The sequence below is a fragment of the Bufo bufo genome, chromosome 7 (assembly GCF_905171765.1).
Source record: "Bufo bufo chromosome 7, aBufBuf1.1, whole genome shotgun sequence".
NCBI classification, from domain to species: Eukaryota; Metazoa; Chordata; class Amphibia; order Anura; family Bufonidae; genus Bufo; species Bufo bufo.
The window spans coordinates 208,803,912-208,948,090 of record NC_053395.1 but is presented as its reverse complement, the minus strand read 5'-3'; positions in this window follow the sequence as shown (position 1 = coordinate 208,948,090).

Here is a 144,179-nt window from a genome sequence, read left to right as displayed (position 1 = left end):
TGGCAGAATCGAAATTGCGTAACTTACTGCAGGGTGAACATACTGCAGAGGGTTACTGTACAGAGTTTAGGAGGTGGGCTACTGAGTCGGGGTGGAACGACCCCGCGTTACGTAGTCAGTTTTGTCAGGGGTTATCTGAAAGGTTGAAGGATGCCCTGGCTTTTCATGAGTATCCGGATACTTTAGAGAATGCAATGTCTTTGGCTATACGGTTGGATAGACGTATCCGAGAGAGGGGTAAGGGTCCCTCCGTGCAGGGGATTCCTCCTGCGTGTGGTTTTGTTTCTTCTTCTGCCCAGGGTGATATTGCTTATAACTCTGGAGTAGCGGAGGAACCCATGCAATTGGGTCAGATTTCTTGCCATTCTGATAGTAGAGACTTTAGGAAATTGCACAAACTATGTTACTTTTGTGGAAAGAGGGGTCATTTTATTTTTTCTTGTCCTCATGTTAAATCACAGGTGGAAGAGAAAAAGAAAAAAGAAAAAAAAAACTCCCTCACACTTGGTAGTATGAATGGTGTGGTGGAGCAGACAGGTATGCAAGCTCCCTGCAGTTCCCGTTTTCTCCTTTCAGCTATGGTGGCGCTAGAGTAAAAAAAAATGTGTTTGTTGATGTATTCCTTGATTGTGGTGCTGGGGTAAACCTAATTGACTTTATTTTTCTTCAAGGCCTGGGACTAAGTACTTGCACGTTAGAGAACGAGATTCGTGTTTTTGCAATTGATTCTTCCCCTCTTTCTCAAAGGAGTCTCACTCACATTGTTCATGGTATTCATTTAAGGGTGGGTGATTCACATGCTGAAATTATTTCTTGTTTTGTCATGAAGGATTTGCCAGCTCCTATAGTTTTGGGGTTGCCATGGTTGATTAGACATAACCCAAGCGAGTTTTGTTTGGACAATTGTCTTGTCACATCTATTTCTGAAGTGTCCATTACGGCTTTACCTCCGTATCTCTCAGATTTTGCGGATGTTTTTTCGGAGGGTGGGGCTCAGGAATTGCCCCCTCATTGGGACTATGATTGTCCAGTTAATCTCATTCCTGGCGCCAAGTTGCCAAAGTCTCGGCTTTACAACCTCTCTCAACCCGAAAGAGAGGTCATGCGAAAGTATGTCGCCGAGAGTTTGGCAAAGGGTCATATTAGACCATCTAAGTCTCCAGTGGCAGTAGGTTTGTTCTTTGTGAAGAAAAAAGATGGATCACTGAGACCGTGTTTGGATTTCCGGGAGTTGAACCGTATCACAGTCCGGGATCCATATCCCCTGCCCTTGATCTCTGATCTTTTTGATCAGATTGTTGGAGCCAAGGTGTTCTCCAAGTTGGATTTGAGAGGAGCCTACAATCTGATCAGGATCAAGGAGGGGGATGAGTGGAAAACGGCCTTCAATACGCACGAGGGTCATTTTGAAAACCTGGTGATGCCTTTTGGGTTGACGAACGCGCCAGCAGTATTTCAGCGATTCGTCAATGACATTTTTCATCACTTGGTGGGGAGGTTCGTAGTAGTTTACCTGGATGACATTTTAATTTATTCTCCTGATCTGAAGACCCATCAGGATCATGTGAGACAGGTTTTAACGATCCTTCGGGAGAATAAGTTGTATGCCAAATTGGAGAAATGTTTGTTTGCCGTGCAAGAGCTTCCGTTCTTGGGATACATGCTTTCTGATTCCGGTTTTCGTATGGACCCCGAAAAGGTCCGGGCGGTTCTGGAGTGGGACCGACCAGAGAATCAGAAAGCTTTGATGCGGTTCTTGGGGTTTACAAATTATTATAGGAAATTTATTTCGAATTATTCTACCCTAGTAAAACCTCTTACTGATATGACCAAGAAGGGCGCCGATGTCTCTGTCTGGTCAGATGAGGCGTTGCAGGCCTTTTCGGCTCTTAAGGAGCGTTTTGCGTCCGCTCCCATTCTGGTGCAGCTGGATGTGTCTCAACCATTCGTAGTGGAGGTTGATGCATCAGAGGTGGGGGTTGGGGCGGTGCTGTCACAGGGTTCATCTCCTGGCAAGTGGGTCCCGTGTGCCTTCTTCTCCAAGAAGCTCTCGGTTGCCGAGAGGAATTATGATGTTGGAGATAGAGAGTAGTTGGCTATCAAGTTGGCCTTTGAGGAATGGCGCCACTGGTTGGAGGGGGCGTCTCACCCCGTTACGGTGTATACTGACCATAAGAATTTGGCTTACCTGCAATCTGCCAAGCGTCTGAACCCTAGGCAGGCCAGATGGTCACTTTTTTTTATCAGGTTCAATTTCGTGGTTACCTTTCGCCCAGGGGTCAAGAACGTCAAGGCTGATGCCTTGTCTCGCAGCTTCCCTGGGGGAGGTGATTCAGAAGATCCAGCGCCGATTTTGGCGGATGGAGTGGTGGTCATCCGCTCTGTACCCTGAATTGGAGATGGAGGTGTTGGGAGCTCAGGAGGGGGCTCCTGGTTCGTGTCCCCCAGGGAGGTTGTTTGTTCCTGAGGGCCTACGATACAAGGTGTTTAAGGAACATCACGATACTGTACTGGACATCCTGGTGGTAAATCCACCTGTGATCTGGTGTCCCGGAGGTTCTGGTGGCCAGGTTTGCGTAAGAGTATTGAGAATTACGTGGCAGCTTGTGAAACCTGCGCTCGGTCTAAGGTTGCTCATACTCGACCGCCTGGTTCACTTCTTCAATTGTCTATTCCATCTCGTCCTTGGACACATTTGTCCATTGACTTTATTACGGACCTACCGAGTTCCTCCGGGAGAACAGTGATTTTGGTGGTAGTCGATCGTTTCAGTAAAATGGCTCACTTTATACCACTAACAAGTCTGCCTAACGCTAAGACTCTTGCGCAGATTTTTGTGCATAATATTGTTAAATTGCACGGTATTCCTTCGGATATTGTCTCTGATAGGGGCACGCAGTTTGTCTCCAGGTTTTGGAGGGCGTTCTGCTCTCGACTTGGCATTCAACTTTCTTTCTCGTCGACTTTTCATCCACAGTCGAATGGTCAGACGGAGCGTACCAATCAAAACCTGGAGACCTACTTGAGGTGCTTTGTGGCTGAGAATCAGGAGGACTGGTCCTCGTTCTTGCATTGAATAACCGTAGGCAGGAGTCCACGGGTAAGTCGCCATTTTTTGGCGCATACGGTTTCCATCCTCAGTTTGGTACCTTTTCTGGGTCTGGTTCCTCCAGGATGCCAAAGGAGGAGAGATTCTCTTCTGCCTTATCCTCTATCTGGCGGGGGATTCAAGGGAATTTGGAGAGGATGGGTGAGAGGTATAAACGAATGGCTGACAGGAGACGTGTGACTGGTCCGGACCTGTGTGTGGGTGATTTGGTGTGGTTGTCCACTAGGAATATCAAGTTGAGAATGCCATGTTGGAAACTGGATCCAAGATTTGTTGGTCCATATAAGATTTCTGCTGTGATCAATCCTGTGGCATTTCGACTTGATCTGCCGCAGACTTGTAGGATCCACGATGTCTTCCACAAGTCTTTACTAAAAAAATATGTTAAACCGGTGGTACCATCGCCATTGCATCCTCCTCCTGTTCTGGTCGAGGGAAACTTGGAGTTCGAGATCTCAAGGATTCTCGACTCGAGAGTTCTGCGGGGTTCCCTCCAGTACCTGGTTCACTGGAGGGGATACGGTCCTGAGGAGAGGATGTGGGTTCCGGCGTCAGATGTCAACGCCAGCCGTCTGGTGAGGGCCTTTCATAGGTCCCATCCGGATAAGGTTGGTCCAGGGTGTCCGGAGGTCACCCGTAGAAGGGGGGGTACTGTCATGCCCCACTCTGACGATGTGCGGAGGTCGGCCAGGATTGCAGCACGAGTTTAGTGTTTGTTTTGGAGTCGTGCTGGATCCGCCCCTCATCAGGTGCACTGGGTGGAGTCATTAGTTTAAATAGCTCCTCTGCCCAGTGCCCTGAGCGGATTATATTCATTATTGTGATCTTGGAAGCTAGGAAGGAAGGTTGGCTGTCTGCTCCAGCTCAGGAAGATAAGTGTTGTTTCTAGTTGGTTGTTTTGTGTCATCTTTCCCATCCAGGTTCTGTGCGAACAGGCTGCTCCTATTTCCCACCTCACCATCTCAGGAAATTCTGGGTTTTGTCAGCCCATGCACGGGGACATCTCAGATCTACCTTTAAGATCTGTAGATGGGCTGAGCAGTGCAGAGAATGAGGTCAGGGATTAGCTAGGAGGTGACCCTTCCCTGTCTCTCGCCAGAGCCTGGTTGGTTCGTTATCTGTCATACTGAGTGCACGCCCGCCGTGACATCCTCCCATTCATTGCTCCTGTTATTCTGCTAGATGTATTTCAGGCTGGCAGCTCAGGGGGTGTGTCCTTATTTAGAGGGTGAATCTTTTCTTCCTGCTGCTCTCTCCCTATCACAGCTCAGGGGGTGTGTCCTTTCTTAGGGGGTGAATCTTTTCTTACTGCAGCTCTCTCCCTATCACAGCTCAGGGTGTGTGTCCTTTCTTAGGGGGTGAATCTTTTCTTACTGCAGCTCTCTCCCTATCACAGCTCAAGGGGTGTGTCCTTTCTTAGGGGGTGAATCTTTTCTTACTGCAGCTCTCTCCCTATCACAGCTCAGGGGGCGTGTCCTTTCTTAGGGGGTGAATCTTTTCTTCCTGCAGTTCTCTCCCTATCACAGCTCAGGGGGGCGTGTCCTTTCTTAGGGGGTGAATCTTTTCTTCCTGCAGCTCTCTCCCTATCACAGCTCAGGGGGCGTACATTTTCCACTGCTCCTCTCGCCTTGTAACTATCACAGCTTCTAACAGTAGATATCGCTGGTGGCAGTTGAAGAATGGAACTGAGCATGTGTGACCACCTCAGCGATGTCACTGAGGTGGACAGAGAAATAAGGAAAGAAACAAACAGCAGATGGCATTCTAAAGATGGATTTTATTGAATAACAAAAATTTTAATGCAATTACAATAGTATTCAGATCCGGGTGTTGGTTTGTGTGAGAGCATCCATTTAAGAAAGAGCGTCTCTGCCTCTGATAGTGCACCATGTAATACTATGTTGTTGGCCACGTCTTCCTCTAGCAATGACAGTGGGTTTTAGTAGCTGAACCCAGATAGAGACAAATTAACTTATATACTGTATCTGCCATTTGAACATGGAGCCTTACAGTTCTGCCTTCACGTATGGACCTTCCTCGCCCTGTTCTCTCCTAGGTCCCTATTAGAATTATTGTCAGGTTATCAAATTGTTGGGAAAAAAGATGGCCTTAAGGGAATATGTCATCAGAAAATGACTTAAATCATGTTTTTATGTTAAACACATATATAATATCTATATTAAAAACTCACAAAATCCTGACATTTAGGCCTCATGCACACGACCATGCGTTTTTTTGCGGTCCGAAAACTGCGGATCCGCAAAAAACGGAAGCCACCCGTGTGCCTTCGGCAATTTGCGGAACAGAACGAGCGGCCCATTGTAGAAATGCCTATTCATATCCGCAAAACGGACAAGAACAGGACATGTTCTATTTTTTTGGTGGGGCCACGGAATGGAGCAACGGATGCAGACAGCATCTTTTGCGGCCCCATTGAAGTGAATGGGTCCGCACCCGAGCCGCAAAAAAATGCGGCTCGGATGCAGACCACAACAACGGTCGTGTGCATGAGGCCTTAGCCTAATAAAAGGTGCCATTGCTTGGTCTGTACAGATCAATTTTCTGAAATCATCTCATTATCATCAAAGGCAGGATTACAATGACAGATATCACCACCAAATAGATAACCCAGGATCCGTTGTTTACAATAGGTGATATCACAGCTTATCTGCTCCCTCCTGACCTCTGCACAGGTCATAGAGCATGCTTTGAAAACTCTTCCATAGAAGTCAATAATGTCCCCTCTTTTCCACTGTGTCTTCAGCCCGTGGTATGCCTATCTGCTGTTAACAACAGCTCAGGCAAGATGGCTGCCTCCATAATTACGCTCAGAAAACAGAATTAAAAAAAATCTGCAATCACAAAATAAAAACATATTAGAAAAACAGGATACACGTTGCTATCTGGTTTCAGCTGGCAGAAAAAGATTTTGGTGACACATTCCCTTTAAGGGAGATTTAATTATAATGAAACGAAAGCACAGAGATCTTTCTAATGATATTTTTATACCTAGACCTATAACTAGAGATGAGCGAATTTCCACTTATGAAATTCGTTCACACTTCGTTTGGTGATAAAAGGTGAATTGCGTTATGGATTCCGTTACCACGGACCACAACGCAATTCTACGACGGAATGCATAACGGAATGCCTTTAGATGCATTCCGTTATTCATTCTGTCATAATAGAAGTCTATGGGCTGCAAAACGGATCCGTCCTGTTTCCGTTATGCAGGGGAGGACTAAGGATCAGGAGAGGACTCCCCTGCATAACGGAAACAGGAGACTTCTATTATGACAGAGTGATTAATGGAATGCCTCTAAAGGCATTCCGTTATGCATTCCGTCATAGAATTGCGTTATGATCCGTGGTAACGGAATCCATAACGCAATTCACCTTTTACCACCAAAGGAAGTGTGAACGAATATCAAAATATGAAAATCGCTCATCTCTACCTAGAACCATGAGAAGATGATATCCTCTACGTCTAGAGAAAAGTAGGTTTTTCCATCAACCTAGATGAGGAGTCTTTACTGTAAGAGCAGTCAGAGGAGGTTGTGATGGCCGCCTCATAGATCAAGTTGCAGACGGGCCTGGACGTCTTTCTTGAATGTAAATATTTAGCAGTTTATGGATACTAGATTTCTGGAGATGGTTAGTTGATCTAGGGATTTATTCTGATTACCAGATTTGGAATCGGGAAGGAACTTTCCCTAATATGGGGCAATTGGCATCTGCCTCATAGGGTTTATTTTCTGCCTTTTTCTGGATCTACACTGTAGTAATATAGACTTGATGGACCTTAGCCTTTTTGCATTCTTAGACCCATTTCACACATTAGCGACTCATGTATAGAGATGTCGCGAACATAAAATTTTCTGTTCGCGAAGGGCGAACGCGAATTTCCGCAAATGTTCGCGAACGGGCGAACCGCCATAGACTTCAATAGGCAGGCGAATTTTAAAACCCACAGGGACTCTTTCTGGCCACAATAGTGATGGAAAAGTTGTTTCAAGGGGACTAACACCTGGACTGTGGCATGCCGGAGGGGGATCCATGGCAAAACTCCCATGGAAAATCACGTAGTTGACGCAGAGTGTGGAATTCGCAATGCGATTAATATAACCTGCATTAATCCCATTGCGAATTCAACTTAGAGCTAAGTTCCTAATGGTTGTATTGCTACAATTGACGAATATAACGAATATAGTACTATATTCTCAATCTTCGTTATATTCTAGCAATACAACCATTAGGAACCCAGCTCTAAGTTGAATTCGCAATGCGATTACAACTTAGTCAAATTTGTGACACTGCAGCTTCAGAATGAATCTAAGATGGATGCTGTCCTTGCTATTTGATAGGAGGTGGGAGGGTCTGGGAGGGAGGGTATGCTGATTGGCTGGAATGTGTCTGCTGACTGTGAGGTACAGGGTCAAAGTTTGCTCAACGATGACCTATAGGGGGCGGACCGAACATAGCTTGTTCCCGGCGAACATAGCTTGTTCGCGTTCGCCGGGAACTATTCGCCGGCGAATAGTTCGGGACATCTCTACTCATGTACACGTCCAATGTTCTCCATGGACAGCACGCGTAGCCAATTACTTTAATGTGTGTATTTACACATAGTTACATAGTTAATATGGTTGAAAAAAGACAAACGTCCATCAACATCAAGTTCAACCAAGGGATAGTTGGGGACATGAATCCCAAAAGGAATTGAGACTCAGATTTCTACACGTTTTCATAAGCATTAATGTTTTTTACTTTTAAGAATTTGTCTAAACCCTTTTTGAAACTGTCCACTGTTCCTGCTGTGACCAGGTCCTGATGAAGTCTATTCCACAGATTCACAGTTCTAACAGTAAAGAAGCTTTGACACTTCTGGAGACTGAACTTTTTCCTCTCCAGTTGGAGGCTGTGCCCCCTTGTCTTTTGAGCGCATTTTACATGGAACAGCTTTTCACCGTATTTTTTGTATGGCCCATTTATATATTTGTATAGGTTAATCATGTCCCCCCTTAGACGTCTCTTCTCAAGACTAAATAAATTTAATTCTTTTAATCTTTCTTCATAACTAAGACCCTCCATGCCCCTTATCAGTTTAGTCCCATTTATCCTCAGTATTATTATGTGACAGTAGCTGCCCCCAGTCTATGTTCTGAAATGCTGCCCTCAACCCGGGGAAATTAGCCTTTTTGAAATTCAGTGTCTTTGCTCTGTCTGACAAAGTTTGCTTTTTATAGTTTAGGGGGAATATAATTATATTGTGGTCACTATTACCTAGTGTTTCTCGAACAGTAACATAACCAACAAGCTCTGTATCATTAGAAATTACCAGATCCAACAGAGCATCGCCCCTATTGGGAGCTTCCACCAACTGGTCCATAAAGTGGTCCTGCAGCAAGTTGAGGAATTTTCCCCCCTTTGCAGTTGAGGCAGAACCATGACCCCAGTCAATGTCTGGGAAGTTAAAATCTCCCATTATGACCACTGTGCCAGCCTGTGCCGCCGGCTCTATTTGGTTATACAGTTGAGCTTCTATCTCCTCTGTGATGTTAGGGGGTCTATAGATTACACCAAGTATTATTTTTCAGTGTTTATTTCCCTTTGAACTTCCACCCATAAGGTTTCCACATCCGCACCATCCGCACCCACAACTGCCTCTCTCACACTTGTCTTCAGATCACTCCTCACATACAGGGACACGCCACCACCTTTTCTATTGACCCGGTCTTTCCTAAATAGTGTAAAACCCTCAATATTAACAGCCCAGTCATGTGAAGAGTCCAACCATGTCTCAGCCACACCAACTACATCTATGTGTTCTTCTAGTACCATAGACTCCAGCTCCTCCATTTTTCTACCTAGACTTCTGGCATTTGTGAAAATACATTTTAAATTACTATTACCTGTAAAGTGAATATCCGGGATTTTTTGGTTACCTTGGTTGATGTTTGTATCTAACAGGTTCTTGTTACCAGCAGTTCTGTTTTTCATAAATGTATAGTTATGCCTAGTCTTCTCCCTATTTTCCTCACTAACCCCACCCCCCACTAAATCCCCACTGTCCCCTTCTATAACCCACTCTCTATTCACACTATCTTCCCCCTTATTAGTATGACCTCCCCCCCAGATCCTAGTTTAAAAGCTCCTCCAGCCGTCTAACCATTTTTTACCCCAGGGCAGTTGCACCCTCCCCATTAAGGTGCAGCCCGTCCCTACTGTAGAGCCTGTAACCGACCGCGAAGTCGGCCCAGTTCTCCATGAACCCAAACCCTTCCTTCCTGCACCAGCTTCTGAGACACTTATAGTTGTGTTCAAAATAATAGCAGTGTGTTTAAAAAAGTGAATGAAGCTCAAAATCCTTCTAATAGCTTTTACTTCCATACACACAAATGCATTGGGAACACTACACATTCTATTCCAAATCAAAACATGAAGAAAAATATATCAAGTTTGTTTAGTTTCTCTAAATTTTTTTTAAGAAAAGTGAATATTAGACTGTTCAAAAAAATAGCAGTGTTTGTATTCTTCTTTACAAACTCAAACATTCACTATATAAACTGAAAAATGTTTGAAGATTTTGCTTTCCTTTGAATCACTTCACTAATATTTAGTTGTATAACCGCTGTTTCTGAGAACTGCTGGACGTCTGTGTTGCTCGGAGTCAGACGACTTCTGGCCCCTGTGAACAGGTATTCCAGCCCAGGATGATTGGACTACATTTCACAGTTCTTCTCTCTTTCTTGGTTTTGCCTCAGAAACTGCATTTTTGATGTCACTCCACAAGTTTTCTATTGGATTAAGATCCGGGGATTGGGCCGGCCGCTCCATAACGTCAATCTTGTTGGTCTGGAACCAAGATGTTGCACGTTTACTGGTGTGTTTGGGGTCGTTGTCTTGTTGGAACACCCATTTCAAGGGCATTTCCTCTTCAGCATAAGGCAGCATGACCTCTTCAAGTATTCTGATGTATTCAAACTGATCCATGATCCCTGGTATGCGATAAATAGGCCCAACACCGTAGTGTGAGAAACATCCCCATATCATGATGCTTGCCCACCATGCTTCACTGTCCTCACAGTCTACTGTGGCTTGAATTCAGTGTTTGGGGGTCGTCTGACAAACTGTCTCCGGCCACTAGACCCAAAAAGAACAATCTTACTTTCATCAGTCCACAAAATGTCTCTTTAGGCCTTCAATGTGCTCTTTGGCAAATTGTAACCTCTTCAGCACATGTCTTTTTTTAACAGTGGGACTTTGCGGGGGCTTCTTGCAGATAGCTTGGCTTCACATAGGCGTCCTCTAATTGTAACAGTACTCACAGGGAACTTTACACCTTCTTTCATCTTCCTGGAGCTGATTGTTGGCTGAGTCCTTGCCATTTTGACTATTCTTCTATCCATTCGAATGGTAGTTTTTCGCTTTCTTCCACGTCTTTCAGGTTTTGGTTGCCATTTTAAAGCATTTGCGATCATTTTAGCTGAGCAGCCTATCATGTTTTGCACTTCTTTATATGTTTTCCCTATATGAAAGCCCAGCAGACTTTTCTATACAGAAAGACATTATTATATTATTATTATTTTTTAACATTGTGGTCAATGGACGACATATGTCCCTGTTTTGCTTCCCAGTAGCTTATGTCGGGAAACTTTCGTGGTGTGTACCTCACAATTGTTGTGTCCATGGAGCCTACCTTCAAGAGGGTTCTCCAAGAATAAAATCCTATCACCTTTCCACAGGACAGGTGATAGGTATCTGATCTGTGGGGGTACTACCACTGAGACCCCACAAGAATGGGGTGCCATCTTGAGGATATGCACCACCGCCCCGTCCAAGGTCTACAGGACTGCTGAAGATAGCCAAGTGCAGAGGATGGGAGTGGCAGTGGTCCTGATGAGGTGTTGTGTTAAGGTGTACTCCCTCAGACCATTGCTCCCTAAGGATCGGTGCAGTGAAAATGTAGTTTTGAAGAATCAGGTCAGAAGTGAACATATAAAAGTCTCTTCTACTAAGCGCAATGTATAACATCATGTAGTTCAGCTGATTCCAAGTGCAATTTTTTGGCATCAGCAGGTTGGATGGTTGCAATTTTGCACTAGTATTGCAGTGGCCTAGTTGTATTCTGAGTGATGGGTGTCTTAGCCGTAGTACCTCACCTCACAGGAGTGTCTTTAATTTTAGTCTCAGCTGGTCACTCTGCTGTCTGTCTTCTCAAAGATTTACTTGAGGAAAATTGTTGGTTGTTCTCTGTGGAGAATCATTCTTAGGAGCGGGAGCTCAGCAGTGTGCTTCCTCTCCCTTCCAAGACTACATAGGAACTCCCCCTCCTGGCATGTAGCAGGACCAGCCCTCTCCTACCAGGAGGGGAGCAATAGGGTGGTTAGCCCTGTTCCTTGCCAACTATTGACATATTGACATCCACTCCTTAACTGGTAGTTGCAGCCAAAAACATACAATATAAATTACATAATATTTCAAACTATATGCAATGCGATTGCAGATACCTCCATGTCTGGGGTAGTTCACATCTATAGACCCCTGTATGCAAAAGGGACCTATGGTAAGACATTCTTCACATTGCAGTGGAATAAGACACCACTCTACAGACGTGTTAGCCTATCAATCATAAAGTAACGTGTATCCTGTAGACAGGGGTGCACCTAGCCTTTCTGCTCCCTGAGGCAAAAACTGAAACGGTGCCCCAAACCCACAATGCCAATTTCTTAACCTAACCCCTTCCCCCCAGCCCTACTGTTAAAGACATACTTGGAAAACATTACATACAGAGCTACAAAACATAGAGGCAATGGCATACATGGAGAAGTAAGGGCCCCATAGCAAGGATCAAACCAGGCCCCCCCACACAGGACAGAAGGGTTTCCACCTACACCCCTTTCAATGACCCTTAGGCCATTTTTCCACTGCCTCATTTGCTAAAAGTTGTTCCTTTAGAGGGTAGAGTCATGACCAAGTTTTCACCTCCAGTGCAAGGGGAAATAATCCCAACTAAGACTGGGCCCCCTTTTGTCCTGGGCCCCATAGCAGTCGCATGGTCTGCCGCTGTGGTAGTTACGCCCCTGCATACAGGGTAATACAGAGCCACATACTGTGCCCAGTGATAATCCCTTCTGCTGCCCCCCTACCTGGTGCTGCCTGAGGCAATCGCCTCACCTCGCCTCATTGGTGGTGCACCCCTGTCTGTAGAGCACATTTTTGGGGCCCTTTCAGAACCAAGGTTTTTGTTTTCTGTTTCCTGATAGCTGAGTATACCACGTCTTCTCCTGCAGTTTCGGCTACCATTTTCCAGGCCTCGTTACATCGCCCCCACTGCTTTCCCAATCCTTAAGTTTATTAGACCTCATTTTAATTATCTGAAAGCATCGACTCCTTGACATTTACAGTTATTAGCGCTTACCTATGAACCTCCAGAATTTTTCGATGCTCCTGCTAGAAGCCGTTTTAGTTTATTGCAGCGAGTAACCTGAACAGAACTTCAGATTATGAACTTTAGGGAAAAGATGAATACGTTTATGGACATGGAAGCTGCTGAGAAAAAGCCCTTTGATGTCGGGCCATTAAATTATCAAATGCAAAGATCACTTACTCATGTGCATAATTCCAGCGCTGTGTGCCGGCGACAGCTTTCGTACAGGGGGTTCCCATTCAGAGTTTAGGATCTAATGTATATTTCAGTCGGGTTTCATCGAGATACCTGACATTAGATGGCTAATTAGTTAGGAAAGGAGTAGCTTGCGCACAGCCGCTTCTAGAGGGGCATAGCTGACAACGGGCAAACAGCAATCTGTTACAGAAAACAGCATTTTTTACCGCACTTCAAACGTGGCAAACATTTAGCATGACTTTTTGTGAGGCAGATGTACAGGGGGAGGACAGGCGACCGGGAAGATGTATGAAAAAGGACATTAACCTAAATGGGTATAATCAGCATCACCATGTACATGCAGTCTTCAGAGTGACTTAACCCCTTATTGGCACATCTGCAATGTTTTACAGTAGCAGTAAAGTGGTTGCATGCTGCAAAAAGACCCGCCACATATAATGACCTGCGGTGCGGATTTTAAAGGTACGACCGCACAGAGCACCCATGCTGCGTTTGGATGCCATGTGGCCATACAAGCCCCTGATCCATTTTTTTAACTGCTTAAAAGCCAGGGGCTTAGTTATATCGGGTGCAGAGGTAGCACTAGCTACCGGGCCCAGGAGGGTGAGGAAAGTGCATGCCGGTCAAGTTACACCTCTGGCAGGAGGAAGGGGTAAGGTCAAAAATTTGGTATGAGGGGGTGGGTGCCATTTTCGAGGCTGAACTGTTGAACCAGGGCCCATGGCTTTTAGTTACGCCCCTGTTACAACCTCATTGTTTCTTCTGTCCTCATTGTTAATGGTTTCACGGGTTACCATTAACAATGAAGACAGATGGCTGCATTCCAAAACTGCAACCAGAAACCGGACTGAGTGGCCGTACCCTTAGGGTACCTGTACACGTTGCGGATTCCGCCTTGCAGATTTTACAATTTGCAGTATGTCAATTGTTGGTGCGGTTCTGCACCTTATGTCTGGAGGTCTTACCCATAGACTTTTTTAGGGTTGTTAAAATAAACAGAACATCTTCAACAAAAACCACAACTGCACTGCAGCCACCATCTCATTACCTACTCTACGATGGGGTTCTGCCTTGCACCCATCTACCTAACATCTAGGGCACCCCACCTAACACCAGTCAGGAGCCCCATAAAGTCCAGGGAGTGCCCCAAGGGAAGAAAGTGTGCGTACTCCATGAGGTCAGCTACCATGAACCACTACAACTCCTATGAGAGCCACAAATACCACTCCCCTCCTCCAGACTCTGCTTCTTCCTGGGCTACACCACCCTTACTCTTCCATACTCTATCTTCTTTTGAACTAACATGTCTCATGGCATGGCAGATAGGAATGCCGGTCAGCTCATGCACAGAGCATGTAGCTGTGTAATGAATTCAAACCAGAAGTAGACAATTTGAGTCCTCCCTAATATGTTTACACCGCTGTAGCTGGTTCTACCTGACCTCCGTTACCTGACCCTTGCCTTGTCTTGACTACATTTTTACCCACTGCACAATACCACATCCCGGTTAGACCTAACCTCCATTATTTGACCCTTTGCCTGTGTTGTCTACTTCAGAGTACATTCAAGTGTTCTCTGGCCTCATTACCTGACCCTTGGCTTGTTTGACTATGCTCATGTATGTTCCACAGAACCACATACCAGATTCTATCTGACGACCATTACAACCACAAGTTGACTATTCTCCAGAATCCCTGACTCATTGGGCTACTTTATCCATCATCTAATATTGACTTTTCTGTTGTTGATGACCATTGCAGCCAAAACACCAACCCATTCCTAATGTACCTGGTTCCACCTGTTCTCCAAAGAATCCAACACTTGACCAGTTTAGGTTACCTATGTCCTGGATCCAGCTGAGTACCTTGAACCTTACTGTAGTTGTAGGAATTAGGGTCCTAAAGGTGATTTGTACAATCCAGTTTCTTCTTTACTTAGAACCTGGTCATTACAGTCTCCTTCTATAAAACAATCAATATTCGTCTATCATGAGGACTATATGGCAACTCAAAAGGGAAACTGCATCCAGTAGCCTCATATAACGTTAAAGGTTCATCGCACTGCCCCCTATAGAATTTGCACGGTTTTGATTTTGCATCTTTTTTCTATTATAAAAGGCTCATAATTATATCCAGGGAACTGGAAGTTCCTTTGGAACGCAAAAAAAGAGATTTATTTTGGACTTGGAGCAGCCAGGTGGCATCAAGATGGTTCCTGTCAATTATTGATGAACTTCTTAAGAAGGACAGTCCCCAGCAATGACTCAAACCTACAGAGCAGATGACGGGAAGTTATGCTACAATATAAATATACAGTATATAAAAATAACTTACACTCCAGTCATACAGAACGCAGCTTGCTATTTGTAACTAAGAACGGTAACCTGGCGAGTTTGCAATGGAGGTTGTGATTTACATGTTAGCGGACGTTGATCTGATGCAGGTTAATTCTTAATTTTTGTAGATATAAATCAACATTTCATCTTAACATGCAACCTCTCATTCATCTTTTCTCTTCAGTGCCTTCTACACCATCTGTTCCTATTTCCCCGGGCTGTGCTGTTGACATCTGTTGGGCTGTCTCTCAGGCTGTTCTATCTCCCACCGATACTTGGCCACTGCATCCTTTTCAAGCAAGGGCAATTTATGCTCCAATTGAAGATCGTAAGATATACAAAATACTGTAACTGGTTGGAATAAATTGCAACTTGTCACAAACAATGTACCAACAACATAGATGTTAATTCAATGATGGGACATAGGGCTGATTCTTGAAACGTTAGGTCTAGGCGAGTGAATTATGATAGATAAAGAGCAAATGCATACCAAGCTTAAAGAGATTGCCTCACCTCTTTATTTCAGGGCTGCTTGCTAACCCTGAACTACTTGCTTTGTAGAGTGTGTGTGTGTGGGGAAGGGGGGGGGGGGAGTGACTGTATTTGTGATTCATGGCACAGGCAAGCAACACTAGGAAGATGTAATCCCGCCGCTTGCCTGTGTCTGAATGAGTCAAACGCTTCATTTTCCTTCCCTTTGCTGGAGTGGAGCTGTTCTAGCTGTGTAGAACAGCCCCAAGACTGTACATGTGATAAAGCTGTTTTACACAATCTAGAAGCAAAGATACAAGGTGACCGAAAGTGCCTATGTGCACTCCTGGCCACCAGAGTGCAAGAGCGGTCACCACTGCTGGACTGCATCAGTGGCCATAACCGATAGCAACCAGGGGATGCCTGAATGGATTGAAGAAAGAAAAGGAGGCAATTTGTACAAATAAAATAAATAAGTGGCTTACAATATAATTTTAGTTAGGATAAATGGCAATCCTTTAATCAGTGACATAACAAAAAATTACTGGGCCCCACAGCAAATATTTGATTAGGCCCCCCAGCAACTTCTTCACAACTCACTCCTCCTGTAAAACCTCCAATCCTGCAGCTAGTCAAGATAGCTCTGTCAAACCAGCCGCTCCGTCCATTTCCTACACGTATATATTGTATGTCATGTCACTGTATGTAATGTCATTGTATAATTGTAACGTCTGTAGGTAGGAACAGACATGGGCAGTAAGGCCTGACCTAGAACCCAGCTGATTTCCCTACCTACTTGCAGTACAAGCATTAGGTAGCAAGACTGCAACTGGCTGACAGTCCCTGCTACTTACATACAGAGACAGACAAACACCAAGAGACAAAACAGCACTAAAACAGGGTTGTACAGATATGAGTCAGAACCAGACAGGCTATGCAGTACCAAACGAGGAACAGAGAGTGGTCAGAAGACAAGCCGAGATCAGAACCAGACAAACAAAGCAGTACCAAATGAGAGACAGAGAGTAGTCAGAAGACAAGCTGGGGTCAGAGGAACAAGCAATCCAATAAGCACAGAACCAAGTAACACAGCTAGTGAGTCAGGAACTATCACTGACACTGGTGTATGGTCAGGAAAGAGCACCAAGTTCCAAGATCAGAACCTGATAGGTCCATGACTCTGCGCTCTATTAGTCAGAACACAGCACACAGGAATAGAGCAGCTGAGCAATCAGCCCACTGCTAATCTCCTCCAGCACACGCCCGTTGTGGGGAGAAACAGAGCATTGCATCCTGTTGCTAAGGATGTTGTCGCCTTACCATGAAGTGTGGCTTAGCAATGCGTCTCTCCCGGCGTGGCTGCGCCTGAATTCGGGGATTGTGCCGCTGAATCCCTAACAGTTGAGTTTGTGACATTATCCCCCCCCCCCTTGAGAGGGGCCACCAGACCCTCAACCTGGGGAGCAGGCTTTGAGATTAAACTTTCTTATTAAACGAGGAGCATGAGCATACTGAGCTGGCTCCTCAGCATCATATCCCTTCCAATGAATTAGGTATTGCAGAGAGCCCTGAACTCTCCGAGAGTCAAGAAATTTCTCCACCTCATACTCAACCTTGCCTAGAATTACCACTGGATCAGGAGGTTTAGATAGAGGAATCACAGGATGAATGTACTTCTTAAGCAATGATTTATAAAAAATGTCATGTATCTTGAACGAGGATAGTAAGTGAAGGCAAAAAGATCCTGGGTTACTAACAGACTTAATTTTATATGGTCGAATAAACTTAGGAGCAAGTTTACCAGATAATACTTTGAGACTCAAATTTCTTGTAGAAACCAAGACAAGTTCTCCTAACATGAAGTTCAGACCCAAAGAATGCTTTTTATTATCTTGTTTAAATTGGACACTTTGAGCTTTTTTCCAGGCTTTTGAGCTTGGGTCCAAACTGTGCACAGATCATTTATGATAGCATTCACGGCAGGATTCACAGAATTCGACCCACAGACTGAAGAAAAGTGTTTATTAAAGCCATAATTACAATAAAAAGGTGAGATACCACTAGAGGAGCTGACATGGTTGTTAATAGCAAACTCCGCTAGGGACAAAAACCTCTTCCACTCGTTCTGACAATCAGAAACAAAGCATCTTAAAAACTGCTCCAAAACCTGGTTGACCCTTTCACTTTGTCCATTTGTTTCAGGATGGAACGCAGATGAGAAGGAGAGTTTGATTTCTAACCTGTTGCTAAATTCTCTCCACAATCTCAACACCTCTATCTGAGGCAATGGACTCGGGTATAACATGTAATCTAAGAATATTGTTGAAAAATAAAGCAGCCAATTCTTCGGTGTCAGGAAGTTTCTTTAATGGAATCAGATGACACATCAATGACCACCCAGATGACCGTCTTCCCCCGAAAGTATGGAAGGTCCGTGATGAAATCCTTTGAGATGTGGGTCCAAGGTCTCTGTGAAATGGGCAAGGGGCAAAGTAAACCCGCAGGATGTCTCCTGGATACCTTGGCCCTAGTACACACATCACATGCCTAGACAAAGGCAACTACATCTTATGATCAAGTAGGCTACCAGTAGGCTCTATAGACCAGATGTTTAGTCCCAGCAATACCTGGATGACCTGCCAGTACAGAGCAATGAGATTCCTCCAAAACTTTAAGGTGAAGATTTGCAGGAACAAATAATTTACTGGAGGAAAAATTACTGGGAGCATATTTAGGGGCAAGATCAGAACTAAAGGCAGCAATGACAACACCAGGAGGAAGAATATTACCAGGTTCAGTACTGATAGAATCACAAGTACCAAAGCTATGGGATACGACATCCACCTTCACATTACCAGACCCAGGATGATAAGTAACAATAAAGTTAAATCTGGTGAAGAACAATGCCCATCCTGCTTGTCTAGGATTCAAACGTTTTGCAGTATCCAGAAACACCAGGTTCTTGTGATCTGTAAGCACAATTATTTGGTGCTGAGCCCCTTCTAAGAAGTGTTGCCACTCCTCAAAGGTCCATTTGATGGCCAACAGTTCCTGATTGCCAATATCATAGTTCCTCTCACCGGAGGAAAATTTTTTGGAACAAAATGCACATTCATGCAAATTAGTTAGGAAAGACGACCTCTGAGATAGTACAGCACTGACTCCTACCTCAGAAGCATCCACCTCAACAATAAAAGGTTGTCTGAATGCATGAATGAAACTTTCATTAAGTGTATCAAAGATGGACAGATCCTCAGGAGACCAATGGAGAAGATCCGTCACCTTCCTGGTTAAGTCAGTCAAAGGTTTGGCAATAACTGATACATTTTTTTATGAATTTCCTATATTAATTTGCAAACCCGAGGAATCATTAAAGGACCTTGATAGAGGTAGGACTGGCCCAATCAACTATGGCTCACAGTTTTAGCAGGATTCACATTTTGGGGTGACAGGATATAACCCAGGAAGGAGACTTCTTATGGTCCCTTAATTTTTGGAGGACTTTCCTCACATGTATAACATGATATGACCAATCCGGGGGAAAAAAAACAAAATATCATCTGGATATACAACAAGAAATTGACCCAGGTAATGTCAGAAAATATAATTAATAACGTTTTGGAACAAACTGGAGCATTACATAGCCCAAAGGGCATTACCAGAAATTCAAAATGCCCTTCGGGGGTATTGAACGCTGTCTTCCATTCATCCCCCTCCCGCATTCTGATCAAATTGTTTTCTCCTCTGAGGTCAATTTTAGTGAACCACTGGGCCGCAACAATTTGATTAAACAGATCAGAAATGAGAGGAAGGGGGTACTGGTTTTGAACCGTGATTTTATTAAGTTCAGGCAACAGAACCTTGTCAGTTTTATCAGGAAATGCCTGTGTGTCTGAGTGACCTCCCCAATCATCATTCAGACCCAGTTTTCCGCCTTTTGCCTAGTAGGATGGGATCACAGTAGATGTGCTGGAGTGCAGCAGTACAAGCAAAGGCCATTCCTCAAACGATGTTCCCTCCTTTGCTGAGGAGTCAGGGTACTCACTTGCATAGGCTCCTCAGACTCCACCGGTGCCTTAACCACAGAAGACTGAGAGACAGAGGAAATTAAGAAGGACTAACAGAGACAGCACTTTCAGGTTTACATTCTCTAAGTTGTCGGTTCAGTCAAATAGCCAGAGACATGGCCTCATCTAAAGACCCTGTAGTAGGATGGCTAACTAGAAGGTCCTTCAAAGAATCTGAAAGGCCTAATCTGAACTGTGGCCTAAGGTCCAGATCATTCCAGCCTTAGGCAATACACCACCTAAGAACTCAAAGCAATATTTCTCTACAGGTCACCTGCCTTGACGCAGAGTGAAAAGCTGACTCTCATCATAAGAGGCTCTGTCAGGCTCATCATATAAAAGACGAGAGCAGAAAAAATACAGTCTACAAAATACAACTGTGGGGAATTAAGCAGTAAAGAGAATGTCCACCTGTCACGGAACCATGAACCAGACGTACAACAAGAGATAAGTGAAAATAAGAAGGCTTTATTGAAAATAAAGCTGTAAAGCAAAAGTCCAAACGAATGGTGAAACCGAAGCAGAGTCTTTGAGAGGCCAGAGATCAGGAACCAGAAGGGTAGTCAGGCGAAGCCAGGATCAGGAACCAGCAGGGTAGTCAGACGAAGCCAGGATCAGGAACCAGCAGGGTAGTCAGACGAAGCCAGGATCAAGAACCAGCAGGGTAGTCAGACGAAGCCAGGATCAGGAACCAGAAGCAGCAGCAGTCTTAGAAGCATGTGAACACAGGAGGACCAAGCAAGGAACTGAAGCCACAGACCTCCTATATATGAGCTAGGCATCCAGCTCCTCCCAGTGGGAAGGAGGAGCCGCAGGGTGGAAGGCTACAAGAAACCCAGAAACCAAGATGGCCGCCAGCACATGTCAAACGAAGGTAAAACCATGACAGTACCTCCCCCTCAAGGGCCCCTCCTCCGCGGAGCAAAAAACGGTTTCTGAGGGAAGCGTGCGTGGAAGGCTCGGAGCAAGGCAGGAGCATGGACATCTGCGGAGGGAACCCAGGAACGCTCCTCTGGACCATAACCACGCCAATGGACCAAAAACTGCACCCGACCGCGGACCAGGCGTGAGTCCAGGATATTGCTCACCTCATACTCCTCATGATTGCCCACTCGGACCGGACGAGGCCGAGGAACCGAGGAAGTGAAACGATTACACACCAGTGGCTTCAACAGGGAGACATGAAACACGTTAGAGATCCGCATGCCAGGAGGAAGCGCAAGGGCATAGGCTACCGGGTTTACCCTGCGAAGCACTCGGAAGGGACCAACAAAGCGAGGCGCCAGCTTGGGAGTGGGCACTCGAAGGTTGAGGTTGCGGGTGGACAACCATACACGGTCTCCGACCTGGTAGGAAGGAGCAGGCGCTCGTCTGCGATCAGCCTGGAGTCTCTGGCGCTGCGCAGAGGCCTCAAGGGACTTCTGGATCTGTACCCAAGAAGCACGTAGCACGTAGGACGGAAAGGTGATCCTCCACAGCCGGAATATCCTGGGGAGAGAATACCTCCGGTAACACGGCAGGTTGGAACCCATAATTGGCCATGAAGGGAGACGTCCCAGAGGAAGAGTTCACCGCCGTGTTCCTGGCAAACTCAGCCCAAGGCAGAAGGTCAACCCAATTGTCTTGGTGATCGGAGACATAGCAACGAAGGAATTGCTCCAAGGCCTGATTGGATCGTTCTGCGGCCCCATTGGACTGAGGGTGGTAGGCCGAGGAGAAGGAGAGATGAATCCCCAACTGGGAGCAAAAGGCGCGCCAGAACCTGGACACAAACTGACTCCCCCGATCCGACACAATCTCCTTGGGCAAACCGTGCAACCGGAAGACCTCCCTGGCAAAAATCGTGGCCAACTCTTGTGCAGAGGGTAACTTCTTGAGAGGAACACAGTGGCACATTTTGGAAAACCGATCCACAATCATGAGAATGACCGTATGGCCTCGGGATGCAGGGAGGTCCACAATGAAATCCATCCCCAGGTGTGACCATGGGCGCTCCCCGGTGGCTATGGGTTGCAGAAGGCCCAATGGAAGGTGCCGAGGGGACTTACTCTGGGCACAAACGGAGCATGCCGCTACATATGCGGCGATGTCGGAACGTAGGGAAGGCCACCAGAACAGACGTGAAACAGCCCAGGACAGCTGATTCTTTCCAGGATGCCCCGCGGTCTTGGAGTTATGGTAGGTTCGCAACAACCGAGTGCGCAACTCCTCAGGCACAAAACATCTGCCGTTGGGTCTCCCAGAGGGAGCACCAGATTGAGCCGCCAAAATCTGCTCACCCAGGGGAGAGGTCAGGCTGGTGCGAATGGCGGCCAGGATCTGATTCGGAGGTATGACCGAAGTCGGAATCGACTCCTCCCTGGACAGCTCGGAGTACTGCCGTGATAGGGCATCCGCCCTGATGTTCTTGGAACCGGGTAGGTAGGAGTCCACGTAATTAAAACGTGACAAGAACAGAGCCCATCTGGCCTGACGTGGTGTCAATCTCTTGGCCTCAGAAAGGTAGGTCAGATTCTTATGGTCCGTCAGGATGAGAACCGGAACCACCGAACCCTCGAGCAAGTGCATCCATTCTTTAAGGGCCTGCACGATGGCCAATAACTCCCTGTCACCAATCTGATAGTTGCACTCCGCGGAAGACAGTTTCCGGGAGTAAAACCCACAAGGAAGCAGAGGACCCTCTGGTGTTCTACGCTGAGACAGAAGGGCGCCTACTCCCGTCTCAGACGCGTCCACCTCGAGGACAAAGGGCAACCCAGAGTTGGGATGCGACAGAATCGGAGCCGACACAAAAGCGGACTTTAGGGCCTCAAAAGCTCGGATGGCCTCGAGCGGCCAGACCTGGGAATTACTGCCCTTCCTGGTCAGATCCGTGAGAGGCTTGGCCAGCATGGAAAAGTCCCTGATGAACTTCCGATAATAATTGGCGAAGCCCAAAAAGCGCTGCAGGGAACGAAGACCACTGGGCTGGGGCCACTGTAAGACAGCCGAAACCTTCTCAGGATCCATGGAGAACCCCTCAGCGGAAATGATGTAACCTAAGAAGGTTACCTGGGATCGGTGAAATTCGCATTTCTCAAGCTTGTTCTCTCGTAACCGTTGCAACACTCGTCTGACATCCAGAATGTGGGCCTCCATGGATTCAGAATATACCAAGATGTCATCCAAATAGACCACCACACACTGCTGCAACAGGTCACGGAAAACATCGTTGATGAATTCCTGAAAGACTGCGGGCGCATTGCACAACCCAAAGGGCATAACCAAGGATTCATAATGACCGGTCCTGGTGTTAAACGCGGTCTTCCACTCATCGCCCGCCTTGATCCTTACCAGGTTATATGCCGCCCTCAGGTCGAGTTTGGTAAAGACCGTGGCCCCTTTAAGGCGATCGAACAGCTCGGAAATCAAGGGTATCGGGTAAGCGTTCTTGATCGTGATGCGATTGAGACCCCTGTAATCGATGCAAGGCCTCAACTCACCGCCCTTCTTTTTCACAAAGAAAAATCCAGCCCCTGCCGGGGACGAGGATTTGCGAATGTGTCCGCGTGAAAGCGCCTCCCTCACGTTCTCCTCCATGGCCTCATTCTCCGCTACCGACAGTGGATAGACTTTGCCACGAGGAGGAACGGCACCAGGTTGTAACTCTATGGCACAATCGTATGGGCGGTGCGGAGGTAGGGCAACCGCGCGCACCTTATCGAATACATCCCGGTACTCCTCGTATTCAGGAGGCAACAGAGAGTCCGAGGAAGTACACAGCAACTTGACAGACCCATGGATGCAACTAGCCCCACACTGCGGTGACCACGAGAGGATCTCGGCCGATCTCCAATCGAAAGTCGGATTATGCTTCTGGAGCCAGGGGTAGCCCAAGACCACCGAGTAGTGTGGAGACGAAATAACCTGGAGGCAGACCGACTCTCTGTGAACGGCACCAATGGCTATCCCCACTGGAAGGGTCTCATGAGTCACGTGTGACGACAGAAGGGGTCTGCCGTCTATCGCCTCAAGAGCCAGTGGGGAACCTCGAGCCTGCAGAGGAATGGAATTGGCGGCAGCGAACACACTATCAATGAACAAACCACCAGCACCAGAGTCCACCAACGCCTGGGTCGTCACCGAGCCCCCGACCCAGGAGAGGACAACAGTGATCAGTGGTTTGTCAACACGGGAAACCGGGGACGAGGAGACTCCACCCAAGATCTGCCCCCGACAGGATCTCAGGTGCGAGCGTTTCCCGGACGGTTCGGACATGCCAACCGAAAATGCCCACCGAGACCACAGTACATGCATCGACCCTCGCGTCTCCGGAGTACCCTCTCCCCCTCGGACAGGCGAGCAAACCCCAGCTGCATGGGTTCACCCCCAGACAAGTCATCCCCAGGAGGCGTGGGAGGAGAGGGAGGCACGGGTGGGACAGCAAACGTAGGCGCCAATCTGTTAGAAGACCTCCGCAGGCTCTCCTTAAAGGAAGGTCTCTCCCTGAGTCTGGTGTCAATCAAAATCAGGAAAGAAATAAGAGACTCGAGCTCCACTGGTAGGTCCTTAGCTGCAACCTCATCCTTCAAGGCATCCGAGAGACCATGAGAGAAAGCAGCGACCAGAGCCTCATTATTCCAGCCCACCTCTGCTGCCAGGGTACGAAACTCAATGGCGTATTCAGCTACGGATCGTGAACCCTGTCTGATGGACATAAGGAGCTTCGCAGCAGAGGCAGCACGAGCCGGCACATCGAATACCTTCCGAAGAGAAGCAACAAAACCGGAAAACTCGGCAACCACCGGATTGTTGTTCTCCCATAAAGGGCTGGCCCAGGCCAAGGCCTTGTCCGAGAGCAGCGAGATCAAGAAGCCCACCTTTGATCTCTCAGTAGGAAAGGCATGTGGCAGCAACTCGAAATAAATGCCCACCTGGTTAAGGAAACCTCGGCACTGAGTTGGCTCTCCCCCAAAGCGCTGTGGAAGAGGGGCAGAACCGGTCATACCCCGAAACACCGCAGGCGCAACCACAGGTGTCGGGGTAGATTCTGGCGCAACAACCGGAGCGGCAGTAGGAGCGACAACCGACCCATCGGCAACGGGAGCGAAATGAGCCGTGCGTTCAAGCAGGGTTTGCAACGCCACAGCGAACCGACCCAACAGGTGATCCTGCTGATCAAGTCTGACAACCAGCATGGGTAGCGAGGATGGCCCTGTACCGTCAGAACTCATGGCTTGGTCCTAATGTCACGGAACCATGAACCAGACGTACAACAAGAGATAAGTGAAAATAAGAAGGCTTTATTGAAAATAAAGCTGTAAAGCAAAAGTCCAAACGAATGGTGAAACCGAAGCAGAGTCTTTGAGAGGCCAGAGATCAGGAACCAGAAGGGTAGTCAGGCGAAGCCAGGATCAGGAACCAGCAGGGTAGTCAGACGAAGCCAGGATCAGGAACCAGCAGGGTAGTCAGACGAAGCCAGGATCAGGAACCAGCAGGGTAGTCAGACGAAGCCAGGATCAGGAACCAGAAGCAGCAGCAGTCTTAGAAGCATGTGAACACAGGAGGACCAAGCAAGGAACTGAAGCCACAGACCTCCTATATATGAGCTAGGCATCCAGCTCCTCCCAGTGGGAAGGAGGAGCCGCAGGGTGGAAGGCTACAAGAAACCCAGAAACCAAGATGGCCGCCAGCACATGTCAAACGAAGGAGAACAGCAAGAAGGTAAGACCATGACACCACCCCTGCGGGTCAGATTGCAACAGCGACATGATGATACCGGCTCGCTCTATCTCGGTACCCAAAGAATGAAGTCTTAAGCGAAAATAGAATTTGCAACTCTCCCTAAAAGTAGCTAAATCCTTATGGTCACATAGAAGCAGTCAGGAAGCTTATCTTAGGGTCAATTGGTGGCTGGGTTGCAGATACAGGATTCCTGCTGCTAGACCCTCTGCACTAAATCCTGCACCAACTGAGCAATGCTCTCCACTTGTAAGGCTAAGGCTGCCATGGCATCCATAATAGTATAGGTACCAGTCTTTTTTGGCCAGTGATGTAATGCTTGTAGGTAGGGACAGACACAGACAGTGAGCCCTGACCTAGAACCCAGCACTCTTTCCCTACCTACTTACTCTAAAAGCCCTAGGTAGCAAATGGTCAACATTCCCTGTTTGCTCGGTCAGAGGAATGAGCAATCCAATAAGCACAGGAACCAGGAAAGACTATCAGAGACTATCACTGGCACTGACGTATGGCCAGTACAGGGTTTAAATAGAGCACTCTGCACTCCATTAGTCACAAACACTAGCACACAGGAATAGAGCAGCTCACAATCAGCCCACTGCTAATATCCTCCAGCACATGCCCGCTGTGGGGAGAAGCAGAGCATTGCATCCTGTTGCTAAGAATGCTGTTGCGTCACCAGGAGGCATGGCTTAGTAGCGTCTGTCTCCTAGTGCGGCCATACCGAATCCAGAGATCGTGCCGCTGGAGCCTGGACAGGTGAGGTTGTGACAATAATACTGTTGAGGGAGCCCTGACAATAAAATCTTTTAGTCCTCCTCCTGGGTTGGCCCCTTCTGAGTTCGGGCCCGTAGCAGCCACTTCCCCTGCTTCTACTATAGTTGCACCCTTGCCTTTAATAGCTTGTCTTATCTTTCTTGTTCACATGCAAAGCAGCATGATGGCTTATTGGTTAGCACTGGTGTCTTGCACCACTGGAGTCCTAGGTTTAAATCCAACCAAGAACAACATCTCCATGGAGTTTGTATGTTCTCCTTGAGGGTTTCCTCCAGGTGCAGTACTCCGGTATCCTTCCATACTTAAAGACATACTGATAAGGAATCTAGATTGTGACCTCCACTGGGGACTGTGAGTTATGTCTGTAAAGCGATTCGGAATATGTCAGCGTTATTGAAGTGAGTAAAATGACAAAAAATAAAATAAAGCTAAATTCAGAATCTTGCTTCTTTCCTGATAAAAGAGCACAGTGGATTATGGGAACACATACTGTATGATAGTTACAAAGTTAAAGCTAAGGCATAGTTTAGATCAGGGGCGGATTGGCTATAGACCTTACAGGGAAATTTCCTGGTGGGCCAATGCCCAGGGGGCCGCCTGGGCCCTCCTCATGGCCGGCCAGTGGAAGTTTTGGAGGATGTATTTTATTCTGCTGGCAGTATTTTGTGATGGACTGTGGTATTTGCCTCTGTTGTGGGGATATAATGTGCCACAATATGGTATTGCTGACCCGACTACAAAACAGGGCCACTTTTAGTAATTTTTCCAGGGCCACTTTAACCCCTTAGGGACCCATGACGTACCAGTACGGCATGGTTCCCGAGTCCTTAAGGACCCATGTCATGTGACCCACGTCATTTGTTGTTCCGATCACCGCCGCCCGGCGGGCGGTGATCGGAACAAGGTGCCTGATCTCACAGGCCGGAAGCTGTATGAGTAATACACACAGTATTACTCATACAGCCAATGCATTCCAATACAGAAGTATTGGAATGCAATGTAAAGGATTAGACCCCAAAAAGTTCAAGTCCCAAAGTGGGAAAAATAATAAAGTGAAAAAAAAAGTGGAAAAAAGAAAGTTTTCCCCCCAAAAAATTAAAAGTTTCAAGTAAAAATAAACAAAAACGTCATTTTCCCCAAATAAAGTTAAAAAAAATTGGTAAAAAATAGGGGAAAAAAAATGTATACATATTAGGTATCGCCGCGTCCGTATCGACCGGCTCTATAAACATATCACATGACCTAACCCCTCAGATGAACACCGTAAAAACAAAATAATGAAATCTGTGCTAAATAAACAATTTTTTTGTCACCTTACATCATAAAAGGTACAACAGCAAGCAATCAAAAAGGCGTATGCCCACCAAAATAGTACCAATCTAACCGTCACCTCATCCCACAAAAAATGAGCCCCTACCTGAAACAATCGCCCAAAAAATAAAAAAACTATGGCTCAGAATATGGAGACACTAAAACATCATTTGTTTTGTTTTAAAAAAGCTATTCTTGTGTAAAACTTACATAAATAAAATAAAAAGTATACATATTTGGTATCGCCACGTTTGTATTGACGGGCTCTATAAAAATATCACATGACCTAACCCCTCAGATGAACACCGTAAAAAAAAAAAAAAAAAACTGTGCTAAATAAACCATTTTTTGTCACCTTACATCACAAAAAGTGTAATAGCAAGCGATCAAAAAGTCATACGCACCCCAAAATAGTGACCTGTCTGCCAAAATCAGCTTGTTCGGCCAACGTTAACCTAATGTGTATGGGCACACATAGCCCTTAGATTACATGACTTCCAACAGAAGGTAAATAAACTGCAGCAGCTCTGGATGTGAACAGAGAAGACATTATTATATAATTAAATAGTTTTGTCGTGTCTGCACAGGGACCATCTGATTTCAGGACAGCTTGTATTCTGGAGTGGCATGAAATCAGTGGAAGGATCTGGGCTCTTGTACTGACCGATTGCACAGACGCATGTTAGCAATGACATTGCCGGGCCAAATGAGATATTTTTGAAGTAATTTCTAATTTGCCTGCAGTCTTTAGGACATGTAATTTCACACCTCAGTGGAAGTGCTAGGTTTTATAGTAATATCGGTGCTCCTCTGAGGCTATTTGGCACTTGGTGTACATCAAGCATCAAAGGAGAGACTTTTTGTAACTTTTCATCACCGCTCGGTCGGACGCTATGGTAAAGGTTAGTAGTGGAGATACATTGTAGAAAGGTTACGAGGTGTTATTCACAGCATATAAGCCGACATCATGAAAATATAACAGATCAAAGGAACCCTGGCCTCCTTTACACTTCAGTTTGTGTCAGAGAACGACACGAACGAGAGAACTTTGCCTTACATTTTATAGGCACTGGCAGGGAACATTCACTTTTGAATTGCCACATATTACACAAATGGGCCAAAGGAGAGAAAAAATGCATGTGATAGCAATTTAACATTTCTTCCCTTTAAATTATGGGATAGACACTTTAACCTAGTTCGATTCCCAGGTGGTCTGGCTGCTGTCCATACTATTGTGGTTTGCTTGAAGGATTCATTTCTCTAAAGGAGCTGAAAAAAGAAGGAAAGCAAAGCTTAAAAATACAATCCGTGAGCTGAGACTTTGAGAACATGGAGAGTTATACCGTTACAACCCAAGGTTACATGGAATTGCACTGGAAATGAAAGATCCGTGCTGAACGTAATACAAAGGATATATGTTTAATCTATTAAAGGAGTTGCACAACGGGGGGTTCAGTAATTGATGTCCATTGGAGATGTCAGGCCTCTGAAGACAAGAAAACGTTTGCTGGGTGGTAAGATGGCCTGATAGATAAAGCAACAGGGGGACCTCTTCAGTATCCATGGTCTCTCTCTATTGGTATCACTAGGATATGCCCTCAGTGTCAGATAGTTGTGGGTCCCACGTCTGGGATGCATTCCTATCTAGAGATTGGGGCCCCACACCGCACATGCACAGCGTGTACTACATTCACCGCTATAGGACTACCGCAAATAGGTATAATAGCCCTGGCTTTTTTTCAGAATATCCATAGTGGTGAATGCGTGACCTACTCTCTGTTCACTTCGGGGGTCTCATTCAGGAGATAGGACTGCATTTCAGATGTATGGCCCACGCCTGTCTGACATTGATTGTATTGACCTGAACTGGATTGGACCTGTTGGAGTGAGCACTCACTTTGTGAATAGAGACCACCTTGGATATCGCAAGTGGTCCAGTCTCACTACCGGCCGAGAGGCTGACATGGTGGTGGGCCCCAGCTAGTTACCCTGGATATAGTAGATGACCAGAAACTGTAACCCATCCAACCTGCTAATCCTAGTATCCACCCACCAGGAGTGTACTGAGGACTGTGTATTTGGTCCTGTTAATGTGTACCATGAGTTGCACTGTGACCTGTGACAAAAGATTGTCATGCCATTACGATGAGTACGAAGGATAAAGACTGTCCTGTAAGGGTCCATTCACACGTCCGTATGTGTTTTGCGGATCTGAAAATTGCGGATTCGCAAAACACGGACACCGGCAATGTGGTCCGCACATCACCGCCACTCTCATAGAAAATGCTTTTTCTTGTCCGCAATTGTGGAACGGATGCGGTCCCATTTTGCGGACGTATGAATGGACCCTAACTGTGGACAACTACCTGTGGAATATTTTTGGAAACTGTATATACAGAATGTTAGTTGCTACTGATAACTGCCAAGTTCTGTGCCTCATATCAGTTTGTGTAACCACCAAGCTCTGTGTCTGAAGTCTATGTAACTGTCAAGCTGTGTACCTCACATCTGTGTGTAACCACCAAGCTCTGTACCTTTACGTCTGTGTAACTGCCATGCTGTGTACCTCACATCTGTGTGTGTAACCACCAAGCTCTGTACCTTACGTCTGTGTAACTGCCATGCTGTGTACCTCACATCTGTGCCTCGTATGTCTAATGGAATTAGTGTACCTGTAACACAACTTATTGCTCCACCCATTGGTACACCCCATACTACCTCATGTTCTGAAGACAGGTCCGTTTACCTGCAGACCTTGCCCTTGATGTCCCTGTGCCGGACTCTGAACCACTCCTTCCCCAATCTGAGTGGGTCAAAGAGCATCAGAGGCGCCTAGCGGATGCCAGAGAAATAGTGGATTCCAAAATAGAGAAGGCCCAGCAAAAACAAAAACAGGACTTTGATCTACATGCACATGCTGAGCTCTTACCACCAGGAGACTTGATTTGGCTCAGAAACAATCACCCAGTGAGCAAGCTGGATAATCACTGGGACAGCGAGTCATATACAGTAGTGGCTGTCCCCTCATCGGAGGTCTCCGAGATCCAGAGAGAAGATAAAGGTACTCAGCGAGTACACAGCAACTGGTTCAAGAAATGCCTGCAGGAACCTGTTCAGGAGCAGCCAAGAGAAGTGGATAAGTCACCCGAGCTGCCATTGTCTTCAATAAGTGAGACTCCAACAGAGTTGCCTTCCATGCTTGATCCCCTTCAGTGGTTCTTTCAGCCTCTAATCCGAGTCCTGATGCCAGTTGCTGATTCTGCGTCTACAGAACCAAGTTTGTTGGCTGATCCTCCTTTACAAGTCCCAGACTCTACCTCAGCCCCCAGAGACTCTAAACTGTCCTTGCAGAGAGCCCAACGGACCAACAAGGGTAAGCCACCTGCCCGTTATTGGGAATTCTTAGAGGGATTATTTAGCTGCAGAGACTATAGGAGCCAAGCCATGTACACATTTTGACTGGTGAGAAACATTGCCCTCTGTTTTTGTGGTTATATTTTGGACTTTTTCATCCACCCCTTTTGTGCCTGGACTTCATATACGCCAACCATCAGCCAATAACTATCTCCAGTGGCGCACGTTGGTGTCCTACCTCCTGTGGATTACAGTTGATTTTTCTTTTAGCACTATATGTTCCAGTTTTGCAACTTTACAAACCGGTACCCAAAGAATGGACTCAAACGTTTACCTGAGCTCTCTTTGTGACCTCTACTGGGACATTTTTACACCAAAGTTTCAAAGTTTTTTCAACGTTTAAGTATTTTGGCCATTGTATGGACTCTTTTATGGGTACTACAATGTGACCTCTTTTGCACCTTAAATAGACTTTGGACTTTATGCAGTTAGTCAGATAGTTAGTATCCTTACTCCATTGCTCATATGGACTGCCTCTGAGGACTCAAAAGTATTAATGGTCCCACTTTGCCTTGTGTTAGTTTATAAAGCCTAGGTATTATATTGTCTGATTTGCATATGCCCTTAACCTTTTTATCTCCACAAACTTGGGAGGGGAAGGAGCCAGTATGTCCTGTGTCTTTGGGTTCATGTTCTGTTGCTACACACGGAGGACCAAGTGGTAGAGTCGCAAGCAGTCTCAACATCTTTAGAGGGTAACCCCGCTGCAAAAAAAATAAAAAATATGTTCCTAAGTGCCTTAAGGTAATGTGCACTGTCTTAGGAAAAATGTGTGAAAAGCTACCAGTTCAGTCACTTCGCCATCCCCAAAGGGGGCACTATGTGGACAAATAGAATACCCACACATTTCTGACCTTCTTATTTGCCACTACAGATAAAGTAAGTCACAAAATGATGGTAAATCTTCTGTTCATCAATCGCAGTTCCACCAAACAGATGTTGATATGGATGGTTAAGGTTTGTCTAGATAAATCCGAAATTTTATGAATTTCAGTATTATTTGGCCAGAAAACCTCTTAATGGTTGAGCTGAGGTTCTTCTAAAATTGATGTCTGGATGTTTGAGCCCTATAGACCTGTCAATCAAAATGTAGGTAGTTGGATTGATTTGTAGGTCAGGTAGTAGAATTGGTTTGCACCTGGTCAATCTACCCGCCGATGTTTGCTCAAAGACATGCTCAGAATATAGAATATGCCGGCAGGGAATATGGTAAAAATTATGGGATGGATGTGAATGATGAACTGCACACAGCCCGAGCCGCTCTGCCACTGGTTTGATCTAAGTGTGGAAAAAGGCAATAGAGATCTTTTAAAGTTTATTAAACAACAGGTTGAAAATGGAGTATTTTATATGTAACCTTGTAATATGTGGTTGGCTTCATGTCTACAGGCCGATGTACAGTACAGACCAAAAGTTTGGACACACCTTCTCATTCAAAGAGTTTTCTTTATTTTCATGACTATGAAGGCATCAAAACTATGAATTAACACATGTGGAATTATATACATAACAAACAAGTGTAAAACAACTGAAAATATGTCATATTCTAGGTTCTTCAAAGTAGCCACCTTTTGCTTTGATTACTGCTTTGCACACTCTTGGCATTCTCTTGATGAGCTTCAAGAGGTAGTCCCCTGAAATGGTTTTCACTTCACAGGTGTGCCCTGTCAGGTTTAATAAGTGGGATTTCTTGCCTTATAAATGGGGTTGGGACCATCAGTGGCGTTGAGGAGAAGTCAGGTGGATACACAGCTGATAGTCCTACTGAATAGACTGTTAGAATTTGTATTATGGCAAGAAAAAAACAGCTAAGTAAAGAGAAACGAGTGGCCATCATTACTTTAAGAAATGAAGGTCAGTCAGTCAGCCGAAAAATTGGGAAAAACTTTAAAAGTAAGGGCTATTTGACCATGAAGAAGAGTGATGGGGTGCTGCGCCAGATGACCTGGCCTCCACAGTCACCGGACCTGAACCCAATCGAGATGGTTTGGGGTGAGCTGGACCGCAGAGTGAAGGCAAAAGGGCCAACAAGTGCTAAGCATCTCTGGGAACTCCTTCAAGACTGTTGGAAGACCATTTCAGGGGACTACCTCTTGAAGCTCATCAAGAGAATGCCAAGAGTGTGCAAAGCAGTAATCAAAGCAAAAGGTGGCTACTTTGAAGAACCCGGAATATGACATATTTTCAGTTGTTTCACACTTGTTTGTTATGTATATAATTCCACATGTGTTAATTCATAGTTTTGATGCCTTCATAGTCATGAAAATAAAGAAAACTCTTTGAATGAGAAGGTGTGTCCAAACTTTTGGTCTGTACTGTACATAACCCAGCCTTAGGCCTCTTTCACATGTCACTGAATCACAGACGTGTGCTGTCTGTGTTTTCCATGGACAGGACATGTACCCATTGATTTTATTGTTGTTATTTACACATAAAACCACAGAGTCATGCACTACTTTAGTCCGTGATGCAGACCAGATGTGCCCATTTAAGTCTATGGGTCTTTGGCTGAACATAAGTCTGACTACAAGAGTAAAGTGCAGCATAAAGAGTGAAAACCACTGACACAACACAGATGGCATCTGGTACTGACCATTGGCAGGAGATGGTCTAGAAGTAAATTTTCAGTCTAGCAGTGTTTGTGGAATACAGAAGACACACAGAGGACAAAAAAACGGAAACGCGGACGAAACACGGATTCTTCATGGGCATCTCCAAGGACCATCTCGTCTCGGATGTCATCACGGACATAGACGTGTGAAAGATACCTTATCTGTAGCAGCTGACATCTATTGCTCTGCCAGCTCCTGGTGACAAAGTAAGTGAACCTTTTACCTGGATTTCTGCATTGATTATAAACTGTCTGATTGTTATCTGTGTTACAATTATAGACAAACACAATGTAACTAAACTACTAATGGGCCATATACAGGGGCCTAGAATCGCATAGATCATCGTTAACGAGTGTTCAGAGTAATGCTCGATAGTGATGATTGGGCGGTATAAGCGTACCGCCAATTACCCGATGAACAAGTGAAATGATTGTTTATTGGGTAATCCGATCGTTTGTGCGCACATAAAAATGCTAGTTTACCGGCAGCAGATCATGCTGTGTAAACGCGACCTCCTGCCGGCAAACAACGAGTCAGTATGGGGAAGAGCGATGATATTAGCAATCACCCCTTCCCATACTCTGGAGGAGATCGCTGCCCACTAGCAAGCAGCAGATTGTCGGAAAGGAACGCTTCCTGCTGTAATATCGTCCCTTGTAAAGGGACCTTAACACACAAACAGTTGTACCGTTCATGCCTCTTATTGAGTACATTGAGTAAATATCCACAGTGCAAGGAGAAAAATCAAGTGAACCCTTGAATTTAACCACCTGTAGGTCCCATTTAGCAGCAATTGAATCCAGAACATTTTTTTTTTTGTTTTTTTTTGTAGCTGCAAGTATCATTTGCACAAAGTTGAAGTGGAATTATGGACCATTCCTCCCTGCAAATGTGTTTTGGCTCACTGATATTTCTGGGATGCCTTTGCGTGCACAGTAGAGATCGATTTGTAAGAGTTGATTTGTCTCATCCAGCACAGTACTGCACCAGTGATAAGGCATCCCCAAAGCTGAGGATGATCCTCCTCTGGATATCTGGACCAGCCCTGACAATCTTGCGTCTGCACTGCTCTTTCAAGTATTGGCACAAGTGCAGAGGCTCTGCTTCCACTGCTGGATCAGCAACTACTCATGTGCCACTACACTTCCGGTAGTGGAAGCAGAGCTTCTGTGCTTGCAGTGCAAGTGTAAGATTGTCAGGGCCGGCCAAGACGTCCGATCCTGTCAATCAAGCGGCAGGGAGAGCATCCTCAGGTTCAGGGACACCCTTGTCACAGGTGCACTAACTTACTAATGCACTTACTAATCTATTCGTTCATCTCTACTGTGCACGCAAAGGCATCCCAGAAATATCAAAACACATTATTAGGGAGGAATGGTCCGTAATTCCACCTCATTTGTGCAAATTATATTTGCAGCTACAAGAAACATTTAGTGAACAGCTGAAGGGGTATTAAATTCAAGGATACACTTACTTTATCTCCTTGCACTATGAAGGGATTCGCGCATTTCTAGTGCGCAGCCCTCTTTAAGTCGTGCCACAGTATCTTGATAGGGTAAAAGAACACCTGTCAGCGGGATCAACCTCATTAAGACGTGCATACGGCTTGTTAAAGTTGATCCTGCAGATTTAGCCTATACCTGTGTGGCCAAAATATGTTGCATAGTATAGGGGTTTTATACTATGTGCAATTTAGGGCTTCAGTGCACTGAGCGATGTGCCCTGGTTCCTTGGTGCACCTCAGCTCCTCCAATTTCCAATATTTGCCAAGCATCATCCTTCTCCTCTTGCCTGACCCTGTAATCCCATGCATCCATAGCTTCTATAATCCAGATCATACCAAAGGGTTCACTAACTTTTTCTTGCAACTCTACCTTGCAGAAACCGTGCCCTCCACCTACCCCTAAACCTATATTTGTGTCCATGGTTAAGTCTACCGGGTCACCAGTGTTTCCAGTGCAACATCATTTCCATGAAATGTCCCCTGACAAACACTAAAATAAGGGCAAAGCAACAATAAAAGGAAAGATCGCTCTCCTCCCCTGCGACTTTCAAGTCAATTCTTTCATTCCTTTGCATTTTTATTACTGAAACCCGCTTGCAAAAAGAAGCTTTGATATAAAAGATCAACCAAAGGTTTAAAAAAAATATATATATATTTGTATAATATTTATAATGCAAATCTGAATTTAGCATTTTTTTTTTTTGGTTCATTTTACTAGAACCTGTGGAGCTTAGACATAAAAAAGGGCCAAATCCCCCAATGACACAGCATGCGCCACAGATAGGCGAGAAGGGAACGAGATGTGTTTGTGTTTAAAATACCTTATTTCTTCACAAGTTAGAAGTTGAAAGGTAAATGTGTTGTCCCGACATCCATTCCTTGAATAGAAAGTTTAGACTGGAGCTCATTAAATTAGCCTACTTTACATCTCTTCCCAAGTGGCTGGAACAAGTCCCTCCTGTCCTATGTGAAAAACTCCAACAAAAGAAATATAACAATGCACTGACATAACTCTAATACATAAGTGTAATTAAACATTAGGGGAGAAGTTGGTGTAATAACGCCCCTTTAAGAATAACACATTTTAGGTCCAAAAAGTTTTAAAGGGGTTGTCCAGGATCGGCACCCCGTCCATCAGGATAATTGCTGCAGTCTCTTCATTATACAATATATCGAGCACAGCACCGTACATTGTATAGTGACTGTCTGGGGTGCACCTAGCCCTTCTGCTGCCTGAGGCGAACACTGAAACGGCGCCTCCCCCCCATGCCAATTTCTTAACCTAGCTCTTTTGCCACAGTGAAAGCTCTCATTGCCCAGGGCCCTTCGGCTGCCCCCCTCTTGCCCCTACCTGGTGCTGCCTGAGGCGATCGACTCAAATGGCCCCATTGGTGGTGCACCCCTGGTGCTTAGTATTGCAGCTCAGCCCTATTCTCATGAATGGGACTGAGCTCCCTAAAGGCGACGTGAGAGATGGAAGAGGCCGAGGAAGAGTGTCATGAACACTTCCACCAAAAGATGGGTGGAAGTACCGGGGTCTTATCACCTATCTTAAGGAAATAATATCTCTCATCCATACTGCCTGATCAGGAAGAAAACCTCTGAATCCTATAGCTACGTCTCTCATGTGACAAGTGGACGGACAACAACACATGAAAGGAGCTGAGTCAGTTTATCCGTAACATATTGACAGCTTGGAATCTGCAAAATAAACTCCAGGTATTATTTATCGTCTGCCGGAGTCACCTGGAGTCATCGGAAAGGGAGAGACAGAGGTCGGGTCTAAGAGTTCTCCATCTTCTACATATTAACCTGATATTCATGTTCAATTATTAACAGAAAACACACCTGACATTCTATTTCTGTCTATCTATCTATCTATTTATCTATCTATCTGTCTGTCTGTCTGTCTTTCTAATATCTATCATCTATCTATCTATCTATCTATCTATCTATCTATCTATCTATCTATCTATCTAGAAAAGAAGCAGCACTCCAGATGAAATATAAAATATAAACGGGTGCAAAAAGTCCTCCTTATAAGACCTGTGACCAAGGTCCAAATTGTTGACACAAAGCAAAAAACGAAGGCAGCACTCCAATTAGTGAAGAAAGTGGAAGGTTTATTCACCCAACCAGCAGCAACGTTTCAGCTCTCTCTATGGAGCCTTTGTCCAGCTGAAAGGCTCCATAGAGAGAGCTGAAACGTTGCTGCTGGTTGGGTGAATAAACCTTCCACTTTCTTCACTAATTGGAGTGCTGCCTTCGTTTTTTGCTTTCTATCTATCTATCTATCTATCTATCTATCTATCTATCTATCTATCTATCTATCTATCTATCTATCTATCTATCTATCCTTCTATCTATCCTTCTATCTATCTATCACAACAAAAAAACTGCAGCACAGTCAGACCAAAACCAAGAGTAGGGTGCAAAATCCTCCGGGACATCCGACATAAATCTCCACTAATGAATATCTCCAAACAATGAGGCAGCACTCCAAAATGGTGACCCAGTTTATTCCCAAGGCAACGTTTCAGCACAGACAATGAGGCACCATTTTGGAGTGCTGCCTCATTGTTTGGATATATCTATCTATCTATCTATCCATCTATCTATCTATTATCTATCTATCTATCTATCTATCTATCTATCTATCTATCTATCTATCTATCTATCTATTTATTATCTATGTAATATCTAGAGATGGGACGGGGGATTCGTCGAATCCACGAATCCCTCGAATCTTGCTGGATTCGTGGGATTCGTGGACTCGAATCCCGACGTAATTTACCGGATACGAATCCGACGAATCCCGGTGGTGCCCAGACTGGTGGTGGCGGCGGCAGGGCACTCTAGAAGATGAGCGCTTCGCTGCTGCGACAGGGGAGGGAGAGGCGTTTCCTTTCCCTGTTCCTCTGATAGGCTGCCGGCACAAGGCCCGCAGCCTATCAGAGGCCGGTGCAGGCGGCGCGATGACGTCATCGCGCCGCCTGAGCCGTACAGCGCGGGATACAGGCCAGAAGAGGCCTGCATCGCAGCGGAGGTAAGTAAAAGTGTTTTTTTTATTTTTTATCTGTTACTGGCACATTGGCGAGGGGGAGAGGTGAGAGGCACTATTATACTACTGGCGCATTGGGGGGGGGGGAGGCACTATGATACTGGCACATTATGAGGGTAGATGGCACTATGATACTACTGGCACATTGGGGGGGAGGCACTATGACACTGGCACATTATGGGGGGAGATGGCACTATGATACTTGCACATTATGGGGGCAGATGGCACTGATACTGGCACATTATGGGGGGAGGTGGCACTATAATACTGGCACATTATGGGGGAGATGGCACTATGATACTGGCACATTATGGGGGGAGGTGGCACTATAATACTGGCACATTATGGGGGAGATGGCACTATGATACTGGCACATTATGGGGGGAGGTGGCACTATAATACTGGCACATTATGGGGGGAGGTGGCACTATAATACTGGCACATTATGAGGAGATGGCACTATGATACTGGCACATTATGGGGGGAGGTGGCACTATAATACTGGCACATTATTTGGGGAGGTGGCACTATAATACTGGCACATTATGGGGGGAAATGGCACTATGATACTGGCACATTGGGGGAGATGGCACTATGATACTGGCCCATTGGGGGGGAGATGGCACTATGATACTGGCACATTATGGGGGGAGATGGCACTATGATACTGGCACATTATGGGGGGAGATGGCACTATAATACTGGCACATTGGTGGGGAGATGGCACTATGATACTGGCACATTGGGGGGGGGAGATGGCACTATGATACTGGCACATTATGGGGGGAGGTGGCACTATAATACTGGCACATTATGGGGGGAGGTGACACTATAATACTGGCACATTATGGGGGGAAATGGCACTATGATACTGGCACATTGGGGGAGATGGCACTATGATACTGGCACATTAGGGGGAGATGGCACTATGATACTGGCACATTATGGGGGGAGATGGCACTATGATACTGGCACATTATGGGGGGAGATGGCACTATAATACTGGCACATTGGTGGGGAGATGGCACTATGATACTGGCACATTATGGGGGGAGGTGGCACTATAATACTGGCACATTATGGGGGGAGGTGGCACTATAATACTGGCACATTATGAGGAGATGGCACTATGATACTGGCACATTATGGGGGGAGGTGGCACTATAATACTGGCACATTATTTGGGGAGGTGGCACTATAATACTGGCACATTATGGGGGGAAATGGCACTATGATACTGGCACATTGGGGGAGATGGCACTATGATACTGGCCCATTGGGGGGGAGATGGCACTATGATACTGGCACATTATGGGGGGAGATGGCACTATGATACTGGCACATTATGGGGGGAGATGGCACTATAATACTGGCACATTGGTGGGGAGATGGCACTATGATACTGGCACATTGGGGGGGGGAGATGGCACTATGATACTGGCACATTATGGGGGGAGGTGGCACTATAATACTGGCACATTATGGGGGGAGGTGACACTATAATACTGGCACATTATGGGGGGAAATGGCACTATGATACTGGCACATTGGGGGAGATGGCACTATGATACTGGCACATTAGGGGGAGATGGCACTATGATACTGGCACATTATGGGGGGAGATGGCACTATAATACTGGCACATTATGGGGGGAGATGGCACTATAATACTGGCACATTGGTGGGGAGATGGCACTATGATACTGGCACATTGGGGGGGGGGGAAATGGCACTATGATACTGGCACATTATGGGGGGGAGATGGCACTATAATACTGGCACATTGGGGGGGAGGCACTATGATACTGGCACATTATGAGGGGAGATGACACTATGATACTGGCACATTATGGGGGGAGGTGGCACTATAATACTGGCACATTATGGGGGGAGATGGCACTATGATATTGGCACATTATGGGGGGAGGTGGCACTATAATACTGGCACATTGGGGGGGAGGCACTATGATACTGGCACATTATGAGGGGAGATGACACTATGATACTGGCACATTATGGGGGGAGGTGGCACTATAATACTGGCACATTATGGGGGGAGATGGCACTATGATATTGGCACATTATGGGGGGAGATGGAACTATGATACTGGCACATTGGGGGGAGATGGCACTATGATACTGGCACATTATGGGGGGAGATGGCACTATGATACTGGCACATTATGGGGGGAGGTGGCACTATAATACTGGCACATTATGCGGGGAAATGGCACTATGATACTGGCACATTGGGGGAGATGGCACTATGATACTGGCACATTGGGGGGGGGGAGATGGCACTATGATACTGGCACATTATGGGGGAGATGGCACTATGATACTGGCACATTATGGGGGAGATGGCACTATAATACTGGCACATTGGTGGGGAGATGGCACTATGTTACTGGCACATTGGGGGGGAGATGGCACTATGATACTGGCACATTATGGGGGGGAGATGGCACTATAATACTGGCACATTGGGGGGGAGATGGCACTATGATACTGGCACATTATGGGGGGAGATGGCACTATAATACTGGCACATTGGGGGGGGTGGCACTATGATACTGGCACATTGGGGGGGGGGAGATGGCACTATGATACTGGCACATTATGGGGGGAGGTGGCACTATAATACTGGCACATTATGGGGGGAGGTGACACTATAATACTGGCACATTATGGGGGGAAATGGCACTATGATACTGGCACATTGGGGGAGATGGCACTATGATACTGGCACATTGGGGGGAGATGGCACTATGATACTGGCACATTATGGGGGGAGATGGCACTATGATACTGGCACATTATGGGGGGAGATGGCACTATAATACTGGCACATTGGTGGGGAGATGGCACTATGATACTGGCACATTGGGGGGGGAAATGGCACTATGATACTGGCACATTATGGGGGGGAGATGGCACTATAATACTGGCACATTGGGGGGGAGGCACTATGATACTGGCACATTATGAGGGGAGATGACACTATGATACTGGCACATTATGGGGGGAGGTGGCACTATAATACTGGCACATTATGGGGGGAGATGGCACTATGATATTGGCACATTATGGGGGGAGGTGGCACTATAATACTGGCACATTGGGGGGGAGGCACTATGATACTGGCACATTATGAGGGGAGATGACACTATGATACTGGCACATTATGGGGGGAGGTGGCACTATAATACTGGCACATTATGGGGGGAGATGGCACTATGATATTGGCACATTATGGGGGGAGATGGAACTATGATACTGGCACATTGGGGGGAGATGGCACTATGATACTGGCACATTATGGGGGAGATGGCACTATGATACTGGCACATTATGGGGGGAGGTGGCACTATAATACTGGCACATTATGCGGGGAAATGGCACTATGATACTGGCACATTGGGGGAGATGGCACTATGATACTGGCACATTGGGGGGGGGAGATGGCACTATGATACTGGCACATTATGGGGGGAGATGGCACTATGATACTGGCACATTATGGGGGAGATGGCACTATAATACTGGCACATTGGTGGGGAGATGGCACTATGTTACTGGCACATTGGGGGGGAGATGGCACTATGATACTGGCACATTATGGGGGGGAGATGGCACTATAATACTGGCACATTGGGGGGGAGATGGCACTATGATACTGGCACATTATGGGGGGAGATGGCACTATAATACTGGCACATTGGGGGGGGTGGCACTATGATACTGGCACATTGGGGGGGGAGATGGCACTATGATACTGGCACATTGGGGGGGAGATGACACTATGATACCGGCACATGGGGGGGAGGAGAAAGGCACTCCGCACTTGATACTGGCACATGGGGGGAGGAGAGAGGCATTTGATACTGGCACATGATTAGGGGGGCATCTATGGGGATACTTACTGGCACATTATTGGGTGGCACTGTGGGGCCACTTCTTATTGGCACATTATTGGGGGGCACTATGGGGGCATCTACAGAGGCCACAAAGAAGGGGTATTTTATATGGGGGGCTTTGTGTGGTACTAGTATTATCAGGGGTATTATCTGTTTCTGCAGTATAGTATTGGGGAGCACAGTGGAACAGTATTGGGGGTGTTAGGATGATTTGTCCAGAAGATGGGAGGATGATGGAAAAGTAGTAAACTAAGATTTTTTTTTGTCACTGCAGAGACGAAAAATGGCTGAAAAATGGTGGTCTGGTCTGAAGGTCTGAAAGGAGAAGATGAGGAAAGAGAACATCTACATCAAAGGAGACGTCACTGGATGTAAGAGGTATGTGGCGCTGTATTACCCTGTATGTTCTGTAGTGATAGGAGCAGGGGCGTAACGATCGCGGTCATATAGGGTGTGACCGTGACTGGGAGGTGGAGGTTCAGACAAACTGACGCGACTTTGTTGAGGATTCGTAGGGTTCGAGATTCGAAAGATTCGATATATTCGAGAACCTTTTCGGATTCGGATTTGAAAAAAATTGGATTCGTCCCACCTATCTATATATTTATCTATTATCTATGTAATATCTATCTATCTAATATCTTTCTATCGCATATCTCTCTATCTAATATCAATCAATCAATCAATCAATAAAGCTTTATTGGCAGGTCTCAAATTATACATTAGTATTGCCAAAGCATGTGGGAAATAGAGGGTTGAGAAATGAGGACACACCCGGGGTCGGTGTATATGAGTCCGTGGCGTATCATGACAGGGGAGGAAAGGGTGCGGACACACCCCGGGTCAGGTTATCGGAGTCCATGGCATATCAGGCTCCTCTCAGACTGTAATTAAAACAGGTTTCGTTCAACTGTAGAACAAAAAAATGGTGCACCATAGGGTAATATAGTCTTGTATAAATAATAAATAGTATCTCCAATAAATGGAGGCTCATCTGGTAGAGTTGTGCTAGATTAGGCACAACTCTAATGTAGACATGTGTCAGGTTGGCATAAGCCCCTCACAGCGGATGGTATGCAGCCAGGGATAAATACTTCTAATCAGGGATGCCTGGAATCCCTCAGAAAGCCAGTGTTCAATAGAGAAAAATAATGTCCCACGGCGCAAAAACCACCCAGTGGTTGGATTAGAGTGAGGGCTCTTTTTATTGAGCAAGCGGTACAACGCGTTTCGGGGATATTCCCCCTTCTTCAGGTACAAATGACTTGCAAGTCATTTGTACCTGAAGAAGGAGTATATCCCCGAAATGCATTGTACCGCTTGCTCAATAAAAAGAACCCTCAATCAAATCCAACCACTGGGTGGTTTTTGCGCCGTGGGACATTCTTTTCCTCTCAGTCTGTGACAGGCACTGATATTGTCACGACTGTGACTGATCCAGACAGGTCTGGGAGGAGAAGGTCGCAGCGACTTGCTACTCGCGATAGCTTGTGAGTTTGCTCTGTGGTTCAGGGTATGCAGGGCCGGCCTTTGGGGTGTGCGGGCTGTGCGGCCGCACAGGGCGCCATAGTAACAGGGGCGCTGGGCGGCCGACAGCTCGCAATGTAATCTGCGCCAGGCGAGGCTGCACTTGTGTTCTCCCTCGGGGCGCCCCCTCCATCTCCCCCTCCCCTGTCTGACCTGCCTGCTGCCCCCGCCGCTGCCAATAAGAAGAGAGACAGGAGGAGGAGGGGAGGGGCTGTGGCCACTGCGCCACCAATGAAGAAAACTGACCTGAATACAAATACAGGAGGCGGGTGCCGGAATCAAATAGCCGGCACCCGACCTCTGTGACAGGGAGCTGCGATCAGCTGCAGTTGAGTTAACCCTTCAGGTGCGGTACCTGAGGGGTTAACTGCCGCTGATCGCAGCTCCCTGTCACAGAGGTCGGGTGCCGGCTATTTGATTCCGGCACCCGCCTCCTGTATTTGTATAAGAAACGTTGGTGGCACAGTGCGCCCCCCCCCCCAAACACCACAGTATAAGAAACATAATTGGTGGCTCAGTGCGCCCCCCCCTAGTATAAGAAACATTGGTGGCTCAGTGGGAAGTGCCAATGAGGGTTAAAAAATAATTAAAAATAATTAACTCACCTCCTCCAGTTGATCGCGTAGCTGCCGGTCTTTCTTCAGGACCTGTGGTGACGTCACTGAGCTCATCACATGACCCATTACCATGGTGATGGATCATGTGATGAGCACAGTGATGTCACCACAGGTCCTTTGACAGGTCATGAAGAAAGAACAGAAGACGATCAATTGGAGGAGGTGAGTTAATTATTCTTTTATTTTTTAACCCTCATTGGCACTGCCCACTGCGCCACCAATGTTTATTATATTGAGGGGGGGCGCACTGCGCCACCAATGTTTATTATATTGAGGGGGGGCGCACTGCGCCACCAATGTTTATTATATTGAGGGGGGGTGCACTGCGCCACCAATGTTTATTATATTGAGGGGGGGCGCACTGCGCCACCAATGTTTATTATATTGAGGGGGGGCGCACTGCGCCAATGTTTATTATACTGGGGTGTTGGGGGGGCGCACTGCACCACCAATGTTTATTATACTGGGGTGTTGGGGGGGGGCGCACTGCGCCACCAATGTTTATTATACTGGGGTGTTGGGGGGGCGCACTGCGCCACCAATGTTTATTATATTGAGGGGGGGCGCACTGCACCACCAATGTTTATTATACTGGGGTGTTGGGGGGGGGCGCACTGCGCCACCAATGTTTATTATACTGGGGTGTTGGGGGGGCGCACTGCGCCACCAATGTTTATTATACTGGGGTGTTGGGGGGGCGCACTGCGCCACCAATGTTTATTATACTGGGGTGTTGGGGGGGCACACTGTGCCACCAATGTTTATTATATTGGGGGGGCGCACTGCGCACAACGATGGGTTAGGGAAATTTCACAGCAGAGTGCGCATGCACTGGGAGCCTCGCCGGCGGTTAGGGTAGGGAAAAATTATGGGCCAGTGCACAGGTGCGGTGATCGGATGGATGTTCTCAGCAGGACACCGGCCGACACTGCGCATGCGCTGGGAGCCTCACCAGCGGTTAGGGTAGGGAAAAAGCACTGGCCCGTACGTAATTTTTCCCTTCCCTAACCGCTGGTGAGGCTCCCGGTGCATGCGCAGTGTCGGCCGGTGTTCAGCTGAGAACATCCATCCGATCACTGCGCCTGCGCACTGGCCCATAGTTTTTCCCTACCCTAACCGCCGGCGAGACTCCTGGTGCATGCGCACTCTGCTGTGAAACTTCCATAACCTGACGTTGTGCGCCTGCGCGGCGCTGCACACCTCCTCACGTCATGTCCGGTGCGACCGGAAGTGACGATGGTAGGGAAATCGCACGAAGTAGGGAAGTATGATATTACACCGGCCTTTGGGGTGTGTGGGCTGGTAACTACTTGGTTGGATAGTCAGCCAGCCTATGCCATGATGCCAGCATCAAGCAGTGTTTTGTTTTTTTTTGGGGGGGGGGGGCACCACAAGGTTAGCTCGCACAGGGCGCCTGGACACCTAAGGCCGGCCCTGAGGGTATGTCATCTGGGTTTTGCCTTGTGAACCTTTTTGTCCTGACTGGGAGTTTGTAGGCATCCTTCTCAGGTGAGTCCTGTCTGCCACTCCCAGCTACTATATTAGTTTCATTTTCACTTGCAGTCATTGCCAGATATAGTCCTTACTTCCAGTGCTACTCTGACCTTGGAAGGAGATCGTTTGATGGTGTTGCTGTGGAGCTCTTGTCCGGCGTGGACTGTCGTGATTGGGATCGCCTTCTCTGCTCGTGACTGGATAAGTCTATCTCTTATATAGTTTGTTTGTTGCTCTCTTCCCCTGCTGTTCTCCTAGACATGAGTGATGGTGACTAGCGCTCCCATCGGCCTTTCCCCACTCTAGGCTTTGATTAGGGTGATGGAGGGTTTAGGCATCCTGCTCGCCGCACGGGTTCACACCCCGTCTAGGGTATCAGGGCAGACAGGTGCCAGCTTAGGGTTAATCAGGGGTGGCCATACTATTCCCATCCGTAGATAAGGGTCCTCCTTCCCCTCCGTCTGGTGCGACACGACTGCTGCTGGGGTAGCGGTCGTGACAGTATATCTGGCCTTTTAAAAAAAAAAAAAAAAAAAAATTGACATTTCTTTTTTTTTTTTTTTTGCTTGCTGTTTTGCTTTGTATTTTTCTGTTCCACTATGGATCCGGTTACGGTTTTGGCGAAACAATTACAGGGATTATCCCTTGAAGTGGCAGGATTAAAAGCAACAGTGCTGCAGCAGCAGCAGCCATCCTTGGGTTCCACCGTTGCTACGGGAAACCAAGGTACTCCTGAGCCAAAAGTGGTTTTACCTGATAGGTTCTCAGGAGGGAGAGACCAATTTGTAACCTTCAGAGAAGCTTGCAAATTGTTCTTCAGGTTACGCCTTAGATCCTCCGGCGGTGAGGAACAACGGGTGGGTATTGTAATTTCTCTCCTGCAAGGAGATCCGCAGGCTTGGGCTTTCTCCCTACCATCAGACTCTCTGGCCTTACGATCAGTGGAGGAGTTTTTTGAAGCCCTGGGTCTCGTATATGATGACCAGGACAGGGTCTCACTGGCTGAGTCTAAGCTACGTAGACTTCGGCAAGAGAACCGGTCTGCTGAACTATACACTGCGTGCAGAATTATTAGGCAAATGAGTATTTTGACCACATCATCCTCTTTATGCATGTTGTCTTACTCCAAGCTGTATAGGCTCGAAAGCCTACTACCAATTAAGCATATTAGGTGATGTGCATCTCTGTAATGAGAAGGGGTGTGGTCTAATGACATCAACACCCTATATTAGGTGTGCATAATTATTAGGCAACTTCCTTTCCTTTGGCAAAATGGGTCAAAAGAAGGACTTGACAGGCTCAGAAAAGTCAAAAATAGTGAGATATCTTGCAGAGGGATGCAGCACTCTTAAAATTGCAAAGCTTCTGAAGCGTGATCATCGAACAATCAAGCGTTTCATTCAAAATAGTCAACAGGGTCGCAAGAAGCGTGTGGAAAAACCAAGGCGCAAAATAACTGCCCATGAACTGAGAAAAGTCAAGCGTGCAGCTGCCAAGATGCCACTTGCCACCAGTTTGGCCATATTTCAGAGCTGCAACATCACCGGAGTGCCCAAAAGCACAAGGTGTGCAATACTCAGAGACATGGCCAAGGTAAGAAAGGCTGAAAGACGACCACCACTGAACAAGACACACAAGCTGAAACGTCAAGACTGGGCCAAGAAATATCTCAAGACTGATTTTTCTAAGGTTTTATGGACTGATGAAATGAGAGTGAGTCTTGATGGGCCAGATGGATGGGCCCGTGGCTGGATTGGTAAAGGGCAGAGAGCTCCAGTCCGACTCAGACGCCAGCAAGGTGGAGGTGGAGTACTGGTTTAGGCTGGTATCATCAAAGATGAGCTTGTGGGGCCTTTTCGGGTTGAGGATGGAGTCAAGCTCAACTCCCAGTCCTACTGCCAGTTTCTGGAAGACACCTTCTTCAAGCAGTGGTACAGGAAGAAGTCTGCATCCTTCAAGAAAAACATGATTTTCATGCAGGACAATGCTCCATTACACGCATCCAAGTACTCCACAGCGTGGCTGGCAAGAAAGGGTATAAAAGAAGAAAATCTAATGACATGGCCTCCTTGTTCACCTGATCTGAACCCCATTGAGAACCTGTGGTCCATCATCAAATGTGAGATTTACAAGGAGGGAAAACAGTACACCTCTCTGAACAGTGTCTGGGAGGCTGTAGTTGCTGCTGCACGCATGTTGATGGTGAACAGATCAAAACACTGACAGAATCCATGGATGGCAGGCTTTTGAGTGTCCTTGCAAAGAAAGGTGGCTATATTGGTCACTGATTTGTTTTTGTTTTGTTTTTGAATGTCAGAAATGTATATTTGTGAATGTTGAGATGTTATATTGGTTTCACTGGTAAAAATAAATTATTGAAATGGGTATATATTTGTTTTTTGTTAAGTTGCCTAATAATTATGCACAGTAATAGTCACCTGCACACACAGATATCCCCCTAAAATAACTAAAACTAAAAACAAACTAAAAACTACTTCCAAAAATATTCAGCTTTGATATTAATGAGTTTTTTTGGGTTCATTGAGAACATGGTTGTTGTTCAATAATAAAATTCATCCTCAAAAATACAACTTGCCTAATAATTCTGCACTCCCTGTATTGTTCCGAATTCCGTAGGTGGGCTACTGATACGTTATGGAACGACTCGGCCCTTAGGAGTCAGTTCTGCCAGGGGTTGTCTGGAAAATTAAAAGACGCGCTGGCGGTATACGAGGTCCCTAGGTCTCTGGAGGCTGCTATGTCTCTGTCCATAAGAATCGACAGACGACTCAGGGAGAGACTATTAAATTTTACGGAGGCCTCTATAGGGCAGGGATCGGTTTGTTATGATCCAGTCGAACCAATGCAAATAGGAGGATTCACCCGTCTAGTGGCGCCCCCTAAGTTCCGCTGTAGGTCAGAGGTTTGTTTTCGTTGTGGGGGAGGGGTCATTTTGTAAAGGTTTGTCCCTCAGAACCCAAGAGACCACAAACAAAGGAGCTGCCGGGAAAACTAGAGTCCCCAGATTGTGCGGAGGATAACAGTCTGGGCGTATTTGTTTCCTCCATACGCATGTCTCAGTTTTTGTTGTCCGCTACCGTTGAGGCGGGCAATAAGACTGAGATCTGTTCCGTCTTTTTGGATAGTGGGGCGGGGGTCAACTTGGTGGATTCACGGTTTGCTCAGGCTCTGGGTTTTACTCCAGAACCGATACGCAGAACTATTCCTGTGTTTGCCATCGACTCCTCCCCTCTTACTCAGAAAGAGTTAACTCAGATCATTCATAATATCCATCTGCAGGTAGGGGACCTCCATAAAGAGCATATCTCGTGTTATGTCCTGGACGGTCTTCCGGCTCCTATGGTATTGGGGCTTCCCTGGCTGGTGACTCACAATCCAGTGGTGGATTGGCAGGCCGGGGAGATTGTGGAGTGGAGTGAACATTGTAAGGACAACTGCTTGAGTAGTAGGTGCTCTACACTCTCTGTAACATCTTTACCTGCCTTTCTGTCAGATTTTATGGATGTGTTCTCTGAGAAGGGTTGTCAGGGGTTACCACCTCATCGTCCATATGATTGCCCGATTAATCTACTACCTGGGGCCAAACTACCTAAAACCCGGTTATACAATCTTTCCGGCCCGGAGAGGAAGGATATGAAAGATTATATTTCGGAGAGTTTGGCTAAGGGACACATCAGACTCTCTTCTTCACCTGTGGCTGCAGGGTTCTTTTTCGTTAAAAAGAAAGATGGAGGCCTACGTCCTTGCCTGGATTTCCGGGAATTAAACCGATTAACTATCCGAGATCCCTATCCTCTTCCTCTCATTCCCGACCTCTTTAATCAGGTTGCTGGTGCTAAATGGTTCTCCAAAATGGATCTGAGAGGAGCCTATAACCTGGTTCGCATCAAAGAGGGGGATGAGTGGAAGACGGCTTTTAATACTCCGGAAGGGCATTATGAAAATCTGGTCATGCCATTTGGTCTTACTAATGCGCCTGCGGTATTCCAACATTTTGTCAACGATATTTTTTGTCACCTTATCGGGATATTTGTTGTGATATATCTTGATGACATCCTGGTCTATTCCCCGGATCTGGATACACATAAGATCCATGTGAGACAAGTGCTGCAGATATTAAGGGCCAACAAATTGTTTGCTAAGTTAGAAAAATGTGTGTTCGCCGTAAAAGAACTGCCATTTCTAGGGTATGTGTTGTCAGATTCAGGTTTCCGCATGGATCCAGAGAAAGTCCGGGCGATTATAGACTGGGATCTGCCTGAGAACCTGAAGGCATTGCAACGCTTCCTGGGGTTTGCCAATTTTTATAGAAAGTTTATAAAAAACTATTCCTTAGTGGTCAAACCACTGACGGACATGACCCGAAAGGGATCCGATTTTTCCAAATGGTCACATGCAGCCAAAACTGCCTTTGCATCTCTGAAGGAGAGATTCACCTCGGCCCCTATTCTCGTACAGCCAGATGTCTCGCTTCCTTTTATTGTAGAGGTTGACGCATCAGAGGTGGGGGTGGGAGCGGTACTATCTCAGGGCCCGTCCCCTGGTGAATGGCGTCCGTGTGCTTTCTTTTCGAAGAAATTGTCTACTGCTGAAAGGAACTATGATATTGGCAACAGGGAACTTTTGGCTATTAAGTTGGCTTTTGAGGAGTGGCGTCATTTTTTGGAGGGGGCGGTTCATCCCGTCACGGTGATTACTGATCACAAAAACTTATTATATCTGGAGTCTGCTAAACGTCTCACCCCTAGACAGGCTCGGTGGTCGTTATTTTTTACTAGGTTTAATTTTGTAACCTATCGCCCGGGGGCAAAAAATACTAAGGCGGATGCATTGTCTCGAAGTTTTCCTGGAGGGGGTGATGTTGAGGTACCAGAGCCCATGTTGCAAAAGGGGGTGGTGGTCTCTGCATTACACTCAGGTTTGGAGGGGAGGGTGTTGGAAGCTCAGGGGGACGCCCCGGCCTCCTGCCCCTCGGGTAAACTGTTTGTGCCAGAAAATTTACGACTGGAGATACTAAAAGAACACCATAACTCCACACTGGCAGGACACCCAGGTAGTAGGGCAACCTCTGAGTTAGTATCTCGTCGGTTCTGGTGGCCTAAATGGCGCCAGGAGGTGTTGAATTTTGTGTCTGCATGTGCTACCTGTGCTCATTCTAAGGTAGATCATACTCGTCCGGCAGGGCGTCTTTTACCTCTGGCCATCCCCAACAGGCCTTGGACGCACCTGTCAATGGATTTCATTACGGATCTACCAGTATCAGCGGGGAAGACTGTTATTCTTGTAGTTGTTGACAGATTCAGCAAAATGGTGCACTTTATTGCTCTTGCCGCATTGCCTAATGCTAACACACTGGCTCAGGTTTTTATTGACCACATCGTGAAGCTTCACGGGGTCCCTTCCGATATTGTTTCGGATCGTGGTACCCAATTCGTTTCTAAATTTTGGAAAGCTTTTTGTTCTCGTTTAGGGGTTCATCTGTCGTTTTCTTCATCTTTCCATCCACAGTCCAACGGTCAGACTGAACGTACCAATCAAAACCTAGAGACATATTTGAGATGCTTTGTTTCCGAAAATCAGGAGAAATGGTCATCTTATTTACCGTTAGCCGAGTTTGCCATTAATAATCGTCGTCAAGAATCCACCGTAAAGTCACCATTTTTTGGTGCGTATGGTTTCCATCCTCAGTTTTGTACGTTTAGTGAGGGGGGGCCGTCTGGGATTCCCGAGGAGGAACGATTTGCGTCTTCACTTTCTTCAGTGTGGCAGAGTGTGCAAGAAAGTTTGAAGAGAATTGGTGGTAGATACAAACGTGCGGCTGATAGGAAGCGCTCTGAAGGTCCGGACCTTGGGGTGAATAACTTGGTGTGGTTGTCTACCAGAAATATCAAGTTAAAGGTTCCCTCGTGGAAATTAGGTCTGAGATTTATTGGTCCTTATAGGGTAATTAAGATCATTAACCCGGTGGCTTTTCGTCTGGAGCTACCTCAGACTCTAAGGATCCATAATGTCTTCCACAGATCTCTGCTTAAGAGATATGTAGAACCTCCTGAACCATTGCCACTACCGCCTCCACCGGTGGTTGTTGATGGCAGTCTTGAGTTTCAGGTAGAAAAGATTGTTGATTCACGATATGTTCGCCGCTCTCTTCAGTACCTGGTGCACTGGAAAGGTTATGGTTCCGAAGAGAGAATGTGGGTTCCAGCATCAGAGATAAAAGCGGACAGACTCATTCAGGCTTTTCATAGCTCCCATCCAGAGAGGCCTGGTCTTGAGGGTCCAGGGGCCCCTCGTAGAAAGGGGGGTACTGTCACGACTGTGACTGATCCAGACAGGTCTGGGAGGAGAAGGTCGCAGCGACTTGCTACTCGCGATAGCTTGTGAGTTTGCTCTGTGGTTCAGGGAATGTCATCTGGGTTTTGCCTTGTGAACCTTTTTGTCCTGACTGGGAGTTTGTAGGCATCCTTCTCAGGTGAGTCCTGTCTGCCACTCCCAGCTACTATATTAGTTTCATTTTCACTTGCAGTCATTGCCAGATATAGTCCTTACTTCCAGTGCTACTCTGACCTTGGAAGGAGATCGTTTGATGGTGTTGCTGTGGAGCTCTTGTCCGGCGTGGACTGTCGTGATTGGGATCGCCTTCTCTGCTCGTGACTGGATAAGTCTATCTCTTATATAGTTTGTTTGTTGCTCTCTTCCCCTGCTGTTCTCCTAGACATGAGTGATGGTGACTAGTGCTCCCATCGGCCTTTCCCCACTCTAGGCTTTTGTTAGGGTGACGGAGGGTTTAGGCATCCTGCTCGCCGCACGGGTTCACACCCCGTCTAGGGTATCAGGGCAGACAGGTGCCAGCTTAGGGTTAATCAGGGGTGGCCATACTATTCCCATCCGTAGATAAGGGTCCCACTTCCCCTCCGTCTGGTGCGACACGACTGCTGCTGGGGTAGCGGTCGTGACAGATATATTGTGCTGCTATGTCCACAGTGTTCTCTTCCTCTCCCAGCAGTATGGGCAGCTTCTCTTCCTCCTCCATGGAGCTGAAGTCTGGGCAGAGAGTCTCCTAAAGTGGATGTGCCTCACTGCTGAGTATTTGGGACAGTAAATCAGGAAGTGGGCCTCATCTTCCTCTGCCTCCCGGTGGCACTGCTGGCACAGTCTGCTTTCTCTAGGCATGTAGCTATGTCGATGCCGTCTGGATTCGACGGCCATGCTGTGGGAGCTCAGTCTGTAGAGGCTCAGGATTTTCCGGTCTCTGGGGTTCCCTAGTTTCTCCAGATATGGGGCTAGTTTGTAGTCTCTCTGCAGGCTCTGGTACACCGTTAGCTTCTGGGATGCTCTCACCTCCTTCCTCCATTCATTGACGTATTCCTCTTGTCTCTTGTTTACTGTGTTCCTGATCCCGGCTTTTGTCAGGTGGTGTGAGCTGATTATCTGGTCGGGCTGGGTTTTAATAAGTTGATTTTGGAGCTTTGCTTTGCCTGGGATCCCTTGGTGTAGCAAGGCTGTATGGTGATGGAAGCCTTCACTACTACCATGTAGATGGCCCCAGAATGATAGCGCCCTCTTCTGGATTGTAATGTGTAGAGGGAATCTGCCCAGCTCCCCTCGACAGGCACTGTTAGAGGTGCTCCGATGGACCTGGAGGAGATGCTTACAGAATTCCATGTGGAATATTTCTGTTGGGCTGGAATCTCATCTTGACCAGTCGGGGTACGTGTGAGGGCCCCAGACTTAACTGCCATAGAGGAGGATTGGTGCAATAATGGAGTCAAAGATTTTAAGCCAGACCCTCACTGGTGCTTTGAGGTGGTACAGTCATCTTCTGATGTTGTAGAAGGTCTTGCATGCTTTGTCTTTTAGCTCCTCAATGGATGATTTGAAGCTCCCAGTTTGGTCAATTATCAGTTCCAGGTAGGTGTACCTGTTGGTGGCTGTATAAGGGCGGTTTTGTAGCGTGAAGGTAGGGGGCCTGGCTGACTTTGTTTTCCTTCTCTGGAACACCATAGTGTTGGTCTTTTTTAAATTGATGGGAAGGGCCCTTGTGGTGCTGAATTTCTCCAGAATGACTAGCTGGTCTTGGAGACCTTTCTCAGTTGGTGATAGTAGGAGAAGGTCATCCGCATACAGGAGAAATTTCACCTCAGTGTCATGGAGGATGAGACCTGGTGTTGAGGAGGACTCCAGAGCCACTGCCAGCTCGTTGATGTAAATGTTAAAGAGAATTGGACTGAGGCTGCAGCCCTGTCTGTCTCCTCGGCTCTGCTGGAAGTAAGACGTTATTTTCCCATTTACCTTCACGCTGCATCGGTTCTCGGTGTAGGAGCTTTTGATGATGTCGTATGTCTTTCCTCCTATTCTGCTCTCCAATAGCTTCAGGAGCAATCCTGGTTGCCACATTGAGTCAAAGGCCTTTTTGAAGTCCATGAAACAAGCGTATATCTTTCCCTGCTTTGTGTTGTGGACATGGCTCTGGATGTGGCGGTGCATGGTGTAGACGTGGTCTGTGGTGCGGGGGTTTGGCATGAACCCTGCTTGGCTTTTACTGAGTATATTGTGCTTGGTGAGAAATCCAAGGATTCTCTGGTTCAGGATACTGTTGAATAGTTTCCCCAGATTGCTGCTGACACATATCCCTCGTGGTTGGCCGGGTCATACCTGTCCCCACTCTTGTATATTGGGGTCAGGCTTGGGGGAAGTAGCCAGCGCTTAGCACAATGTTGTACAGTTTTGCTATGGCTGGCTGTATTGCTGGTGGGCTGTACTTAATCATTTCGGGTGGGATGCCATCTGTACCGCTGGCTTTCTTACCTCTTATGGTTGATATTCTCTCTGATATCTCCTGCAGTGTACATTCTTGTTTTGGGATGTCTCTGTAGAGGTCTCTGAAATACTTGAGCCAGATGTTGCCTTTCTAAATATGGAGGTTGTTTTTCTTCTCATTTGTGCCCAGGTGGTTCCATAGTTCCCAGAAGGAGTTATCTTGGAGGGCATCTTGAAGCTGTGTAAGTTTGGTTGAGGTATATTCTTGCTTTTTCCTTCTAAGAAGGGTTTTGTATTGCCTCTGCGTTGTGTCGTAGACTTCCCGTAGGTTGGTGTTGTTGGGATCTCTATGCTTTTTATTTGAGGCCGATCTTAAGGTTTTCCATACAGCTCTGCACTCCTCATCAAACCAAGTGTTGGGGTAATATTCTTTTTGCTTCAGGTGGCTATACTTTTTCAGATCAGCCATTTCTGCCATAGTGTAAAATATATTATTAAGATCTCTTACAGCTTGATTGACTCCTTCTGGGTTTATCTCAAACACCTTGTAGTAGAGCATCCCTTGTATTTCTGGTTTATTCTGCTCCTCTTTATATTTCAGAATATCTATCTAATATCTATCTATCTATCTATCTATCTATCTATCTATCTATCTATCTAATCAGTGTCGGACTGGGGTACCTAGGGCCCACCAGTAAAATTTATTTTGGGGGCCCACCGTACGGATACATTCAAATATAATAAATAATCTAACAAGTTTTTTATATGAACATAGGCTGGTTGAGGTGCTGTACATTGAATATATGTATGAAGTCCAGTAAGTCTACTGTGTTATATGCCACTTGCGCAGGGGGTGGGAGACTAGGGGCGCACCTTGCTCAGGGGCCCACCGGGGGATTCCCCTGTACCCCTGTGGGCCAGTCCGAGCCTGTATCTAATATCTATCTATCTATCTATCTATCTATCTATCTATCTATCTATCTGTCTGTCTGTCTGTCTATCTATCTATCTCATATCAGTCTATCTATCTATCTATCTATCTATCTATCTATCTATCTATCTCCCTGTCCTGTAGTAATCAAGCATTTTCCCCATTTTCTCCATCATTACAGGGGTTGTCCGGTTTTCACACACCCTTAAAGGACATTTAAAGTTACTAGAGAGGAGTCTTCTGTGCACAGCCCTTATTTATCCTCCAGATGTAGAAGTTACTACCACAGGATTCTCTCACTCTGAAGGACCCATCACATCCATGCGTTTCATGAACCGTCCATTCACTCAGTGCTTTATTTTCCATTAGGGGGATCTAATTGCATTCTTCTAGATTTCCCCCATAGATCCAGCACCGAGGCACCTTGTGATCCGCTTATTCTCAGGGAGTCTTCTACAAAGTGCTCGCCCCATCTTATAAAATGTATCATTATCACATTGTGAGTACAATAAAGGAATCCAGGAGGGGCCTGGATGTATTTCTGAAGTGTAATAATATTACAGGCTATAGCTACTAGAGAGGGGTCGGTGATCCAGGGAGTTATTCTGATTGCCTGATTGGAGTCGGGAAGGAATTTTTTATTTCCCTAAAGTGGGGAAAATTGGCTTCTACCTCAAAGTTTTTTTTTTGCCTTCCTCTGGATCAACTTGCAGGATAACAGGCCGAACTGGATGGACAAATGTCTTTTTTCGGCCTTATGTACTATGTTACTATCCCTATGTACATATACTGATATCAGCACCGTGTTAGTCCTGAGCCTGTAATCCCTGAAAGCCTGGTTAGTTATTTGATGAGTGGTTATCTGTCTGACTGAGCACAGGTATTTCAGGTAGATTAATAGCACCAGCGCAGGGATGGGGGTCAGTGATCAGGGCTCCGTCACCTTGGTTGCCAAACGTACAACGTACAAACTTCACCTTTTCAGGCTGTTAGTCTTCTTTTACCCGTATCCTTTACCTTCTGCACCTTGATACCTGATTCAAAGGTAACCGTGGATCATGAATTACCACGTGCCAAGGTGCGTGAACATCCCTGAAAGCCATAGCAATGCTTTAGATACGGGCGGCTAGGTAGAAACTCATTGTCCCAGTGAGAAAACATCAAAGGGACAGAAAAAAACTGAATTATCTCCAAAGGTAAATGGGGCTCGGTATAAATGCAAAATGTTTGCCGCAAGCTTTTTTTTTTGTCTTCATTAGCCAATAATTGCCAATATGCAATTGACATGAAGTGCGCTAATATTTAACAAAAAAAAAAACAACCGTAAGCATCTCTGAATTTGGATGATTTACTCGTTTTCCTCCTTATCTGGCGCAATTAAGGCTCACTAAAAGGTAGGAAAATGAAAGCGAATGAAAATTAAATTCCGCTCTGTAATTGCAGGAATAAGTGTAGTTTAAGTGGAGGAATAATCTCAACAAGACTCGGCATTCATTTTTCTTTATCTGCTGCAGGCAGAAAATCGGAGAAGGTTGTGTTACCGAGGTGGAAGCTTTGTCTTAAGTATAACATGTTCCAGATTGTGTGGAGCAGGTCTTGAAGTTGGCGGGCATCCCCATAGTCGGCACCCTTCCTGCCTTATAGTGCACAGATAAACATACCAAACAGTGCCCAATATATCCGCCATACAGCACGGCCCCAATAAAAGCCCCATACCTTGTCCAAAAGAAAGTTCCATGTAAAGTAGGGATCTAAATAAAATCTGATGCAGTGCCGCCACTGCCGTACATTGCAAAAAGCATATACTGTATAATGCTGCCATACAGCGCTCAAAAAAAAATCTCCATATTTAAAATAATAATAACATTTAGACCCTGTGTAGCACTTTATCAGTTGGTTCCCAAACTGATATTCTTCTCTGCAGTAAGCTATGGCTAGTTGTAGAGTCATCATTGCTTTCTATGGGGTTGTGCCAATCTTGTAACTTTTACAGGGTAGCTGATTGACGGGGTCTGACTAATGTGACCCCCCCCACACACTGATCATGAGTGCAGCAGAGAGTGCATGTCCATGGCTGCTCTGTCCATTCTTGTTAAGACTGCTGGAGATAGTCCCAGCCGAGCGCTCTACTTTGGCTATCAGTCCCATAGGGAATGAATGGAGCTGCAGTGGACATGGGCGATTTGCAGCTCTGGGGCGGGGGCAGGGGGGCCCACTAACGTGATGGCATAACCTAGCAATATACCACCACTTTATAAGATAGGAATACTCTATTTAATGTGAAAGTTCTTGATGGTAGAGAAGAGCAACGGTTTAGGTGCACCATTCTCAGGTCACTCCTGAGGGTCCAGTCTTTGGGGGCCTCGTAGGAAACAGGTGCCCGAAGCAAATGACCAGTTTGCCACGGCCTTAATCCCGTCCTGGAGAAAGGAACAGAATGGCAGCCATACTGGCAAAATGGTAATAATAATGGCTAAAGAGGACGACTGAAGGTCTAACCGGTAATTTATTGATTTTAAGGAGAAGTGCTCCTTGACTTGTATATCGACAACATATTTTTTTTTACCCAAGTAACTGGAGGAAGTCGAGATTTTCTGGGGAACAAAAGCAGCAACAGCTTAGTAAAAGTATCTGGTAAGTGTTCTCTGTGGTCTTTTGAAAAAGTGAAACCCGATCGGGGTTACTCGCGTGTGTTTTTAATACGTTTTCCTGCTCTCACAGCTGTTGGTAAAGCAAAACAGATTTAAAGGAATATAAAAGAATATAAAAAGTGGGGAATAAACTGATTTTATTTTGTTTTGCGAATTCTTTACTGAGATCGCACAAGCCGGCTTCGGAGGCCGTCGTGTGCTACACGAAACCAGACGTATCAGATGACCTCCCTTAATTGTTCGCTGCAGCGGAGTTAAAGATCTGGAAGTATAGTCGGCAAGGGATCATTGTGTTATGTAGCACATCTCATCTATTCATTCTCCGGCTATCCTGAAGCTTTAACAATGTTTCCCAGAGACAATTAAAGAGTAAGGATATAATTGCAACTCGCCACTTGACTCTCATACAGGAGATTATTGTCTTCAGTCAATGTGGGACCCTCAGCCGTCCTCCATCTGCCCTTGGTGATGTCATTCATTAGTCCTTAATTTGTTTCAATTACAACCTCAGTTCTTCGCTCATTTTTTCTTTCCTCCCAGGAAGATCAAATGTAGATGACAAGATGACAACATACAATGTAACTATTTGAAGTTTGGGGGCTGAAAGCATTTTGTGAACCCCTACTGATGTCAGAAGTTGGTTCTTAAAATAGTCAAGTACAATGCACAGTGGGGGAACACCAGCAGGATGGACATGGGATATACTGCAGATATGAAGGTAAAGTCTAATTTGCTTTTCAGCTTGTTGACTCAACCCAATGTCCCATAAGGTTTTTGTTACATGGCCCCTTAGGGTAAGGACTAAATACCACAGCTGTAGCTTAAAGTTCTTGGTTCCCACTTCCAAAGTTATATCTTGGCCAACTCCATAACCAGGATGAAGTCACATTCTGCTACAGTGGGATGCGAAAGTTTGGGCAACATGGTTAATCTTCATGATTTTCCTGTATAAATTGTTGGTTGTTACGATAAAAAATGTCAGTTAAATATATCATATAGGAGACACACACAGTGATATTTGAGAAGTGAAATGAAGTTTATTGGATTTACAGAAAGTCTGCTATAATTGTTTAAACAAAATTAGGCAGGTGCATACATTTGGGCACCACAAAAAAGAAATGAAATCAATATTTAGTAGATCCTCCTTTTGCAGAGATGACAGCCTCTAAACGCTTCCTGTAGGTTCCAATGAGAGTCTGGATTCTGGTTGAAGGTATTTTGGACCATTCCTCTTTACAAAACATCTTTAGTTCATTCAGGTTTGATGGCTTCCGAGCATGGACAGCTCTCTTTAAGTCACACCACAGATTTTCAATTATATTCAGGTCTGGGGACTGAGATGGCCATTCCAGAACGTTGTACTTGTTCCTCTGCATAAATGCCTTAGTGGATTTTGAGCAGTGTTTAGGGTCGTTGTCTTGTTGAAAGATCCAGCCCCGGCGCAGCTTCAGCTTTGTCACTGATTCCTGGACATTGGTCTCCAGAATCTGCTGATACTGAGTGGAATCCATGCGTCCCTCAACTTTGACAAGATTCCCAGTCCCTGCACTGGCCACACAGCCCCCAGCATGATGGAACCACCACCATATTTTACTGTAGGTACCAGGTGTTTTTCTTGGAATGCTGTGTTCTTTTTCCTCCATGCATAACGCCCCTTGTTATGGCCAAATAACTCAATTTTAGTTTCATCAGTCCACAGCACCTTATTCCAAAATGAAGCTGGCTTGTCCAAATGTGCTTTAGCCCACCTCAAGCGGCACTTTTTGTGCTGTGGGCGAAGAAAAGGCTTCCTCTGCATCACTCTCGCATACAGCATCTCCTTGTGTAAAGTGCGCCGAATGGTTGAACAATGCACAGTGACTCCATCTGCAGCAAGATGATGTTGTAGGTCTTTGGTGCTGGTCTGTGGGTTGACTCTGACTGTTCTCACCATTCGTCGCTTCTGTCTATACGAGATTTTTCTTGGTCTTCCACTTTGAGCCTTAACTTTAACTGAGCCTGTGGTCTTCCATTTCCTCAATATGTTCCTAACTGTGGAAACAGACAGCTGAAATCTGAGACAGCTTTCTGTATCCTTCCCCTAAACCATGATGGTGAACAATCTTTGTCTTCAGGTCATTTGAGAGTTGTTTTGAGACCCCCATGTTGCTACCCTTCAGAGAAAATTAAAAGAGGAGGGAAACTTACAATTGACCCCCTTAAATACTCTTTCTCATAATTGGATTCACCTGTGTATGTCGGTCAGGGGCCACTGAGCTTACCAAGCCAATTTGAGTTCCAATAATTAGTTCTAAAGGTTTTGGAATCAATAAAATGACAACAGTGCCCAAATGTATGCACCTGCCTAATATTGTTTAAACAATTATAGCACACTTTCTGTAAATCCAATAAACTTCATTTCACTTCTCAAATATCACTGTGTGTGTCTCCTATATAATATATTTAACTGACATTATTTATCGTAACAACCAACGATTTATACAGGAAAATCATGACGATTAACAAGGTTGCCCAAACTTTCGCATCCCACTGTATGTGTGATCACATTACACAGCTTGTATAGTGAGATAGCATGAGAAAATTGCAGTGCAATCAGCATATCATACTCTTGTGCTACACTGGGGTCTGCATGTCTTTTGTAGAAGGGTCTGAGTGGAGATAATCCCTGCACTCTCGATAGCTATCCAATTGTTGTTCAGTCTCTCCCTTGTGAATAATGTAAGTGCAAGTCTCTCACATCTCCAGGTTTTTTGTTGAGAGTTGGGAAATGTTCAAATAAAGTTCCTTAAGCCCACTAGAGGAAATTATTCCCAGGTTGACCCTCCATCTACTCATAAACTTATGAAATGGCAAATGACTGGCTTCAAAGTCAACTCAAAATGGAATAATCTTCAACTGGTCCTTGGGGGATCTTTATTATATAAAAAACTTGGCTCGGAAGTTCTTCTGGTCTTCTGGGCCAATCTAACCATGTGACAGTCAATGGGCAAAAACTAATTTTGCTCAGGACATCAAGCATGGAGGATCCTCAGCCTAACTTTTTCTTGCTCTTGTGACTCTTTCAAGGGAGAGGTGACCCACATTTGAAGACTCAGCCACATTTATTGGCCCAACAGTTGCACTATGGTGACCTGTACTATAAACGTAATGTGGTATTTTGGTTATATGAAGTTATCCCCTATCAACAAGATAGTGGATAACTATTAGATCGGTGGGGGGCTCACACTGATCATGAGAACGGGAACCCTGTACCTTGTGGAGCCCACCAAAATGAATGGACTGGCTAGTTGGACAAGTATGCAGCCACATTTATTTTGGGGGGCACCATGGAGTGCAGAGTTCTTGCTCTTGTGATTGGCGCAGGTCTTAGTGGTAGGACCCCTGTGGATAGGGGATCCTATGGATAAGGGATGACTTCATATTCTGGAATGTCCCTTTAATTGTATCTGCTACTATAGATAAAATAAACCTTCATATACCATAATTTGTCATAATCTACTTGGAACCTATTCTTAAAAAAATCACAGTAAGTGTAAAGATGATCACACATAGATTAATACTTGTAGAATTCAGCAGGATCAGTTGCCTGTGTATAATTCCCTCGCGGAATATGACTTGGAAGACAAGGATTGCTTTGTTGGATCTCAACGTGGTCAATTCTTTGTTCTGAAAGGTATCTGGCGGAGGCTTACTCCCTTCTCCCCTCTCAGATCCTACGCATGTGTATAAGGGGGCATATCTGAAGGAATAGCTGATGGTCAGCAGCTGTCTATTGTACATGGCCAGCCTTAACAGTGGTTTTCTTCTAGAAATAAGTCATGGCAAACAGTTACAGCTCAATTATTGTCAAAAATAATTTTCTTATGAAATAGATTATTCAAAAATGATTAATTAAATTCAATTTTTATTGTGAATTTGGGGATACTGCAACCCACACCTGATCAATAGCACATACTATAAGCCAGCGTATTAGCAATCTCAATGTGATACCCATTGTGGATGGTAACCTTCCATATTAAAGCTACTTCCTTACCATGTCAATTTCGGCTATAAGAAGGCGTCACACATTCACGGCTTTGTTACGCTTGTTAAGGAGTTGGCAGACACAATGGCTGATCAGGTTGCAATGCTTATCACCAGCGTTGCACTCACCCACCTGCAAAGAGAGGCCATGCCTTAATGAAATTGTTTGACTATAGACTCATTGTTGCTTAGTTACAGTCTTCCTGTTTCTATGGATGTAATACCGTCCGACTTATGTTATCAAATAATGATTAGAAATGTTCTAACCTCAAGGTGCACGGTGCGATGGAGGGTGTAGTGTGTCACAAATTAGTAAACTGTTTGCCTGAGCAGGTTCCTGCGGAGAAATCGTGTGCTTGGTGATTTATTCATCATTTTTACATATCCATGTGACGGGAAACATGAGCAATTTTCATGCATGTTTTGCCCTTCAACGCATTTTCTTTGAATCGGTCTCATTGTCTTTAACATTTTCTTTCGAATCCTGAGGTTAAGAAGTTCTATGATCTGAACGCCTTTGAGAAAATGAGCTGTGAAAGCATTCTGCTTGGCAATGTTTGCAATCTCTTAATGTCAAATGACAATATCTTTTGTAAATAGCAGATTAACATGTGCACTGGATATTTTTGGTCACATATTTGGACCAAAAATATAACAGACATCTTTTTATTTTTTAATTGTGGTCTAATGGCTCAAAATCAGGACACACTTAAGTTTCTTGAGCCCACCAGAGGACCAACCGTTCTTCATTACAAATACACATGTAAGATGTACGATCAAGAAGGTCTAATAGGTTATTTATGAATCAACCTGTAAGAGATAGACCCTGATGGCAAGTGACTGCCCCTATTACTGTATCAATCCTTGGCACATCAGAGGATCTTTTTGTATTTGGTGGGTCAGTCCAACTTTACCTTTTTCTCTTCCACTTTTGCTTGAGTACCTATTTGTTAGGCCTTAAAGTTAGTATGCATGAGCATTTTGGGGGCTTTATTTGTTTTAAAACCCAAGATATGAAGAAATTAGAAAAATTATAGAAAAAGTAACACAGTTAGTGAAGTCTACTACTATGGTTTGATGTTTTTCTGCAAGTTCAAGTGGATTTCCCAGACTCAACACTTTTCACCCATCCAAAGGAATGGTGATAAGCAGTGTTAGACTGGCCCACCAGAGTACCAGAAGATCCTCCAGTGGGCTCTGGCTTTGATACCATAGTGGGCCCGAGAGCGTCTTTGAAATCCCTAACTTGCCTATTTCTTTGACTCAAAACCTATTAGACTTTATTAATGATATGCAGGCTTGGCCCCGAGAATAATTTACTCTGGTGGTCCCAAGGAACCCCAGTCCAACCCTGGTGATAAGTGTCTAATCTGATACCATAGTAAGGTCCCACTTCGTGGACCTTGATTCGCTCACCGTCACCAGTACTTCAAAGGTTCAGGGAAAAAACATTTTGGAACTGCCTTTGAAGTCAATCACTTGCCACTGGGGTCTATTTATTTTCAATAAGACTTTATTGATAAAATGAATTTTGGGCCCTGAAAATAATTTCCTCTGATGGGCCCAAGTCTGAAGCCAAAAGAGTGTTGCTTCTGGGAAAGTCCCCTTCAGAGTAACTTCTCAAGGTCTTGTCAATTGTCCTTCAATTGGCAAATCTCCAAAATTGCTCTTTTGTCTCTTTTCTGTGTTGAAACTCTTAGCTTCTGTTGGGAACAGTATTGTGGTCTCTGCTGTATCCTTTCAGTGAATAGGTGATTGTGTGGATTCTGCCAACACCATCCAGGTTTCACAAGGGTACTTTCACACTTGCGTTAAACATTTCCGGTATTGAGCTCCGTCCTAGGGGCTCAATACCGGAAAAAAACTGATCAGTTTTATCCTAATGCATTCTTAATGGAGAGAAATCCGTTCAGTATGCATGAGGATGTCTTCAGGTCAGTCACTGTACGGTTTTTGGACGGAGAAAATACTGCAGCATGCCGGACCAGGCATTATTTTCCATTGCAATGCATTAATGCCGGATCTGTCCTCAAGTGTCCTGGAAAAAACGATCCGGTTTTGCGGTCTGCGCATGGGGGAAGCAGGGCAGGAGACCGCCCCATTAACTTGTAGGATTTGGGGGTGCTGGAGATAGCATCTGCACCATGCAAAAGGCTGAACTTTTTGCTGCACTTTAAGGAAGTTGTTAAAGTTAGAACAGTTAAGGTTAATTCGATTTTCTTGGAAAGCTGGGAATCTTTGCTCCATTGCTGCTGATGAATATTTCGTTAAGCTTGTCAGATCAGTGAAATCGGCCAAATGGCTGCTTAAAACTTTTTGAGAAGCCAAAAATCTGTGAACTCATTCAGAAACTTTTATAGGGATACTCTTAATCCAAGATTCTGTCCAATATGAGATACTAATGTTAGTATTATTTTTTAACTCAAATTTTTGGCCGATTTAATCCGATAATTGGTTTATTTATCATATTGTTGCCTAGGTGCAATTACTTTTTAAGAGCTAGAATTAAAACAGTATAAGAGCCCATGTTTTATTCTAATTTGCCTTAGCTGGTGGTATACCATGAGATGTATGATGGACGTCTACAGTTAGTCAGCATGAACAGCAGTCATCCACCATTTTATGCTTTATACTTTATGTCAATGTATCTATGATCTGTATTATTATGTCTATTTCTACAACCATTGTGCGTCTGGTGCTTATATACTATCACCGCATTATTCTCATCCATCTACTGTGTGGCCACTCCCCCTTGTAAGCCACCGATTGTCCTCCTCCCCCGCTTCTTCCATCAGCGGCTACTTCCGGTTGCGCTCCCTACGCTTCCGGTTACCTTGCGCTCCAGGGTGGAACTCATCGCACTCCGGATGCGTTCCACTGACGACTCCCGGTGCGTCACTTCCGGTATTGCCGCTTTAGCGTGCCTTCTACCTGAAAACTCAGCCACATTGCTATAAATAGTTGCTATATGTCAAAGTTGTCTTTTAATCACCTTGTATGTATATGTACCTGCTCTTGAGGAAGGGGAATATTGTCCCCGAAACACGTTGAGACACATATTAGTTGTTGAAATAAAGGGATTGATCAGAAGGGGGGTTTAAAGTCTCAGGTGTCTTGAGTTTATCCTGCTGACTGCCCCCCAGCGAAGTGAGTGCATACAGATTTTATTTTAATTCATTTTATTATTTATTTATATTGATGCTCAATTTAATTACGTACATCAAATATTTACCTATTTATTTCTCGACTGGGACCTTGGAGTCCTTATAATTCACCTTCCACTGGTGCTTGTCCCCATTTTAACTATACCTTTAACTCCAATACTGAGTACACTTTATCTAATACTAAGGGAGTGGCGCTTATCACCTCCTAATTTGTGGACATTTACCCTCGGTCTGATGTAACTGCATAACCACACAATGGTTTTTTGTCACATTCCCTAATTACTCATTCACTAGGTGCGACTTTTGCAAAAGTCGCAAAAAAGTCGCAGCCCACTCCAGGCAACCCTCTGTATACACATTGCACTCACGCCACATATATTATTAAGGTGCACCAGTTTATAAATTTTGTGCAGGCACATAAATCAGAGAAAGACTTAAAACTGGCACAAAAACAACCTCAAATGATATATACTTGAGGACACCAACAAACCACTCTTGGTCAGGTTAAGGGCCAGATGGGTGAACTGGATCTTTGCAATAGATGAAGAGATGCCTAGATGTAACTTTGACTGTAACCAGGATTTTTGGCATAGAGTAGTACTAATGTTGTGTGTTGAAAGCAGAGGAGTAAAGCATACAGATATTCGGCTTTGGAAAAATACACGATTTTGCAATACTCTGTTGGGAGTTGTTTATGTTATATGTGTCCACCCAATGGTTGTGATGTGAATCACATCCTTTCAGGGGTTTTGGTAGCACATTGATATGTACTTAATTTATATCAGGAGAAATTGGAGTTCTAAATGGGATTGTCTCATCTGAGACATTGATGGCTTATCCCTAGCAGGGGCGGATTAAGTGCATGATAGGCCCGGGGCTGTCTACGCAACTCGGGCCCCTCCCTCCATTTTAGTTTAAAAAAATTCTGCATGAAGAGGCTGCGGTGCTTCGTGAGCGCCACAGTTTCTTCCTAGGCCATATGACATCATTCATATGGTCTAGGTGCAGCTCTGTCCCTTCTGAGTGATTGAGGCTGAGCTGCTATAACAAGCGCATTGCTATCAAATGGACAGAGCTGTGCTTGGTAAGGAGCAAAGAGGCTGCTGCGCTCACTGGAACATTGTGGTCGCCTCAAAAAGCGGATTGGCGGGGGTGCCAGGAATCATACCCCCACCATCTCATAACTCTCTGAGTACAGATGTCATAGATGTTACCTGTAGTCCTATGTAACACCCCACATAACACTGTGAATTATTGTGCTATGTGGGGTGCTACATAGGACTGCCGGGGACATCTACTACGTTATCTGTACACAGAAAGTTATCACTGTTATCTGGGCTGTTACAAATTTGCCAAATTTTAAATATTTATGATTATGATAAAAAAGACTTGGAGGCGAATACAGCACCACATACCTCTTACATCCAGTGACATCTCCTGTCATGTAGATCTTCTTTTTCCTCTTCTCCTGCGTTTGACCCAGACCGCCATGACAAATTATTTCAGCCGCATCTTGTCTCTACAGAGTTTGTTACACAGACTGCGCATCCTGGTGTCCCAACAATGCCATCCTGCTGCCACCCCCAATACTGTTCCCGTTGTGCTCCCCAATGTCCAAGGTACTATACTGCTGAAAAAATAGTGACCCCAGTAGACATAATGGGGTCATTTATCAAACTGGTGTAAAGTAAAACTGGCTTAGTTACCCATAGGAGCCAATCAGATTCCACCTTTAATTTTCCAAAGGAGCTGTCAAAAATGAAAAGTGAGATCTGATTGGTTGCTATGGGCAACTAAGCAAGTTCTATTTTACACCACTTTGATAAACTATCCCAAAGATCCCTATAGTGTCTACAGCAGTTATAATGTCCCCTAGAGTGCCCCCCAATATATTGTGCTCCAGGTAATAATGCCTGAATAGTGTCTCCAAAAATAATGTCCCCTAATATGTCCTGTAATAGAAAGGCCCCACCAGTGCCTTCCCAATAGCAATGTCCCCCACACCACATAGTAATTTCCCTCACATTGCCCCCATATAGTAATTTCCCACGCACTGCCCCCATATAGTAATTTCCCCCACATTTCCCCCATATAGTAATTTCCCCCACACTGCCCCCATATAGTAATAATTTCCCCTATATTGTCGCCATATAGTAATAATTACCCCCACACTTCCCTCATATAGTAATAAATACCCCCACACTGCCCCCACATAGTAATTTCCACCACACTGCTCCATATAGCAATTTCCCTAGCACTGCCCCCATGTAGTAGTTTTCCCCCACAAAGTAATTTGTCCCCCACACTGCCCTATGAAGAAATTTACCCCCACAAAGCCCCCATTATGTAATTTGCCCCCACACTGCCCCATTAAGTAATTTGCCCCCACACTGTCCCATTAAATAATTTGCCCCCACACTATCTGCATTAGGTAATTCTCCCCCACACTGCCCCATTAAGTAATTTGCCCCCACACTGCCCCATTAAGTAATTTGCCCCAACACTGTCCCTGCAGTAATATGACCTCCTCTGCCCCCCAAATTTGGCACACCTGTGCTGGGCTTTTACTACCACATAGGCCTTAGGCCTGCTAGGCCTGAAGCCTATGGCGGTGATAGGCAGCGGGGCAGGGAACTATGTGCTCCCATGCCCCGCCGCAGTATGTGGGTGTTCGGGTCGGCGTTCCCTCTAGCGATGCCGGGCCTGGGACTGCCGACCTGAACAACCCTATTATAATCCGCCACTGATACCTAGGATATTCCACCAATGTCAGATAGGTGCAGCTCCCACCTCTGGAACCCACACCTATCTCTAGAACAGAGCTCCAGAGTGCACCGTGCATGCGAGGCCGCCATCAATTCATATCTATGGGGGTGCTGAAAATAGACAATCACTTTTTCCGACAGTCTCATAGCAGTGAACGGAGCTTTGGCCGCGCTTGCCCAGGTACATTCTGATGAACGTACAGACCGGGGGCCTCTTATCATTCTCTTCTCCTATTTGAAATGCAAAAGGTGAAATCTGAAAATGATCTACATAAAAATTGAGGATTTTATTGCAGATTGGTGGCAACTGGTAAAAATCCGGTGGCCGCGCTTGCGCAGTGCACCCCCTATTAATTTCGATGGGACTTCTGAAAATAGGCAAGAGCGCCACTTGGCTATTTTCGGCACCCCCATAGAAAAGATTGGAGGGTGGACGCGCTTGCACTCTCCTTCCTTTTGGGCTGGAGATAGGTGCGGGCTTCACCTCTGAAGTTGGTGGCATCAATGTTTGAGGTGAGACAACTCAAGCTAAGGGAGGGCACATCTCTACTGGATGAAAATGATCAATGATATTGAACCTGGAATAGCTTGTGACAGTAGAGCGCACACATTGACGACGCTCTACATATAACGTTTGTTCTCAGTTTCTGGTTAGCAGACGTATGATGGGACGTGCTCTCCATGTACAAAGCACTTTATTACACTGACAGGCTGACCTTACATCTGTAAGTGAATTGTATTTTTGTGTGTTCAAGGTAAATGACTTCCAGTTTGCTGGTTCCAGTCACTTTCAGAACTATGTAACCTCTCTCTCAACTTTTGGCAATACATCATGATCTTTGGAAATCCAGGCGCCCTTGAAACCGTTTTCCTTTAGTGACCTTGTACCCGGTCAGATTCCTATAATACATAAATGTCGTTCTCGGAGAATTGTTTCTCCCTCATTTCTCAAGCTTTTTTAACATTTCAAATATAAATTATGGCAATGGTTTTGAATGTAGAGCCTGAGAACGTACAGACCCGGGGACTTTTACCATTCTTTTCTCTATAAGGGTACAGCCATATGGTCAGGTTTCCTGGAGTAAATTCATAAAAGTATCTGTCCTTTTTACTTTCTCTCCTTTTATGATCCACTCCTGATTTTGGCTTCCAAAACTGCATCCAGAAACCTGACCGTGTGGCCGTCCACTAACACTACATCCTATTTGAAATGCAAGAGGCGAAATCAGAAGAAAATCTGCATCAAAAAGCATGTGTGGATTTTGCGGTAGATTGGCGGCAAAATCCATGACAGAAAGTATCCGCCACTTCTGGCCTTGGCCTTACGGCTTGACCAGTGTGCTATTGTATTATGTATCAGTGATTAGACAGTGGGTATCATTTACTAAAGATTGGTGTTTTCACACGCCCGTCTCAGTAAAAAGGCAAGTGGAGTAACATGTGGACAATTTATTAAGAGGCGCATACACATCTGTGCTGTTCATGTAAAAAAAAGGGGGTCAGTCAGCACATCCCAATGCGCAGGTGCACGCCGCCATGGCTAGAAACACGAAGAAAAAAACACAATGCAACAGCACTCTACAAACCAAATAAAGTACAATAATGCCATAGTTATAGAAAATATTCTGGTGCTAATGCTTCTTGGCAAATACATTTTGTACAAAATTATTTGGGCCCGTCTACCCAACGTCAAGGCGATCTCTGTAAGATGGGAACCTAACACTAAATACTACCTGTTATGTGCCATAATGACCACTAGTGTTGAGCGCGAATATTCAAATTACGAATATTTATCTTGAATATCGCAACTTCGAGAATTTGCAAATATTTTGAATATAGTGCTATATATTCACTATATCAAATATTTGTCATTTTTTAACATATGAAAACATGATTCCTACCTGCTTCTTGCTTGTGGGCCAATGAGTCATTGGCCCACAAGCAGCTTAAGCAGGGAGGAATCATGACTTCAGATGTTAGAAAATGACTAATATTCGATATAGAGAATATATAGCACTATATTCAATATAGTGCTATATATTCATTTTTTTTAATATTCGGCATTTTTTTCCATCTGAAGTCATGATTCCTCCCTGCTTAAGTTGCTTGTGGGACAATGACTGTTCACTTCAGATGGAAAAAAATGATGAATATTCTAAAAAGCGAATATATAGCACGATATTCTATAGTGTTATATATTCGTTTTTGACCCACTTCGCATTCCGCAATTTTTACATTGCAGATTTTTTTAAATCGCGAAATTATCTCAAATACGAATATTCGCGAATATGTGACGAATATTCTACCACATATTTGCGAAAATATAGTGAATTCGAATATGGGACCTGCCGCTCATCACTAATGACCACCATAAAATTCAGGGAGTGCAGGTTCCACATGCATGCTGCGTCCATGGTGGACCCAGCATGCATGTGGAACCTGCACTCCTTGAATTCGAGAGATTGCACATCTTTGGTCATTTGGGAAGATTGCTAGTGCTCATAGAGAGACTCAGGGAGGATCACCAACATAACAGCCACTTCCTATATACAGCCTTTGGGAATAGCCTACTCTATGGCATACCTGAGAAGTGCCTACTGCTTATATGAGTAACACCCATAATTTATTCAGTAACGGCCTGGTCATTGGTCTCCACATTCCGATTCTGGGCCCTTGTTCTCCTGGCTTGCACCCTGCTACCTGTTCACCAAACTTCAAGGGCACCCCAGCCACCACCAGGCAGAAGAGCACTGGAGCATAGGATTAGCCACCATGAGGACTACGACTAGGCATGAGCAAAGTTTTAAAAAATTTGATTCAGCAGTGTAACGGACCGTTTCAGCAGACAAGGGGTTAAAATCAGTTTAGGCGATATGCCCCTTTCTGAGAGACAGGCACAGCTACTGCAGAACACCAAACTCCCGACTGGATACAAAATAGCACTCCAAACTGGAACCTCACGAATAGCTGCTAGCAGACGAACAGGAATCAGCTTACACTCCTGGCAATCAGTCTCTAACAGCATACAGTGGATCCCCCCAATAACGAGACAAGGCTCCGTGTTGAGGGTCAAGCAGTGGTCTGAGGTGCTGGCACACCCAGCCTCGTTTTTATTACAGTTGTTGCAAATACAGGTCCGCCCACAGGGAGGTATAAAACAACCAAGCCCATCTGGTGTATACGCCCCTAGGGGACCAGAAGGAAGACTGGGACACAGGACAGATATGCAGCACTGCAGGATACACAGAGACAATACATCCCCACAATGCATCATGGTTTCCTCCTCTCTGCCCTGGAGACACCCGAGGAGTAATCCAATTATCTCTCAAGACAAAGAGAAATCACCAATACACATGTGGGGACAACAGAACAGAAATCACCATTTAAACATACAATGTCACAACCCTTTTCAATACACAGACATTTAACATCCCAAAATGGCACGAATTAGACCAGGAACAAATGAGGCCTGGCTGATGAGAGGGCCCATAATTCTGGGGCAAGAGGCCAGCAGCCAGGCCCCTCCAAAACCCAGTGGCGAGGTTGGTTTCGCCACAAGCAGCTTCGCTGAACTTCGTCAAGAAATTCGATTTGTTAAGAATTACTTTGTCACAAATCACTTTTCATTGTATTGAGCGGGTGCAATGACAGGGAACGACGATCATGCCGCCCCCGTCATTTAACCCCTCAGATGCCGTGTTCAACTCTGATCTTGGCATCTGAGACTCAGATCCAGGTGCTTGAGGGGTTAATCCGGGGTTAAAAAAATAAATATATATATATACTCACCTCATCTACTTGCTCGTGAAGAGGCTGTCCGCTCTCGTCTTGATTGAAGGAAACCTGCCAAAGGACCTGGGACCTGCGCCGAGTGTGATGACGTCACCACATGCGGCCAGCGTGATCATGTGGTGACGTCTTCATGCGCGCCGCAGGTCCTTTGGTGGATTTTCTTCATTCAAGGGTTTTCTTCACCCAGAGCGGGCGACCTCTCCGCAATCAAGTGGATGAGGTGAGTATAATTTTAAAAAATTTTCACCCACCATTTAAAGAAAAATGTATTCGATATCACAAAGCGCTAGCAAATTTGGCTTTCGTGGCGAATCAACATTTTCATAAACTTCACATGCTTTGATTCACTCAACACTAACTACGACCACCCTCATTGCCACCACCACCACCACCACCACTATTATACCCCTCCCCAGCGCTCGCTGTAGGGCGGCATGCTGCACACCTAGTAAATGTAAGCAGCCACAAATAAATCATAAATATTCCGCAAAGGCCTGCTCCACCCCAAAAAAATTGCAAAATCACTCCACTTTTTTCATACATTATTCCCCTCCCATAGATTTGATTTTTGTGACAATTTTTGTATTATTAGTAAATTTGGAGATCATAGCATTTTAACCCCGGCCAACTTTTTGCCACTTTTAAAAAGTTGGGAAAGTCACAAATTTTTATTTTTAATGCCACAAAACTGGTGCAGATTGTTTAATAAATTCATCTCATTTAGTAAGTTGCGTAACTTTTGAGTTTGTGCTATTTGTGCTGCTTTTAAGGAACAGCTAACCCATTAACCCACGTATTACCAGATCTAAGGATTACAAGAGGGAGTAAAACGTGTGTGGGATTTATGTTTGCAATTTGTGCTATTTCAACTCCTGGGTGACTTGTTTTACAATGAACTGTATGGCAATATATTGTGCCTGTTACTTATTATCTGTCTGCTTAGATTTTATGCAGAGCTATGGCTCCGTATGGAAAATGGATTTTCAAGGACAAAAAAAGTGATTTATCACAGCACACCATAATAAGTACAAATGTGCGTTTATAATAAAAGATAAAAACAAGATATTCCTGCCGTACTGGTCATTGCTGTCTACAGATCCTGCGGGTAGGGTATGGCTACACATGGGGGGGGGGGGGGGGGGGGGTCTCACGAGACTTCAGGGCCAGAAGTGAGTGTATTTTCAGTTAGTGGTGGGGGGCTGGGTAAAAGGCAGTGAGCGGAGCCTCTGGGAGCAACGAGGTGCAACGGCACCACCCTTGTTGCTCCTAGGGGCTCATTTGCATATTATATAACAACAATTTTTCTTTAAATGTGGGCACCTCTAAAGATGGGACCAAGACCATGACGTTAAACTGTGAACCACTCATGTCTCAGGTGAGAGGGTCTTATTGTGACATATCTGATGATGGAACCCCTTTAAATCTCATGCACTTCACTGCTTCTGTAAATACTGCAGGTTTTCTGCATGCTGTCTGGTGCGGAAAATCTGCAGCATTTACATTATGTTTGGCCGTACCGGAAGTACACCGAAATCTGTACAGGGTTAACAAGGTCTGAAATATAATTTTTTAACAGGACTATACAGACAGTGGTGTATTTCTACTCTCCTGACAGACTGAAGACCTGACTGGCAGCTAAACTTCGAAAAACTCACCGCTCTCCTGTCATACAAATCCAGCAGAATTCTAAAATTAGGCTCACTTCACATACACCTGATTCGGTACACAGCATGCAGGAGGGAAACTGAAGCTAGACCCGATCCTATAGATTTCTAGGAAATCGTTTATATACATCCAGTGCATCAGTTGTAAGGCCTGAGGTAAAATAGCATTGGACAGAAAAACACAGCATGCAGCATTTTTTCTGTCTGGCACTGGCAGTCTATAGACGCTGGACCTACGCACTATTGTGTACTACACATTCATCAGACTCTCCCCCAACATCCAAACCTTCAAAAGTAACCTGAAAACCCACCTCTTCAGAAAAGCCTGCCACCTGCAATGAACATGCTGCCACCCACAGCCAGATAAACAGCCCTTACCCTCACCTACTGTGTTCTTCCCCCTTCCCTTGTAGATTGTAAGCTCTTGCGGGCAGGGTCCTCTCCCCTCTGTACCAGTCTGTTAACAGTTTCTGGTTTACTGTATTTTATCTTATGTACAGTACAGACCAAAAGTTTGGACACACCTTCTCATTTAAAGAGTTTTCTTTATTTTCATGACTATGAAGGCATCAAAACTATGAATTAACACATGTGGAATTATATACATAACAAACAAGTGTGAAACAACTGAAAATATGTCATATCCTAGGTTCTTCAAAGTAGCCACCTTTTGCTTTGATTACTGCTTTGCACACTCTTGGCATTCTCTTGATGAGCTTCAAGAGGTAGTCCCCTGGAATGGTTTTCACTTCACAGGTGTGCCCTGTCAGGTTTAATGGGATTTAGTGGGATTTCTTTCCTTATAAATGGGGTTGGGACCATCAGTTGCGTTGAGGAGAAGTCAGGTGGATACACAGCTGATAGTCCTACTGAATAGACTGTTAGAATTTGTATTATGGCAAGAAAAAAGCAGCTAAGTAAAGAAAAATGAGTGGCCATCATTACTTTAAGAAATGAAGGTCAGTCAGTCAGCCAAAAAATTGGGAAAACTTTGAAAGTAAGGGCTATTTGACCATGAAGGAGAGTGATGGGGTGCTGCGCCAGATGACCTGGCCTCCACAGTCACCGGACCTGAACCCAATCGAGATGGTTTGGGGTGAGCTGGACCGCAGAGTGAAGGCAAAAGGGCCAACAAGTGCTAAGCATCTCTGGGAACTCCTTCAAGACTGTTGGAAGACCATTTCAGGTGACTACCTCTTGAAGCTCATCAAGAGAATGCCAAGAGTGTGCAAAGCAGTAATCAAAGCAAAAGGTGGCTACTTTGAAGAACCTAGAATATGACATATTTTCAGTTGTTTCACACTTGTTTGTTATGCATATAATTCCACATGTGTTAATTCATAGTTTTGATGCCTTTATAGTCATGAAAATAAAGAAAACTCTTTGAATGAGAAGGTGTGTCCAAACATTTGGTCTGTACTGTATGTGTAACCCCCTCTTGATGCACAGCCCCCCTCTTGACGCCGCCTCCGCAATCCTCCCCATCCCTCTGCCAGATCCCGCTCCTGCGCACTAGGCTCAGCCAATCTGCAGGTCATATCAGGGTTGAGCAAAGTGCGCATCAGGCCTGCGCATGCGCACTTCGCTCAACGAAGCCGCTGCCAGGAGTACGCACGGGCGCATCAGGCTGAGCCTAGTGCGCAGGCGCTGGATCTGGCAGAGGGACGGGGAGGATTGCGGAGGCGGCGCTGAGCTGTAGAAGGCGGCGCCGAAGACAGAGAAGGCGGCGCTGGGCACCGGACGGCGAGGGGTGCGGCCGGGCACCCTGTATTAACGGACCTCCCCTTGGGCACCTTCAGTAAGTGATTGACAGGTTATAAAAACCTGTTTTTTTGGGCAAATAGAGCCACAGTGAGGTTTAATAAGGCGAGCTTAGGATTCTTCTTATTAGTCTGGACATGAGCATATGTTTAGGTTAGAGGGGTTAAATCTGAAGACAGAATCCCTTTAAGAGACTATACAGTTTAGTATTATAGATGCATCGAATAGTGAAGACTTCCAGGTACAGAGGCAAGCTTGACAACATCATCTTACCCTGGGACCTGCATTCTTGAAGTCACTGCTAGGAGCCCATAATCAATCATCTTGAGCATCTTGCTACTGCCTGTCACTGCGTGAGCAGGTAGTGTTTGTATGAAGCTGTAAGGGCTTATTCACATCACCGTTCTGCATTCCATTATGGCTTTCCGTTATAACGGAAAATAACGGAATCCATAAGACGGAAATCAAAACAGAAGCCTTTAAGAGGCATCCCGTTTTGATCCACCATAATAGAAGCTTATAGGAAAGCCTAATGGATCCGTCTGGTTTCCGTTATGCTGGACGGAAAACAAAGTCTTGTCGACAGGAAACCAGATGGATCCTTTATGCTGCCCATAGACTTCTGTTATGACGGATCAATCCAGAATGCCTCTTAAAGGCTTCTGTTTTGATTTCCGTCTTATGGATTCCGTTATAACGGAAAGCCATAACGGAATGCATAACGGTGATGTGAACAAGCCATAAATTGGGCCCCCAGTATGAATTTTACTGGTGGGCCCTAGGCACCCTAGTCCAAAACTGCAAAGACAAACAGCAAAGACTTGCCTGTACATTTGCTCCTCTCTCACTTCCTGGTTTATTGAACGGAGGGAGGTTCCTGTAACCACATGCATCCTGATATACCGTCTTTACCGGCTGCTATTTAATTAATAGCTACAATTTTTTTTTTTTAAGAATAATCAAATAAATTATTGTCTTCTACAGACTTATATCTAATTTATGACGTGAGGTTAAATAAATTAAATCTTCCCTTTAAAGCACTTATTCCACAAGGTTGTTTTTTGTTTTTTTTTACATATCTTGCCTTTCTGTGGGTGGGCAGCAGCTCATCAAGCCCCTGCATCTCCCAGAAAGCATTGCAATGCGCTTGTGTTAACCTCTCCCTGCAATGAATATCCAGTCAGGTCCATAAATATTAGGACATCGACACAATTCAAAATTTTTTGGCTCTATGTACCACCACAATGGATTTGAAATGAAACGAACAAGATGTGCTTTAACTGCAGACTGTCTGCTTTAATTTGAGGGTATTTACATCCAAATCAGGTGAACGGTGCAGGAATTACAACAGTTTGCATATGTGCCTCCCACTTGTTAAGGGACCAAAAGTATTGGGACAATTGGCTTCTCGCCTGCTCCATGGCCAGGTGTGTGTTATTCCCTCATTATCCCAATTACAATGAGCAGATAAAAGGTCCAGAGTTCATTTCAAGTGTGCTATATGCATTTGGAATCTGTTGCGGTCAACTCTCGAGATGAGATCCAAAGAGCTGTCACTATCAGTGAAGCAAGCCATCATTAGGCTGAAAAACATAACAAACCCATCAGAGAGATAGCAAAAACATTAGGCGTGGCCAAAACAACTGTTTGGAACATTCTTAAAAACAAGGAACGCACCGGTGAGCTCAGCAACACCAAAAGACCTGGAAGATCACGGAAAACAACTGTGGTGGATGACTTTCCCTGGTGAAGAAAACACCCTTCACAACAGTTGGCCAGATCAAGAACACTCTCCAGGAGGTAGGTGTATGTGTGTCAAAGTCAACACTCAAGAGAAGACTTCACCAGAGTGAATACAGAGGGTTCACCACAAGATGTAAACCATTGGTGAGCCTCAAAAACAGGAAGACCAGATTAGAGTTTGCCAAACGACATCTAAAAAAGCCTTCACAGTTCTGGAACAACATCCTATGGACAGATAAGACCAAGATGAACTTGTACCAGAGTGATGGGAAGAGAAGAGTATGGAGAAGGAAAGGAACTGCTCATGATCCTAAGCATACCACCTCATCAGTAAAGCATGGTGGTGGTAGTGTCATGGTGTGGGCATGTATGGCTGCCAATGGAGCTGGTTCTCTTGTATTTATTGATGATGTGACTGCTGACAAAAGCAGCAGGATGAATTCTGAAGTGTTTCGGGCAATATTATCTGCTCATATTCAGCCAAATGCTTCAGAACTCATTGGACGGCGCTTCACAGTGCAGATGGACAATGACCCAAAGCATACTGCAAAAGCAACCAAAGAGTTTTTTAAGGGAAAGAAGTGGAATGTTATGCAATGGCCAAGTCAATCACCTGAGCTGAATCCTATTGAGCATGCATTTCAGTTGCTGAAGACAAAACTGAAGGGAAAATGCCCCAAGAACAAGCAGGAACTGAGACAGTTGCAGTAGAGGCCTGGCAGAGCATCACCAGGGATGAAACCCAGCGTCTGGTGATGTCTATGTGTTCCAGACTTCAGGCTGCAATTGACTACAAAGGATTTTCAACCAAGTATTAAAAAGTGAAAGTTTGATTTATGATTATTATTATGTCCCATTACTTTTGGTCCCGTAACAAGTGGGAGGCACATATGCAAACTGTTGTAATTCCTACACCGTTCACCTGATTTGGATGTAATTACCCTCAAATTAAAGCTGACAGTCTGCAGTTAAAGCACATCTTCTTCGTTTCATTTCAAATCCATTGTGGTGGTGTGTAGAGTCAAAAATGTTAGAATTGTGTCGATGTCCCAATATTTATGGACCTGACTGTATATGCTAGGCAACGTCCCCAAAATTTCCTTCTCCACTGTCTAGAGACAGATAGATAGATTATATTTCTATGAATTTAGACCTAGGGATAAATGAATGAAAGGCGTCTGGACCACTTCTGTATGAGATCTCTACGTCGGCAAAAGGAAGGTAGCAGGGAAGCAACTGAGAATGTGAGTCCACCGCAGAATGCAGGAGAAGGTGGACCAGAAGGGTAAACAGCAGGGGGTGCTTCCAAAGAGGTACATAATGCAGCACAATATTTTTATTGCATGTATGTAGCAGTAATATTTCATTTACAATGTACTTGCTCTACTTTTATGATCCATTGTTGATATTGGCTTCCAAAACTGCATCAGGAAACCTGAATGTGCGGCCGTACCCTGAAAGCTCAGCGATAGCTGAGATAAGTATACAGAACTGATAATGGTAAAAATAGTGAAGTATCAATTTTGTTTCTAGTTTTTTTTATTTTTTATATTATGCAACATTATTTTTCACAATATAATCTGTACAGACGTTACTAAGAGAGAGAGAGAGACGGTATCCATTTAAGTGGAATACATTAAGCCCCATTTGTTATTAATAAAGATTACAAGATCATTTGGTTTGTCAATTTGACGTTCTTTTTAATGTGTCCAACACTTTTCCATGAAGTGAAATGCGCCGTCAGTTGCGGGGAAGCTGAATCACATTGAAATCTGTTTTATCACATGGCCTGACCTGATGTAACCTGCGCTAATGTAACACACATGTCTCGTAAAATCTTCCCTCAAACTTCATGACAGTTGAAAAACATGAGAGATGAAACGCGTTGAGACCTCTCGCAGTGTTCGAGCTTGTTTGTTTTCAGTGACAAATTATATATTAAGGCAGTGGACCTCGCTCGGCACAAACACGCATTACTGTGGGAATAACTTTAATGATATTTTAGCATTTTCCTTTAGGATTGACAGGATCCTGTCCACGCTCATTAGGATTTGTTTTGTTTGAACTTGGGCATTTTCCATTTACAATGTCTGACTTCATTCAATGAAAAAAAACAAAAAACAAAAAAGCAAATCAAACACTTGGAAAATAAGGATTTCTCAGAGAACTGGAACCAATGACTTAAAGAGGTTGTTCACCGTTTCTACAGACCCCACAGCATGGCTGTACGCACAGTGGTAATCGTACTCACCTGAGCACTGCTGCTGGGTTCTGGCTCCATCACTGACTCTCCAGCTCTGCAGGTCCATGACCACTGCAGCCAATGACTGGCCTCCACAATCACATGTCACGCATGCATCACGTGACCCAGTAACATGACACATGGGTGAAAAGCCACTGCTGCAGTAAGTTATTGGCTGTAGCGCTCATGTGACCCCCAAATCAAGCTGGATGTTGAACGTGGGGAGACCCTCGACCTGTAGAGCCGGAAGCCAACAGCGGGAATTAGGTAAGTATGAGTACCAGCATGGGTCCAGTCATGCTGTGGGACAACCCTTTTGTAGAGTAATGCCACCATAACCTAAATTATCCATATGCCATATTAAGCTAGGGCATTGTGGGTAATTTCAAGAGGATAGAACATGCTAGAAAAGTTGAGGTAGGTTCTCTTATGCCTTGGAGTTGTCTAATGTCAGTACTGGGATCTCCAGACCTTGACGCCATAACAGGAATGACTGTTTCCGGTACGGTGTTGGTGGTGCACCAGGAACTTTCTCACTGATGTTCACACCTTGGTCTGGAGCAGAAGACCAACACCATACTGGATAGATATAAAGTGATGGTCCTTATCCAATTCCACAAGGTCCAAATTGCTTTTTTTTCCCTGATGGGCAGGGCTGATACCAGCATGCACGTTTTGGAGAATTAAGCTTAGGTGCTCTTCATACTGTTCATCTTGATGAATTGGTGGTACCTTTTAGCTGCACTGACTGTAACCTGAGGGGCACCCAGCTTTAATTACTGCGGCTACAGGTGTAATATATCACCCCGTGCATCACATTCTACTGCACCGATATTCAGAGTTAGTCTATTATTTTAATGATATAGTTAAATACAAGTGTGCAGTGGACACAAATTCATCACTAATATGACCAGTTAGTGAAAAAATTATTCTGTCTCCGTATTGCAATCCCCGATCCCTCTGACAAACAACGTTCAACAGGTTACCCGCACCTGTCGGTGAAGGGTAGACACACGCTGGTCCGTTCAGTGTAGCGTGCGTGCAGCCCCGGACATCTAAGGGCACCGCCTGGGGTTAAATAACTACTTAACATAGAGGAGTCTCATTGGGTATCGGAATGAACCACACAAATCGCGTAGCTAATACGTTCTTTTAGCGAAAAAATTTGTCTGCGCCATTCTGCCATGACAAATTTGAAACAAATTCTACATCACTGTGCAGTGCAACAAAATTTTAACCCATGTGGATCTCTCCATAAGGTCCGGGATCCGTCCATAATATGAACCAAATGGTATTTTGCTTTCAACATATATTAGGGTTAAAACCAGATGGGCTGAACATGGTGGATGGATCAAACATGACCGCCAGACTATTGCCATAAGCGACAGGAGCCTGAAAACTATATAATATGGTGACCAAACTGGGGCTATTGCTGGTATCTGAAGGGTTAAATGGCTGCGACTGCCATTACCACCGGTCACAGGCATTAGTGCCGGGTGTCTGCTCTTTAAAACAGCAGACATGCGGCAACCATTGCGCCCACTGCACATTCCAGTGGGCTCCATTTTTAAATGCCCGGCCTCCAACGCAAATATCCTGTTGGCTGTTGGAAAAGGGTTAACTTCAAAGCCTTCACACTGAGAGGCCTGGGTATACCTGATTTATAGAGATTAGTGACTAATTAATTCGACACTAATCAAATTTATTTTCGAAGCTCGGCGAATCGGCCAAATTGAATTTTTCAAAACTTTGCTCATCTCTAAACAATATGTACGTTATTGCCCTTGAAGCAGCTGCTTTATGTGACGTGAGGGCACAGGTCAAGGAATGGAAGGTAAAGCTCCGAATGGGCGTGGACTAGTAGAGCAGGATTGGTGATTTTTCTAGCCTTGGCTTCTTTTGCCCCAGGTTGAAATCATTGAAAATGTTGCCTATGAATTTGATAGAAACAAGTGATGTCACTATGGCATGAAGTGGTTTAGTGATGTCATCAGTTTTCCTTCTACTCTATGCACTTTTTTTTTTTTTATAATTACTGTATTTTCATTGACTAAATGCCTCTAGAGTGATCTCACTGTTGACCAGGACAGCAAGGGACACAAAGGCAAGGTAAGTGAGTCTTTCTATGAATTCCAGACGTAATATATTTTTTTTACGTTTTGTCGCTAAAACACAGCAAATTGCAAACACACATCATTTCAGTTCGGATCCAGACTTTTTCTAAACATTGGAATTGCTTGAAAGTGAAGCTAATACGACCTTGATTTTCTAATTTACTGTGATGTGTTCAAAGGTAGAATGCAGATGTTTGATTCAGCCATGTTATGAGCTAGAACCGTACCCATTTGGGAGATGCTGAATGCAATCAGATGGTCAGACATTATGCCAGAAAAGTGAATATCCGCTGTTCGATGTTTCCTGCTCAAAGCACTATGCTAAAAATGCTGAAGTGAAGCATCAGCATTAATTGTTAGAAAGCCCAAAATCCTATACTTTTTTTTATTGGAAATTTTAAGTTCAGTAGATGTTTAACACCTCCCCCCTGGATACATTTTAGGTCTTAGTGACCAAGCAATTTCTTTTCATTTTTTGATTGTTGCCTTCTAAGAGCAATAACTTTTTTTTCAAATTTTTGCTTCGATGTAACTTATTTTTTTTGTGGGACAAGTTGTATTTTTTAATGTCACCATTTTGGGGCACACATAACTTACTCTTTCTAGGTGGGGATGAAAATAAAACAGCAATACTGCCACTGAGGTTTTACTTTAGAAATTTAGTGGCATTCATAACAATAACATTATTCTCTGGGTCAGTTACAACAATACCAAATAGATATAGTTTTTTTTAGGTTCCATAACTTTTACACAATAAAAACATCATCTCAAAACTCGTCACGTTTTCTTTTTATCGAGCTGTGTAAGAGATTGATTTTGTGGGACAACTTGTTGTTTTCATTGGCATCATTTTTGGGCATGTAACACTTTTTGATGACTTGTTTTATTGTTTTTTTATTTATTTCGAGGTGAATACACAAAAAAAACGGCAGTTTTGGCATTGCTTTTTTTTTTACGCTATTCATGGTGCGGGATAAATTGTGTAATAATAGTGTAGTGTGGGTCATTACGGACACAGTGATACAAATATTTGGAGGAGGGTTTTATTTTTGCTATTTTTTCCATTAAAAAGCTTTTTTGTCAATGGAAAAAGTGTACTTTTAACTTGGCTATATTTTTTCAATTTAGTACAACTTCTACTTTTTTAATAATTCACTAGTCTCACAATGGGACTTTAATAGGCAATCTTTTGATCGCCTCTATAATATATTGTACTGGCTGTGCAGTACAGTATATTTACTGTCTGTGCTATACTGACATGCACCGTCAGGAGCAGCATGATAGGGATACACTGCAGACAGGTCTGGGGATTTCATTAGGCCCCTAGCCACCATGAGAGGACATCAGCACCCCACAATATCATTTGCGAGGTGTCGATAGTATCACTCTAAATCACTTAGATACTGCAGTTGGTATTGACAGTGGCATCTCAGGGTTAAATGGATCTCCTGCTGGTCCGGGCCATTAGATCAGGAGCCCAGATCTCCTTTGAGAGCCAAGTCCCCACTCCCTGCTGCATGGGAGACCTTTATTAAACTCCATTAATGACTGCTTTAAAAACATGTATCAGCAGTCATTAAAGTTTTTGTTTGGGATCACTACATTTCTAAATTGTGTTAAGGAGTTTAGGTGATATACCCAATTCTTTACCCTATAGTATACCGTATGGCCTTTCATGATCAGATCCTTAGGCGATGACCATCATAGTACTCAGTGAAGAAGGTGCAGCTTCGGAGAAGGCATCTTAGATTGTGTACACTCTTCTATTTGGACTACCCAGATAGCATGAAGTTGCATCCTTCTGCAGGACAGGTCAAAGTGGGGAAATAGCTATAGAGACCAAGCAGTGTGAGTTGGCCAATAATGTTATAGATAAATAAACTCATGGTGGAGCAGTATTTGCTTCTGCACAGGTTCAAAGCTTGTGGACAATAACAGGAAAGAAGATTTGAAGATGGGATGCTGGAAATGGAGCTTACATTTACCACCAGGCTTTACACACGTCTCCTGTCTCACAGAGAGGCAACACAGTGTACATTACAGAGAGTCTCTTAAAAGGAGGTGGAGACAGTTGAAGTGGCTTGGGTGTCCAGCCAGTTAATGGCCATGACAGTCCTTATCTAGCTCCCAGCTATCTCTTTTGGCTAGCTACATCAGCTTCTGCAGATCTTTGAGCTCCATGATGTGGACAATGCAGCACCTTGGTCTCTAGCCTTCCCATGTGTTATGGCCACATCTGCACCTCCACCACCATGATGTTTTGGCCAAACACTGCCCCAGTGACATGTTGGCCACAGTAGTCTCAGACAAACCACTGGCTGGACAACCGTGTAGGGCAAATCTCACTACTTACAATCTTTTTAATAAGAAACTACATGTGATCAGTGTTTGAAGAGGTTGACTACATTTATACTTTCTTTAGTCAAGGACCTCCAGTACTCCAGATGGGATACTTCTACTTGGTGACAATTTCATGTCAATATACACTATTGAAGGTCTGTCTATATACATGTATCTCGTGGTGGTATGACAAGGTCATATGGATTCGTATCGAATATTCAAAATTCCCATTGACCGGCGTGACATGGACCTTGTAAAGCTCCATCCTCTTTTTCTCTGCTGGAAAACCTTGGGCACAGTTGGGTCACCCGGGGAAAACAATCTGTCCTACTCATGTGATTATTATATAGATGCTTGGCTCTTATAACTGTCCTATAACTTAACGAGCTGTGCACCAATGTGATCCTCACATGACCAGCACAGTCGTCACCTGCAAGGATACACTGAAAGTCCCTATCAAATGAAAGCAAGAAAAACTCTTGAAAACCATAAGGAACTGATACAGAAAATATATTGGAAAATTGTGTAACTTTTCACGAATAACTTCATCTGCTAAAAATGGAATGCCCCCTTTAAATAGCTCCAAATCAATACAGAAAAAGTGAATTATTTGCAACTTTTTAGGTAGATTGAAACAATGAAATGTACTCAGCGCAAAATGACACTTTAAAAGGGATTGTCTCATCTGGACATTTATGACATATCGACAGGATATGCCATGTAGGTCCAGAAGTTGTGTCTGCCCTTCCGTGAATGGAGAGCACTTTGCACATGCTCAGCGTCCTCTCCACTCACTGCTATGGGACTAATTAAAATAGCCATGCAGGGGTAGTCAAATGGTTTCAGAAGTCTCATAGCAGTCAAAGGATAGGATACTTTACATGTGCGGCCACCCCTCCATTTATCACTATGGAACTTCCAAAGATAGAGCCAGAACTTGGCATTTTTTTGGAATTCTCATAGAGGTCAATGGAAGGATGCCTGTGCATTCAAGGTGTCCTTTCAAAAGGAGTTAAACCAGCGCTTGGCTTATTTTTTGTAAGTTCCATAGCTCTGAATGGTGGAAGCCGTGCATGTATGGTTCGATCTCCATTCATGGTGGGGCCCCTTTCTTGAGATAGGATCTGCACCTATTGGACATATATGGCATATTCTATTGATACGCACACATTTTTAGATGGGACAATCCCTTTAAAATAAATAGTTCAATGGCTAAACAGCCCTGCTACATCTGTATCACAGTGCACAAGCAAAGTAGCCCAGGGACCATTCAGCTCTGCTACATCTGTACTTACAGAAAAACAGTTATCACCATGAAAGGGGCTGCTTTCTATTATGTTGTGTTTATTGAACCTGTTACGTGACTTCACCCAAGTCCTACATCGCTGTATATTTTGCATGTCATTGAAACTTTCATCACTGATTGAAAACTTACTTTTTCCATAGTTACGACGCCACGCTCCGTTCTCACAAAAACGCTTACGCCACAGGGATTATTCTTTTTCTCCTTTAAACCTTTTGGAAGCTTAGACATATAATGCGCTATATATTCGGATGTACTCAGGAATAGACACATTTTATCATATTTGATAGAATTTACTGTGACAAGGAGCATAACTTTGGGATCTACAAGAAAACTTAGCTGGGGTAATCATTTAATGTTTTCGGAAAGTGTCATATTAAAACGACTGACAAAATGTGACAGATGAGCGTAATTTGCTGCTTTCAATAGCATCTTCACCATATAAATGTCCTATTTTTGTGCACATGAGCTGGAGAATGGAACGTGTATTTATCAGGTGACTGGATTTAAGTTATTGCTCCATTTATACATTTATTTTTTCTCCAGTAAAACAGATATTAAAAAGAATTGGGTATGCATCAGCTTCTTCTACAACTAGTCATAAAATCTGCGGAGCCCTGGAGTTGCCAATTTTATGACATTTTCATCACCCATCACCAGGTTTATGAAAGTGTAGAACATGTGTCAATAATAGTATATTCTTCCCACTTGTCAGAGTTCACTCTGAATGGATTTATTACGGAAGTCACGGTCCTCCTCGGTATTACGCTTTGGCTTCACATTCCCCTGAGGTTGGTAACCATAGGAAATGTATGGCAGAGAACCCACATTTGGGCATGAACCATCCTGGACTGGAGACTTCTGCTGACTAAAGGCAGAAGCATAGCTTGCCCCAAAGCTGTAGTGGGCCTCTCCACCTTCCATGTGCCATTTGTAATACTGGAATCTTCTTAGGGAATCCTTGGACTCCTTAAGCAGATGGATCCAGGTGTGAATTCTAGCTCTTCACTCAGGGGAGTAGCTAAAGGCTCATGGGCCCTGGTATAAGAGTTTAGCTTGGGCCCCCTTCCCTCAGTGCTTTGTGGCCAGGAGCAGGGAAGCACATAGCCTTCGTCCTGCCTGAGGCAAAAATTGAGATGGCAACCCCCCATGCCAAATTCTTGACCTAACCCCTTCCCTCCAGCCAGAGGTGTAACTTGACCAGCATGCACTTTCTATATTACTGGTGTCTGCTTATGTGGCACAAGGTTCTTTGGGCCCCCTCAGGCTCCTGGGCCCGGTAGCGACTGCTACCTCTGCACCCCCTATAGCTACGCCCCTGACTTCACTGCTAACTGGAGAGAAAATGGGAAGAATGGGAAGTCAAAAGCCTTACTTGATACACTGACTTTTCCTTATTTAAAGGCCATGTAAAGGTCTTCTTGCCTTCCACTGATGGGATCCATTTGGCTAAGCAATATATTGCCTTCCCATTGACAGTTATTATGGAGGTGTGAATGAAGCATTTTAGTGACCACCAAGGCTTTCCCTTACTAAAGCTCTTTTGGAAGGTGAAGCCTGGACCTACACAGGTCAATAATTGGTGAAATGAGCTTGGTTAAAGAGGCTTGTAAGGATGCACTCTAAAATTTTGGAATTTGATGCAAATTTTTCAAAAAGGTCAGATTCGAAAGGAAGAGAGAAGGAGTGGGTTGGAGAAGGGGAGAGGGAGAGAGAGAGGTAGAGATGGGGGAAGGGGAATCAGGGATGGGAGGGACAAAGGGAAGAAGGAGAGAGAAGGATGGATGAGGGAATCGGGAGAGGGAGATGAAGAGATACAGACAAAGGAAGTAGAAAAAGAGAGAGGTAGAAAAAGACAGAGGGTGGGAGGAGGAGGGGGATGGAGAGAGATGGAAAGGGAGAGAGTGAGGGATGGAGGAAATGGGAGAAATAGGTAGGGATGGGGGATACAGGTCGCGATGATGTCATTTTGCTGCCTGAGACTCGGAGCAGGCAGTTGTGATGATGTCATCACCTAAGCCGTTTTACTGCATTATAGGCTTCAGGTCTAGTATACTATGACCGGCAGGGCACAGGAGCCGATAATATAGTATTCAACTGTATTGCCATCCACCAATGTCCCACCGCTTCGGTTCTGATGCTGCCCAGTTCCCTGCTGATCTCTACTTCTGGCTCCCGTTTCTACACACAGGAAATGCCAACTGTGGCCAGTAAAGGTTTATATTATTTGTTGTTTTTAAAGGGGTTCTCCAGCTTTGAAACAATTTTCGGCAGCCTCACCCTCCCAGCTGAACCTGTTCCCGATCTCTCACTTCCAGCTCCTTCAGTTTGCCACACTCTGGTTCCCGGCATGTCAACCTTCCAGAATGGATGGAGAATCACATGTACTGCTGCGGCCAATGAATGTCCTCAGCAGCCCCAAACTTTTTTTAAAGCTAGAAAACCCCTTTAAGCTTCTCTGATACCCATGCAAACTAACTTTTGTTTAGCTGGAGCACCCCTTTAACAGGCGATATGGACAGCTGTTGTTCTGATGAGACAACCCCTTTAAGTACAATTGTAAATATTAATTGAGTACGTGTAGAGTGGCATTTGTGGGACGTCCTCTACAGAAATATTGCGTCTTTATTCTTGTCGTGCGAGCATGCCAGCGACTGCTCATTTTGTAAAGATCCTATTCCAGGGAGCATTCTGGTGACAGAATCTATAAAGGTAATTGTATTTGGCCTGTTATGAAGGAATGTCTGATTATGCAATTTCAATTTAATTTCATGTTTTTGGTGTCATATATCATAACCACGAATGCAAATGAAAGTGAGTGAGATGACATCAATTAATGCGTTCGCTGCTCGGCGCCGAAGTAAAACACCTTTCAAAGCTTTGAACGGCGACCAGCTCGTGCTATTTCCTAAATAAGCGTCAGAGGTTTCTTTAGTTGACTGCCAAATTGATTTATCCTTGGCTGCTATAAACCCATGTGGTGGTCGCGGCCGAGGCAGAAAAAAAAAAAAAAAAGAAAAGACTCCAGAAAGCCTTTGTAGATGCATTGATTCTCCCCTGTTCTCAGATATAATACTATATGGAGGTGGAATAAAAAAGAATTAAAAAGGACACTGAAGTAAAAAACAGTAATAACTAGCAACACTTAACATGATAATCCTCCTTCACTTCCTGTTCCGTTCCATATAGCAATGAATAGCAGAGAATAGATATATTTGTATCTATTGTTTCATTTGTGCAGAAACAATTATTTTCCCTCTCCTTCCTCTCCTCTAGCGCTAGTGTATGCCCTATTTTTCCAAGACTTTTATACTATGACCTATCCTCTGGATAGGTCATCAATATCTGATCGGTGGGAGTCCGACACCCGGGACCCCTGCCGATCAGCTCTTTGACAAGGCATCCATCGGCACACCTTTGAGCGCCACGACCTTCTTGGAGCTTATAAAGCACAGTGCCGTAGTAACATTGAACAGTTGCTTTTACTTGGCATAAATTGGTAATCCAAACAGCTTCCAAATGATATCTTGGTCATCAGCAGGTATTGGCTTAACTTTGGCAGGCAAATACTTCTCTGCAACAATCTCAGCTCTGCTATGCAGTAGCTCTCTCAGCTCTGCTATGCTTCGCAGGATTAATAGGAAACTCTTCCTCTTCTGCTGGAAGTTAAGTTAGCTGTAGTCTGTAGTCTGTCTCTTCTTGTCCTGGCTTTAGAGGACCTTAAGCTTTGGCTATGCTTGGATGAAGGCAATGCAAGCCCAGGAGGAGACAAGCAACCATGTAGACTTCAGAGGCAGGGCCTCTGGGTCTAGCAGAGCAGGCAGTGCTCTGCTAGCCAGCACACAACCTCTCCCTAAGGAGGGTGGACTAGAACTGCTCTAACTAACTAACTAAACTCCTCCCTCTAGCTACAGAGGGTTGGAAGGAAACAAAAGATTCCTCTCCAGGAAAACTAATACTGCCAATGTTGCTGCCGCCATCTGCTGGTGGACCAGGTTATTACACTTGAGCATAACAGTTTCAGGAATAAATATGCACGTTATTAAGCGATGACATATAAAACATTAGATATTATACGTTAGCACATAGGAAATGGTAGCAAGTTGTCAAAAGAAGTGGTAATGGCACTCTGGGTCGTTACACCTGATCCTTTTACTCTCAGGAGAGTTAAGCTGTCACTAGTTGAGTTCGCCAGTGGCCTAATCCTCTCTTCCTGTTGAGCGCACAAACAAGCTCGGCCAGATCAAGCGAGTCTATGTATAGGGGGATGGGGGGCTAGGAGGTATAGCTGTCGCTGTCGAAGGAACAAGCTCTCTGAAGTGTGTGGACAGCTTTAGGTTGTACTCTTTCAGGCTGGGGAGCAGCTTGCTGTAGCAGAGACCTTTCTTTTTCCTGCTGTTTAAACCGGGCATGCCAAGTGCTGCGCCTTTGGTGAAGCCCCTTCCTTTTAGGAAGATGAAGGGGACTAATTGGACATAAGCTCTCACTCTTTTCAGCAAGATTTTTCACATACTGATAAATATTTAATTTCTGGTTAATATTTTTTCCTTTTATTTTTAGGTTTAGTGCCCCTTTTAAAATCTAAAAAAAAATTATTCAAAAACAGAAAATGGCACCTATAGCCAAGAACGTGTCTTTCTTCAACAGTTCTGCTGCAATTTCAAGCTCTTTTTTTTTCTACCGTATGTGACTATTTTTACAGGATATCTCCCAACACCCTGAAATGATACGATCTTTAATAAAACAGCTGGTCACCAGCCTCGAAATGCACGTTTTAACCGCGATATCAAAGTAATGTATGAACCAAGCCAAATTGTTTGGCTCGGCTGTTACAATTATCACCTGATGAAGAAATTAAACAACAACACCCAAGATGGTCACTAAATACACTCATTTTCCGACGTCTGCAGCTAAGTAAAGTAAATTTGGGACGGCTGCGTGGTAGAAGCTATTTAGTAGTTGTGTAATTTGCAAATCTCTCCAAGTGTAATGATTGAGCTATAAATATGCGGAGCGATGGAATGGCCTCTCGGAACTTCTACTAAATGTACAATTCAGTTGTAACGTGGAGGTAAAAATTAGGCTTTTTTGGTGATAGCTGGTGTGCAATAAAAGAGCCTGCAAAGTGGAATTAGAGACAAAGAATGGAATCTTTTGGGGGTATTTCGGATGGCTAAGTACATTTTTATCTTTGGGTGGGGGGGTCAGTGGGAGAATTGTTGTATCCACATGCAGATCCGGATTATAGTGAGAAGAGATGAGGGAATTTCACAAAATTCCGATTTGGATGGATCACTGTCAGTTTCAGACTGAATCGAAAATGCTCCAAATGCCCTGAAAAGCTGTATATGGCACTTTGAGGCCCCTAAAACTGTATCTAACCCCTTCAAGCTCTTTAACGCTAAGACAGCATTAGTAATGTCAAGGTGTAATAGTAATATATATGGCTACATATGGGTAAACGGAGGGTAGACGGTGGTACATTTGCCTCACAGCTCGTCGGCATGGCATCCCCCATAGAAAAACGCTGCATGCAGCTTTTTTTTTTTCCAGTCGACTCCCAGCATATTTAGCAGGTAGCGGGCGGATTTCTGCCGGACCTCATTATAGTCAAAAGTGCCTCCTTCTCTTTCTTCTGATCTGTAAAATGTTGGCTGTCAGTTTGAGAGATTCATGAGGGGACGAATCACAAAAGTTTCAAATTTGTTGAAATTAGAATCCTCTTTTTTGGGAAATTTGTTACAAATTGATTTGTGTAGAATAGATTTGCGCAGCCCTAATAACGAGGGCAAATGGGCCAATATTGAAGAAGACCATGCTTTCCTCCATGTGGTTGATATACAGTATCGGGTCAAATGGGTACTGGGTCCCAAAGGTGGGATTGGTGCTCCTGCAAACCTTAATTCAGTCCTGAACACAGACGGGACACCAAGGTGATACAGGATAGTAGAGAACGCCCCAACTATACAAAACATTCAAAAAACAACACAACACACAAAACTTTGCCACTAAAAGCCTAAAGAAAACCTGCAGACAACTATTTTGCTTATCATTGTGATAGGGATCTGTAATTAAGCACTCATTTAATAATGGAGGCCAGTCTCATACCTTCATGTGTCTCCAACTTTATACAGGGGTACAGAGCAATGTGCAAAAAATAAACATTGTGGCATTTATTATCACATGCCATATTATTGAGACCAGTGTTGAGCGTATTGAAGTCCACGAAGTTTGATCCGAACTTCAGGAAAAATTTGATTCGCCGCAAAGCCGAATCTCCTTGTGCTTTGTGGTAACGATTCGACTTTCCCTGAAATGGCAATAAAAATAGAAAAAAATATCATACTTACCTCATCTATTTGAGCATGAAGAGGCCGCTGTGACCTCGTGGCGATCAAATGGATGAGGTAAGTACAATAAAAAATAAATAAATGCAAACACGAAAATGCTTTAATATGGATCTCGATCAGGCTCGAGAGATGGCTCGATCAGTGATGAATGCGGCATCTGAGGGGTTTAATGACGGAGGGCATTGTACCTGCTATTTACAAAGAAACCCGCTTAGTGATGAAGTAACTGGTCATTAACCACTTCAGCCCCCAGTGCTTAAACACCCTGAAAGACCAGGCCACTTTTTACACTTCTGACCTACACTACTTTCACCGTTTATTGCTCGGTCATGCAACTTACCACCCAAATGAATTTTACCTCCTTTTCTTCTCACTAATAGAGCTTTCATTTGGTGGTATTTCATTGCTGCTGACATTTTTACTTTTTTTGTTATTAATCGAAATTTAACGATTTTTTTGCAAAAAAATGACATTTTTCACTTTCAGTTGTAAAATTTTTGGGTAAAATAAAAATGCTTTGGGTAAAAGTTATAGCGTTTACAATCTATGGTACAAAAATGTGAATTTCCGCTTTTTGAAGCAGCTCTGACTTTCTGAGCACCTGTCATGTTTCCTGAGGTTCTACAATGGCCAGACAGTACAAACACCCCACAAATGACCCCATTTCGGAAAGTACACACCCTAAGGTATTCGCTGATGGGCATAGTGAGTTCATAGAACTTTTTATTTTTTGTCACAAGTTAGCGGAAAATGATGATTTTTTTTTTTTTTCTTACAAAGTCTCATATTCCACTAACTTGTGACAAAAAATAAAAACTTCTATGAACTCACTATGCCCATCACGAAATACCTTGGGGTCTCTTCTTTCCAAAATGGGGTCACTTGTGGGGTAGTTATACTGCCCTGGCATTCTAGGGGCCCAAATGTGTGGTAAGGAGTTTGAAATCAAATTCTGTAAAAAATGACCTGTGAAATCCGAAAGGTGCTCTTTGGAATATGGGCCCCTTTGCCCACCTAGGCTGCAAAAAAGTGTCACACATCTGGTATCTCCGTACTCAGGAGAAGGTGGGGAATGTGTTTTGGGGTGTCATTTTACATATACCCATGCTGGGTGAGATAAATATCTTGGTCAAATGCCAACTTTGTATAAAAAAATGGGAAAAGTTGTCTTTTGCCAAGATATTTCTCTCACCCAGCATGGGTATATGTAAAATGACACCCCAAAACACATTCCCCACCTTCTCCTGAGTACAGAGATACCAGATGTGTGACACTTTTTTGCAGCCTAGGTGGGCAAAGGGGCCCATATTCCAAAGAGCACCTTTCGGATTTCACAGGTCATTTTTTACAGAATTTGATTTCAAACTCCTTACCACACATTTGGGCCCCTAGAATGCCAGGGCAGTATAACTACCCCACAAGTGACCCCATTTTAGAAAGAAGACACCCCAAGGTATTCCGTGAGGGGCATGGCAAGTTCCTAGAATTTTTTATTTTTTGTCACAAGTTAGTGGAAAATGATGATTTTTTTATTTTTATTTTTTTCATACAAAGTCTCATATTCCACTAACTTGTGACAAAAAATAAAAACTTCCATGAACTCACTATGCCCATCAGCGAATACCTTGGGGTCTCTTCTTTCCAAAATGGGGTCACTTGTGGGGTAGTTATACTGCCCTGGCATTCTAGGGGCTCAAATGTGTGGTAAGGAGTTTGAAATCAAATTCTGTAAAAAATGACCTGTGAAATCCGAAAGGTGCTCTTTGGAATATGGGCCCCTTTGCCCACCTAGGCTGCAAAAAAGTGTCACACATCTGGTATTGCCGTACTCAGGAGAAGGTGGGGAATGTGTTTTGGGGTGTCATTTTACATATACCCATGCTGGGTGAGATAAATATCTTGGTCAAATGCCAACTTTGTATAAAAAAATGGGAAAAGTTGTCTTTTGCCAAGATATTTCTCTCACCCAGCATGGGTATATGTAAAATGACACCCCAAAACACATTCCCCACCTTCTCCTGAGTACGGAGATACCAGATGTGTGACACTTTTTTGCAGCCTAGGTGGGCAAAGGGGCCCATATTCCAAAGAGCACCTTTCGGATTTCACAGGTCATTTTTTACAGAATTTGATTTCAAACTCCTTACCACACATTTGGGCCCCTAGAATGCCAGGGCAGTATAACTACCACACAAGTGACCCTATTTTGGAAAGAAGAGACCCCAAGGTATTCGCTGATGGGCATAGTGAGTTCATGGAAGTTTTTATTTTTTGTCACAAGTTAGTGGAATATGAGACTTTGTATGAAAAAAAAAAAAAAAAAATCATCATTTTCCACTAACTTGTGACAAAAAATAAAAAATTCTAGGAACTCGCCATGCCCCTCACGGAATACCTTGGGGTGTCTTCTTTCCAAAATGGGGTCACTTGTGGGGTAGTTATACTGCCCTGGCATTTTCCAGGGACCCTAATGTGTGGTAAGTAGGTAAATGACCTGTGAAATCCTAAAGGTGCTCTTTGGAATATGGGCCCCTTTGCCCACCTAGGCTGCAAAAAAGTGTCACACATGTGGTATCGCCGTATTCAGGAGAAGTTGGGGAATGTGTTTTGGGGTGTCATTTTACATATACCCTTGCTGGGTGAGAGAAATATCTTGGCAAAAGACAACTTTTCCCATTTTTTTATACAAAGTTGGCATTTAACCAAGATATTTCTCTCACCCAGCATGGGTATATGTAAAATGACACCCCAAAACACATTCACCAACTTCTCCTGAGTACAGCGATTCCAGATGTGTGACACTTTTTTGCAGCCTAGATGCGCAAAGGTGCCCAAATTCCTTTTAGGAGGGCATTTTTAGACATTTGGATACCAGACTTCTTCTCACGCTTTGGGGCCCCTAGAATGCCAGGGCAGTATAAATACCCCACATGTGACCCATTTTGGAAATAAGACACCCCAAGGTATTTAATGAGGGGCATGGCGAGTTCATAGAAATTTTTTTTTTTTGGCACAAGTTAGCGGAAATTGATATTTTTATTTTTTTTCTCACAAAGTCTCCCGTTCCGCTAACTTGGGACAAAAATTTCAATCTTTCATGGACTTAGTATGCCCCTCACGGAATACCTGGGGGTGTCTTCTTTCCGAAATGGGGTCACATGTGGGGTATTTATACTGCCCTGGCATTCTAGGGGCCCTAAAGCGTGAGAAGAAGTCTGGAATATAAATGTCTAAAAAATTTTACGCATTTGGATTCCGTGAGGGGTATGGTGAGTTCATGTGAGATTTTATTTTTTGACACAAGTTAGTGGAATATGAGACTTTGTAAGAAAAAAAAATAATAATTCCGCTAACTTGGGCCAAAAAAATGTCTGAATGGAGCCTTACAGAGGGGTGATCAATGACAGGGGGGTGATCAATGACAGGGGGGGTGATCAATGACAGGGGGGGGTAATCAATGACAGGGGGGTGATCAGGGAGTCTATATGGGGTGATCACCACAGTCATTGATCATGCCCCTGTAAGGCTTCATTCAGACGTCCGGATGCGTTTTGCGGATCCGATCCATCTATCAGTGCATCCGTAAAAATCATGCGGACATCTGAATGGAGCTTTACAGGGGGGTAATCAATGACAGGGGGGTGATCAGGGAGTCTATATGGGGTGATCACCACAGTCATTGATCATGCCCCTGTAAGGCTTCATTCAGACGTCCGGATGCGTTTTGCGGATCGGATCCATCTATCAGTGCATCCGTAAAAATCATGCGGACATCTGAATAGAGCTTTACAGGGGGGTGATCAGGGAGTCTATATGGGGTGATCACCACAGTCATTGATCATGCCCCTGTAAGGCTTCATTCAGACGTCCGGATGCGTTTTGCGGATCGGATCCATCTATCAGTGCATCCGTAAAAATCATGCGGACATCTGAATGGAGCTTTACAGGGGGGTGATCAGGGAGTCTATATGGGGTGATCACCACAGTCATTGATCATGCCCCTGTAAGGCTTCATTCAGACGTCCGGATGCGTTTTGCGGATCCGATCCATCTATCAGTGCATCCGTAAAAATCATGCGGACATCTGAATGGAGCTTTACAGGGGGGTAATCAATGACAGGGGGGTGATCAGGGAGTCTATATGGGGTGATCACCACAGTCATTGATCATGCCCCTGTAAGGCTTCATTCAGACGTCCGGATGCGTTTTGCGGATCCGATCCATCTATCAGTGCATCCGTAAAAATCATGCGGACATCTGAATGGAGCTTTACAGGGGGGTAATCAATGACAGGGGGGTGATCAGGGAGTCTATATGGGGTGATAACCACAGTCATTGATCATGCCCCTGTAAGGCTTCATTCAGACGTCCGGATGCGTTTTGCGGATCGGATCCATCTATCAGTGCATCCGTAAAAATTATGCGGACATCTGAATGGAGCTTTACAGGGGGGTGATCAGGGAGTCTATATGGGGTGATCACCACAGTCATTGATCATGCCCCTGTGAGGCTTCATTCAGACGTCCGGATGCGTTTTGCGGATCCGATCCATCTATCAGTGCATCCGTAAAAATCATGCGGACATCTGAATGGAGCTTTACAGGGGGGTAATCAATGACAGGGGGGTGATCAGGGAGTCTATATGGGGTGATAACCACAGTCATTGATCATGCCCCTGTAAGGCTTCATTCAGACGTCCGGATGCGTTTTGCGGATCGGATCCATCTATCAGTGCATCCGTAAAAATTATGCGGACATCTGAATGGAGCTTTACAGGGGGGTGATCAGGGAGTCTATATGGGGTGATCACCACAGTCATTGATCATGCCCCTGTAAGGCTTCATTCAGACGTCCGGATGCGTTTTGCGGATCGGATCCATCTATCAGTGCATCCGTAAAAATCATGCAGACATCTGAATGGAGCTTTACAGGGGGGTGATCAGGGAGTCTATATGGGGTGATCACCACAGTCATTGATCATGCCCCTGTGAGGCTTCATTCAGACGTCCGGATGCGTTTTGCGGATCCGATCCATCTATCAGTGCATCCGTAAAAATCATGCGGACATCTGAATGGAGCTTTACAGGGGGGTAATCAATGACAGGGGGGTGATCAGGGAGTCTATATGGGGTGATCACCACAGTCATTGATCATGCCCCTGTAAGGCTTCATTCAGACGTCCGGATGCGTTTTGCGGATCCGATCCATCTATCAGTGCATCCGTAAAAATCATGCGGACATCTGAATGGAGCTTTACAGGGGGGTAATCAATGACAGGGGGGTAATCAATGACAGGGGGGTGATCAGGGAGTCTATATGGGGTGATCACCACAGTCATTGATCATGCCCCTGTAAGGCTTCATTCAGACGTCCGGATGCGTTTTGCGGATCCGATCCATCTATCAGTGGATCCGTAAAAATCATGCGGACGTCTGAATGGAGCTTTACAGGGGGTTGATCAATGACAGGGGGGTAATCAATGACAGGGGGGTGATCAGGGGTGATCAGGGGCTAATAAGGGGTTAATAAGTGACGGGGGGGGGGGGGTGTAGTGTAGTGTAGTGGTGCTTGGTGGGACTTTACTGAGCTACCTGTGTCCTCTGGTGGTCGATCCAAACAAAGGGGACCACCAGAGGACCAGGTAGCAGGTATATTAGACGCTGTTATCAAAACAGCGTCTAATATACCTGTTAGGGGTTAAAAAAAACACATCTCCAGCCTGCCAGCGAACGATCGCCGCTGGCAGGCTGGAGATCAACTCTCTTACCTTCCGTTCCTGTGAGCGCGCGCGCCTGTGTGCGCGCGTTCACAGGAAATCTCGGCCATCGCGAGATGACGCATATATGCGTGACTCTGCGCAGGGCTGCCACCTCCGGAACGCGATCCTGCGTTAGGCGGTCCGGAGGTGGTTAAGCAGATATTTTTGCAAAATTCGACGAAGCAGCCGAATCAAATATTAGAGAACTTTGCTCATCTCTAGTTGAGGCATTCACCCCTAGGATATGCTGTCTCAAGGAGGCATCATCCAGCTGCTTACAGAATGCCTACTGGTCTGTAATATGGGCCATAGGGGCTCTGTAGTGTCACCATACAAAGTCTAATTCCATGTGATTAAGTGTTACCCTGTTTCCCCGAAAATAAGACCTACCTCTAGTTTTGCCTATCGCTGTAATATAAGGCATCCCCCGAAAATAAGGCCTCCCCGATTATAAAGCATCGGCCGAACATACCGTAATGCCTCCCTGATTATAAAGCATCCGCCGAACATACCGTAATGCCTCCCCGATTATAAAGAAAGCCACCCCAGAATGTAAGGAGCTCACTGATTGGCCGCAGCCGCCGCCAGGACAAGCTGCCGCCTTCTTCCGCCCGCTGCTCGCTCTGCCCTGATGGAGTCTCACAACTTGGCTGGCACGGACACACAGGGGACGGGGTGACAGGTAGGGGGGGAATATCTGATGGAAGGTGGTGGATGTCTGGTGAAGATGGGGGGGAGACTAAAAACGGTAATTAAAATGACACAGGGTGATCAGAGGGGGGAATCAAAATGACACAGGGTGGACAGGGTGGGGAGGGGGATCATTTAAAATGACACAGGGGGATCAGAGGGGGGAATCAAAATGACACAGGAGGATCAGAGGGGGGAATCAAAATGACACAGGGGGATCAGAGGGGGGAATCAAAATGACACAGGAGGATCAGAGGGGGGAATCAAAATGACACAGGAGGATCAGAGGGGGGAGTCAAAATGACACAGGAGGATCAGAAGGGGGTACTAAAATGCTATAGTAATCCCCCCCCTCTGATCCCCCTGTGTCATTTTAAGTGATCCCCCTCCCCACCCTGATACCCCTGTGTCATTTTGATTCCCTTCTCTGATCACCCTGTGCCATTTTAAGTGATCCCCCTCCCCACCCTGATTTCCTTTTTTTTTGTTCAACAATAAATGTGTACCGTATTTTCTTCATGGAAAAATAAGACATCCCCTGAAAATAAGACCTAGCGCATTTTTGGGAGCAAAAATTTATATAAGACACTGTCTTATTTTCGGGGAAACAGGGTAGTACCTTTTCCACCTTCCTGCAACTTATAAAGCATACATACCACCCTACAACATATTTATGTTCCCTACTGTAGAGCAAAAGGAACTTGGTAGAATTGGTAGGGATGAGCACACTATAAGGCTCACATCTAGCTTTGGGAACACCTTCCGCCAGGAAAGCTATAATATAAAGAATATAATATAAAGAATTATACATTATATTGAGCATTTGTAAGACAGCGGAGCAGAGAATATTCCAGTTCTGTGAGGTTCAGTCATCCAGAACAAACACTGGTCTAAGTAGGTGAGTTCACAGAGGAGCTTGAAAGGAGTGGGAAAGTTATTGGCGGCTCTGTGGGGGCGTATGGAAAATATACTAATTTCCAAGCACTTGAATAATCCACAAAATATGTTACACGTAATTAATGTGTCATTAAAACCATAAAAAGAGAAAAAAAATAAAGGTAAAAATAAAATAATTCAGACTGCCAGGCTCTAGGTGCCCTACAGGACTACAGGAATTATACGACTCTAGATGAATTACTGCTCTATGACCAATCATAGGACGGAGATAGACAAATGCTCATCAAGTGCAACTTCAGAATTAAATTTAGGATGCAGTTTAGTTTAAAGGAGGAAAAATAAAATGTCCTTCTACGGCTAGAAGGGAAGTCAATAAAGTCCAGGGTACATTTAAAGGAAGATTCCAGGCAAAACACATACAATTTGCTATCCCTAGGTCAAGGCTATAGGGGCGGAGCATGACACAAAGAGAGAATCCCACCGAATGAAAATATGTATTTTGGTGGTTCTGGTGGTAAGTGCAAAAATGATCTGGCCTTCCTTAAATACAAGCAGATGGGACTAGTTTGTATCATTGACTTGAGAAAATGGTCCGAAGGCCTCCACCAAACTTTTTATGGTTTCCAGGATGGTCTACCCTCAGAACAGACTGTCAGACTGTCTGATTGGCGTTGGTCCGACATCCTGCACCGATGACAATCAGCTGTTCTGCAGTAGCTTGGGTGCTGAAAACCAGCCCCAGAACTGCACTCCTTTGTCCATTGTGTATTGGATGGAGCAGTAGTTTACGTTGCAGATTTTTTAAATCTACAGTACTTTGCTGGTATTGTACATCCTTGAGGATTTGTCTCATGCAGGAGGGGATTTATCAAGACTGGTATTCCCTATGCCTGGCTTGTTCTCCTGTGTCCTGTACTGAGATCTTCTTAATCAATTCGGTGTACCTCTGGCCCTCTGAGAACCATAGACCTGAGCTTTAATTTACATAAGTTTTTGGAGCAATGATAGTAAATCTGGTGGACAGTGAGAGGCTCTACCTTCCTCGCAAAGCTTTGTCCCTTTTCTTGCCGCTGCAGAAAAAGTGTTGAGAAATGTACAAAGTCATAAAATTTGCAGCAAATATGGTGAGCACCAAAGTTTGAAACTTTTTATGCCACAAAAGTTGCATAAAAGCCTTAATAAAACTTCCTTGTGGTGTCTATGCCATATGTGGACGTATCCTCATGGATCTTATTCCATGTTCCATACCTACGTTCTGTGCCTCTTCGCTCAAGTTATCTCAAGGCGATTGACTCAAGATAGCCACCTTAGAAAAAGTAACTTTTACATTACTCTGAACAGTTGCAGTGTAATAGTGATAGTGTAATGAAATCTGATAGTGTAATGCAAACATGTGTACATGGGAAGCAAAACAGAACCTCTGAATCAATTTGTTAGGAAGTACTATGGTCACTGCCCGGACCACAGCCAGTGAACCTGTCATCGCCAGTTCTGTGAAAAGGTTTGTTAGACGTTCTTCTCTACCTCTTGCATGAGGTTCTTTGTTTTGGTTTCACTTTGTCATCTCCTTTCCTTCTCCCAGCTGTCACCTATTTACACTAATTGTCACCCTTTATATTTCCTCCCATACTGCCTCACTTTGCGGTTTATACTTCTTCCTGGATGAGTTGTTCACTGCTGGAGGCTGCTACTGCTGATTCCTCAGATAAGTCCTTTTCCTTTATATGTGTTTCCTTGCTGGCTTGATTCGAGGTGACCCTGACGCCGTCCGTATTAAGTGCAGGGAGCCGGTGGTCGTGTCCCCTCACTATTATAGGGTTTTCAGGTGTCACACAGTATAAGGTACGTGGGCATGCAATTGTCTACCATAAAGACCTTTGCATGGGCATAGCAGTCAGGAAGAGCTCTAGGGGTTTTATAGGGCTCACCCATATGCTCCTTAGTTTGTGATCAAGCCAGTCTGATGTTTATTTATAAGTTCCAGCTTTCTGCAACACCATCCGTGACATTATAAACCGCCATAACCGTCTTAAGCATGGATCCGGTTTCAGCCTTGATTGACCGCATGCAAGGTCTTTCGCTGGAGGTAGCAGATCTCCGTAAAACTGCGTCTCAGTTTCAGGTGACCGGTTCTGCTGGCGTTCATGGAGTTTGTTCTGAGCCTAAGATCTCGCTTCCGGATACGTTCTCCGGGGGTAGTGAAAATTTTGTTCACTTTAGAGAGGCTTGCAAACTCCATTTTCACCTACTTCCCCATTCCTCTGGTGATGAGGAGCAGAGGGTGGGGATCATCATCTCGCTGCTCAGGGATAACGCTCAGTCTTGGGCCTTTTAGCTGCCGGTGGGGGCACGGCTCCTCCGATCGGTGGATAAATTTTTTGTAGCCCTGGGGCAGATATATGATGACCCGGAACGTATTGCTCTGGCTGAATCTAAACTGCGTCTTTTATGCCAGGGTAAACAGTCCGCAGAGATATATTGTTCAGAATTTCGGAGATGGGCAGCTGATACTGGTTGGAATGATGCTGCACTCCGAAGTCAATTTTGCCATGGTCTTTCGGAAAGATTGAAAGATGCATTTGCTTTTCATGAGAGACCAGCCTCGTTAGAATCTGCCATGTCTCTAGCTGTTCGTATTGACAGGCGTCTTAGAGGAGAGAGGAGACTACTCCTTCCTGTCATATTCAGTCCAAGGACAGTGGGGCTGTCTCATTCAGTGCGCAGGGGTCTCAGTCTCTCTCAATCCCCTCTGAGGAGGAGGCCATGCAGCTGGGTTTGCTTGCCTCTGATAGTAGAGGATTCAGCTCTCAGAGGTGGGTTTGTTTCTGTTCTGGGGGTATAAATCATTTGGCTAATGTTTGCCCCTCTAGGAGATTCATGGAGTTTTCTGAGGGTAATAAAAGAAAAACAAAAAGAAAAAACCCTCTAAAAACTTTCCATTTGCTACTATTGGCAAGGTTGATGCGGAAATTGAAGGTTTGCCGTTTACTTGTAGTTCCCATTTTCCCCTACCTGCCAGGGTGGCACTAGACAGCAAGAACATTGTTTGTGAGATTTTTGTAGATAGTGGAGCAGCTGTCAATCTCATTGATAATCATTTTGCAATAACGCATGGTTTCCAGGTATGCACTTTGGAAAAGGATATTTGCTATCGATTCCGCTCCACTTTTCAAAGATCATTTAAGGGCATAGTTCACAATATCCGTTTGACTGTGGGTGACGCTCATGTTAAGGATATGTCATGTTTCGTCTTAAGCAGATTATCTACTCCTCTAGTGTTGGGGCTACCCTGGCTCACTAAACATAACCCCACCATTGATTGGCAAGCAAGGCAAATAAATGGTTGGAGTGAGTTTTGCAGAGAGAATTGCCTCACGGCGTCTCTTCCAGAGGTTTCTACCAAGACTGTGCCATCTTTTCTCTCTGAATTTTCGGATGTGTTTTCCGAGAGTGGTGTCTAGAAGTTGCCCCCGCACCGGGAGTACGACTGCCCTAATAATCTCATCCCAGGCGTCAAACTGCCAAAATCATGTTTATACAATCTCTCCCAACCTGAAAGAGTCGCTATGCGTACTTATATCTCTGAGAGCCTGAGAAAGGGACACATCCGACCCTCGAAGTCACCTGTTGCCGCTGGGTTTTTTTTGTTAAGAAAAAAGATGGTTCTTTAAGACCTTGTCTGGATTTTAGGGAGCTGAATTCGTGACCCATATCCGCTTCCTCTGATCCCGGACCTGTTTAACCAGATTGTTGGGGCTAAGGTTTTTTCTAAGTTGGATTTAAGAGGGGCATACAACCTGGTCAGGGTCAGGGAAGGGGACGAATGGAAGACGGCCTTCAATACCCCTGAGGGTCATTTCGAGAATTTGGTTATGCCCTTTTGTTTGATGAATGCTCCGGCCGTCTTCCAACATTTTGTGAACAGCATTTTTTATCATTTAATGGGGAAATTTGTACTGGTGTATCTAGATGACATTTTGATTTTTTCTCCTGATTTCAAGACTCATCGAGACCACCTACGTCAGGTCTTGCTGATTCTGCGGGATTATAAATTGTACGGTAAACTGGAGAAATGTGTTTTTGCGGTTCCGGAGATTCAATTTCTTGGTTTTCTTCTCTCCACGTCTGGTTTTCGCATGGACCCTGAGAATCAGAAGGCGCTGATGCGGTTTTTGGGTCTTGCCAATTATTACAGAAAGTTCATTTTGAATTATTCCTCTGTTGTTAAGCCACTCACTGATATGACTAAAAAGGGGGTAGATTTTTCTTCGTGGTCGGTACATGCGCTTAAAGCCTTTTCTACTATCAAAGAGAGTTTTGCTTCCGCTACCATTTTGGTACAACCTGATGTCTCTCTACCGTTTATTGTTGAGGTGGACGCTTCTGAGGTGGGTGTGGGTGCGGTCTTATCTCAGGGTCCCTCTCCTGCCAAATGGCGACCGTGTGCCTTTTTCTCAAGGAAACTCTCCTCTGCAGAGAGAAATTACGATGTGGGAGATAGGGAGTTGTTGGCCATCAAATTAGCTTTTGAGGAATGGCGCCATTGGTTAGAGGGAGCCAGACACCCTATTACCGTGTTTACAGACCATAAGAATCTGGCCTACTTGGAATCGGCCAAGCGTCTGAACCCGAGACAGATGGTCTTTGTTCTTTTCCAGGTTTAATTTTGTTGTTACGTTCTGCCCTGGGGTTAAAAATGTAAAGGCGGATGCCCTGTCACGTTGTTTTCCGGGAGGGGGGAACTTTGAAGACCCGGGTCCCATTTTGGCTGAAGGGGTGGTCGTCTCTGCTCTTTATCCTGAATTTGAGGCAGAGGTTCAGGCAGCCCAGGCAGAGGCTCCTGATCTTTGTCCCCCTGGGAGGTTGTTTGTGCCTCTCGCTTTACGACACAAGGTTTTTAAGGAGCACCACGATACTGTCCTTGCTGGGCACCTGGGGAGTAGAGCCACAGTGGATCTCATTGCTCTGAGATTCTGGTGGCCGGCTCTTCGTAAGATGGTTGAGGGTTTTGTGGCAGCCTGCGAGACCTGCGCTCGTGCCAAGGTCCCTCATTCACGGCCATCGGGTTCTCTCCTCCCGTTACCCATTCCTTCCTGTCCTTGGACGCATCTGTGCATGGACATTACGGACCTGCCTCGTTCCTCGGGGAAGACTGTGATTCTGGTAGAAGTGGACCGTTTTAGCAAAATGGCGCATTTCATTCCCTTTCCTGGGTTACCCAATGCTAAGATGCTGGCGTAAGCATTTGTTGATCACATTGTTAAATTGCATGGCATTCCTTCAGACATCGTTTCTGATAGGGGCACGCAATTTGTTTCCAGATTTTGGAAGGCCTTCTGTTTTCGCTTTGGTGTTCGGTTGTCGTTCTCTTCTGCTTTTCACCCGTAGTCGAATGGTCAGACCGAATGCGTCTATCAGAATCTGGAAACATATCTGCGCTGTTTTGTGGAGGAGAATCAGGAGGATTGGTGTTCTTTTTTGTCCCTTGCTGAGTTTGCTTTAAATAACCGTCGCCAGGAGTCCTCTGATAAGTCACAATTTTTTGGTGCATATGGGTTTCATCCGCAGTTTGGGACATTCTCTGGAGAGGGGTCTTCTGGTTTACCTGATGAGGAGAGATTTTCCTCGTCTTTGTCATTTATTTGGCAAAAGATTCAGGGTAATATGAAGAGGATGAATGAGAGATATAAGCGTGTGGCGGATAAGAGACGTGTGCCTGGTCCGGACCTGAATGTGGGTGATCTGGTGTGGTTGTCTACAAAGAATATCAAACTGAAGGTTCCCTCCTGGAAGTTGGGTCCTAAGTTTATTGGGCCTTACAAGATCTTGTCCGTCATCAATCCCGTTGCCTTCCGTCGTGATCTTCCTCAGACTTGGAAGATCCATAATGTTTTTCACAGGTCCCTATTAAAACCTTATGTCCAACCCACTGTACCCTCCTCTTTGCCTCCTCCTCCGATTGTTGTTGATGGTAATCTTGAATTTCAGGTCTCTAGGATTGTGGATTCTCGCATTATCCGCGGTTCTCTCCAGTAACTCGTTCATTGGGAGGGTTATGGTCCTGAGGAGAGGATGTGTGTCTCAGTGGCAGACATTAAGGCCACTCGTCTCATCAGGGCTTTCCATAGGTCTCATCCTGAGAAGGTGGGCTCTGAGTGTCCGGAGTCCACCCGTAGAGGGAGGGGTACTGTCACCGCCAGTTCTGTGAGAATGTCTGTTAGACGTTCTTCTCTACCTCTCGCATGAGGTTCTTTGTTTTGGTTTCACTTTGTCATCTCCTTTCCTTCTCCCAGATGTCACCTATTTACACTAATTGTCTCCCTTTATATTCCCTCCCATACTGCCTCACTTTGCGGTTTATACTTCTTCCTGGATGAGTTGTTCACTGCTGGAGGCTGCTACTGCTGATTCCTCAGATAAGTCCTTTTCCTTTATTTGTGTTTCCTTGCTGGCTTGATTCTAGGTGACCCTGACGCCGTCCGTATTAAGTGCAGGGAGCCGGTGGTCGTGTCCCCTCACTATTATAGGGTTTTCAGGTGTCACACAGTATAAGGTACGTGGGCATGCAATCGTCTACCATAAAGACCTTTGCATGGGCATAGCAGTCAGGGAGAGCTCTAGCGGTTTTATAGGGCTCACCCATATGCTCCTTAGTTTGTGATCAAGCCAGTCGGATGTTTGTTTATAAGTTCCAGCTTTCTGCAACACCATCCGTGACAGAACCCCAAAATTGCTACCAGCCTTCCGAAACCTACTGCGTGGCCGGATAGACTTTGCTGCTAGGGACAAAGGTTATATCTGCGGAGCTGATAACAGAATACTGATGTGGGCCCACTAGAAGTAGACCTTCTAGAATAAACAGGGAAGTACAGCAAACAGGGTCAAAACCAGTAGAGACAGACATGGTAAATGGAGTGCATGAGAGGTTAATCCAGAGGCCAGCCAAGGTCAGTTACCAGGAGAGTCTATACAAGCAGGTTTAGAAGCCAAAGGGTAAATCCAGTCAGTTCACTAGAAAAGTCAATAGGAACTTACACTGTATAGAGCTCTGATGCAAACAAAATCAAAGGCATGTCAATCAGGAATCAGCACTCTTCAATTCCCTTACAACTCCAGCTGTGGTATTGGACACAGAGTCAGAAGCCTTATTGGCTCGGCTTCCAGTCACACTAATAAGTCCACCAGCCGGGTCTTGGCTGGTCAGCATAACGACCCTCCCAGCACAGCAATGCATGTTGGTTAGGCTGGATGACACCTTTTCTCTATAAACTAGTGTAGGGCCTACATTATGGCATGAAAACCAACCAATGTTTGCAGAGTACAAGTCTGGAGTCGGTTAAAAGCAACTTCTGTAGCTATGGATGCAATGTAGAAAGCAAGTACAGGTCAGCAAGTTAGAGGAAATGCTTTTGTAATTGCTCCATCATAGAAATCACCTAAAGTAACACACATGGTAATGAGTCATAAAAGAAAAAAAAAGAATTGAGCAACTTCTAGACCCACGTATGATGGGCTGATGGAATTTTTAGACCGGCAAACAGTTTGACTCGTCGCTGCGGTTCACGATTACACACACCTGTTCGACTCACAGATTTTGCAAGACAGAAAAAGGGAAGCTGCAGACTATTTCTCCCCCGTAGCCAAAGCAAGAAACCACATTAGTGCTAACAGTTAACAGCTATCCACCACCTTTCCCTATTACATAATTGAAGGCAACGTTTTTTTTTAGGGAACGTGAGTAGAACTGACCTCCAGTCATTAAACCATAGGTGAGACCGACTTTACATACTGTGTACTGCTGTACTGTATGGATGGTCATGAACCGCATCGGTGTAATTAGCCCCACTTCAAGCATGGCATAAGGTAATTAGTAATTAGAAAGTCTAGCAGAGAATCTGGTATAACAATAGTATTATTATTTGACATCTGACGAGATCTGAAGCGAATGATTAAAACATGATTTTCTGGTTTTTTTCGTCATACTGGGATAAGAAATAAATCTGCACCCAATTTCACAAATGAGCAAAAAATATAGAATAATTTTTTCTATATTTTTAGTTTTTTCCCCTGCTAATTATGCTTTATTAGTAGTACAGGGTGGGCCATTTATATGGATACACCTTAATAAAATGGGAATGGTAGGGGATATTAACTTCCTGTTTGTGGCACATTAGTATATGTGAGGGGGGAAACTTTTCAAGATGGGTGCTGACCATGGCGGCCATTTTGAAGTCAACCATTTTGAATCCAACTTTTGTTTTTTCAATAGGAAGAGGGTCATGTGACACATCAAACTTATTGGGAATTTCACAAGAAAAACAATGGTGTGCTTGGTTTTAACGTAACTTTATTCTTTCATGAGTTATTTACAAGTTTCTGACCACTTATAAAATGTGTTCAATGTGCTGCCCATTGTGTTGGATTGTCAATGCAACCCTCTTCTCCCACTCTTCACACACTGATAGCAACACTGCAGGAGAAATGCTAGCACAGGCTTCCAGTATCCGTAGTTTCAGGTGCTGCACATCTCGTATCTTCACAGCATAGACAATTGCCTTCAGATGACCCCAAAGATAAAAGTCTAAGGGGGTCAGATCGGGAGACCTTGGGGGCCATTCAACTGGCCCACGACGACCAATCCACTTTCCAGGAAACTGTTCATCTAGGAATGCTCGGACCTGACACCCATAATGTGGTGGTGCACCATCTTGCTGGAAAAACTCAGGGAACGTGCCAGCTTCAGTGCATAAAAAGGGAAACACATCATCATGTAGCAATTTCGCATATCCAGTGGCCTTGAGGTTTCCATTGATGAAGAATGGCCCCACTAACTTTGTACCCCATATACCACACCATACCATCAATTTTTTTGTTCCAACAGTCTTGGAGGGATCTATCCAATGTGGGTTAGTGTCAGACCAATAGCGGTCGTTTTGTTTGTTAACTTCACCATTCACATAAAAGTTTGCCTCATCACTGAACAAAATCTTCTACGTAAACTGAGGGTCCTGTTCCAATTTTTGTTTTGCCCATTCTGCAAATTCAGTGCGCCGATCTGGGTCATCCTCGTTGAGATGCTGCAGTAGGTGGAGTTTGAAAGGGTGCCATTTGTGAGTAGCTAATATCCGCCGAAGGGATGTTCGACTAATGCCACTCTCCAGTGACATGCGGCGAGTGCTACGCTGTGGGCTCTTGCTGAATGAAGCTAGGACAGCCACTGATGTTTCTTCATTAGAGACAGATTTCATGCGTCCACATTTTGGCAAATCCAACACTGAACCAGTTTCACGAAACTTAGCAAGCAGTTTGCTAACTGTAGCATGGGAGATGGGTGGTCTCGTAGGGTGTCTTGCATTGAAATCTGCTGCAATGACCCGGTTACTGCGTTCACCAGACATCAACACAATTTCTATCCGCTCCTCACGTGTTAACCTCGGCGACATGTCAATGGCTGTAAACAAAGAGAAACTTGTAAATAACTCATGAAAGAATAAAGTTACGTTAAAACCAAGCACACCATTGTTTTTCGTGTGAAATTCCCAATAAGTTTGATGTGTCACATGACCCTCTTCCTATTGAAAAAACAAAAGTTGGATTCAAAATGGCTGACTTCAAAATGGCCGCCATGGTCACCACCCATCTTAAAAAGTTTCCCCCCTCACATATACTAATGTGCCACAAACAGGAAATTAATATCACCACCATTCCCATTTTATTAAGGTGTATCCATATAAATGGCCCACCCTGTAGTTAGGCTTTCCTTCACCTGAAAAGTACCATGTCCATGGTAGACTGAAAGTGGCTTGCCGCCAACCACCCTGGCCACAGTCCCAACAGCCGATCCCCTGGTGAATCAATGCGACCGCTTCTTGATCTTTGTATCTTAGCCTCCAATGATGACATTTCAGTACGGACACGTGAACGTTGAAGTCAATCACTGGCTTTAGCGGACACCACTGAGGGTACTTCTGCTCCCAGTGATCGGCTGCAGCTGTCACATGTCCATGTCTATGCAGAAATGTCATCATTGGTGGCACAGGAGTGACAGAGGATTGGTGATGTCATAATTTCTTAGTTTGTTATTTTACCCAAATTTTTCAAGGGGCTGGATTGATAATTGCTCCTTACCTCCAACCACCAGGGCCACAGTCCCACCAACCTATCTCCTGTCTTTTCAATGTGACCGCTTCCTGGTCTCTGTATCTTATCATCTAATCATGACATTTTGGCATAGACATGTGAACGCTGCAGCCAGTCACTGGCTTCAGCAGATGCTGCTGAGACTATTGCTGCTCTAAGTGACTTGCTGCAGCATTCCATGTCCTTGCAGAAATGTTATAATTGGTGGCCCCACTATAGGGAAACTGGCATGAAACCGAGGAAGTGGTGGTGCAGGTGCAGCAGGGGATCAGTGAAGTTATAATTACGTAGTTTGTTATTTTACTCAAGTGATTTAAGTGTCTGGTTTGCTAGTGACCCCTGTACCACCAACCACCAGGGCTACAGTCCCACCAGTCGATCCCTTGCCAATCCAATGTAAATACTTCCTGGTCTCTGTATCTTATCCTTCAATGATGACATTTCAGAATAATCATGTGATCGCTGCAGCCAATCACTAGCTTCAGAAGATGTTATCGTTGGAGGCCACCATAGAGAGACTTCAATTAAGGAAATTGTGGAGACCGCACACCTGAGTATAATGGTGGGTGCTCGCGGAGGACTTCAGTCGCAGAGTATATAGAGATAATCCACAGCACACCAACGTCTTTTGCTTTGCAAATTTATTATTGGTACAAAAAAGTATTCACAGATTTTGTCAATATATGACTGGTCGCGCCATCATAATGATATCAGCATAAATCACATATCTTTGTAGGCCATAATGTGTCCCAACGTTTCGGTCCTGTCAAAGACCTTTCTCAAGGGATCATGGCCGGGTAGCAAATGGCTTGATGCAGGCGCTACATCAAGCCATTTGCTACCCGGCCATGATCCCTTGAGAAAGGTCTTTGACAGGACCGAAACGTTGGGACACATTATGGCCTACAAAGATATGTGATTTATGCTGATATCATTATGATGGCGCGACCAGTCATATATTGACAAAATCTGTGAATACTTTTTTGTACCAATAATAAATTTGCAAAGCAAAAGACGTTGGTGTGCCGTGGATTATCTCTATATACCATAAAGAGACTGGCACAGGACCGAGGAGGAGGTGGCGCAGGAGTGGTAGAGGAATTGTAAAGTGAGAATCACTCAGTTTGTTATTTAACCAAATCTTTCAAGGGGCTGGACTACTCCTTAAAGGAGTTATTTCATGATTAATACAAACAAATGAGAATCAGACATCATATCTAGTAGTGATGAGCGGGAGGTGCCATATTCGATTTCGCGATATTTCGCAAATATTCGAATGAATATTCTTATTATTTTCGGCGAAATCGAATATTCGTAATTATTCAATTTTTCGCGAATAATATGCGATTAAAATAATCGTGCGATTTTTATTTTTTGTTTTATCCTAGCCATAGTCATAGGAAAAAAAAAAAAATCATAAGATTAAAATAATCGTACGATTATTTTAATCTTATGATTTTTTTTTTTTTCCTATGACTATGGCTAGGCTAATATGTGTATTTTACGAAATTTCTTAATATTGCTCTAACTTCGTCTTTTAGAATATTCGGAATATTGCTCTAACTCCGTCTTTTAGAATATTACGAATATTCTAAAAGACGAAGTTAGAGCAATATTAAGAAATTTCGTGAAATACACATATTAGCCTAGCCATAGTCATAGGAAAAAAAAAAAAAAATCATAAGATTAAAATAATCGTACGATTTTTTTTTTTCGAAAAAAAAAATGAGAATATTCGATTTTGCGAATATTTGGAACTATATTCTAAATATTCGCGAAATCTCGAAATTGCGATATTCGAGAAAAAAATTCGAAATTCGAATATTCGCGCTCAACACTAATATCTAGCAATCTCTTTCTAACAAAGCTAGAACCAGCCCTGTACCTCACGTGGATCCAGAGATCTCCACATTCATTGCTCCAATTGCTCTGCTAGATTTTTATGAAGGATGGAACTGAGCATGTATGTCCACCTCAGCGAGGTGGACAGAGAAATAAGAAAATTAGCAAGCATTAGGTAGCGCTGTACCGATACAGTTTATGGAATATCTCAGTGGCTATACTAAATCATTAATTACATGCAATTACACAAGTATTCAGATCCAGATGCTCATTTGAAAACTGCAGAATAATTTTCGCGGAATAACCCCTTCAACTCTTTAGAGGCGTTGTGCAGGTATGGGGGACTTTTTTAACGGACCCCTGCAGTGTGCTGTACCAGTTGAAAAACTCATACTCTCCTGCTCACTGCCGCACTGTTCTGGATCTCTGGTTCTCTTCAGTGGTCATCCAATCCCCAACCTGGATGAGGTCACGTGCCCCAAGCGACATATTACTGCTTGGTCACATGCCACTAGGGGACACGTCACCGCTGAGGCCAGTCGTTGGCAGTGCACATGATGCCTTTCAAGTTTACACAATGGGACTAGAAGACTGCTGAAAGGAGCCAAAGGATAGCAGGTGAGTGTAAGTTTTTCAACAGGTACAACGCCCTGCATGGCTCTGTTAAAAAACTCCCCAAAAATGGACAACCCCTTCCAACTTTTAGCACTAGTTTACAGAATAAATGTGGCCAGGGGTGCACCACCAATGAGGCCAGGTGAGGCGATCGCCTCTAGCAGCACCAGATAGGGGCAAGAGGGGGGCAGCCGAAGGGCCATGGGCTGAAGGGAAGTGGTTAAGTTAAAAAATTGTCATGGGGAGGGGGGTCGTTTCCGTTTTCGCCTCAGGCAGCAGACAGGCTAGGTGCACCCCTGAATGTGGCATTTTTAAGGACCACGAGAGCTGACGCTGTAGTTATTTTATAGTTCCTAACGAAGTAGTAAGAGTAGTAGTAGGAGTAGTAGTAGGAGTAGTAGTAGGAGTAGTATTTCCTAGAATAAAAGTCTACCGCTTTTAAACCAAAATAGACGTTTTCCTCAGGATTTATAGGGTCTAAGGTTATTCAGAGAAGAAAACATCTAGATCAGAAAATATTGTGTTGAAGATTGAGCTGTATTAGTAGGAAGGTTGCCTCTCCTTCTCTTAAAATAGGCTGAACAGATTGGTGATAAGAATAGACCAGGACTTAGGTTAATTACCGTCCCTTCCATTTTTTTTGTTTAGCATTTCCTCATTTAGAACCTCCTACGTACCTCCTTAAATCTCTGGAATCTGACAGATCCTTACCCAACCCTTTGGATCTTTGGAAATGCCTGGGCGACTATCAGGATTGGATTCACATGCAGCAAGCGGTTTATTTTTATAAAGCTGATAGAGGGCTACATACTGGACTAATATTGTGTGGTCATCGAAACCTCCTAAATAATAGACAGAGGGGTGGAGAGCAGAGGAGACCAGGGTAAATACTGCAGATAGACATGATACATGTAATAGAAACTGAATATAAACACATACAGTGTGACCGACATAATTAGTGTTCAGCGAAGAACAAAGCCGAAGAATCGCCACAAAGACGAAGTTCCTTGTACTTTGTGGTAACAAATCGATTTTTCCTGAATGTCGGTAAAAAATAAAACATACTTACCTCATCCATTTGAGTGCAAAGAAGTGGCTGCCGCCATCTTAATTGAAGATCCCACACGAAATTCCGTGCGCGGTGACATAGGACGTCACCATGCTGGCCGACGTGATGACATCACGGGCCGTGTATGATTTTGCGCTGGATCTTCAACCAAGATGGCGGCTGGCTCTTCGCGATCAAATGGATGAGAGTAAGTATGATTTTATTTATTTATTTTTTATTTTAGACTGTAATATTAATGTCAGGTGCCGCGACCAGTGCCGTTCTTGTAATTGCAACCACTACTTACACAGAAATGTGCTTCGTGATGAATTACATCAAAAAATTTTGTAAAATTCGGCGAAGCAGCCAAATAGAATTTTCCAATACTTTGCTCATCTCTAATTATAATGGTTAGACACAAAATAATTGAGAATATAACTATTATTATTATTTATACAATGCATCTTTGATCAGAAAAGGAAAATAAAATAAAAAATAATTCCAGCAATCCTCCTATCACCCTCCATTTCTAAATTCATATCCTGTTTACCATTCCAGCCATAACTCTGAGACATTGCCTTCTCCTCTTTCTCCTTTTTCTGGCTGTCAGACAACTGGCCGTGGAAGTATTCCTCCTCCACTGTGCGTTTTGCACTATAAGCCATATACCCCAAAAAGGACCTCTCATCGCTCCTGATATATCTGTTTTAGTCAATGCTGTTGTATTCCCTATGATACAACAATTCTTCAGGATCTTTTCTTATAACTCCACCATTGCACCAATCCTCTTTTATTCCTCTTAGAAACGTGTAAATAAATTGACAACTGGGTTTTTACCATTCTCCTTTTCAAAGTGTCCCCCCCCCCTATATAATCTGACACTGTCAGCATTGCTTGAACAGTATTAGTGTGTAGGAGTGTACCCCCCCCCCCCAACTGATAACAACCAGTTTTCAATTCAGTGATACATTTCAAGGAGGAAAAACAGAGGAACGGCAGAAATCAGAACTTAAAAAAAAAAGATGGTCTGGAACTGTTATTTCATGAAGAATTGAAGGGCAGGAGAGCAAAAAATGGCTTCTTCAATGAAGTTCTACCCGTTTCAGTTATCTGTTAGGATCAGGAGGAAATTAACATCCATTCGTGTCTATAGAGAGTGGCTATACTTGTGCATATTCAATGGCTCGAAATGGGGACTTGGGGTGTCTCATGTTTAGCAAGAGTGAAGTCCAAGAGTTTAGATCCCCCCTAGAGCAATAATTTTACATTCTAAGTGTCACGTGATATCCCCTTTTAGGAGGACCCACCACCTGCCATTCTTCTGTTATTCCTAATGAAAATGTGTGAATGAATTGACCACGGAGTGTTCTCATTCCTCTTGTCAATGAGGCAAATCTATAAACGCATCTATAGCACTGCCCATCTGATTAATAAGAGGAATGGTAACGCCCAAATGTCTATTGTTATATTTCCAGGAGAAATAACAGAGGAACAGCACGACGTAGCGCGCTAAGAAGAGAAGCTGCAGAAATGTTATTTTGTGCACAAAAACAGACAAGTCACAGAAGCTGACAAGTCCTCTTTAATGACTGAAGCAGGTATCACAAGAAGGGTACCCACAAGAATTATTTCAAGGGCCTATTCTCTCTGTATGTTTGTATTGGTGGCGGCTTCTCTTTAAGTTTACATGCACATATTTTGTTTCCGTGTCTGTTTGTTTTATTTTTTTGTGGATTAGATGAGGACCAATTCATTTCAATGGGTCCGCAAAAAAATGTATGTACATCCGTATGTCCATTCCGTAGCCCCGCAAAAAATGGAGAGCATGTCCTATTCTTGTCCGCTTTGCAGACAAGGATAGGCATTGTTACAATTGATCCACAAAAAAAAACGGATGCACTACGGATGCCAAAAGGACGTCATCCGTATTTTTTGCAGATCAGTGTTTTGCAGACCGCAAACATATACGGTCGTGTGAATGTAGCCTAAACTTGATCTTTTAGGAAAAAGTTTCTTTTTTTAACTATTTTGTGATTTTTGGTTACTGAAAAGAAGCCGATACTATTTTACAACATGTTGGTTACTGATTGCAAACTCTTCGGGAACTTTTACACATTTATGAGGATGAACAGAGGGGCATCCTGTGCTTTGTGTAAGACGACATTGTAGCAAGTAATTTAGACAAATGCCGGCGATCTTCATCTTATTGATGGACTATTATAATTAATGATCACTGGCTAATGGTTGCAGCAGTGGACGGCTGCTGTCATTAATCCAGCTCAATGGAGACAGTCTCTGTCCAGGTCCTGCCATAGCTGCCCCTGTCCCTTAATTACTTTACTGCTTTAGGACTGTCCTTTAGTTCAACTCGTTCGCGACTGTTCCTGAGTTGAGCACTTTATATAGGATTCTGCAAGTCAAAAACAACCAAGACCAGCACAGAGAGGACGGCATGTGCAACAGAGGCGTGGTCTTCAAGGGGTCCCTTTAAGATGAGATAAGTGTTTTGTGATCCCAGTTGTAATGAAGCAACAACGGGACAGAGTCCCTTCAAGAAATGGTGTTGGTACCCAGGTGTAGGAATGGCCGAGTGGTATAGGGTGGCCTATAATGTCCCTTAATGTTTTGTGCACCTGTCACAGTGCTCCTACCTAGATATACTGTAGCCCCAGATGTTTGCTCTGAAGCAGACTAAGGGTGTAGTTGAATTGTGAGATGAAGAATAAATTGAGTCCACACCTTGTGATGAATAGTGATGGACGAACATCGGCTGGGACGGTTCGCGAACGCGCGATCGTGGCGGGCCCCATTGACTATAATGGCAGGAGAACCTGAAAAACCTTCAGGTCATATTTGCAGCCACCAAATACTTACTAGAAGTACACAAATAGTCCCACAAAATGGACAGTGACATACCAGAGGGGGATCATTGGCAAAAATTCTCACCAAAAATATGTATTTTAATCAGGTGCCATTTTTATGCTTCTTAAAGGGAAACTCTCAAAAATGTGTCCTGCTGGAGCCTAGAAAATTTTTATTTTAGATCATTGGAGTACAGGCCCCAAAAACTAGGCATTCATCTGACAAAAAAGAACTTGTGATGATGTGGCTGGAGGTACATTAGGCAGTCACTGAATAAAAAATTTACTGTCGGCCAGTACAGGCCCCAAAAATTAGGCATTCATCTGACAGAAAAGAACTTGTGATGATGTGGCTGGAGGTACATTAGGCGGTCACTGGATAAAAAGTTTACTATAGGCCACTGGAGTACAGGCCCCAAAAATTAGGCATTCATCTGACAGAAAAGAACTTGTAAAGATGTGGCTGGAGGTACATTAGGCGGTCACTGGATAAAAATTTTACTGTCGGCCAGTACAGGCCCCAAAAACTAGGCATTCACTTGACAGAAAAGAACTTGTAAAGATGTGGCTGGAGGTACATTTGGTGGTCACTGGATACAAATTTTACTGTAGGCCAGTACAGGCCCCAAAAATTAGGCATTCACTTGACAGAAAAGAACTTGTGATTATGTGGCTGGAGGCACATTAGGACGGTCACTGAATAACAATTTTACAATTGTTTCAGCGTGCTCAGCAGATTGGCACCATTGTCGCACATTACTTTAACAACTGTCAAATTGAGCGGGGTTAGCCACTGATTGGCCTGTGAAGGCAGAGCTGAAAGCAGTGCAGAACCGGTGTGGCTCTTGGCTTCCAGGCACAACAGCCGCAGCTCAGCATGGCAACTTCTCACCTGGGACGTCAAATAGGTTCTGGGGAGCTTGGTGGGTGCATCGGAAGAGGCGATAGCAGTGGAAAAGGAGGAGTCAGCCGAGGAGGAGACGAAGGATGGAGTAGGAGGAGGAAAAGAAGAGGCAGACCTGCATGCAATCCTTTGCGGTAACACCAAATCCATACAGGAGCCACGGGTAACATGCTTGTCGGCCGTCAGAAGGTTCACCCAGTGGGCAGTAAAAGTTATGTACCTTCCCTGCCCGTGTTTGCTAGACCACGTGTCTGTGGTGAGATGTATCTTGGCACCGACACTGTGTGCCAGAGATATATTCATTTGCCGATAAATGTGGCCATATAGCTCTTGGATGCCCTTCTGGGAAAAATATTTCCTTCCGGGGACTTTCTATTGCATTGTGCCAATGGCACAAATTTTCCAAAGGCCTCCTAGTCCACCAGTTTATATGGCAGTAGTTGGCGGGCTAGCAGTTCCGACAAGCCAGCGGTCAGCCGTTGGGCAAGAGGGTTATCCGGAGTCATCAACTTTTTACGCTCGAACATTTGGGCCACAAAAGTCTGCCTTCTGCCAGATGAACGCGACGACGGGATGGTGGAAGGTGGAGTGGAGGACAACTGGGAGGAGAGAGGAGAAAGGGAAGAGGCAGGACGTGGAGCACCGGGAGTGTGGCTTTGTGGGTTATGATGGCGTTGGGCTCGGTGATGGGAGGCCAGGTGCCTTCTTAAGGCGGTCATCCCTAGGTGAGTGTTGGACTTACCGCGACTTATGCGTTAACAGCACAGGCTGCAGATGGCAACACTATTTTCAACAGCTGACCAGTTAAAAAAAGGCCACACTGCGGAGCCATGTGCCGGCGTCCTGGGAGCGCCAGTAGTGACCGTACATGGTGGATGGCTCGCTCCAGATACATTTGCAATCTGCTTTTTGCGTCCTGTGCCCTGCGAGCTCTGCCTGCTTCTCCTCCTTCTCCTCCCTCTCTGCTGCTCCGTCTCTCCCTCTGAACCCTCCCTCTTTCTCTCTTGTGGGCACCCACGTGACGTCCATCGACGTGTCATCTGCGTCACTTTCACCACGACTGACATTTGAGATCTCGGAGTAGGCAGCAACAGCGGGGACCTACTTGGGCTTATCTGGGTACTGTCGTCAGACCGCTGGGTGGCGGCAGTTGCTACCTCCTCTTCCTCATCCGATGTCAAGAATGGCTGCGCATCGGTAAGGTCTGGGAATGGATGGGAAAATAATTCCTCTCACTTGAATGGAAGGGCTATGGTGGTGGTGGTGTCTTTGGGGTGCACACAGCAGAGAATGAGCAGGGTGCAGATACAGAAGATAAGGAGGCTGCAGAAGCGGAAGGCTGAGTGAGCCACTCAACCAACTCTGGTGAGCTCTTTGAAGTAATCGCACGCGCCTTCTCCAACTTTCCACTTAATCTCTGGCCTGGTGCATCTGCCTCTTCCTCTACCTGTCATTTTCAAAATGATCCTCTGCCTAAGTCCCTAGAGAAGAGCAGTATTTGTGGAAGCAGGTATATCGTAGTCCTCAATCAATATTTTGTGGAAACAGGTATATCAAAACCCTAAGGCTGGGTTCACACCTGAGCGTATTCGATAAGCGCTTTTTACAGGCGTTTTTATCGGGCGTTTTTGAGGCGTATTTTGGGGCGTTTTTGTATTTTTGGAACGCTCGTTTGTGTGATTAACCACAGAGGCATCCAATGAAAAACTGCCACAATACGTGCGACAATACGCCCCAAAGAAGCTCCTGTACTTTGTGGGGCGTTTTACAGCGCGTTCGTACGCGCTGTAAAATGCTCAGGTGAGATCCATGCCCATAGGGAAACATGTGCTCTGGTTGGCTTGATTTGGGATTGGGTACGTCCCGAAGAGACGTGGCCCTGCACACCTTCACCTAGCTTAGGGTAAGCTAGGACTGACCTCTGACTAACTATGCTCCACCCTTCCTTAGAGAGATGGTTAGAATGGAAAGAAGGGTTCCATTCTCTCTAACTGTAGCTCTGCCATGCTTACTGCCACCTACTGGTGAACCAGGTACATTACATGAACATATACAGTTGCATAGAAACAGGAAATGCACAATGTGGAGGACTTGGAAAAAATGCATACAGTAGATGAAATTATGTTAGCATACACAGATAGAAGCAGGGTGTAGGAGTGGTAATGCCACTTGGGGGTGTTACACATGTTACTGGAAAGCTTTATTTAGGCTTAATGACTTTATAGAAGAGGCATGATCCAATAATGTGGAGCTAATTATCACAGAAATAGCTGTCCGAAATTGGCTGTTTCTAAGAATACTCATACATTTTTGTGCCTTGTGATTATTTGTTAAGTCGTGGCCATAAATTTACTGTATATATGAGGAGCTGACATGAGCAAAAACCTCATTTTGTCTTGTAAAGAGATTTGGAGGCAGCACTTGTTTTTGTGCTGCCTGATGCAAAAGCTGGTAATGTGCACCCTTGTCCTACAGGTATGTTGACTCTCATGCCATCCAGTCATTTAGGGGGTCATTTAATATCCAGAAATACACCTATAAAGGTTATTTGCGCAGCAATGTGCTAAATTTCCCTGCTCACGCCAGGTCTAAAAATGTTTTAGGTCTAGAAAATGGTCTAAATGTAAGACAGCAAGGAAACTGGCTTACATAGAGACCGGCACTGGATGGGCCAAAGTTATGTAGAGGCCGACACTTCTTCATAACTTTGGCGGATCCACCGTCTAAAAACTCGGTCTTAATAAATGACCCCTTAGTCCCTTATATCTAGTACCCAGTCACCGATATCCAATGTTTCTGTCACCCAATCACTGTCGGAGTGGGTTTCCTTGGGCACACCAGAGGAAATGATTATGAGGTCTACCTTTCATTTCCACAGTCCATGTGAGGTCTACTCTTAATTACATGGTAGTCTTTGGCGTCACCATTGAACACATATGAGATATCATTGGTAAGATATAGATTATTTGTGATCAACCCATAAGAAAAAGACCCTAATGATAAGTCATTGGCTCCAAAGTCATCTCAAAATGGGGTTGGCTTCTGCTGGACCTTTGGTACACATTGTGTGTCAAAGTCTTAGACCACCAAACAATTCACTTAAATTCTGATGGGCCAGTCCGACCCTCTACCCAACCCTCTATCAAACCTATGGAGTCCAGCCATTTAGCAGCCCAATTAAAGTGTCTGGTTGTTTAGGCTCCCCATGTCCTTAGAGTTCAGCTCATGTGTCCAGTAGTTTTCTACATAAATTCTGATGTGTAATCTGCAATTGCTCCAGTGGTCATGTTTCATGATGTCTGGGAGTAATGATTCCAGTCACTGGTATGAATATATTTAATATTCAGTCTCTTGGATCCAGGTACATATTACCCCAGTACAAAGGACTAGCCCCAAAGTGGTGGGAAGCAGAAGTCAACATGTAAGAAGAAGTGTATGAATAGGTAATAAAAGTGCTGAAGACTCCTTTGCAGTGCAAGTAGTAAATTAACCCTTGTTAGTAGGGATGAGCGAACCCAACCTTTTCATGTTTGGGTTTGGTGTTCAGGCTGTGAATTCTGTTAAAGATTCTGTCTTAATAGAAGTCTATGCCCAAGCTTAACTGAACTTGCTAAATCCGTTATGCTTGGGCATAGACTTCTATCATAACGGAATACATAATGGAATTCCTTCATAGTCTGAACCCTGAACATGAATCTGAAAAGGTCGGGTTCGATTATCCCTACTAATTATGGTTATTTTGTGTCATCTGGACCTAGCGGGTCGGCCTTAAAGTTGCTATCCATGATTTATTTATTTTTTTAATTCACCTACATAGTGGGACCTGTGAAGGGATCTATACTTATCTGCTTCTTCCACTCCGTTCAGGCTCAATGACTCCAGGGTTGGGTTCACTGGACTTCTGGCCCCAGTCTGTAAACTTCCTTCACGAAAGGGATCGCGTGTGCCTCTGCAGCCATTGACTGGCCTCATCAGTGACGCCTCCACAAGCAGCATGTCACTGCTGGGTCATGTGCCTCTTGGATACATGTCACCAATGAGGGCAGTCATAGACTGCAGCATAGCATGTGACCCCATCAGTGCAGAAAATTAACAGGCGGGGGCCAAAACTTCAGTAAATACAACCCTGGAGCAATTGAGCCCAAAGGGAGTGGAGGGAGCAGATAATTATAGATCTCTTCACAGGTCCCGCTACATTGGGGAATTTTGAGAAAACAAAATCATGGACAGCCCTTTTAAGGGCCGACCCGCTAGGTCCAGAAGTTCAGCCTGGGAGCCATGGAGCAGCACAGGAAGCATCGTTCTTATAACAGGTGCTGCTGTGTGGTGTGGAATTGAAAAAAATTTGGTTGATACCCTGTGCGGTACCTTCCTGTTGGTGCCCAAATCCTATACAGCAGGTTGTACTGTCATACGATATATTATTATAAGCGCCAAACAGAATGGTACTATACAATTGCTTAATTAACAGTGCTATAAGTGCCACCACCATAATAAGCTAGTCTACCACACTATTGTATCCTGCAAAAAGATATGCACAGGCAGTCCAAAACGGAGTCCAAAGTCTTTTGGACTCCATTTACTTCATTAAAGCAAATGCATGCACTGAGGGATTTGTTTGAATGCTTGGCATAGTGCTAAAACATGCCCATAACACCTCCTCATAGTAAATACCACCTTACAGTGCTCAAATTGTAACATACAAAGACCAAGTAACAGCTTAATGTATCAGATAAGCTAATAACAGTTCTATGTGATGTCTAAACAGTAAAGGTTTATAATAAATATTACATTTTGTGGTGGTCTCAAACTTTGGACACCCAGGAGGAGCCGTCGTTGGACTTTGCGGGACTCCTATGGTCACCCTGACCCTCCTACACGTAGGGATTCCATTGTCAAACCCTTATTTTGTGGCTAAAAACAAGGTAAAATTCACAGCAGGACTGAGAGGTTTTGCAAAGCTCAAACAGACAGGCACATTTTCTTTTAATACTCTGCTAATAATTTATGAGATCATCTGTACTGCGCACAGAAATAAACCTGTAAGTGAAATTTTAAAACCGCAATTCACTAAAACAAAATCACTAAGTTGTTCTAATTGGGCAAATACATGGGAAATGGAATAGAAGAGCCCCGGCCATTAACACACATCTGTAGGGAGACAGGAATTGACATTTTTAGGCTATTCTATCAAGGAGATACTGTACGTGTACGTGTATCAGATTTCATTCAGAAACTTCAATTTCGAGGGCATTTCCAGTCAATAGTAACAGTAAACTTGATAGGAGAGTAAACCTGGTGTGAGGATATTCGCTGACGCAGTGCGGAATTTTGTGCGAACCGTGATGACGTCACCACCAGGGGTTCAGCTTGGGCCCCCCTTCCCTCAGTGCTTTGTGGCCAGGGGCTGGGAAGCACATAGCCCTTGTGCTGCATGAGACAAAAATTTAAACAGCACCCCCCACCCCCATGCCAAATTTTTGACTTTCCTTAATACTGGTGTCTTTTTATGTGGCACAAGTATCTTTGGGCTCCCTCAGGCTCCTGGGCCCAGTAGTGACTGCTACCTCTGCCTCCCATATAGCTATGCCCCTGGTCACCACGTTAGCTAATGTAGTGATCTTCAATCAAGATGGCGGCGGCTGGATCTTCACGCTCAAACAGGTAAATATGATTTTTTAATTTTTTTTACCACCATTTCAGGGAAATTGATTTGTTACCACAAAGCATGAGAAGATTTGGCTTCATGGCGCATCGAATTTTCCCTGAAATTCTGATTAGCTCAACACTAATTAGGATACTTTTGATGTTAATAGATCCTACAATGGGTCGGGCAGGTTTTCACTTTTATATAACCATTGCCAATACAAATGAAAGAAAAGGACAATACAAAATTGAAGTGGAAAAATATTCTTTTAGGGGGTTGTTTGTCTCAAAGAGGAGGCCAATATACGGTACATTGAAGGGAGAGAAAATGAATAAATGTCTGGTTTAGGTAGTGGTTGGTCTTCTTAATGTAGAAGGTTTTTACTTCAGCTGATATCAATGTGAAATTTTTGCAAAAACTTTTTTTTGAGGCTGATGCTAAAAGTAATATAATAATGAATTCAATGAATCTTGGTTTTAACAACAGAAACCTGTTAGGCCATTCTGAACTATTACTTCTTCCTTCAGAACCTCCATCAATGTTCTGGAGTATGTATTCACTACACAGAGCATCGGGATGACCCAACGCTTCCATTTCAGTGGACACCATGCAATACCTAATTTCCCCAGTGGTAGTGCTGTAGGGAAATTGAACAGTTTATGACTATTTCTTTCTTGTAAATTGCAGCATTAAGATACCGTCTTAAGCTTACTTTTGGGTGACCATTCTAGCAGACAAGATTTGCCCAAAATAGACAACCTCTTAAAAAAAATACTCACTTTTCTTTGGGGATAGTCGGATAGAACAAATGTCCCTTGAAGTAGTTTTGACCTGGCTTGGCTTTTGGTTTCTATTGAGAACAAAGTTTGGGCAATTGCACCATCTTCAGATTTACTCAATATGTCTCAGGCAGGGACTCTCTGATGCTGCTTGACTCGATTCCAAGTGGAAAGTACTTTTAAAAATGTAAATCACTGCAACAATTTGAAATCTTTCTATATGCTGGTCTTGGTGATTTAAAATAATTGAAGCTGCTCAGATTTAGATACGTCCTTGAATTCACAAATGATGCTGGTGGCGAGCACGGACTTCTCAAGTTATTGAAGCTCTACAAATGTATAATTACTTATCTTTCAGTTGAAAACTGATGGGTACTTTGGAATTTGGCATCTGACGTGATTTAAAATAAAGATTAAAGATTTCCTTATGTTTTAGGGATGCTTTATGCTTCTCATAGCTTTCATTTAAGACTCATTTCGGAGAGGTGAAGGAGATGTTTCACTCAAATATCTCCTAACCAAGGTTATATCTTCTAAGCTCGGATCAAGCTATTTACAAATACTTATCAGGTTTCCAATCCTTTAAATTCAAGGATCTTCATCTCAGGTCATCATAGGAACAAGTCTTAATGATACCAAACGCTTTGAAGATACATCTTCCAGTTTTTAGACACATGAAAGTGATATCAAAGGACTAATAAATGGTTAACTCTTTCCAATGAGTGTCCTGTTATTCTCCACTGCCAAAAAACAATTTGAAACCTCCATAACCAAAACATACCTTAGTATGGAATATAAGGGGCTGTTAGATGTAGAGTCCAGTTGAGAAGCACAATCACCCAACACAGGGGTGCTGGAAATCCAATGGTTACTTGGTGCCATTGTAAGTTAAAGAGGATTGGCCCATGGTCAGCGTTTATCACCTGTCCACAGGATAGGTGCTAAATGTATGCTTGTTAGTGGTCTGACCAATGAGACCTCCACCAATCATGGCCATGGGGTTCCCCAAGTCTGCAGTATGAATGGATTAGTAGAGCATACAGTACCTCCACTTTCGTCTTTGAGACTGATGGAGACAGCCAAGCACTGTATTCTGTAGTCTCATACAAGGGATTAGAATATTGCATAATGCATGCACACTACCGCTCTGCTGACACTGGGGATCACTGGAGGTCTCAGCGGTCAAACCCCCAGAAATCATACATCTCCTGTCTTGAGGTTAGGTAATAAATGTTTTTCAGTGGACAGACTGTTAATAAGATTTATCGTTGGTATCCATTTGAAAACCAGTCTGTCAAACTTGTCATGGCTGTTAATAGTGGATAATGTGAAGAGAGTCTCATCCATCTCATACTTACTGACCACTGCAGGTCCGCACTCCTCTTACTGTTCCCATGTGTATTACCCGGGGTGAGACTTCAAATCTTGCTATTTAGCTTGAGCATTGGCCTGCATGTCCTGCCACTGATGACATGGTTTTAGGAAATGAAGCGAATTAATATCCCTTTCAGTACATTTGCATTCTACAACATCACCTGCTCAGACATGTTTTCTATAATTACATTTTCAGGTCTTGCTGCGAAGATTCATTTACATTAATTTAACAAAAGAAAGTATTGTATAATGCGTCATTAGAGTTTCTGCAACTCAAATCTATCTATAGACCTGTTGGCTATCTATCTATCTATCTATCTATCTATCTATCTATCTATCTATCTATCTTATATCTATCTATTATCTATCTATCTTATATCTATCTATCTATCTATTATCTATCTATTTCATAGCTATCTATCTATCTATCTATCTATCTATCTATCTATCTATCTATCTATCTATCTATCTATCCATCCATCCATCCACCTATCACCTATCTCGGAGCAGAGATGTTTCCATGGGATCTAATTACAGTCTTGTGGCCCTGTATGTTTCATGCCTGAGAATGCACTTGACAGATGAAGCACTTACGTTGAATTATGAATGCAAAACAATAGCTCTGAAGATGTGAGAAATGACGCCTGGCTCTTCCTGTGCATCTTACGTAACATCACCTCATCTCCTCAGTATTGACTTAGACTGTGATTAGTTCACCTGACTGGACTCATGAGCAGCAGATATATCTGTATGACGCAGGTAATAGAGACACTGGATATATTGATCTGGGGCTGAGAAATGTTTGGAGCGGCTGCTGGAGCGTGTCATCCTAACGTTTAGATGGGCTAGTCATGTGAATAGGTAAAGATATATATGTTCGGTTGGACCTCATCCATCTTTATAATGGACAACACAAAAATCAAACCAACGTCAGTCATCCGTGCAATCAATGTAATTATAGGCAAGTGCCGTCAATCCTTCTAGAAATGTATATTTATTGCCTTTTGTCGTTTCTTTCGTTTGCACTACCGATTTATTCAACCTCTTGAGAATAGACTGAAGGGACCTATCAGCTCTATATTGCCCCAAACTCCAGGTAGTGTCCTTCATCACCTAAGCAGATGCATCATTTTCCAAAAATTCACTTCAATCACCACTCGTGCCATAGGCGAATGAGCGGTTTGGAGTCGAGGAGCTGGAGACATGTTTGCATTTCTATATTTCTTGAAGACTTTGGGCATTTTGAGTCCTTTAACTGACCAAAGGGCTGGGGGCTCCCTTAAGGTCTTGGGCCCTACAGCCTGAATGATCAGCCCACCCCTACTGAGACATATCATCCAGGATAACTTTCTAAGGGGTTTTTCCAGTTACTATCAATTGATGGCATATCAGTAGGATCCCAGATTGTGGAGACCATCATTGAGCAGCCCACTGATCCTTCTCGGGGCTTCCTTGCACTTGAATGGAGCTGTGTTGTGTCTGCTGCAAACTGGGAATCTGAGGACTCAGGAATGGAGTCTTTTTGGACACTTACGGGACTATATGGGCAGGGAAAACTCTATGGTGATATGTCCAGTAGAACTGGGGAGGCTTCAGGTATCGATTCTATAATCTGTAGACATAAAGGAGGCTTCCAGGTCAGTCATCAGCCAGGATACATCATCAATATTATATCAGCGGGAATCTGAATCTTGGCATCCCCGCCGATCTCCTGTTTGAGGCGGCCGTGGTGCTCCCATGAGCGCTGCAGCCTCCTCTCAGCTTACTAAGCACAGCGCCGTCCATTGTATAGTGGCCATGCTTGATATGGCACCTCAGATTTATTCACTTGAATTGGTCATGTGACCGATAAACGTGAAGTCACCGGCCTAGGAAGAGGCTGCAGCTCTCACCAAAGCTCCTTTCAAACAGCTGATTAGTTGGGATGCCGGTAGTCAGACCTCAGCCCATCTGATATTGATGACCTATCCACCTATCCTGAGAATGGGCTGCCAATATCGAAATCTTAGACAACCCCTTTAAATATGGGTGCAATGAGCCCCTCTATGAAAAGTCGAAATCTCGTAAAATTACTAGAAAATTGTTGAGGCTCACTTCTTACTCCAACTGTTTCAGACTCCATATAGAAGCTCCTCAGAGATGATATCTCACCCTCATCCCTCATGACGAAATGTGCGGATTTACTGATACTTCCTTCAATCTCGGCTCTTCAGGGCAGATCAGACGTAAGCTCGCTGCCCATAATGCGCACATATCCCCGGTATTCCTGGTTGCTGATGTGGAGATCCAGAAATCGTTGAAGCGGGCTGAACGTGTGTTCAGCTGAGTAATGAATAACACATGGAGATTTATTTTTACATAAAAAGTGTCACAAGACGAGTGTGGCGGCAGAATTTGTCACAGCTGTCTCTTTAACTCTTATGAACTTATTTTACTGCCAAACAACTCCTGAGCCGTGAGCACAAATGCAATTTACTAAAAATATGGCCAAGAGCTAATTAAACAACTTTACAGGCGCAGAAATATTGTGCTAACTTTTCAGTATAGCTTATCTTAGGTACAGACCTAACAACTCGTCCAGTTTGTACAACTGACTTTAAAGGGCATCTGTCAGCAGTTTTGTACCTATGACACTGGCTGACCTGTTACATGTGCGCTTGGCAGAAGAAGGCATCTGTGTTGGTCCCATGTTCATATGTGCCCGCATTGCTGGGAAACATGTAGTTTTAATAGATACAAATGAGCCTTTTAGGAGCAACAGGGGCGTTGCTATTATTCCTAGAGGCTCTGCTCTCTGTGCAACTGCTGAGCCCTCTGCACTTTGATTGACAGGCATGCAGAGAAATCATCATCACACCTCTCCCTGTCAATCAAAGTGCAGAGGGCGCAGAAGTTGCAGAGAGAGCAGAGCCTCTAGGTGTAACGGTAACGCCCCCATTGCTCCTAGAGGCTCATTTGCATATAATTAAACATCATTTTTCTCAGCCGTGCGGGCACATAGGAAAATGGGACCAACACAGATGTCTTCAGCTGCCAAGTGCACATGTAACAGGTCAGCCAGTGTCATAGGCAGTGATGGTCAGTTCGCAGCGTTCGCCAGCGAACACATGCGGGCTGCCATCTTGACTCACCCATACGGCGATGCATAGGTAAGCCCTTACCTGTGCCTGTGTCGGGAGCCGGTCTGAAATCAAATGCGGTCACCGGGAGCAGGGAGCCTTCATCGGGCTGTTTTCGGTGACCTCATTTGATTTCAGACCGGCTCCCGGCACAGGTAAGGGCTTATCTGTGCATCGCCGGACGGGTGAGTCAAGATGGCAGCCCGCATGTGTTCGCTGGTCATAGGTACAAACCTGCTGACAGATGCCCTTTAAGACTGTGGTGCAAAGTGCCCCTTCTGCTGCACCTTCAGATACTCCTTTAGGAAAATATGAGGGAATGGCTTGAAGTGCAACTCCACACCCTCCTCATTTTGGCTCATTTGCATAAGTCTGTGCTCAGCAGTGATCTGATGTTCTTGCACTGGAGGCTTATTTCCTTAAAGTTGGTCAGTCTACCTTTGCCATTCTGGAAATCATTTGAATTTGCAGTGATTATTATCTGTTGAGGTTATACTGAGTAACCAAACTCAACAAGCAGTGTAAAGCATGAAGGCTGGGTAAAGCTCTGGGCTGCTGCTAAGACAGGATGAGTTTCATACTGCCACAGGCTTCCTTGAAGCTTAGTTTAGTATATTACTTATTTGCCAATTCTGGCTCTTGCCAGAAATACATTTTGGGGTTCCACCCATTTATAGAGAAAATGTCCATGTTAATTTTTAATTGCATTTTAATATTTGTTACCGTTGCACATACTGGACATATCATCAGTAAGAACTAGTAGGTTATTTGTGCCGCGAGCCCTTGAGGAGCCGGAGCGGAGGATAGGAGCGGTAGTAGCTTTGACTATAGGATGGTTTCACTCAGGCCTCCCTAGGGCCGGTGCAGCACAAGGGGGGTGCACCTTTTATTCCCTCAGGCTACTCCATGTAGTTGGGTGTAGTAGAGCTATAGCCTGAGAATGGTGGGATAGGAGTCAGAAAACCAGGCCACTGGTAGAAGAATAAACGTCTCTCTTTACTTGAATGCAAAATAGGAGTTGTAGTACATCCAACAATAATCTTTACACAGTGAAAACACTTTTCCTAAATGGCACAGTATGGAAGCTGTCAAAGTGGCAGATAATGGGATCCTATCTGGCTAAGACTCTCTTTCTATAATCTCTGGCTAGAAACTGTAATCTGGCAATTGTGGCTGTAGGGTCAACTGCTGGATAGAGGTTTTAGAGGCACATCTGGCCAGAACATAGTTAGGTATGATGGGTGTCTTAACTGCAGTCCCTCACAAGCAGCAAAGTCTGGAATAGCTGTGATCACAGGTTACTTTGCTGTCTCCTGTGCTTTAGCCACACAGATTCCAAGTTCTTGTCTTTCTTTCTCTTTTTTTTTCTGTAGCAGAAGCAGTAACTTTCACAGAGATCTATTAGTCTTTGGACCCTGAGGTCTAAAGAAATGGAGCACATGTACTTGCTTTTTCACTCCTTCCTCACAAGACTCCCCCTCCAGACAGGAAGCAGAACCAGCCCACCTCAGCCAGGGGAGGAACAGCTAGGTTTATATAACATTATATAAGAATAGGAACCTGCAAATTGGCTTCATACTCACCTTCAAATGGGGTTGTCTTCTGCTGGACTGGACCATAGGGGCTCAATGTTGAGTTTGGTGGGTTACGTCAACTATAGGTTGGATTGATTAGATTTAAGCCCTGGTTCGAAGAGCAGCTCGCCTCCTTCACTACTAAATTAATTGAGCTCTACACATATTAATGGCATATCCTCAGGATAGGTCACCAATATCAGATTGATGATGGTCCAACACCCGACACCCCCACACTGAGAACTAGCAGTGTACAGAAGGCTCTGAACTCTACTGAAGTTTGAATGGGAGCTAAACCGCAGTACCCCGGCAGTGACCACCACACAGTGTATGGAGCTGTATGACATCACATAGTATCGTTTCTGGTTCCGTGGCTGCCCGAAACAGCTGATCTCTGGGGGTGCTGGGTGTTGACCAGCCACTGATCTGATATTGATAATATATCCTGAGGACAAGCCATTAATAACTGTAGCATGGAGTATCCCTTTAAGGAGCAGTATTTGCTCCAGGTTATTAAGCGATCTATCAAGAAACTAAGTTCAACATCTACACGGAGAGAAGTTTTGTAACTGTGGTATCATTTCTGGAGCCTATAGATCAGGGACGGCCAACCTGCGGCACTCCAGCTGTTGTAAAACTACAACTCCCACCACACCCTGCTGCAGGCTGATAGCTGTAGGCAGTCTAGGCATGCTGGGAGTTGTAGTTTTGCAACAGCTGGAGAGCCTCAGGTGGGCCATCCCTGCTATAGATCATCACCGATCTTGTGGTATTAGGTTACCATACACATTACATTAATGCTGGTTGAACATACCAATTTCTGTGGCACCAAGTGACTACCTAATACATTTGAGGGTGTCCAAAATTGTATAGGAAAGAAAGAGCAGGCTGTTGGATTTCAACATGTCTGATCCTTTTTTGTTCTCAGGGGAGATAAGGCTCTGTCAGATGTGTCTGAGGTGGGTTCTCCAGTATTTTCTTTTCAGGTCTTCTGTGAGTCGTTGCTCCGCAGTTCATAAGATGGAGCATTCCAGTAATTGCATTGGGGCTATATTGGTAAACCACAGAAAAATATTTATGTTGCGGCGCTCGCGTTGCAGTCTCCGACTTTCTCGTCTGTCTTTTACTCCACTAACACAAAGGTATTAATTTGTAAATTATATTCAGTGTTTACTGGAAGGAGATCCATTCTTCAGCGGCTCGCTCGCTGGCATTAACTGAGACCGGGCAAGGTATTACTGTTACCCAGAAGCTGCTCTCTTCCAGGAATCTTTCGGTAAACTAAAAACTGACATTACAGGAACATTTTTCTCCAGAGGTCAGCAAAAAAAAATCAACACATATTTATGTAAGAGTTTCGTCAGTTTGTCCTCGTCATTTTCAAATGACATATGTTACAACGCCGTAAATTCGGGCATAAAAATGTTATTTACGCAGATCTATAATTGGCTTCACTGCTTTTATATGAACCGATAACTTAGGGAGAGCAATAAAACAATCTATATTTTACACTATATGTGTTTTCAGTTGTTTAGTCTGTTTTATGCACATTTTTAGGTGGTCGTGAGCCAGAGACATTTTAATAGACATTTGAAAAATGTCCTTAAAGGTTTTTTTAGGATTACTATGATGTTTAATAGATATGCTAATGCCATTGCTTATGTCATATACATCTTGCACAGGCTTTTTCTTTTTTTATTTGGACCCTCCTGCCCCGTTTCCATCATATCAACCACTCCTTCTAGTTTGTTTCCATCCGGTATCTAGCACTTCCTGTTCCTGTATCCAACCAAACCCATGATGCACTTCTCTTTCCTCTGCCACAGCTCCGGGACTGCCCCTAACAAATCCCAGCTAGTGCATAGCTCCTCCCACCCAGCTAGTTATATAGACACTCCCCTATCACTGTCCAGCTAGTTTGTAGCTCCTCCCACCCAGCTAGTTTAGAGCTCCTCCCACCCAGCTAGTTATATAGACACTCCCCTATCACTGTCCAGCTAGTTTGTAGCTCCTCCCACCCAGCTAGTTTATAGCTCCTCCCACCCAGCTAGTTTATAGCCCCTACCATCCATCTATTTACATAGACACTCCCCTATCACTGTCCCGCCCATGGACATAACATCACAGGAAATAAGAAAGAGCTGCATGGACATGGTCATGTGACCACAGCCCAAAACAGGATATAGGAGCCAATGAAGGTAAAAAGAAATACATTACAAAATTACAGAGACCTTCCTAAATAAGTATTTTAAAAGGATGTTGATGGAAACCTGATTGATGCTCTATTCAAGAGCTAGTTCCAGTGCAGGTGCAGGATGTCAGACCCCCACCAATCAGATTGCAATGATCTATCCTGAGGATAGCTCATCAATATCAGGGGCCTGAAAAACCCCTTTAAGAAAAATTGTAAAAACAGATATACTATAGGTGAACCTCTAACTACAACCCCTATTCAATGCCCTTAATACAAAGCACAATAGGATTTCTATCAAAGATGTAGTCCTGATGAAGAGCACCGGTTCTTGAGCTGATCATTTCCTCCTTAGCAGGTTTTCAGGGCTCCCAAGCAGTTTTTCCTACAGAAATCTTTAAGGGCCCCTGGGATTGAGGGTAACTAAACTAAACCAAGGTGCACTATGGGTCGATTGCTGTACTGCTAATTATTGATAACTTCTAGAAATGATCAAAAATTTGATTTGGCCGCTTCATCGAATTTTGCTAAATAATTTGCTTTGTGACTAATTACTTCATCACGAAGCGCATTTCTTTGTAAGTAGTGGGTGCAATGACAGGGATCGGTGATTGCGCCCCCCCCCACGTCATTGTACCCCTTTAGATGCTTTGTTCATAGCTGATCGCGGCGTCTGATATTAATAGCACAGTGTAAAATAAAAAAAATAAAAAATTACATCATACTAACCTCATCCACTTGCTCGTGACGGGTCGACCATCGCCATCTTGATTGAAGATCTGGTGCAAAATTTTGCATAGCCCGTGATTACATCATCACGTTGGCCGGTGTGGTGATGTCATAATACACCGCGTATGGGATTTCGTGTGAAGTCTACAATCAAGATGGTGGCGGCCGGCCCATCGTGAGCAAATTAATTTGCTACCACGAAGCAAGAGAAAATTCAGCTTTGCGGCAAATAGAATTTTCCCTGAAATTCGGATCGAAGGTTACTCTCAACACTAATAAGTTCTGCTGCCTTCTATGAGCATGCCCCCTATCTCCAGCGGATTCTTTACATGTCAGTTGTGCGCTCTCATTTTTTGCTGTGCCTGGAATGCTGCTATGTCACCGGACAATCATGGGCCATAACTGCCTCGAATAAAATGACTATTTCAAGATCGGTAGGAGGACAGAGTCTCTACAGCATACACAGCTGATAGGGAGCTCTGCCAGGACTGACCAACTGTGAATATTTCAGAGCAAATTCAGAAAATATTTTGGGGATTTTCTTTTTGTGACAAGTGTTTGGTAAAAGTTGCAAAACTTTGAGTTATTCTGGGTAGGTATTCCCTGGAAAAAATAATCTGTCATAAAAACTGAATGTTTAGGAAAATAAAGAACCATTTGTTATCAGGGCAAGATAGAACTTATGACAAATTCTTTTTAACAAGCTTGTTATCAGCAGAATTCTAAATGCAGATCTGGAATATAATACAGGATGTACACATAACTCAGGATCAGTACAGGATAAGTAATGTATGTACACAGTGACTCCTCCAGCAGAATAGTGAGTGCAGCTCTGAAGTATAATAAAGGATATGACTCAGGATCAGTACAGGATAAGTAATGTAATGTATGTACACAGTGACTGCACCAGCAGAATAGTGAGTGCAGCTCTGGAGTATAATACAGGATATGACTCAGGATCAGTACAGGATAAGTAATGTAACGTATGTACACAGTGACTCCACCAGCAGAATAGTGAGTGCAGCTCTGGAGTATAATACAGGATGTAACTGAGGATCAGTACAGGGTAAGTAATGTAATGTATGTACACAGTGACTCCACCAGCAGAATAGTGAGTATTAGAGATGAGCGAATTTCAGGTTATGAAATTCGTTCACGCTTCGTTTACTGGTAAAAGGTGAATTGCGTTATGGATTCCGTTACCACGGACCATAACTTAATTCTATGACAGAATGCATGATTGAATGCCATTAGAGGCATTCCGTTATTCATTCCGTCATAATAAAAGTCTATGGGCTGCAAGACGTATCCGTTCCATTTCCGTTATGCAGGGGAGTCCTCTCCTGCATAACGGAAACAGGACAGATCCGTTTTGCAGCCCATAGACTTCTATTATGACGGAATGAATAACGGAATGCCTCTAATGGCATTCAATCATGCATTCTGTCATAGAATTAAGTTATGGTCCGTGGTAACGGAATCCATAACGCAATTCACCTTTTACCAGTAAACGAAGCGTGAACGAATTTCATAACCTGAAATTCGCTCATCTCTAGTGAGTATAATACACAATGTAAGTCAGGATCAGTACAGGATAAATAATGCATATTTAAGTTCCTCGTCTTTTTTATGAATATTCTATCGTCTTGTATCATTAGCCTTCTAGTAACTTCTATCTTGAACACCCCATTTCCTAATGTTGTGTTCTTATACTGTGATAAATGCCTCGCTGTCATAAACCCTAAACTTGCCTGACATTTCACCTCCTTAACGCTCCTTCTTCCATCTATCTTTGGACAGTTTTCATAAGTCCTGCCCTGAACCTTGGAGATGAACACATTGCGTTAACCCCTTACCTATAGGAAACACATGGCATAAACGGCAGGAAATATAAGCACAGGATACATTACACATCTATTACCTGCAGGAGCTGCGCTCTGCTGATACCACTGCAGGCGACCACGGAAGAAAGTGTATTTCACAAAACCTGCTCAATTATTCTGTAAATTGCATTATGGCCGTCTTATCCTGTAACTGTCATTCTTCAGAACGGTAAAAAGTCTGACAATAGGTGGAACCTTCCCACTCCCCCAGAAGAAAGGAAAAAGAGGACAGGGGCGCTATCTGTGCATAGTCAATGCCAAATCCAATGCAAAGGAAAATGAGTGGGTATGCTGACACCTGGTTGAGTTCTGCAGCCATAGTCACATCTCTAGACTGTGCTTGTCAGTCGCCTGGACCAGATGTGGGGGCTTCAAGCTTCACTCCAGTACTTGATAAAGACAATGTTTTTGGAATAAAACCTTTGCATTCAAACCACCATCTTGCACCCTGATGTGGTTCTTAAAGGGCATCTGTCAGCAGTTTTGTACCTATGACACTGGCTGACCTGTTACATGTGCGCTCGGCAGCTGAAGGCATCTATCTGTGTTGGTCCCATGTTCATATGTGTCCGCATTGCTGAGAAAAATTATGTTTTAATATATGCAAATGAGCCTTTAGGAGCAACGGGGGCGTTGCCGTTACACCGAGAGGCTCTGCTCTCTCTGCAACTGCCGTGCCCTCTTCACTTTGATTGACAGGGCCTGGAATGATGATCTTTTCACTGCCTACCCCTGTCAATCAAAGTGGAAACGGCACGGCTGTGGCAGACAGAGCTGAGCCTCTAGGTGTAATGGCAACGCCTCCGTTTCTCCTAGAGGCTCATTTCCATATATTAAAACATCATTTTTCTCATTAAGGCAGACACATATGAACATGGGACCAACAAAGATGCCTTCAGCTGCCAAGCGCACATGTGTCATAGGTCAGCCAGTGTCATAGGTACAAAACTGCTGACAGATGCCCTTTAAAGAGTTTCCAGCAAGAGTTGTCTCGCCCTTTCCTCTGCACCACCTATATAGTTAAAGGGGGTCTCTGAGCTAAGGATATTGCCGACATCCTAAAAGCCCTGTGGCAGGGGTACTGCAGCTCAGCATCTCCCTTTCGAACTTCAGTACTCCGGCACTGGAAACTGAACCATGTGTAGAGCCTTCTGCTTCTGCTACATACACTTTTAACCTCCGGTGCAGCAGCCCAAGACAGCTGATTGGTGGAGGCTGCCGGGTGTTGGACTCACACAGATCTGATATTGATGACCTTGAGGATAGTTCATCCCTATCTACTGCCTGGAGAACCCCTTCCAGTTATGGCAAGACTTTCCTTCAAACGAGACAAAATTCTCTGTGCTGGCTCTGCATCTGTGTACCAAGTAAAGGTAGACTTGCTTGTAGGAACATGTCCGCCTAGCTCTCCCTCTTGTTAGGTGCCCTAGGTGCAAGATGTCAGGGTGCACCAAAATGCATTTCCGCCATGGCCACAATATTTATCTTTGCAATTGGTTAAACAAAGCCCTAGTCACATGCAGCGTTATTTAAGGGGTTGTCCAGGATTTTGATAAGGAAGGTCTAGCCTCTGGTTAGTTTATCAATATCTGATCAGAGGGGGTCCAATTCCCGGTGCCCCCCTCAAATCAGCCGTTTGACGAGGCCGGTGAGTACAGGCGCCTCCTTATGGGCCAGTGACGTCACTTTCATGGGTGCAGCACAGTCCCCTTCAAGTGAATGGACCTGGGCTGCAATACCAAGCACAGCCACTATCCAATGTGCGGCGCTGTGCTTTGTAAGCTGTGAGAAGGCTGCAGCAATCAATGGAGCGCTGCTACCTCGTTAAACACCTGATCGCCAGGGGGTTCCGTGAGTCAGACCCCCACCAATTCGATATTGATGACCTATCCTGATGATAGGCCATCAATATGAAACTCCTTTAAAGATGTATGTGCTCCTCTCATTGAAAAACCTTTCTTTCTACTATCACTTTTCTAATGGTATCTTCATTCCTATAATGCCATGCAGCTAAGAACTTCGCATAGAGCAGAGCATTCCCCTCTAGGGTGTCAATAATCTTCAGAATGATTGAAACATTTTAAATACATTTTTCTACAAAAAAAAAAAATCTAATAACAAAATAAAGTAATTGAGCAAATTCTAATTCTCACAAAGTTCGTTAAACCAAAAAAATATATAAATTAAAATAAAATAAAATTAAGAGACCTACTCCAGAATTTTCGCTCTTTTCTTCCCCTTTTAGAAAGTAGGATCTTAAATTTTAATGTCACATCATAAACTTTATGACGTCCGGACTTTGTTACAGCGCAGACCTCTCCCGGCTCCATTAGATAAACCTTGTATTAATTGCCCCTTTAATCCCCCAATACTTATTTCTTTCACTGTGTCTCTGGCATTATTCATGTAAGACATTTTACACTTGGTTGGGTTCATACACAAATTATCATCTGCAGAGAATCCTTCTGGTGTCTACACCGGCCATTATCGTCCCTAGTTACTAAACTTCCGCAGTTATAATCCGGGCTAGCGGTCCTGCGTCTAACTTCTTATCCTAATAGCCTGTTACAATGTTAGCGACTTGATGGGTACATAAAATTATCACAGAAATTATATATGAACGCGCTAATGTACAGACTCAGCTTCATGCAGCCAGCACAGCGTTGCTGTAAATACTGCCGCCGTATCGGCCATAGAGGCTACTATGGGGTCCATGGTCTCAGGGGGCATAGCATACAATGCCCTAACACCGGCCAATGTCAGAAGCTTCAGGAAGGTGAAGCCCACAAGTCAAAATTCCCAAAAGGCTTTTAGCTACTTGAAGAGGCCACAACGCTCTAGTGAGCACCAGGCAGAGCGCCTCACATTGGATAGTGGTTGCGCTTGGTATTGCATTCCAGGTCCCTTCACTTGTTTGGGGCTGGGCTGCATCTAGGCCTCGTAACCAACCAAGATTGAACTTTTTGACCTCAATTCTAACATGAAAAGCAGACACTGCTCATAATCTGGCCAATGCCGTCCCTACAATGAAGCATAGTGGTGGCAGCATCATGCTGTGGGGACAGGGACACTGGTCAGGGTTGAAGGAAAACTGAATGGCGCAAAGTACAGAGATATTCTTAATGGAAACCTGATCCAGAATCCTTTGGACCTCAGACTGGGCCATTGATTTACCTTCCAACAAGACAATCGGCATCATTTACTAAGCACGCCAGGCCATTTTTTGGCGTAAAAAAGGTCACAAAACCCAGATTTTTTAAAGTTTTTAATGGTGTTTTTTTGCTGTTTTTTTTTGCTGTTCTCACCACTTGGGACTGTTTGGGGGCCGTGTTGGGGGCCAGGACCGGGACTTCAGTCCTGATAAATTTACCATATTTTATGCCTTCAAATAGGCGGGAAAGAGTAGTGAAAACAACTGTGGGGTAGTTATCACTCCAGGCACATGGACTGCCGTAGCTGCACCTAATTTATTATGAAGTCTGAGTCTTGTAAAAAATTAGGTGCTTTCTACGCCAGTGCAGGGGGAAACAAAGGCAGTTGTAAAGAACCAGTCTTTGTAAATGACCTCCAACGGCCCTAAGCACATAGCCAAGACAACACAGGAGTGGCTTAGGGGCAACCCTGTGAATGTCCTTGAGTGGCCCAGTCAGAGTCTGGACTTGAACCCAATCGAACATCTCTGGAGAGACCTGAAAATGGCTGAACACTGATGGTCCCCATCCAACATGACAGAACTTGAGAGAATCTTCAGAGAAGAATTGCAGAAACTCCCCAAATAAAGGTGTGCAAACCTAGTGGTCCAAGAAGACCAGAGGCTGTAATCGCTGCCAAAGGGGCTTCAACTAAGTCTTGAGAAAAGGGGCTGAATACTTATGTAAAAGCAAAATTTTAGTTTTTCCTTTTCAATAAATTAGCAAATATTTATAACTTTCTGTGTTTATTTTGTCATTATGGGATGTTGAGTGCAGAAAGATAGGGACATTATGAACTTTTTTATTTTATTTTAGCCCAAGACCGCAACATTACAAATATGAAGAACATGAAAAAAGTGAAAGAGTCTGAAGACTTTCTGAATGCACTGTAGTTACTAGTGTTGGTTGAGCACCAAAGTGCTCGGATGCTCAGGCTGAACACATCGAGATGCCCGAGTGCTCTACAGAGCACCCGAGAACAATGGAAGTCAAAGGGAGAACCCGAGCATTAAACCAGGCACCCCCTGCTCTGAAGAAGGGAGGGTGTCTGGTTCACAGGAAAAGGTCAGAAATTGATGGAAACACCACTGAAATGGTTCGGGAACAGCGTGGGGAGGATGTCTGGATGCATCTTGGACTCCCAGGTCGCTGCTGAGAATGATGTTGTCCGAGTAGTACGCCACTTTTACAGACTGACAATAATACTCACAAAACCGAAAATAAAATCGATTTTAGAGGAAAAATTGTTAGGAAACATTCTTTCCTGTATATTTACTTGTATATAAAGTGCAAGCGCTGCCAAAAATTACAAGGAAGAGGCACTCCGATACACCCCGTATATCACATAAAGGAGGGCCTCATTCACATTGTGGTACAATTGTTCAGGTAGTGGGACTCCTACACTCATAAAGCCTATGCACTAAGTGAAAGGGCTGCCAAAAATTACAAGAAACCAATACACCCTTTATTACACATAAATGAGAGCATCATACACACCCTTGAAAAATTATGATAAATGGCCTGCTGGTGACCCTCAAAAACATTAGGGGTGAGGGTCTGCTGCTAAGCTGACCCTCTAAAACATTAGGGGCGAGGGCCTGCTGCTGATCTGACCATCTAAAACATTAGGGGTGAAGGTCTGCTGCTGAGCTGACCCTCAAAAACATTAGGAGCAAGGGCCTGCTGGTTACCCTCTAAAACATTATGGGCGAGGGCCTGCTGGTGACCCTCAAAAACATTATGGACGAGGGCCTGCTGGTGACCCTCAAAAACATTATGGGCGAGGGCCTGCTGGTGACCCTCAAAAACAATATGGGTGAGGGCCTGCTGGTGACCCTCAAAAACATTATGGGCGAGGGCCTGCTGGTGACCCTCAAAAACAATATGGGTGAGGGCCTGCTAGTGACCCTCAAAAACATTATGGGCGAGGGCCTCCTGGTGACCCTAAAAAACATTAGGGGGCGAAGGCCTGCTGGTGACCCTCTAAAACATTAAGAAAAAGGGCCTACTGGTGACCCTCTGAAACATTATAGACAAGGGCCTGCTGGTGACCCTCAAAAACATTATGGACGAGGGCCTGCTGGTGACCCTCAAAAACAATATGGGCGAGGGCCTGTTGGTGACCCTCTAAAACATTAAGAACAAGGGCCTACTTGTGACCCTCTAAAACATTATGGGTGAGGGCCTGCTGGTGACCCTCTAAAACATTAGGAGCGAGGGCAGCCTAATAAGCATGTTGATATGATGGAGGAGGAGGACGAGAAAAGGGAGATTAAACCATATACCCTTTTTAGTGGTGGAAGGCGTGCATGGGAATACAGTGTATTCAATACACCATAAAAGCCACATTTAGAGTGCCTTTATGTTCAGCCGCTTTCCTCTGGTGGAGTCGAGAAGTCAGGGGCAATCCAGGCGTTGTTCATTTTTATAAGAGTCAACCTGCCAGCATTTTCCGTTGACAGGCGTATGCGCTTATCAGCTATTATGCCCCCAGCAGCACTAAATACCCGCTCTGACAAAATGCTGGCGGGTAGAGCGCCAGTTTGTGCCACGTGTCCAGCTTGGACACCCAATAGTTGTAAGGCACAGAGCAGGGGCGTAGCGTGGGGGGGGGGAAGGGGGCAGGGGGGCCGTTGCCCCGGACGCCAAATTGTAGGGGGCACCAGGCAGAAGGCAGTAAAATTAGGGTGATGGAAGCATATGGCTTCCATCCCCTTCTGTTCCGCCTGGCCTGAAGCTTTAAGAAGCAGCAGAGCGGCGCAGGAGTCCAAGAGATCGCGATTATATCACAGAGACCTCCTGCGCCGGGTCTCGCGAGATGACTAGATGACGTGATGACGTGGCGCAGGAGGGCAAGGTGATGTGTTCCTGACCGAATGCGCCGGGACGTCCAAGCAAAGACTACAGGAGGTAATGAAGAGAGGTGAGTATTATATATATTTTTTATGTAAGTACTGGGGGCACTATGGAGGTGGGCAGAAGAGATACAAAGGAGGCCAGTATATTTAGAAAGAATGGGCACCATTTTATATTTTACAGAGGGGCCATGATATATTATACAGGGGGGCCATTATATATTATAGTTATACAGTGGGGCCATAATATATAATAATTATACAAGGGGGCCATTATATATTATACATAGGGGCTATTATATATTATAATTATACAGAGAGGCTATTAATAATGGGCCCTCTGTCTCTGTATAATTCTAATATATAATGGCCCCCTGTATAATTATTATATATAATGGCCCCCTGTATAATTATTGTATATAATGGCCCCCCTGTATAATTATTATATATTATGGCCCCACTGTATAACTAATTTATACAGTGGGGCCATAATATATAATAATTATACAGGGGGCCATTATATATAATAATTATACAGGGGTGACATTATATATTCAAATTAAACAGAGGGCCCATTATTAATAGCCTCTCTGTATAATTATAATATATAATGGTCCCTATGTATAATTATTATATATTATGGCCTCTCTGTATAACTATAGTATATAATGCCCCCCTGTATATTATATATAGTGACCCCTCTGTAATATTAGGATATATAATGGCCCCCTCTGTATTATTATTATTATTATTTTATTATTATTATTATTATTATTATTATTATTATTATTATTATTATAATATATAATGGACCCTCTGGAAGGAAGGTTTTTTTGCCTTCCTCTGGATCAACTTGTAGGATGACAGGCCGAACTGGATGGACAAATGTCTTTTTTCGGCCTTATGTACTATGTTACTATGTATATAATGATCCTTCTGTAATATTAGGATATATAATGGACCCTCTGTATAATTACTATATATAATGACCCCCCCTGTATTATTATAATATATGATGGCCACCTCTGTATTATTAGGATACATAATGACCCATTATATATCCTAATATTACAGATGGACAATTATATATTATACAGAGGGGGCCATTATATATAATAATAACTAATAATAATAATAAAACTCTGCATAGATGAGACGCGGCTCAAAGAAGGTGTCATGGCGGTCTTATCTCCGAATGAAGACGCTGAGGAAAGTCTACATCTCAGGAGATGTCACTAGATGGATGAAGTATGTGGTGCTGTATTCTCCTGTATATTTTGAAGTGATGTATGTAATGTCCAAACACATATTTGTTTCACGGTAGGGTTGGGGGGTGGATTGAGAATTTGGCCCACCCTGCCGCATCCTGGCCCCAGACTTCAGGTCACACTGTGTGTGTTCTGAATTCTGGGGCTTTATACCCATCTACTACATCATCTGTACTTAGAGAGTTACCACCATGTTATCTCTGGTGTTACATAGGACTGCTACAATATCTGTAAAAGGGGCGTGGCCACAGGTTGGGGGAAGCGCAATATATGGCTAGCCCCGGGTGCTGGCAACCCACGCTACGCCACTGGCACAGAGGGATCAATGAGGACGCTGACACGGTCTGCTACGTACTCCTTCACCATCTTCCAAAATTTTTCCCTCCTTGTGACACTAGGCCGCGCATCAGGTTGAGGGTGCTGGCGGGGTGTCATGAAACTGTCCCAGGCCTTGGAGAGTGTTGCCCTGCCTCTGTTGGAACTGCTGTGTGTTCCCCTCATCTCCCCTCCTCGGTTGGCCAAGGAACTACGTACTCTGTAGCCAGTGTTGTCAGCTGGAAATTTTTGGAGCAAATTTGCCTCAAGGACCTCCTGGAATTGCACCATTTTGCTCGTCCTCTCCACCACAGGAATGAGAGATGAGAAGTTCTCTTTGTAGCGGGGGTCGAGAAGGGTGAACAACCAGTAATCGGTGTTGGCCAAAATGCGTACAACGCGAGGGTCACGGGAAAGGTAGCCTAACATAAAGTCAGCCATGTGTGCCAGAGTCCCAACAGACAAGACTTCGCTGTCCTCATCAGGAGGATGACTCTCAATCTCCTCATCCTCTTCCTCCTCTTCTACCCATCCACGCTGAACAGATGGAATAAAACTTCCATGGGTACTACCCTCTGTAGAGGAGGCAACCGTCTCCTGCTTCTCCTCCTCATCATCCAATTCGCGCTGAAAAGATGAACTGAGGGTGGTCTGGCTATCACCCTGTGTACTGTCTTCCCCTATTTCAACCTCTTCCACATGCAAAGCGTCCTCCTTAATTGTGAGCAGCAAGCGTTTGAGTAGACACAGAAGTGGGATGATTGCGCTGATAATAGCGTTATCGCCACTCACCATCTGTGTTGATTCCTCAAAGTTGCGTAAAAACCTCTCAGAGGTCAGACATCAATGCCCACTCGTCGCTTGTGAAGAGCGGAAGCTGACTGGAAAGGCAACAATCATGTTGTAGCTGGTATTCCACTATTGCCCTCTGCTGCTCACAAAGCCTGGCCAACATGTGAAACGTGGAGTTCTAGCGCGTGCTCACGTCACACAACAGTCACAGAGTACAACTTGCTCTCGGCCTCCACAACACTTACCCAGTGTGCCGTCAGGGAAATGTGGCATTCCTGGCCAAAATCACTTGTCCATGTGTCAGTCGTTAAGTGGACCTTCCCAATAACTGCGTTGGTCATGGCACTGGTAATGTTACAGGACACATGATGGTGTAAGGCTGGGACTGCACATTGTGAAAAGTATTGGTGGCTGGGGACAGCGTAACGTGGGACGGCCACTGCCATCAGGCTGCGGAAAACCTCAGTGTCCACAAGCCTAAATGGCAACATTTCCATGTGCATGGTGTGAGGCATCCAGACCTGTGTCTTGGACAGGGGACTGGCCAGCACGTAACACAGGGGAAGAGGAGGCAGTGATGTGACCCGCAGACACTGATTGTGGACCAAGGCGTTTGGCCCGCCTATTAGAGTGCTTTGATGCCATGTGGCGGATCATGCTGGTGGTGGCGGGGTTGCTAGTGTTCATGCCCCTGCTCATTTTGGTACAGCACAGTATGCAAATGACAATTCTTTTATCGTCCGCACTTTCCTCAAAAAAGTGCCAGACTGCGGAACACCTACACCTTGGCAAGGGAGATTGCCGCTAGGTGGTGCTCCGTGGAACAGTTGTGGGCCTGTTTGGTGTGGCCTGCCTTTTCCCTTTTGCCACTTCCAGCCTGTTGCGGTGCTGCGGATCCCTCCCCCTCTGTTCTGCTGTCCTTGCTCGGATTGCCCCCTTCCCTAGGTTGGGTCAGTGACTTCATCGTCCACCACCCCCTCTTCCACTTCCTCACTCTGGTCATCCTCCTGACTTGTTGACCTAACAAAAACCTCAGTTATTGACAACTCTGTCTCATCCTCATCATCAACCTCTTGAACACTAATTGTGGTTGACATATTGGCAACTGTGTCTCATCAACATCATCCACCTCGTGAAACACTAATTGCCGTTCCCCACCGTCATCTTCTTGTGACTGTGGATGCTCAAGAGTTTGGGAATCAGGGCACAATATTTCCTCATGTCCCTCTTCAAGCGGGCTTGTCGAGAGGCCCAAGGAATGGAGATGAAAAGAGCTCCTCGGAATATCCGAGTGTGGAATCACTTGTTTGCCAAGACTCTCCATGGTGGGAGGAAGGAGCACCAGGGAGAGGATTCTGTTGACCAGACTCATGGCTACTGAGACTGGACTTTGTGGAAGACAGCGTGGTGCTTAACCGACTGGAAGCATTATCTGCTGCAATCCAACCGACCACCTGGTCGCACTGGTCTGACTTTGAGAGTGGTGTCCTGCGCCGCCCTGCAAACTGGGACATGAAGCTAGGTATCGTGGATGAGTGTGTTTCTTGTGCTCTGGCAGCAGGCACAGTTTCACCGCGCCCAGGGCCACGGCCTCTGCGTGCACCATCAGCAGCACGGCCACTTCCCTGTCCCTTACTGCTTGCCTTGCGCATATTCAATTGTTTATATGCTTACAAGTATGTCACACGTACAGTAGCGCAGGTTTTGAAAGTGTATGCGCAAATAAAGTACACAGAATGTCACAGATATTTTTAGGATGCGCACACGTTAAACAGGAGATGTAGTGCAGGTAATGTCGCTGTCCGCAGCGTCTATGAAAAAAGTACACTGAATGTCACTGATATTTAGGATGCGCAAACGTTATACAGGAGGTATAGCGCAAGTAAAGTCGCTGTGACCAGCGGCTATTAAAAAATTACACTAAATTAATGTCACTGATATTTAGGATGCGCAAATGTTATACAGGAGATGTAGCGCAGGTAATGTAACTGTCCGCAGCGGACACCATCTACAGAAAAAGTACACTGGATGTAACAGAAATTTTTAGGCTGCACACATTTTACACAGGAGATGTAGTGCAGATAATGTCGCTGTCACCAGCAGCGAAAAAGAATTACACTGAATGTCACTGATATTTCAGATGCGCTAATGTTATACTGGAGATGTAGCGCAGGTAATGTAACTGTCCGCAGCGGTCACCATTCACAGAAAAAGTACGCTAAAAATATATATTGCTGCCAGATACAACAATAGTCCTTAAAAAGACTTTTGGGTCTCTAACAAGTTTTTTTAAATAAAATATTACTATTTCACTCTCTACACTGTATGTCCCTTCTTCAGCACAGCTCTCCCTGACTAAGACTGAGCCGAACACGTGTCATCGGGTGCTATATAGCACCGGATGACGCGTTCCGGCCAGCCAATCACTGTAATGCCAGTAGCCAACATGACTACGGCATTACAGTGAATGGCAGTACTTACCTGCACGTTTATTGGCTGCGTAGCATGTTCGCCCAAC